The 132,399-nt window shown below is 40.3% G+C and overlaps 3 protein-coding genes across 3 annotated transcripts; 1 reads left to right on the forward strand and 2 right to left on the reverse strand.

Annotated features, from left to right (window-relative positions):
- Positions 1 to 7,376: 7,376 nt before the first annotated feature.
- Positions 7,377 to 29,371, forward strand: gca (grancalcin). The gene is made up of 8 exons (XM_062996822.1): positions 7,377 to 7,479; positions 15,030 to 15,173; positions 16,355 to 16,424; positions 18,923 to 18,966; positions 20,731 to 20,878; positions 22,009 to 22,122; positions 27,689 to 27,747; positions 29,040 to 29,371. Exons 1-8 carry the CDS (start codon positions 7,456 to 7,458, stop codon positions 29,064 to 29,066), a joined length of 630 nt encoding a protein of 209 aa, XP_062852892.1. The 5' UTR covers positions 7,377 to 7,455; the 3' UTR covers positions 29,067 to 29,371.
- Positions 29,372 to 37,521: 8,150 nt separating this feature from the next.
- ptprnb (protein tyrosine phosphatase receptor type Nb) lies at positions 37,522 to 95,780 on the reverse strand. The gene is made up of 22 exons (XM_062997669.1): positions 95,570 to 95,780; positions 77,262 to 77,312; positions 70,518 to 70,628; positions 70,126 to 70,231; positions 68,800 to 68,923; positions 67,589 to 67,919; positions 65,217 to 65,354; positions 63,330 to 63,364; positions 62,878 to 63,137; positions 60,472 to 60,551; positions 58,732 to 58,796; positions 49,837 to 50,040; positions 49,464 to 49,715; positions 48,599 to 48,746; positions 48,394 to 48,467; positions 46,209 to 46,286; positions 44,340 to 44,459; positions 43,741 to 43,907; positions 41,397 to 41,450; positions 40,704 to 40,768; positions 40,232 to 40,305; positions 37,522 to 38,248 (listed from the first exon to the last, which is right to left on the reverse strand). Exons 1-22 carry the CDS (start codon positions 95,661 to 95,663, stop codon positions 38,177 to 38,179), a joined length of 2,703 nt encoding a protein of 900 aa, XP_062853739.1. The 5' UTR covers positions 95,664 to 95,780; the 3' UTR covers positions 37,522 to 38,176.
- A 5,471-nt stretch (positions 95,781 to 101,251) lies between these two features.
- Positions 101,252 to 120,289, reverse strand: dnpep (aspartyl aminopeptidase). The gene is made up of 15 exons (XM_062996823.1): positions 120,204 to 120,289; positions 119,937 to 120,027; positions 117,311 to 117,399; positions 117,099 to 117,212; positions 113,900 to 114,025; positions 113,674 to 113,798; positions 113,182 to 113,266; positions 111,504 to 111,611; positions 109,769 to 109,846; positions 108,523 to 108,603; positions 107,965 to 108,125; positions 104,939 to 104,978; positions 104,709 to 104,810; positions 103,585 to 103,752; positions 101,252 to 101,527 (listed from the first exon to the last, which is right to left on the reverse strand). The coding sequence occupies exons 1-15, from the start codon at positions 120,207 to 120,209 to the stop codon at positions 101,477 to 101,479; spliced, it is 1,425 nt and encodes a 474-aa protein (XP_062852893.1). The 5' UTR covers positions 120,210 to 120,289; the 3' UTR covers positions 101,252 to 101,476.
- Between the last annotated feature and the right edge of the window lie 12,110 nt (positions 120,290 to 132,399).

Below are 132,399 nucleotides of genomic sequence, written 5' to 3' on the forward strand. Positions count from 1 at the left end.
TTTATATATATACTGTATATATATATATATATATATATATATATATATATATATATATATATATATATACAGTGTATCACAAAAGTGAGTACACCCCTCACATTTCTGCAGATATTTAAGTATATCTTTTCATGGGACAACACTGACAAAATGACACTTTGACACAATGAAAAGTACTCTGTGTGCAGCTTATATAACAGTGTAAATTTATTCTTCCCTCAAAATAACTCAATATACAGCCATTAATGTCTAAACCACCGGCAACAAAAGTGAGTACACCCCTAAGAGACTACACCCCTAAATGTCCAAATTGAGCACTGCTTGTCATTTTCCCTCCAAAATGTCATGTGACTCGTTAGTGTTACTAGGTCTCAGGTGTGCATAGGGAGCAGGTGTGTTCAATTTAGTAGTACAGCTCTCACACTATCTCATACTGGTCACTGAAAGTTCCAACATGGCACCTCATGGCAAAGAACTCTCTAAGGATCTTAAAAGACGAATTGTTGCGCTACATGAAGATGGCCAAGGCTACAAGAAGATTGCCAACACCCTGAAACTGAGCTGCAGCACAGTGGCCAAGATCATCCAGCATTTTAAAAGAGCAGGGTCCACTCAGAACAGACCTCGCATTGGTCGTCCAAAGAAGCTGAGTGCACGTGCTCAGCGTCACATCCAACTGCTGTCTTTGAAAGATAGGCGCAGGAGTGCTGTCAGCATTGCTGCAGAGATTGAAAAGGTAGGGGGTCAGCCTGTCAGTGCTCAGACCATACGCCGCACACTACATCAAATTGGTCTGCATGGCTGTCACCCCAGAAGGAAGCCTCTTCTGAAGTCTCTACACAAGAAAGCCCGCAAACAGTTTGCTGAAGACATGTCAACAAAGGACATGGATTACTGGAACCATGTCCTATGGTCTGATGAGACCAAGATTAATTTGTTTGGTTCAGATGGTCTCAAGCATGTGTGGCGGCAATCAGGTGAGGAGTACAAAGATAAGTGTGTCATGCCTACAGTCAAGCATGGTGGTGGGAATGCCATGGTCTGGGGCTGCATGAGTGCAGCAGGTGTTGGGGAGTTACATTTCATTGAGGGACACATGAACTCCAATATGCACTGTGAAATACTGAAGCAGAGCATGATCCCCTCCCTCTGGAAACTGGGTCGCAGGGCAGTGTTCCAGCATGATAATGACCCCAAACACACCTCTAACACGACCACTGCTTTATTGAAGAGGCTGAGGGTAAAGGTGATGGACTGGCCAAGCATGTCTCCAGACCTAAACCCAATAGAACATCTTTGGGGCATCCTCAAGCGGAAGGTGGAGGAGCGCAAAGTCTCGAATATCCGCCAGCTCCGTGATGTCGTCATGGAGGAGTGGAAAAGCATTCCAGTGGCAACCTGTGAAGCTCTGGTAAACTCCATGCCCAGGAGAGTTAAGGCAGTTCTGGGAAATAATGGTGGCCACACAAAATATTGACACTTCAGGAACTTTCACTAAGGGGTGTACTCACTTTTGTTGCCGGTGGTTTAGACATTAATGGCTGTATATTGAGTTATTTTGAGGGAAGAATAAATTTACACTGTTATATAAGCTGCACACAGACTATTTTCATTGTGTCAAAGTGTCATTTTGTCAGTGTTGTCCCATGAAAAGATATACTTAAATATCTGCAGAAATGTGAGGGGTGTACTCACTTTTGTGATACACTGTATATATACAGTATATATATACAGTATATATATATACAGTATATATATACTGTATATATATATATATACAGGTATATACAGTGTATATATATATACTGTATATATACTGTGTGTGTGTGTATATATACTGTATATATATATATATATATATACAGTATATATACAGTGTATCACAAAAGTGAGTACACCCCTCACATTTCTGCAAATATTTTATTATATCTTTTCATGGGACAACACTATAGACATGAAACTTGGATATAACTTAGAGTAGTCAGTGTACAACTTGTATAGCAGTGTAGATTTACTGTCTTCTGAAAATAACTCAACACACAGCCATTAATGTCTAAATGGATTGCAACATAAGTGAGTACACCCCACAGTGAACATGTCCAAATTGTGCCCAAAGTGTCAATATTTTGTGTGACCACCATTATTATCCAGCACTGCCTTAACCCTCCTGGGCATGGAATTCACCAGAGCTGCACAGGTTGCTACTGGAATCCTCTTCCACTCCTCCATGATGACATCACGGAGCTGGTGGATGTTAGACACCTTGAACTCCTCCACCTTCCACTTGAGGATGCGCCACAGGTGCTCAATTGGGTTTAGTCCATCACCTTTACCTTCAGCTTCCTCAGCAAGGCAGTTGTCATCTTGGAGGTTGTGTTTGGGGTCGTTATCCTGTTGGAAAACTGCCATGAGGCCCAGTTTTCGAAGGGAGGGGATCATGCTCTGTTTCAGAATGTCACAGTACATGTTGGAATTCATGTTTCCCTCAATGAACTGCAGCTCCCCAGTGCCAGCAACACTCATGCAGCCCAAGACCATGATGCTACCACCACCATGCTTGACTGTAGGCAAGATACAGTTGTCTTGGTACTTCTCACCAGGGCGCCACCACACATGATGGACACCATCTGAGCCAAACAAGTTTATCTTGGTCTCGTCAGACCACAGGGCATTCCAGTAATCCATGTTCTTGGACTGCTTGTCTTCAGCAAACTGTTTGCGGGCTTTCTTATGCGTCAGCTTCCTTCTGGGATGACGACCATGCAGACCGAGTTGATGCAGTGTGCGGCGTATGGTCTGAGCACTGACAGGCTGACCTCCCACGTCTTCAACCTCTGCAGCAATGCTGGCAGCACTCATGTGTCTATTTTTTAAAGCCAACCTCTGGATATGACGCCGAACACGTGGACTCAACTTCTTTGGTCGACCCTGGCGAAGCCTGTTCCGAGTGGAACCTGTCCTGGAAAACCGCTGTATGACCTTGGCCACCATGCTGTAGCTCAGTTTCAGGGTGTTAGCAATCTTCTTATAGCCCAGGCCATCTTTGTGGAGAGCAACAATTCTATTTCTCACATCCTCAGAGAGTTCTTTGCCATGAGGTGCCATGTTGAATATCCAGTGGCCAGTATGAGAGAATTGTACCCAAAACACCAAATTTAACAGCCCTGCTCCCCATTTACACCTGGGACCTTGACACATGACACCAGGGAGGGACAACGACACATTTGGGCACAATTTGGACATGTTCACTGTGGGGTGTACTCACTTATGTTGCCAGTTATTTAGACATTAATGGCTGTGTGTTGAGTTATTTTCAGAAGACAGTAAATCTACACTGCTATACAAGCTGTACACTGACTACTCTAAATTATATCCAAGTTTCATGTCTATAGTGTTGTCCCATGAAAAGATATAATGAAATATTTGCAGAAATGTAAGGGGTGTACTCACTTTTGTGATACACTGTATATATATATATATATATAATGCATTTTCTCCCCTTTTTCTCCCACTTTTTTTGCACGCCCAATAATGCTTCCTCTCCGCCTATGCCGATCCCTGCTCTGATCGAGGAGGTCGACGCTAACCCACGGCCCCTCCGACACGTGGGCAGCAAGCCGTATGCATCTTATCACCCACACATTGTGACAAGTGTTGTGCCACCTAGCATTGTGTTTGGAGAGACACACCCTAAGAGTACTCTTTCCTCATCTCTGTGTAGGCACCTCTAATCAGCCAGCAGAGGTCGTAATTGCACCAGTCTGAAACTGGAGACTCATATCTGGCCTAGTCCCGCCAATCTGAACAACAGGCCAATCGTTGTTCATGTGGCCACTTAGCCTTAGCCGGCAGGGCAGAGCTGAGATTCGATACGATGTATTCGAGATCCCAGCTCTGGATGTAGCGTGTGGTTTTACCGTTGCGCCACCTGAGCGGCGAATTTTTATATTTTTAAATAGACAAACTTTCAAGATATTCTGAGTCAGGTGGGGACCATCCATTGAGTTGAGCAGGAATGAGCTGTTTTTAATAAATAAATATTAAATGAATAAATATTAATTAAAAAGCAATACATCATTAACCAAGTTAACCAAGGTGTTTGCAGCTGCAAATCTTCTGTATACATTTCTACAAGTTTGGACACCTGGATCTGGGCAGTTTATGCTATTGTTCACAGCAGATCCTCTAAGGTTCTATCAGTATGAATGGTATGCATCTGCCATCTTCAGGTCTCACCACAGATGTTCAATGTTCAGTTTCGCTTTGGGTAATTGTTGTATAGAAAAGTGAAATGCTAGTTTTTTGCCAGACTAAGTGCTTGCTGTATTGCCCAAAGAGTTTACCTGTTGTCTTATCACACCAAAGAATCTTTTTCATGTTGCCAGCAAACTCCAAGCAAGCTGTCACATGCCTTATACTCAACAGTGGCTTCAGCCTCACTACTCTGACATAAAGACCTGATTTATAAAGTGCTGCAGAGACTGTCTGTCCAAAAGGTTCTACCATATCTGCACATACATTTTAGAGCCCTTTTAGAGTGACCTGAATCTTTCTAATCTTTCTGACCAAGACCCTTTTGTCCAGATGTACTCTAGGAAGGTTCAGGCAGGTTGTGCCAGGCTTCTTTTATTTCAAAATTATTGATGCCATTGCAGTCCTGGCAACACTCAAAACCTTAGATATTGCCAGAGCTGTAGCCTAGTGGTTAAGGTACTGGACTGGTAATCACAAGGTAGCTGGTTCAAGCCCCACCACTGCCAGGTTGCTGCTGTTGGGCCCTTAAGCAAAGCCCTTAACCCTCAATTGCTCAGACTGTATACTGTAATGTAAGTTGCTTTGGATAAAAGCGTCTGCTAAATGCCGAAAATGTAAATACCCCTGCCCTTATCTACACCCTGTTACAATTTGCTGTTTGTTTATTAGGATTTTAACGTCATGTTTTACACTTTGGTTACATTCATGACAGGAACGGTAGTTACTCATTACACAAGGTTCATCAGTTCACACACAAGGTTATATCAAACACAGTCATGTACAATTTAGTATCTATCCAATTTTCCTCACTTGCATGTCTTTGGACTGTGGGAGGAAAACGGAGCACCCGGAGTAAACCCACTCAGACATGGGGAGAACATGCAAACTCCACACAGAAAGGACCCAGGCTGCGCCACCTGGGGATTGAACCCAGGACCTTCTTGCGCCACAATCTGCAGGAATCCACAAATAGTTCCTTGGACTTTATGGTTGGACTTGACTCTGTAAACTGTAAGCCCTTATAGATTCCGGTATGTGCTTTTCCGAAATACATCCTAACAATTCGAATGGCAACTGGTGGATTCCAGTTGGATTCTACACATCTCAATGATAATTATGCGACCTGCTGGACGAGCCTTTGTCTTGTGGCCCATTGCAGTGCAACTAGAAAACTAGTCAAGCACCAAAAGGGACTTTAATGAATTGCGGGCATAATTGGTATGAGTGTACAGTAGAGCTGGGCAGTATCTGAATCACGAGTCCGATATCTCAATTAACCCGGATCCTATGAGTCCACTGACTGGCTGCTGCTAAGTACACAAGGCGAGTGAGCAGGCTCACTGGAAAAGCCGCGGACTCAGATGATTTGGCTGAACCGGCTTCACTCCAGTCCGTGAATCTAAGTAATAAGTTAAATATTCCAATAAACAAGCAGTTAAACACACTGGTGTTAGTTATGTGGCTGATTTTATGCACATGCTATTATTATTATTATCAGTAATAGTGGTGTAGTATATTTTCTTGTAAGCAAAACAACAACAAAATATAGTTATATTATTATTAAAATGCAAATGCTTACAGGCTACTTTAGGACTGTACCACTTAAGGAGTATCATAGCCCTTCCCAGACATCCCAAGTTGCAAAAACTCATTTCAGGGAGGTACCCCCTGACCCGGACCCCCCCAAGCCCAAAAAAAAAAAAGCTAAAAAACCTCTCGCACACACTAAAGGATATGGGTGATAACAGAACTTTTAGGAGCTGCTTACTGAGCTACTAAGCTAACTGTTCGCGACACAAACACATTAATGTGTACTACATACAGTAGTGCACTAGATTGTATGTTAGAAAAGAATTTATGTTCCTTACTTAGTGCACTAGATAGTGTACTAGATAATAGACTTATGTTTCTTACATAATGCTTTAGGTAGCATATTAGTTAACGGATTTAGGTTCCCTATATAGTGCACTAGATAGTATTTTAGATATGAATTAATGTTTTCGTACGTAGTGCACTAGATAGTGAATTAGACAATTGGTTTATTTTTCCTACACAGTGCACTAGATTGTATATCAGATCACAGATTTATGTTCCCTACATAGTGCACTAGATAGTGTATTAGATAACGCATTCATGTTCTCTACGTAGTGCACTAGACAGTGTATTACATAATTAATTATGTTCCCTACATAGTGCACTAGATTGTATATTCGATCATAGATTTATGTTCCCTACTTAGTGCATTAGACAGTATATTAGACAATTGATTTATGTTTCCTACACAGTGCACTAGATTGTATATCCGATAACGGATTTATGTTCCCTACATAGTGCACTAGATAGTATTTTAGATATGAATTAATGTTTTCGTACGTAGTGCACTAGATAGTGAATTAGACAATTGGTTTATTTTTCCTACACAGTGCACTAGATTGTATATCAGATCACAGATTTATGTTCCCTACATAGTGCACTAGATAGTGTATTAGATAACGCATTCATGTTCTCTACGTAGTGCACTAGACAGTGTATTACATAATTAATTATGTTCCCTACATAGTGCACTAGATTGTATATTCGATCATAGATTTATGTTCCCTACTTAGTGCATTAGACAGTATATTAGACAATTGATTTATGTTTCCTACACAGTGCGCTAGATTGTATATCAGATAACGGATTTAGTACGTGATGGGGAGAAAAAGTATGTGTCGCCTGCATGCGTGTGTGTGCGTGTGCGCGCGTGTGTGGCTGCCTGACTGGGTCAAGTTACCATGGCAATTTGTTGTTGACTATCCCCCTTGAACCCTTGATCCATTAATATACCCATTAGATTGGTAGGTGAGCCCCCCCAATCAAGATGTCAGTACAAGTTACTTAACTGACTCAAGTGAACCGGATCATATTAATGAGTGACTCAGATTAACCCGAGTCCATAAAATGTACCGAATTTACCACCACTAGTGTACAGTAGAGTCAGCTTTCACTTTTACACATCCCTTCCGAGAAGCCTTCTTTTTTCCTACCCGCATTGATATAATCCCGCCTTCTGCTTTCTAATTGGTCGGTGTGTTATACTGATGATCAAATCCGCCAATCATACAGCAACAACAACAACCCCCAAAAAAAACCCTCTTAGGAGGAAGTAGATTTTTTCATGTTCAGACGGTGATTGCAGTTCCTAGCACTGAGATCGGAATCATGGCTTATCCTGGATACGGTGGTGTAAGTTATACTGATTTTTATTTATTATATGTTTATTTATACAACCGATTTGTCATTTGATTCTTTAATTCAATGCTGATCAAGCGAAAACTGTACATTCATTAGGGCTGTGTGGTAATGTGTATGTAAATGACACGCAACTGCTTTATTATAAGAGTACAATAAATTAAATAATGATCTGTTTATACATGTAATGAAAATGTATTTTCTTTTTTACCTTCTTTGTCGCGATCATAACTTTTCTTTTGAAAAACAGAAATCAGGAAATGTAGAGTTGCTGTGGGTGGGTGGGTGCGGGGTCTTATGCAAGATTTGTACTTACTGTACTTAAAATATTAAAATGAAAGTTGCTGACATGTTATATATTATAAGCAGTATAGCTTTAAAATGAGAATTTTTTTTTAAACCATTAGGACAAAAATTCTGCGATCGACAAAATAACGGAAACATTTAAACACCTGTGTCCATAACAGCTTAATCATACTTATAATGCTGTCATAGATAGAGTCCTGATGGGGTTGTGTATGGATGATTGTCCATTTTTTGAGGCATAAAAGTCTTTAAGATCTACCCTGCAGTCTGCACTTCACTAAGTTAGTGTTTTTATTATGTGTGTTATGAGTTGGGTCTACTTTCAGGTGCCCCTGTGTTCTCAGTGACATACACTATATATCCAAAAGTATTTAAATACCTCACTATAAGCTTGTTGGACAAATGGTATTAAAATAGATTGATCACTGTGTGCTCAACTGTGTTGTTATTTCAGCTATAACAACAGCCACTCTTTTGAGAAGGCTTCTCACAAGAATTTAAAGTATGTCTATGGGGATTTGTGCCTATTCAGTCAAAAGAGCATTTGTATGGCTGAGCACCAATCCTCAGTTGATTCTCTGGTTTACATTTACATTTTCGGCATTTAGCAGATGCTCTAATCCAGAGCGACTTACAGTAGTGCTTTTATAGTAGACATTACCTTACTCTAGTTTAAGTAGACAACAGTCCAGGAACACAAATCAGCTGAAACCCTGATAGAACCAAAGGTTTTTTTCACAAATGAATGAGAATAAGAGCATTAGTAAGTAAGTAAGTAAGTACAGGTCAGCTTAAGTGCTTAGTAAAGAGGTGGGTTTTTAGACAGCGAGAGACTCAGATATTCGGACAGACAGAGGAAGCTCGTTCCACTTGGGTGCAAGTACAGTACAGAGAAGAGCCTTGATGCTGGTCTTCCTCGAGTCCTGGGTGGAGGATCAAGTCGGGCGAGGCTAGTGGCTTGGAGGTTGCGTGATACAGAGCGGGGTTTGATTAGACCTCAAGGTAACTTGGGGCTGGACCATTTTTGACTTTGTAGGCGAGCATCAGTGTTTTAAACTGAATGGTTTATTACAAAGCTGTTCAGTGGGACTGAGGTCAGGGCTTTGCACAGGCAATTGGCCATAGGGCAGTCAAACTAGCCTTATTTGTTTGGGCACAGAAAAGTTACAAGCTGTATCAGTCTGTATACATGTATTTTAGGTATATGTATATTTTTAAGCCAGGGGATTACATCACATTTAAAAAAAAAAAAACTACACTAAAGTTACGACGGAACTTAGTTCTTTTAGTCACAGAAGAAAAAAAAAAACAGTTGCAGAAATCATTAAAATATCAATTAAAACACTACTGTGACATACGCATTCCTTACAAGTGTATATAAACTCTTTATCAATTCATAATTAGCTGAAATTTCATAATCGTAAAAGCCATAAAAAAGACATAACCTCAGACCTACATTTTAATACAGCTCTTTTAACGTCAGGCCATGCTGTCACGCCCAATTTGGCCTCTTGACTAGTTATAGTAGATCAGTGACAGAGGTGCATAAAAAAAATGTATCTCTGTATATAATTGTGTGTATTACACTTTAAAATGAATAAATATATAACTAATACAATATATGTATTCGTACATACATTTTGGGGAAAAGTGCACAAAATGTGGGCACATTTTTAATCACAGTAACATTTCTTGCAGGTTTACTACAGTCCAGAGTCCAGAACTCGTGTAATTTTTGATCATATATGCTGATATACCGAAAGAAAGACAATTATTAAAAAATAGACTTGCCATGAATGTCTGAAAGCTTTAAAAAACAACAGTAGTTTTTGAGGAAATAAATTCCTGTGGCACAACTGACAAGAATTTACATACATTTCAATAAGCTGTTATCAAAAGAGTGGGCAGAGGTTTACTTCATTAGCAAGACCCATAGTTACTTTATGCTGCAGTAAAAGGGCCAGCAAGCCATATACACTAATGAAAGCACTAATGAAAACAGACCACACTGACCACAGTCATGAACTCACAGCGAGGGGGAAGTTATAGTAACCACTCTAGCTTGTGCAGGTTTTTGGAGTTGGAAAGAGAAACCATAGAGACATGGCAGGAAAAGGCCAAAGTTCTTGTAGTAGACAGAGACCAAAAGGAAAGCTTGAATCCAGGAAGAAGAAACTGTTCTAATCAACTGTTTTTAGCTGGTTAGGGTAGATGTGGGTCTGATGTCACCTTGAAACACAGGGTACTAATCCAAACCTCGGGGCAATTTAGAGCTAGTCTGATTTGTGAATGTTTTGGAAAATGAGAGTGTTTAAAAAACCCATGCAGACACAGGCAGAACACATCAAACAGGCAGTGATCTGGAGGTCGGGGTTGAACCCAGGGCCTCAAGACCCATGTTGCCAGTGGCACTCACTCTACTGGCCACACTACTGTGTTACCTATTAAGAATGTTGTTGTGGTAGATTAGGTACTCAGTAGGTAGTAAACATGTTTATTTTAGCCTTTATTGGAAAAACAGTAACAAAACAACTTTAACAAATGGTATTTGTAAATTAAGTTCTATATCTGTAAAAATTGATCTTCGTGAGTTTTACTGCTTTTCAGAGGAAAGTACAGTTGTACCTTGCATCTCAACGTCAATTGGTTCTGGGAGTGGCATTGAATTTTAAAGGCTTTAAGTTTTAAGGTATTTTTCCCCATAAGGATGTATGAAAAACCTGTTAATGCGTTCCATGGTCCTGTGGAACTGCATATATTTTAGTTTAAGGTAAAGGTTGAGTTTAAGGGTACAAATTTCATGATGAATGGCGTCGAGTTTCAAAGATTATGAGTTTAGGGGACGTTGAGTTACAAGGCAGCACTGTATTTGTGATTATGACTTACTTACCAGTGGGTTCAGTGAATTTCCAATCAATGGGTTTCTGTTCTGTAAAAAGTCTGTGATAACTGCGTATAACCTACTTTCTATAAGCAGTGGTTAAATAACATTTTAAAGTAAATATAAGTGATAGGGATGCAAATTTTCCTATGTACCTTTAACCAATAATGATTAGTCAAAGAATATCCATTAAACAACAAGCAAACAGCTTAACATTAAAATATAAAACACAGCAGAGTTTAGCATTCGGATGGCACAACTGTAATTATGCTATCCCACTACCTCCAGCTCACTACCGCTAGTCCAAAGACAAAGTATGCTGGCATCATACACCAGCAGAAAACTGGACTGGAACGACCCCGCCATCACAGTTTCAAGACATATGCAGGTTTCCCAACAGAAGAGCTAGCAAATCTGTAAGGACGAAACTATGATAAATAGAAACACTTCCACCAGGAGCGAACTTACGCTCAGCAAGGTGCAGGTGACTGTCAGTTAAGAGAAACTGACACATCAGTCATCTGTGCCTTCTTTCTCCCCTTGCATATACAGTACAGGTGTGCACAGATGAATCCTCATGTTCTCATTGGGGTCCCTAGGACCCCGGAGACTCTTCACGAATACTTTATTATACTGCAAATAAACATTTATATATTGATATTGTGTTCCAAACCCCTCATTTATACACTTCTGTTTGGGTTCTCAGAGACCCCATCTAGAATACAAGATTAAACCCAATAGATTTATATGTTTTTAGTTTCCATCTGGTGTTGAGGGTACAGCTGACACATACACAAACACACAACCCTTTACAACCTTTAACACTTTACCCTCCCACCTCTCTTTCTCTTTTTGATCAATTTGAGTATTTATTTAGGTTAATTCTGAACTCAGTGTAGTTTTAATTTATCAACACTATACTGGGATCTCAGTAACGAACAAGGCTGTAAAGTCAATGTCAACAGACCACAAGGGTTAAAAAACACAGGCATGTAGACTCAACAGGTCTGCACTCGACTCTGCTTGTAAATACATGCTTGTAAAAGGGAAATTCTGGGGAAAATAAGAGTAAAGAGTGAAAAGAGTTACTCTGTGGTTAGCTTTTTCTTTGGAATTGGCGCCAGGCTACTACATATCTGATGTAAGGCGGGATGAAATGCTGGTATTAATAGTAGCAGGGGTAATAATAATTTTGGCTTTCTTTTTAAATTTGTCTTTTTTAATTAAATGTTAGTACACCGATTATGCATAACATTATGACCACCTCCTTGTTTCTACACTCACTGTCCATTTTATCAACTCCACTTACCATATAGAAGCATTTTGTAGTGCTACAATTACTGACTGTAGTCCATCTGTTCTTCAATGGTCAGGACCACTACAGATCAGGTATTATTTAGGTGGTGGATCATTCTCAGCACTGCAGTGACAATGACATGGTGGTGGTGTGTTAGTGTGTGTTATGCTGGTATAAGTGGATAAAACACAGCAGTGCTGATGGAGTTCTTAAACACCTCACTGTCCCTGCTGGACTGAGAATAGTCCACCAACCAAAAATATATCCAGCCAACAGCGCCCCGTCGGCAGCGTCCTGTGACCACTGATGAAGGTCTAGAAGATGACCAACTCAAACAGCAGTCTCTGACTTTACATCTACAAGGTGGACCAACTAGGTAGGAGTGTCTAATAGAGTGGACAGTGAGTGAACACGGTATTTAAAAACTCCAACAGCGCTGCTGTGTCTGATCCACTGTTTCAGCACAACACACACTAACACACCACCACCATGTCAGTGTCACTGCAGTGCTCAGAATGATCCACCACCTAAATAATACCTGCTCTCTAGTGGTCCTGGGAGAGTCCTGACCATTGAAGAACAGCATGAAAGGGGGCTAACAAAGCATGCAGAGAAACAGATGGACTACAGTCAGTAATTGTAAAACTACAAAGTGCTTCTATATGGTAAACAAAGCTGATAAAATGGACAGTGAGTGTAGAAACGGAGGTGGTTTTAATGTTATGGCTGATCAGTGTATCTGTCAGGTTTGTTTACTTTTACACGCATCACTGAGAATTAAGCTTTGCAACTTGATACTCCTGTACTGAAATCCCACTCGTGTCCACCTTTGACAAATATGAGCTAATGTAGTTTACTGTAGTTAATGAACATAGAACACTACAGGTAAACATAAAATGGTTGTTTAATGTTTAAAATCTATTTTAATTATTTTTAATTATGAGAAATTATACTTCTGTACTGGTTTTTAGCCATGGCATACAATCGACAAGTGGGAAGTCAAGTGAGTGGCTTGTTCAAACAGGAAATGCCTTGGCTAATGTGAAAAAACACAATTTGCAGTCTCCTGTTTCCAAACATTGTGAGATGCTGGTAATTCTCTGTTGTTCTGTTTTTATTTACTACATCCTCATTTACAGTATATAAGAACCTGTTTGAATTCTCTGAAATATACTGATGCAATACAATTCCAAGTACAATTAGATAAATATTATAAATACATACATATAAATAAATACAGCGGTAAAAACACACGCTGGAACCAGAGCCGGGATCTCGAATATATTGTATCGAATCTCAGCTCTGCCTGCCGGCTGAGGCTGAGCAGCCACATGAGCAACGATTGGCCTGTTGTTCAGACATGGGTGGGATTAAGCCGGATAGGGTCTCTCTTTCATAACTAATGCAATTACGACCTCTTCTGGCTGATTGATGGCACCTGTACAGAGATGAGAAAAGAGTGCTGTCAGGGTGTCTCTCCGTACACAGTGATAAGATGCATGCGGCATGCTGCCCACATGTCGGAGGGGGCGTGGGTTAGCTTTGTTCTCCTCAATCAGAGCAGGGATCGGCATTGGTGGAGAGGAAGCATGACTCAATCGGGCAATTGGACGCGCTAAAAGGGAGATAAAGGGGAGAAAATGCATTAAAAAAAACATTTTTAATTATGAACAGACTGTCAATAATTAACCATCAAGCATAGTGATCCATATAGCCATGTATAAGTCTTTCTTAACCAACAGCATTGTTCAAACAAGGCTTGTCTGTTATTGGTAAACTGTTGTTATTGGTAAAACACAAGTACACTATTGTCTGTTATTGGTAAATCACAAACTCTTATTTCAATAATAATGGAAAATTTTTTCACCTCTAAGAAGGTGCTAAGAAGCACTATTTGAATGACTGGGATTTATTTATATTTAGGTTTGTATAATTGTTCAGCTTACTGGCTGTGTTCTTACCTTCTTCCACCTTAATTTCAAGAAATAAAAAATTGTCATTGATGGTGGTTAAAGTCAACAGTCCAGATAACTTTGTAGTGGCCTTAATAATATAGACTCTAGATTTGTATTTGGACAGAAAAGTTCCAATCATTCATACACTATATGGCGAAAAGTATGTGGACTTCCCTCTTATTGATCAAGTTAAGGTGTTTCAGCCACACCCACATCCGCATCTGTGGCAGTTTGAGAAAGGTAAACAGCAGTTCATTTTTGCCTGACCTTATAAATGACAGAACAGGCACAGAGTACCACAGATACACTTCCACAATCTTATGGAAAGCCTTCCCAGAACAATGGAGGCTGTTACTGGCATGTCCAACAAGCTCATTGATCGGTGCTCACATACACCGATGAGGCATAACATTATGACCACTGGGAAGACAGCAAGATTGTGGAGGCAGTGTGATGCTTTGGGCAATGTTCTGCTGGGAAATCTTGGGTCCTGCCATCCATGTGGATGTTACTTTGACACGTATCACCTACCTAAGCATTGTTGCAGATCATGTGCACACTTTCATGGAATTGGTATTCCCTGATGGCTGTGGCCTCTTTTAGCAGGATAATGCACCCTGCCACAAAGCAAAACTGGTTCAGGGATGGTTTGGTTTGAGGAGCACAACAACGAGTTTGAGGTGTTGACTTGGCCTCCAAATTACCCAGATCTCAATCCAATCAAGCATCTGTGGGATGTGCTGGACAAACAAGTCTGATCCATGGAGGCCCCACCTCGCAACTTACAGGAGTTAAAGGTTCTGCTGCTAACATCTTGGTGCCAGATACCACAGCACACCTTCAGGGGTCTAGTGGAGTCCATGCCTTGACGGGTCAGGGCTGTTTTGGCAGCAAGGGGGGGCCAAAACAATATGGAAGGTGGTCATACTGTTATGCCTGATCAGTGTATTTTAGGCCATGTGCATGTCTCTTAGATAGATGGGTAGATAGATGGACATATACTTCATTTATTCTGAGGGAAATTATTGGAATTATTATTACAAGTGTATGTAAGCTTTTTGATCTTTAAAAATAAATATTATTTTGTTTTCCTTATATCTCTCAGTATGGTGGACCTATGCCAGGTGGTATGATGGGCGGCCCAGCTCAAGGAGGATTCCCACCACAGTATGGAGGCTACCCTGGCACCTTTGCTCCACCCACTACACAAGACCCTATGTGGGGTTACTTCACTGCCATAGCTGGACAGGTAAGATTAGAATTATTAGTACAGATTCAATGTTTAAATAATAAACATAAAATACATTTACCAATTTGTTCATGAATCAATTTATTAGTAAATTAATTGATTAAATTATAATAAGCTTCAGAATTATTGGCACCCTTGGTGATGGTTAAAGATAGTTATAAAATACATCCTTAAGGTTAATTAGTCTAATCTTACACTTAGAACATAAATTTAGTGATTTCATTCAATTTATTTCAGAAAATATCAAAATATTTATTTCATTTTATAAAAACAAATATTAAAAAACACAAGATTCTTGTCTGACCTCTTTTTGCCAACATAACAGTCTTCTTCTATAGTGCTTAATAAAGTTCAGAAATTGATTTGAATCGCTGATCTGCAGGAAGGTCGATTTTATTTGTATAGCACTTTTTACAATAGACATTGTCTTAAAGCAACTTTACAGTCTCCAGGACCAACAGACCCAAAACCCCTGTTGAGCAAGCCGAGGGTGACAGTGGTAAGGAAAAACTCCCTTAAAAATTCAGGAAGAAACCTTGAGAGCAACCATCCTCCTTGGGTGGCCTGGATCCAACAATGACCCAGTTTTAGCTTCTTAACAAAGGCAACTAAATCGTCTGGTACTTTATGGAGTCCATAGTGCCACTCATCCTAATAAATCTTATCTGTCCTTATAACCTGGTTCCAGTCAAAGGTCGAGTAGCATCTAGCAAACTCTATGTGCTTATGTTTGTGGCAGATACGAAAGAAAGGGCTTTTTTAACAGTGGTCTCTCTAAACATCCTTGGGACAAAACATAACTGTGTTTTCTTCCAAGACACTTAGGTATATTAAGTAAAATGGTAATGGAGAACATGCTTCTGTTTCATTTTTATAAGAATTCCCATAGTTTTTCTTGCTTTTACTCAAAGCGATGTACAATTCTGACCATATACAATCCCAGCACTTGAGGATTAGGGGCCTTGCTCACAGGTCCAACAGTGGCAACCTAGGAAATATTGGGCTTCAGCCAGCGACCCTCAAATTCCTAGTACAGTACCTCAACCAAAGATCTAATACTGTCACAGTCATCTTTACTGAAGGTTGTCATATTTTGGGAGCTAACTCTAATAAAGTTTGTTTACTAATCCCAGATGTCAATAAACAAGAAGCTGAATGGTCATAAGACTGTGTTTTTATAGGATGGTGAGGTGGATGCTGAGGAGCTACAAAGGTGTTTGACCCAGACTGGCATCAGCGGCACCTATGCTCGTAAGTTGTAAAGAATTAAGCAATATATGTCATTCAGTATAGTATATAAATACTTCATTACATAAGGTTCAAATACAGGTGAAGTTTAAAGATTACATACACACAAAGCAGTCCTTTTTTTAATTTTTGTTAAATAAAAAAATGAATGTACTTTTTTTATTTACTAAAGTTTATTGTGGGATTTTAAATTAAAAATGTACATACATAAAGTTATTACATTATTATGTATATATTATCATTTAACTTTCTGCAATGCTAATTTTGTATCAGTGATTGAATACAGCTGGTGGCTTCTCTGTACATACTGTGTATATACAGTGGGGTAAATAAGTATTTGATCCCCTGCTGATTTTGTAAGTTTACCCCCTTACAAAGACTTGAACAGTCTATAATTTTTATGGAAGGTTTATTTTAACAGAGAGAGACAGAATATCAACAAAAAATCCAGAAAAAAAACATTAAATAAAAGTTATAAATTAATTTGTATTTAATTAAGGGAAATAAGTATTTGTATAAGTACCACTGTTGGTGCGATCATTCGAAAATGGAAGAAATACAAGATCACAGTCAATCACCCTCGCTCTGGAGCTCCATGCAAGATCTCACCTGGTGGGGTAAGAATGATTCTGAGAAAGGTGAGGTCAGCCCAGAATTACACGGGAGGAGCTTGTCAATGATCTCAAGGGAGCTGGGAGCACAGTCACCAAGAAAACCATTAGTAACACACTTCGCCGTAATGGATTGAGATCCTGCAGTGCCCGCAAAGTCCCTTTGCTCAAGAAGGCTCATGTACAGGCCTGTCTGAAGTTTGCCAATGAACACCTGAATGATTCAGAGAAAGCTTGGGAGAATGTGATATGGTCAGATGAGACCAAAATTGAGCTCTTTGGCATCAACTCCACTCGCCGTGTTTGGAGGCAAAGAAATGCCCGGTGGGGATGGTGTTCTTGGGGTCATATCCAGCATTTCTCTGCTCTCAGCTCCCTTGAGATCATTGACAAGCTCCTCCCGTGTAATTCTGGGCTGACCTCACCTTTCTCAGAATCATTCTTACCCCACCAGGTGAGATCTTGCATGGAGCTCCAGAGCGAGGGTGATTGACTGTGATCTTTTATTTCTTCCATTTTCGAATTATTGCACCAACAGTGGTCTCTTTCTCACCAAGCTTCTTGCTGATGGTCTTGTAGCCCATTCCAGCCTTGTGCAGGTCTACAATCTTGTCCCTGACGTCCTTTGATAGCTCTTTGGTCTTGCCCATGGTGGTCGAGAGATTTGAACGAAAGAAACTGATTCTGTTACAGGAGTCTTTTATACAGGGACAGGACTAATTTGTGTGCCTCATGGGCACATAACCGGTCTGTGGGGGTCAGAATTCTTGCTGGTTGGTAGGGGATCAAATACTTATTTCCCTTAATTAAATACAAATTAATTTATAACTTTTATTTAATGTTTTTTTTCTGGATTTTTTGTTGATATTCTGTCTCTCTCTGTTAAAATAAACCTTCCATAAAAATTATAGACTGTTCAAGTCTTTGTAAGGGGGTAAACTTACAAAATCAGCAGGGGATCAAATACTTATTTCCCCCACTGTATAGTACATATACACAGTAGATATAGATAGATAGATAGATAGATAGATAGATAGATAGATAGATAGATAGATAGATAGACAATATACAGATCTACAATATACAGATCTACAGATTGATCTAAGATCTACAGATCTTACAGATCCAAAATCAGATCTTTTTTTCTATTGTTTATGGCATTTTTCTTTCTTGTAATCACAACTTCCACAGCATGCATAATAGCCACGCTGGCCATGTATTGCCAAAGGCTGGTACATGTGTCTTCTGACATGGATCTTTTGTTTTTTTATATATTACACAGTGACAGATTCCTACAGGATGCTTTAGTCCCTGTGGATTATGTCTGTAGAGTGGTGTTTTTGGACCTAAGATGTTCAGAAGAACACATTACCCTCCACACTCAGCCAAACTGCGTTATCTGGGCTTAGAAGCTGCTGTACAAGAACGAAGTTTCTGTTCCAGAATTGGTACCCATAAGCTTATTTGAAGTTTGTTGCTGATCACATGGACAAACAAAGCTGATCACAGATAAAAAAAAAAAAAATACCTCTGGGGGAATATTTTGTGGTCAGATGAAACTAAGTTTGGGGTTTTTTGGCCACATTTACCAGAAGTATGTTTGAAGGAGAAATGGTGAGACATTATTATTACCTCAAAGATTACTTCAAAAATTACCCTAAACACTTTTGTCAAAATGGCCTTTGAATGGCTAAATTAGGCTCTTCTGGATTCTGGTTTTAGTTCTACCAACAGTATGTGGACTGTGAACAACACATTTCATTAAACTCTGCCAATTCTGAAAAGTAGATTCAACTAGAGTTGTGCCAAAATTTGTAGACTTCTATACAGGTTATAACGGGCGTCTACAATATTTTGACAATCTAAACCCATTCTGTTTTTGTCTTGCAGCTTTCAGTTTGGAGACGTGTAGGATTATGATTGCCATGTTGGATGTATCCTTTACTGAAATACTGCCTACTTTATAACCAGTTTAACTGTGTTATATCTATAGCCATAGAGCAAAATTAATCATTAACAGTATATAAGGTTCTGGAAAAGTTGGGATATTAAAAGGAAAGTACAAGGAAAAGATGTTCCAATGTTTTCACTGACCACCTTAACAGTATTTTGTAAATAATTAGCAAATTTATAATGTGATGCCTGCAACACACACAATGTTGTGAAAGAGGCATGTTTATTAATGTGTTACATCAACTTTTTCTGTTAATTACGTGTTCATTGTTAACTGAGGACATTAATTGTTGCATTTTGCGAGTGGAATTTTTGCCCATTTTTCTTGATAAAAGACCTCAGCTGCTCAAGAGTCTGTGGTCATTGTGGTCTGATTCTCCTCTTAATGATGCACCATACATTTTTAATAGGAGACAGAGCTGGACTGCAGGCAGGCTAGTCAAACACATGCACTGGGTGCCTCCGAAGTCACGTTGTTGTAGCACATGCAGAATGAAGCCTGGCATTGTCTTAATGAAATAACTGTGACCTTTCCGGGAATGGACATTGTCTTGATGGCATGCATCTCTCTAAAATCCTAATAAATGCCTTCACACATATGCAGGTCACTTATGAGGTTTGAGATGTGCTACGGCCCAAAGGATTTGGTGGCATTTTTGAATGGAATATAATATAATATACACCGATCAGCCATAACATTAAAACCACCTCATTGTTTCTACACTCACTGTCCATTTTATCAGCTCCACTTACCATATAGAAGCACTTTGTAGTTCTACAATTACTGACTGTAGTCCATCTGTTTCTCTGCATGCTTTGTTAGCCTCCTTTCATGCTGTTCTCCAATGGTCAGGACTCTCCCAGGACCGCTACAGAGCAGGTATTATTTGGGTGGTGGATCATTCTCAGCACTGCAGTGACACTGACATGGTGGTGGTGTGTTAGTGTGTTGTGTGCTGGTATGAGTGGATAGCCTGTTGACCCTGTTGGCAGCGTCCTGTGACCACTGATGAAGGTCTAGAAGATGACCAACTCAAACAGCTCGCAATAGATGAGCGATCGTCTCTGACTTTACGTCTACAAGTAGGACCAACTAGGTAGGAGTCTAATAGAGTGGACAGTGATGGTTTCTCATGCAATGCTGTCTGAGGGCTCGAAGGTGATACACATTTAGCATTAATTTTCAGCAGTTGTTACGCTCTGTGTAAGAATAAAATGCAGTTTGGATCGAATAGAGAAAAACACTTAATAACAAAGCCTATGTGAGTAATATTCTGTAGATAACATGTCACTTAAGTGTGAAGTTGTTTTTACTTTGTTTTTAAGGCATTAAAATGAAAACAGTGCATTGAAGCTGTACAGTGTGCTGTAGGCCTAAATAAAGGGTGCAAAAATGCATTGAAACATCGCCAGCAGAACTGTCAAATGGTAAATCTATTTTTGAAACCTGTACTTTTAAGACTTGATTTGTTTATTTGTGTGTTTGTGGGTTAATTTATTTTAATGTAAAAAGTATGGTTGCTTGATTTAAACGCAAAGGCAAATCTTTTAATAACTTAACCCAGGCATCACATCTTGGTAAGAGGAAGGCAGTCAGCATTGTGACTCTAATAGACACATTGTTATACTGCCATGTTTTTTTTGAGCTTGCATTAGGCTGTGTTAAATTTGACTTGGTACTTAGAGTTCCAGATCTTTATCATTTGGTCATTGGCTGGTTGACTTCCTTAACCACACTCCTGTAGAGAGACTACTCAGGTAAAATGGGCTTTAATGAGTTTAAGGAGCTGTTTACTGCACTGAACGGCTGGAAGCAGAACTTCATGATGGTGGACCGAGACAACAGCGGCAGTGTGGAGCCTCATGAGATGTCTCAGAGTATCACTAACATGGGTAGGTTGGGCTACCATCATTTATACCAATCTTTTCTCCCAATCTGATCATTTCCAATTCATGACTGTGAATTCGCTGCCGCTTGCACAACCCTCGATCTGATCAAGGAGAGCCGGATCACCACACGCCCCCTCTGACACGTGTCCAGCCTCCGGCTGCTTCTTATTACCTGCCAGTGTTGGGTTTCTACACAGAGCCGTATTGCGTCCGTAGAGCCAAGCTAAGTTCCATGCGACTCCCCCACCATTTGTTCAGGCGTCCAGACTTGTCCTGGAGATCCAAAATCATGGCAGCAGTGAGAAGAAACCTCGTTCATCCTTTCCTGTCTCAAACACTACCAATTGTGTTTATGTGGACACCCAGCCAGGTTGGCGGCTCTGCTGAGATACAGACTTGCTAGTTTAAATACTGTGCAGTGGTGTGTTAGAGCATTAGACTGCTGCACCACTTGAGCACCGCAATTGTGATTATTTTAAGTGGTTTGGGGTCAAATTACTGCTCACCATGTGAGCATTGGGAGGCATGATGGCCCTTTTTCCGGAGCTGTGCACAGACTCCATTTGGGGTGCCGCCCGTGTGTTGCCCTGGCTTGTTCTGGTTGTCCTTTCTTTATTCTTTTTAGAGAAAAGATGTTGCAGACGATCTGAGCATCTTGCCATATTGTGACAACCAGTTTTCATTTCTACGCTATCCCTGTTCTATTCACTTTCTCTGTTGCAGGTTGTGGATGTTTTTGTGTCTTTCAGTTGTTATTTTGTTTTCATTATTTTGACCACAGTTTTCATTTCCCTCTTATTCTTTTTGTTTGAGGCTTTTTAGCCACAGTATTATTTTACCTTGGTTAAGCATCCTGCAGATTGGGTTCATTTTCAGTTCCTGCAGGTGCAGGATTATAATCAGTAGCGAGGCACGACCCACCCCATTACAGAAAACTAAAATAGTTACATCACTGTACAGAAGTGGAACTTGATTACATTTCCCAGGCCGCCTTTTAGAGATAAATCATGCAAATAAATACAGACACAATGATGACTTTCTTATTAATAATTGTAGGAGGGAAATACAAACATTTCCACTGTTCAATTGTTTAATGAAAGCACTGAGATTGTGTATGTGATGCTTGTTTGCAGGGTACAGGGTGAGTCCTCAGGCTTTGGGGTCCATGATGAAGCGCTTCAGTCGGGGAGGAAAAATCTACTTTGATGACTATGTGGCCTGCTGTGTGAAACTCAGGGCTCTGACAGGTGAGTGAGCCGATGGACTTAAGGAAAAAGTCATCCAGTGCAACTTAAACATCATCAATGCTTTGAATTCATGTGTTTCTGCCACAGCAATTGTTAACAGGTGTAAAAAAATCAGTTATATAAGGAAATTTTATACTCTCAACCTTGCAGCAACAGTTTAGGAAAGGCCCTTACCTGTTCCAGCATGACTGTGCCCCTGTGCACAAGGCAAGATCTATAAGGAAAAGCTTGGTTTATAGAAACTCCAGTAGTCTCGATAGAGCCTGACCTCGGCCCCTGAACAGCTTTGGAATAAAATGGAACATCATTTGAGGTTTTCTTGACCAGCATCAGTTCCCAGACATACAAATACTCTTTTGACTGAATAAGCACACATTCTCACAGACATATTACAAAGTCTTGTGAGAAGCCTTCTCAGAGGAGTGGCTGCTGTTGTAGCTGAAAAGCTGACATGGAGGTCACTCACACAGAAATGGAATGTCCCAACAAGCTCATGGTCAGGGTTTCAAATAATTTTGGCCATATAGTGTACTAGACTATTAATTACCAATTTACCACTACACAGTTTCCCAATGGCCGACAATGCACTTTATCATGAGCTGACATAACTGACGAAATCTAAGGAGACAGCTTAGTGGTAGCTTAGTGGGTAGAGCCTTGAGCTATCGATCAGAAGGTTGTGAGTTTGAATCCCAGCACTTGAGCAAGGCTCTTAACCCTCCTGGCTCAAGGTGTGCCATACAGTGACTGACCCTGCTCCCTGACCCCAGCTTCCAAACAAGCTAGGATATGTGGAATTAGAATTTCATTGTACTGTAATGTATATATGACAAATTTAGCATTCCATCTGCCAAGAATTATCACTGTGGAGTATTTATTGGGTTCTCGAGTTTGACCTGATAGCTGTGCCATCAACCAATTGGCTGTGTCCTTGGAAAGATAGATTGGATGGCATCAGTTTGGGCACCGGCATGATTGATAAGCCTAGGTCATAGAGCACAGCGTGGCTCTTTTGGTCATTATGGCTGTGTGTGGGAACCTATGGTGTGCATGTCATAAGAATTGGCCAGCAACTATGCTTAAGCAAGGGGGCTTTCTTATGGCCTTCAGCTCTCCTTGGACAGAACTGAGGTTTTTATAATCCCATTTTTGATACATGAGAAATGTAAAAATACTGAAAATATAGAGGCTGAATGACAGGGCATGTGCTGATTCTGGTGGCCAATCAAGGAGAAACTCAGGCACTTGAGTGGAGAAATCAGATTGCTGAGCAGTGCACGTTGCGTGCACTACTCGCTGATAAAGGGAAACTAAGACGACAAAAAATCAGGCTAAAAATAGCATGGTATGCACAAGTCGTTGGCAGGGATTCTCATTTGGTGGTTCATGTGCCACTATACCATAGGCTTATTTTAAATGTACAGCCCTAAATATGTGGACACCACTAATGACTGAGTTCTGCAATCCCACCCATTGCTAACAGGTGTCTAAATCCTCCAAAATAAATTATATGCTTCCTAATTTGAAGCAACAATTCAGGATGAATTGAAACATTGATTGCAAGCTAGGTCTTATTGTCCATTAATGCATGACAAACAAATGGATTACTGACTAAGCTTAAAATCTTGTGGGAAGCCTTTCCAGAAGAGTGAAGACTGTTCTAGCTGCAAGGGGAGGAAAGAGTTGGGCACTAACTTTGTATTAATTCAAATTTTTTGGCCATTAAAAACAGCCAAGTGTCTACATTCTTTTGGCCATATAGTGTATATTCATGAATGCAGATGACACAAGATTTGCTTTTGGTTTCTGTCAGAGCCAGATTGATACAGATTAAGAATCCAGTGGTGTAAGTGTTTCCCATTTTTAAGGGATTACAAATTTAAATGGCAACAGTGCCACGGCCATCCATGACCAGTAGTCAAGGAAGTCACAGAGGTTTATGGTGGCATTGATGGCATTTCTGGCAGAGTAAAAAATGCTGGTCGATCATAGATATTAGTGAGTTTGTACATACAATATATGGGTTTGTTTGTTTGTTTATTTGGATTTTAACGTCATGTTTTACACTCTTTGGTTACATTCATGACAGGAACGGTAGTTACTTATTACACAAGGTTCATCAGTTCACAAGGTTACATCAAACACAGTCATGGACAATTTTGTATCTCCAATTCACCTCACTTGCATGTCTTTGGACATGTCTTTGTGGGAGGAAACCCACGCAGACACGGGGAGAACATGCAAACTCCACACAGAAAGGAACCGGACCACCCCACCTGGGGATCGAACCCAGGACCTTCTTGCTGTGAGGCGACAGTTCTACCCACCGAGCCACTGTGCCGCCCAATATAAGGGATGAAAACTCGCTGAACAAGATGATGTAAACTTCAGGAAAGCTCCTAGATTTTAGGCATATTGCTTGCTAGTAGTGAGTCAAAGTGAAAGAATTGGTTACCTTGATTGCTAACTAGCCTTTAAATAAAGAAGGAACTGTGTACTCAAGGAGAGTAGAAAAGAGATCATGTTGCAACAGCTGAAAAACACATGTTGCTTAAAATAGGAATTTCTCATTTTACTTCACTGTACTGCTACTATTTCTTGTTATTATATTTGCAAATTGTGGGCACTCGGATGACGTAGAGATAAATTACGCAAGCCCAATATAGCTGGGAATATAGCTGGGATATAGGGTTTGAATCCTCTCAGATGCTATCGGATGGTTGGCGTTGACACTCTCGGACCCCTTAACCCTTAGTTGCTTGCATTATTTTTTGGCACAAGTCACTTTGGATATCAAAGTGTCCGCTAAACGCCATAAATGTAAATGTTTTACCAGCCTATGATACATTAAATGGTCAAAAGTATGAAAACACCTGACCATGAGCTTGTTGGACACTCCTTTCCAAAACCATCCACAATTATGTAAAGTTGACCCTTTTTCTGAAGCTATGGCAGCCTCCACTCTTCTGGTAAAACCTTCTACAATATCTTGATGGCATTGATGTGGGATTAGAGTGAGCTTGAGGTCAGGGCTCCGTGCAGGCTACTGGAGGTGGTAGTAGTAGCAGAATTAGTAAGATTAATAGTGGTACCAGGGGCGGCACGGAGGCTTGGTGGGTAGCACTGTCACCTCACCGCAAGAAGGTCCCAGGTGGAGCGGTCTGGGTTCTGTCTGTGTGGAGTTTGCATGTTCTCCCCTTATCTGTGTGGGTTTCCTCCGGGGCTCCGGTTTCCTCCCACAGTCCAAAGGCATGCAAGTGAGGTGAATTTGAGATGAATCTTGTGTAACCAGTAACTACTTGTCCTGTCATGAATGTAACACACGGGAATCCTGTCCCGTGTGTAAAACATGATGTTAAAATCCTAAGAAAATAAAATATAAAAAAACAAGTAGTAGTACCTGTAGTGGTTCAGTCAAAAGTGAATGTGTGAGGAAGGGTCACTGATGTTGGACTAGAAGGCCTGGCTCACAGTTAGTGTCCTAATCCTTTCCAAAGGTATTTTAATAGGGTTGAGGTCAAAGTTCTGTGCACACACCTGCTTAACCATGTTTTTATACAACAGTTAGTTCCAACCTTACAATCTGATTGGTTGAGAAGCGTTCTAACTGTGCTGATATTCGTGATAACAGCACGGCCTTTTCACACCACAACTGTATTACTCCGCTGACGCGTTGCCAGTAACGACAAGCTTCATGCACACAAACGCGCACGCAGGCGACACAGACTTTATTCCCGATCACGTTTTAAATCCGTTATCTGATATACAATCTAGCGCACTGTATAGGGAACATAACCAATAGTCTAATTCACTATCTAGTGCACTATGTAGGGAACTTTAATGTGTTTGTAACGCGAACAGTTAGCTTAATAGCCCAGTTAGCAGCTTCTAAAAGTTCTGTTATAATAATAATAATAATAATACATTTTATTTATATAGCGCTTTTCAAGATACTCAAAGACGCTTTACATAAGACAAATAATCAAAACAAATACGTACATACACCATACAAATCATAGTACAAAATCAAAATAGTACATCAACATCAAGAATAATTAAGATAAAAACAAAGAGAGCAGCATAAGACAGTTCATTAAAAATTAGCTAAATTATGAGAGAGAACAACAAATATAGAACAATTTCTTAAAATTAGACAGAAACAGGACAGATTTACATGCAATCAGGAAACTGAAAACTTTACAAGTTTTAGGATCTAGGACTTCACATTTCTGTCGTGATCTAAGTATAAAAACTATTAAAAAGAATAGCAAAAATAAAAGCATTTATTTTGTGTTGTTACAAGTTAAATGCCACTCTGAATAGATGAGTTTTGAGAAGTGACTTGAATTTGGACAGGTCAGGACAATCTCGTAGGTGTTTGGGGAGAGCATTCCATAAAGATGGAGCAGCTATGGAAAAGGCCCTGTCACCCCAGGTCCGGTGCTTGGTCCTAGAGGGTATGGACAGTAGGTTAGCCTCAGAAGAGCGAAGGCTACGGGAGGGAATGTGCTGATGGAGCAGGTCGGTGAGGTAGGATGGGGCCTGATTATGGAGAGCTTTGTGAGTGAATAGAAGAATTTTGAATTGAATGCGTTGAGCAACGGGAAGCCAATGAAGTTTTTGTAGAACAGGTGTAATATGATCACGGGAGCGAGTATGAGTAAGGAGGCGAGCAGCTGAATTCTGGATATACTGAAGTTTTTTTAGGATTTTGTTAGATGTACCATAAAGGATGCTATTGCAATAATCAATTCTGGATGTAATAAAAGCATGAATCAAGGTTTCGGCGGCAGAAAAGGAGAGTGATGGACGTAGACGTGCTATGTTTTTTAGATGAAAGAAAGCAGTTTTGGTGATGTGATTTACATGGCGGTCAAAAGAGAGGTTGCTATCAAAAATTACACCAAGATTTCGGATGTTAGAAGACGGAGACAAAGTGTCATTATCAATGGTAATTTGAAAATTTTTTGTGGTTTTTGCCAGGGTTGTAGGACCTACGATGATCATATCTGATTTTTCACAGTTTAATTTGAGGAAATTAGCTTTCATCCACAATTTCATTTCAGTGATGCAATTTGTCAGAGTGGAGTGAAGTTCAGTATTAATGGATTTGGAGGAGATGTAAAGCTGAATATCATCAGCATAGCAGCATAGTGTTATCACCCACATCCTTTTTTTCCCTTCGGAGGTTCTTGCCTTCTTCTTCTTCTTGTTCTTACCTCCTTGCCTTCGGCTCGTGCCTGCGACCGAATCACAGCCGTGATGTTATTCGCGATAACACACTCCCTCTCGTGTTCTATTGCTTAATTATGCACTTTGCTTTGTGTTCATGGCAACAGTCATGCTATAACAGGATATTTATTGCTATAAAAATTGATCATTTCTTTGATCTACATGATTTTTAAAAAACTGTTAGCGCCCAAACTGGATGATTAGGAAGCTCTTGTGTCCTATAAATGGGTTTTTAATTGTATGTAGAATTGTGAGAAACACACTAGATGAGGCTGAACTCAGCTTAAATGTTCTGTAAGTGGTTTTATTTTACACACTTTGTGTTCTTCTGTAGAGAATTTCAGGAGGAGAGACGTTATGCAGCAAGGAGCTGTGAACTTCCAGTATGATGATGTAAGTAGATGTTACTCATACTGACTGTTTGATTTTTATATTCCAGTACAGCAGTGTTTCTCAAACTGTGGTGCAAGAACCGCTGGTCGTACCTAAAGGTCACTGAGGTGCTACGCCAAATGTCCTTGAATGATGTGTTTCATACATGGAAATAAAATAGAATAATCTTTATACCATTTTTAGATTCAAAAAGCATTTTTAAATTTGATTATAATTTGATTGTATTAAAATTGCTCTGTTTTGAGTTATAAATACTATAGAGGCCTTGCAGGAAGCATTAACGTCACCTACAACAAAAACGCGACCCACATTTGTCAGTTGTAGCCTAGCGGTTAAGGTACTTGACTAGTAATCGAAATGTCGCTGGTTCAAGCCCCACCACTGCCAGGTTGCTGCTGTTGGGCCTTTGAGCAAGGCCCTTAACCCTCAATTGCTTAGACAGTATACTGTCACAGTACTGTAAATTGCTTTGGATAAAAGCTTCAGCTAAAATACTGAAAATGTAAATGTTCACCATGATTTTTACCACTACCCAAGCATCACAAACAATGCATTAAAACAAACCACAAAAAGAAATATATTTAAATAATAATGGTGATGGTCCCACTGTGGTTTACAGGATATAATGTAAAGCCTCCACAAGGGGTGCTCGTTCTTTTGTGTTTATGTGCCTGTTAAAATTCGTTTATTTAATTATTATTATTTTTCTCTGTGACCCATTTTATTTGGCTCGTGACCCACTCGAGGGTAGAAAACCCTGACCTACTCTACAACCCTTCATTACTGTAACAGGGCTGGTCATGCCCTGCATCTGCAAGAATTGGAAATGGACTTTATATACAGGATGTTTAACCAAAATAGAACAATACGGTGACTTAAAAGCCACAAACCAAAATAGTAATAATTAATATATGTTGCCAAAATAATAAAAACAAAGAAAATAACAAATGAAAGACTTAAAAACTGCAGACCTCAACGGAGAAAGTAGATAGAAATGGGATAGAGCAGAAATGAAAGCTGGTTGTCACAATATGGCAAGCTGCTCAGAAAACCTGCTTATATAAACAGTTTATCTCATTGTGGCACTTTGGAAAGGTCAGCAGCAAACGGGATTGAATATGAGCCCAGCAACAAGCCGTAAATTTGCTACTCAGAGTAGTGGCAGGATATGCGGGACCACCTCACAGTATAGGAAACAATGGCACAGACAGCTGCGCAGCTAGTGAATACAGATTGCCTGTATGCTGGCTGCCTGTATGTGATTATTGACACATCTTTATTTTCTCTTGCAGTTCATCTTGTGCACCATGTCTATCTGAAGACTTTGGACAGACTTCCTGAGCTTTTGTAGAGAAAGATGACTGTAATGTAAAAGTACTGCAACGCTATATGTTGTACACATGCTTATTAATTATGATTTGCTCTTTGAACAGTATAGGAATCATTCTCTGATAGGATTTTGCTAACAAAAAGCCAAAGGGACAGACCACAGAAAACCATTTTTTATTTAGTGCCTATATTTTATTTTCATTTTTTAGTCATAACTTTGTAATAATTTTAGCCAGTTTTGACATACTCATCACTCCATATGTACATTTTGTTAATAAATCACCTAAATGTTAAACTGGTGTTCTGTTTTTAATTGATGTTGCTGTTGACTTAAAGTTCAAGTCAAAAGTTTGCACACACACTATGTGGCCAGAAATAGTTGGACACATGATCATGAGCTTGTTGGACATCCAATTCCAAGTCCCTGGGCATAAATATGGATTTGGTTCCACGTTGAGCCTCAACTTTTAGTTAAAGTTTCATTTTACTTTCATTTTCATCAGCTGCTTTATCCTGGTCGGAGTTAGGTATGTCTGTAGGGCAGGAATACCCTTGGCAGGGCTTTGATTCAGACCGCAATCTCAGCAGTGGTGAGCTAGTGTAACAGTAATGTCTGAGCGCTCTTTTTTTGAGTGTGTGTGTGTGTGTAAAAGTTTGTGGCCATTCAATTAAAAGAGTATTTTAGAGATACAGCGTTGATAATATTGGATGAGACGGCCTGTCTTGTAATTTGTATTACAATCCATCACAAAGGTGTTCACAGGGATTGAGATTTCCAGACAGATCTGGACTGCAGACTGGCCTGTCAAACACACACACTCCTTTTTTACAAACACACTGTTGAAGCACATGCAGATTGAAGCCTGGCATTGTCTTGCTGAAATAACCATGGATGGATCCTTTCTGTGATTAGTACGGAGACTCTACAGCACTACAGCACACGTTTCCACTGTCTTTCAGTCCATCTGAAATGAGCTTGGGCCCAGAGAACTCTGTTACACAAATAGAAAGCCATCCATCAATTCTATTCAGACATGATGCAGAGTTTTAAGATAAGATAATCCTTTATTAGTCCCACAGTGGGGAAATTCACATCGTTGCAGCAGCGAAGGGATAGTACAGCACTCAGTATAAAAAGATAGACAATAAGAAGAACAATGTATAATAATAATAAGTCAGGAAAAATATTTACAAATAATTGCACATGGTAATAATGCAGCGGTAGATCGTGTTAATCGACAGTGGTTTTCCGAAGTACTCCTGAGCCGTTGTAGCTATATTTATCACAGTGGCATGATGGTTTCTCATGCAGTGCTGTCTAAAAACTCGAAGTTCAGACACATTTAACAGTGGTCTGGCCTTGCCCTACATGGACTGAGATTTCTCCAGATTACATGAATCTTTTCACAATATTATGTACGGCAGATGGTGAAACCCCTGAATGTTGCATTGCAAGGCGCAAACCACTGCTGAAAATAAACACAAAGGCTGCGTCCGAAATCACATACTTACAGAGTACGTACTAGGTTCGAGGAAGTACGCACCGCTCTGGCGGTAAAGAAGTACGCGCTTTCAGTACAGAAGTGTGCAGTATGCACGCAACACCCCTACGTACTATGTCCGCCATCTTACCAATGTTAAGTGATGACGTGAGGACGTGATGACGTAATATCACCATAGTTACAGACCGCGTGCTCATTACAAGCCCCACTCACTAACATTTTGGATATTTATCGCTAATCATAACATTATTTAGGGTTGTACGCAATGATAACTAATCATTTTTATTTTGTTTATCTTACTTACACTTGTAAACATAGGACTCTCCGTTTTCCGCCATCTTTCTTGTTTCTTCTTCCGCTTTGAATGCCTACGCAGCAGTTGAATTATGGGATACATTAGCGGACCGAAAGTGTGCATCTTTGCATACATAAGCATGGCTGCCCAAGAAGTAGGTCATCCGGGTACTTCTCGTGTACCTTTTTATATGTATACTATGTATTCGGACAAACTAACCGCTCTTGTGTACTGCTTTCGCGTACTATTGAGTATGGAAGTATGTGATTTCGGATGCAGCTAAAGGCTTGTCTCTCATTTGCCAAAGACATCTAGATGACCCCCAAGATGTTCTCAATATTCTGTGGACTAAGTCAAAGGTGGAACATTTTGGAATAGATGGGTCCCGTTACATTTGGCGTAGATTCACATTCACAATCACATTCTACTATGAGAACATAAAACCAACAGTCTGGTGAGGATCTGTTTTGCTTCAACAGGACCTGGGCGACTTGTCAGAATTGGTTGAACCATGAATCTGCTGTTCATCAGAAAATCCTGAAGGAGAATGTCCTCTTGTCAGTTTGTGATCTAAAGATCAAGTGCAGCTAGTTAATGATGCAGAGACACAAGTCTCCCTCAGAATAAACTAAATGAAGGTTTTGGATTGGCTGAGTCAAAGTCCTGACATGTTTGTCCAGCTGACCGGTAGCAGAGCTGAGATTCGAATCGAGGTGTTCCGTATATCGGCGCTGGTGTGCTAGCAGATTATCCCGCTGGGCTACCTGGATATAGGTTGTGTATCATGTTATCTTTTCCTAAAAATTAGTTAGAAGACCTGAAACATTGAATTATGATATATTATAAAGAAATAGAACTCATCTGCCGCAGCGGTAAAAACACACACTGGAACCAGAGCTGGGATCTCAAATACATCGTATCAAATCTGAGCTCTGCCTGCCGGCTAGGCTGAGAGACCACGTGAACAACGATTGGCCTGTTGTTCAGATATGGGCGGGACTAAGCTGGATGGGGTCTCTATCTCATGACTGGTGCAATTACGACCTCTGCTGGCTGATTAATGGCGCCTGCACAGTGATGAGAAAAGAGTGCTCTCAGGGTGTGTCCCTCCGTACACAACGCTGAGCTGCACTGCACTCGTCAAAGTGTAGGTGATAAGATTCATACGGCATGCTGCCCACGTGTCAGAGGGGCGTGGGTTAGCTTCGTTCTCCTCAATCAGAGCAAAGATCGGCATTGGTGGAGAGAAAGCATGATGCAATCGAGCAATTGGACGTGCTAAAAAAGGGAGAAAATGGGGAGAAAATGCATAAACAAAATATTAAAAGAAAGAAAGAAAGAAATAGAACTCATCTGGGGGTGGCAACACAGCCTAGCCACTGAGAGGTGCACTTGTCTGACAGCATTATTAACACTGGTCCCAAGCCTGGATATAATAAGGAGGGTTGCATCAGTAAGGGCAAAACTCATATGAGAGGTGAATACTTTTCGCAGTTAAATTACTTGTTTACTAAGCTAAAATCCAGGTGGCTTTAGCTCTCGCATAATCAACCATAATCTGATAGTGGGTGGATTTTTAAAGCACCAGAATATGCACCACATGACCAGTTTTATTATATATACAGTGTATCACAAAAGTGAGTACACCCCTCACATTTCTGCAAATATTTCATTATATCTTTTCATGGGACAACACTATAGAAATAAAACTTGGATATAACTTAGAGTAGTCAGTGTACAACTTGTATAGCAGTGTAGATTTACTGTCTTCTGAAAATAACTCAACACACAGCCATTAATGTCTAAATAGCTGGCAACATAAGTGAGTACACCCCACAGTGAACATGTCCAAATTGTGCCCAAAGTGTCAATATTTTGTGTGACCACCATTATTATCCAGCACTGCCTTAACCCTCCTGGGCATGGAATTCACCAGAGCTGCACAGGTTGCTACTGGAATCCTCTTCCACTCCTCCATGATGACATCACGGAGCTGGTGGATGTTAGACACCTTGAACTTCTCCACCTTCCACTTGAGGATGCGCCACAGGTGCTCAATTGGGTTTAGTCCATCACCTTTACCTTCAGCTTCCTCAGCAAGGCAGTTGTCATCTTGGAGGTTGTGTTTGGGGTCGTTATCCTGTTGGAAAACTGCCATGAGGCCCAGTTTTCGAAGGGAGGGGATCATGCTCTGTTTCAGAATGTCACAGTACATGTTGGAATTCATGTTTCCCTCAATGAACTGCAGCTCCCCAGTGCCAGCAACACTCATGCAGCCCAAGACCATGATGCTACCACCACCATGCTTGACTGTAGGCAAGATACAGTTGTCTTGGTACTTCTCACCAGGGCGCCGCCACACATGATGGACACCATCTGAGCCAAACAAGTTTATCTTGGTCTCGTCAGACCACAGGGCATTCCAGTAATCCATGTTCTTGGACTGCTTGTCTTCAGCAAACTGTTTGCGGGCTTTCTTGTGCGTCAGCTTCCTTCTGGGATGACGACCATGCAGACCGAGTTGATGCAGTGTGCGGCGTATGGTCTGAGCACTGACAGGCTGACCTCCCACGTCTTCAACCTCTGCAGCAATGCTGGCAGCACTCATGTGTTTATTTTTTAAAGCCAACCTCTGGATATGACGCCGAACACGTGGACTCAACTTCTTTGGTCGACCCTGGCGAAGCCTGTTCCGAGTGGAACCTGTCCTGGAAAACCGCTGTATGACCTTGGCCACCATGCTGTAGCTCAGTTTCAGGGTGTTAGCAATCTTCTTATAGCCCAGGCCATCTTTGTGGAGAGCAACAATTCTATTTCTCACATCCTCAGAGAGTTCTTTGCCATGAGGTGCCATGTTGAATATCCAGTGGCCAGTATGAGAGAATTGTACCCAAAACACCAAATTTAACAGCCCTGCTCCCCATTTACACCTGGGACCTTGACACATGACACCAGGGAGGGACAACGACACATTTGGGCACAATTTGGACATGTTCACTGTGGGGTGTACTCACTTATGTTGCCAGCTATTTAGACATTAATGGCTGTGTGTTGAGTTATTTTCAGAAGACAGTAAATCTACACTGCTATACAAGCTGTACACTGACTACTCTAAGTTATATCCAAGTTTTATTTCTATAGTGTTGTCCCATGAAAAGATATAATGAAATATTTGCAGAAATGTGAGGGGTGTACTCACTTTTGTGATACACTGTATATATATACAGTGTATCACAAAAGTGAGTACACCCCTCACATTTCTGCAGATATTTAAGTATATCTTTTCATGGGACAACACTGACAAAATGACACTTTGACACAATGAAAAGTAGTCTGTGTGCAGCTTATATAACAGTGTAAATTTATTCTTCCCTCAAAATAACTCAATATACAGCCATTAATGTCTAAACCACCGGCAACAAAAGTGAGTACACCCCTAAGAGACTACACCCCTAAATGTCCAAATTGAGCACTGCTTGTCATTTTCCCTCCAAAATGTCATGTGATTTGTTAGTGTTACTAGGTCTCAGGTGTGCATAGGGAGCAGGTGTGTTCAGTTTAGTAGTACAGCTCTCACACTCTCTCATACTGGTCACTGAAAGTTCCAACATGGCATCTCATGGCAAAGAACTCTCTGAGGATCTTAAAAGACGAATTGTTGCGCTACATGAAGATGGCCAAGGCTACATGAAGATTGCCAACACCCTGAAACTGAGCTGCAGCACAGTGGCCAAGATCATTCAGCGTTTTAAAAGAGCAGGGTCCACTCAGAACAGACCTCGCGTTGGTCGTCCAAAGAAGCTGAGTGCACATGCTCAGCGTCACAACCAACTGCTGTCTTTGAAAGATAGGCGCAGGAGTGCTGTCAGCATTGCTGCAGAGATTGAAAAGGTGGGGGGTCAGCCTGTCAGTGCTCAGACCATACGCCGCACACTACATCAAATTGGTCTGCATGGCTGTCACCCCAGAAGGAAGCCTCTTCTGAAGTCTCTACACAAGAAAGCCCGCAAACAGTTTGCTGAAGACATGTCAACAAAGGACATGGATTACTGGAACCATGTCCTATGGTCTGATGAGACCAAGATTAATTTGTTTGGTTCAGATGGTCTCAAGCATGTGTGGCGGCAATCAGGTGAGGAGTACAAAGATAAGTGTGTCATGCCTACAGTCAAGCATGGTGGTGGGAATGCCATGGTCTGGGGCTGCATGAGTGCAGCAGGTGTTGGGGAGTTACATTTCATTGAGGGACACATGAACTCCAATATGTACTGTGAAATACTGAAGCAGAGCATGATCCCCTCCCTCCGGAAACTGGGTTGCAGGGCAGTGTTTCAGCATGATAATGACCCCAAACACACCTCTAAGACGACCACTGCTTTATTGAAGAGGCTGAGGGTAAAGGTGATGGACTGGCCAAGCATGTCTCCAGACCTAAACCCAATAGAACATCTTTGGGGCATCCTCAAGCGGAAGGTGGAGGTGTATATATATATACAGTGTATCACAAAAGTGAGTACACCCCTCACATTTCTGCAGATATTTAAGTAGATCTTTTCATGGGACAACACTGACAAAATGACACTTTCACACAATGAAAAGTAGTCTGTGTGCAGCTTATATAACAGTGTAAATTTATTCTTCCCTCAAAATAACTCAATATACAGCCATTAATGTCTAAACCACCGGCAACAAAAGTGAGTACACCCCTTAGTGAAAGTTCCTGAAGTGTCAATATTTTGTGTGGCCACCATTATTTTCCAGAACTGCCTTAACTCTCCTGGGCATGGAGTTTACCAGAGCTTCACAGGTTGCCACTGGAATGCTTTTCCACTCCTCCATGACGACATCACGGAGCTGGCGGATATTCGAGACTTTGCGCTCCTCCACCTTCCGCTTGAGGATGCCCCAAAGATGTTCTATTGGGTTTAGGTCTGGAGACATGCTTGGCCAGTCCATCACCTTTACCCTCAGCCTCTTCAATAAAGCAGTGGTCGTCTTAGAGGTGTGTTTGGGGTCATTATCATGCTGGAACACTGCCCTGCGACCCAGTTTCCGGAGGGAGGGGATCATGCTCTGCTTCAGTATTTCACAGTACATATTGGAGTTCATGTGTCCCTCAATGAAATGTAACTCCCCAACACCTGCTGCACTCATGCAGCCCCAGACCATGGCATTCCCACCACCATGCTTGACTGTAGGCATGACACACTTTTCTTTGTACTCCTCACCTGATTGCCGCCACACATGCTTGAGACCATCTGAACCAAACAAATTAATCTTGGTCTCATCAGACCATAGGACATGGTTCCGGTAATCCATGTCCTTTGTTGACATGTCTTCAGCAAACTGTTTGCGGGCTTTCTTGTGTAGACACTTCAGAAAAGGCTTCCTTCTGGGGTGACAGCCATGCAGACCAATTTGATGTAGTGTGCGGCGTATGGTCTGAGCACTGACAGGCTGACCCCCCACCTTTTCAATCTCTGCAGCAATGCTGACCGCACTCCTGCGCCTATCTTTCAAAGACAGCAGTTGGATGTGACGCTGAGCACGTGCACTCAGCTTCTTTGGACGACCAACGCGAGGTCTGTTCTGAGTGGACCCTGCTCTTTTAAAACGCTGGATGATCTTGGCCACTGTGCTGCAGCTCAGTTTCAGGGTGTTGGCAATCTTCTTGTAGCCTTGGCCATCTTCATGTAGCGCAACAATTCGTCTTTTAAGATCCTCAGAGTTCTTTGCCATGAGGTGCCATGTTGGAACTTTCAGTGACCAGTATGAGAGAGTGTGAGAGCTGTACTACTAAATTGAACACACCTGCTCCCTATGCACACCTGAGACCTAGTAACACTAACAAATCACATGACATTTTGGAGGGAAAATGACAAGCAGTGCTCAATTTGGACATTTAGGGGTGTAGTCTCTTAGGGGTGTACTCACTTTTGTTGCCGGTGGTTTAGACATTAATGGCTGTATATTGAGTTATTTTGAGGGAAGAATAAATTTACACTGTTATATAAGCTGCACACAGACTACTTTTCATTGTGTGAAAGTGTCATTTTGTCAGTGTTGTCCCATGAAAAGATATACTTAAATATCTGCAGAAATGTGAGGGGTGTACTCACTTTTGTGATACACTGTATATATATATATATATTTATTTATTATAATTTTTTGTTTGTTTATGCATTTTCTCCCCTTTTTAGTGCGTCCAATTGCCCGGTTGCGTCACGCTTCCTCTCCACCAATGCCGATCCCTGCTCTGATTGAGGAGAACGAAGCCCCCTCAGACACATGGGCAGCATGCCAAATGCATTTTATCACCTGCACTTTGACAAGTGCAGCTCAGCGTTGTGTACAGAGAGACACACCCTGAGAGCACTCTTTTCTCATCTCTGTGCAGGTGCCATCAATCAGCCAACGGAGGTCGTAATTGGAGAGAGACCCCATCCGGTTTAGTTCCGCCCAAATCTGAACAACAGGCCAATCGTTGTTCATGTGGCCGCTCAGCCTGAGAGCTGAGATTAGATACGATGTATTTGAGATCCCAGCTATGGTTCCAGTGTGTATTTTTTTTACCGCTGTGCCACCTGAGCGGCCTCACATGACCAGTTTTTCATGCGGAATAAAAAAAAAAAAACAGTACATGTCATGCTGATGCATCACTTCACTTTTATTTATCACAAGATACAAAATAAATATACTGTAGATTTTTACTCTAATACATATAGATTTTTTTTTATATTTTTTGCAGGTATGCAGGTGAAAAAACAAACAATACATTTACTTCAAGAGAAGACGCAACAAGAAATTGAAAAGAGCTTTCAGTGTAGAAACCAATCTTCCAAAACCAGATTTACCAAACCATCAAGCAGAGAATGGTCAGATTTCATCTTTTCTTGCCTGAGTTCTCTAAACCACTTATCCACTAAAGTCCCCGGAGACAGGAGAAAAAACACTCAGAGCACTGCTTAGATGGAATAGAGACAAAGCCATCACCATGGTTATGATAGAAGAATCAGGGGACTAAGCCAATCGACAGAGCAAATACAAGGAGCAGAGGATTACACTCCAGCTCATTCCACTTTAATGCAGACAGAAAGGGTCAACAGGTCTGGTATGGGTGTTCTGTTAAGACGTGTGAGTGTGTATTAAAATACATATGCAAGTTGACACAGTTTTAGAAACAATGACCAGGTAGTTCTTGCACCATGCATAAATGTATTCTGTATCGATTGTGTGTGAGTGTGTTTGCGACAGAGAGAGACAGAGAGACAAGGACGTAGTTCAGACGTATCGGTGGCTGGTTTCACTGGGGTAGAGCTTTGAGAATTGCATTGACCTCTTCAGCTACAGCAGTCAGAGCAAACTCAAACTGATCCTGGGGAGAGAAGTGAGCACTGTTCAGGGCATGTAGGAAAGTAGGGATAAACATCCTGAAAATCCTATATATGTGATTTTCTATATTCTAGGTCAGGTTTTTTTTGTTGTTGCTATTTTGTTTATGCATTTTTCCCCTTTTCTCCCAATTTTGCGTAATCAATTCGTCTTCCGCTACTGGAGACTCCGATCGTGTCCGAGGAGGGTATTTTCATCTGCCTCACGCTCCCTCCGACGTGTGCGCAGTCCACAGAGGCCTTCTTATTCACCCACACATTCGGTGAATTAGTGCATGAGGCCAGTATTCACGCGTGGAGAACAACACACTGATCTCTGTGCTCCTCCACTTCCTGTACAGGCGTCTCGGGCTACTAACCAAGGTCCTTACCCACATTAGTCTGGTCTTTTATCCACCTGGCAGACTTTATATGGCCAATTACGTCTGCTGCAGGCACTGCCAATTATGCCCGCTAGAGGGTGCCCAGTTAAACGGTAGCAGAGCTGAGGTTCAAACATGGGAGTTCAGAATCTCAGCGCTGGTGTGCTAGCGGATTATCCCTCTGCTCCGACAAACTTTTTATTTGAGCAACCCAGATGTTCATGATTTTTATCGCAACCCAGGCAACATAAACAATGCATCAAAATGAAACACAAAACATATATGTTTTACTTAATTAATAAAAATGGTGGCAATCTGGTCCTACTGTGGTTTACAAGATGTAACATAAAGCCTCCACAAGGGGTGTTTGTGTACAAGTTCATTTTGTGTTTATGTGCCTGTTAAAATGTGTTTATTTACTTATTATTTTTCTCTGCAACCCATTTTTTGGCTTTAAAAAAACCTTTTCTAGATGATAAGATAAGCGAGTGTTCATATGTGTGTGCATGCGTTTTCTTCCTCTCCTTTCCCTTTGAATCCCTACACAGATTGGCTGCTCTGACGTGCCTGTGGCTCATGTAAGATCTAAATGTCTGACCGCCTTTATTTAATTATTTTGCATTGCACTTCTTGTTAAAAATAAAATAAAGCCTAATAATTGCTGCGTCTTAGCATCTGCTTTTCATTCTGTGACGTGGTCAATGCTTGAGGAAGGTTAGCCATGACGGTATGCTGCCAGATCACTGGGTTGGGTAAGGGAGGATCGTGAGACTTGACCAGTTTAAAAACCTCTGTGCTACATTTGCTGGATTTAACATTTTGTAATTTAATAAAGTATTACATGTGGCATGTGCAAAAGTTACATCAAATTTCAACATGTTGGTGCCCAGGTGGCGCAGCGGGATATTCCGCTAGCACACCAGCACCAAGTTTCTGAACTCCTTGGTTCGAAACTTGGTGTTGCCACCGGTCGGCTGGGCGCCATCTAGTGGACATAATTGGCAGTGCCTGCAGCAGATACTAATGTCTATGTGTGGGTGGGTGGTTCTTCATACGCTGTGTAAGGACCCTGATTGGCGGATTAGACGCCTGTGCAGAATGCATGGGCGAGAAGAGGAGGGCTGTGCACGTGTCGGAAGAGGCGTGTACAGCGACGTGCTCTCCTCGGATGCAATCTGGTATCTCTCAGCAGCGGAAGACAAAATGTGTGCTAAATTGGGAGGAAAATGGGGAAAAAATGCTTAAAAAAAATGTTAAATTCAACAAGTAAAAAATTTTGCACTGAAATGACCCTGTTTGGGTTTAAATCTCAGTGGTGCTGTTGGCTGGCTTGGCGTCTACACAGACATGGTTAGCTATGTCTTGGGGTGGATGGCCAAAGCCTTTGGATGAAATGATAACAGTGTCCAGTGGCTAGGCTCCTGCCCTGCACCCAGTGTTTCCCAGGGAGGACCCTACCCACCGCATCCCTGAGCAAAAAAGCAAAAAAATAAATGATTGTCCAGAACTTAATGTCTGCCCCTAAACAAACAGTTTTACTGTTGTGATGCTTTATGTTTGCAGAATTTACACATTGTGAAATACACTGCGGTGTGTTTCTGTTACCTTTGTGCGCACCATTCCTGGTCTCTGGTCACGGATGTGCTCCAGGGTTGCAGCAATATCAATCTCCTTTACCCCTACAGCACAAACACAGATAGAAATGTTAATGATGAATTGACTGTCAAGTGTGTAAATTGTGCCTAAATTTAGACAATGAAATATTTCATTTTCATCAACTGCTTTATCTTGGTCAAGTTTGCAGCGGGACCCGTTCTACTGGGAAACACTGGGCACAAGGCAAGCAGACCCTGAACAGAACAAAAAAAGTTCTGTTTGTTCTATTTTAAATTATTAGATTCTACTGTAATGTTTTAGGGTGCTCAGGTGGCGCAGTGGTCTATTACGCTAGTCCACCACTATCAGCCAGCCAGGGAAGGGGCTAGCAGAAGCCCTGTGATTGACTGCCTTGCACCCAGTGTTGCCCAGTGGAACCAGAACCAGACCCTGACCTGGATAAAGGGATTTTAGGATGCACCTTTAGCCATGCGGTTTAACACCATGTCGATCAAGATGTAGGTTCCAGTCCGTCCTGTGCCATCACTACAGAAAAGAGAGGAGCAAAATAACAATCAAAACCTGGAGCAAACTCATCTAAATAATAGCCAAAATATAGCCGAACAAAAATGTTTGCAAATCCCCAATAGCATAGGTTAGAGTGGCAGACTGCAGAGTATGGCTACTGAAGTGGGCCAGCAGTGTGTCACTTAATTCTAACACCCTTGGCTGAATCCCAGCCCCAAACAGCAACTGTTTAATGCCACTAATGCAACTTCTGTTACCTGTCTGCCAGTGTATTAGAATAGCCAGTGATATTTGCCTTGATTAAAACCGAATAAAAATGAAAGTTGTACTTCTTAACAGAAAATAAAGGTAATAGGATTTGAAAGTCTTGCATTATTTTTTCCAGCAACAAAGCGTCACATTTTCATTATTTAAAATAAGAAAAAGCTTTTACCCACAGTGTCTTCCAATTCTAAACAAGGTCATTGCAAGCCTTACTTAGGGGGCCCAAAAGGGGCAGCTTGGCAATGTTGGGGCTAGAACCACCAACCGTCTGATACCTAGTCTGGTGCCTTAACCACTAAGCTAGCACTGCCCAATAATTCTGATGTTGCTATGTACTTTGATAAAAGCTCTGTATGCAAGCATTTGCTTGGTGAGAGTGTACCTGCAGTGGACAATGATGGGGCAGGACCGTCCGCGGTAGCATTTATTCACTTTTCTGTGGGGAAAAGCAGGGAAGAACATGAGACAGATAATCAAGAGGTCAACAGAAGAGAAATACTCACGCTTTAAGAAGATTATGCAATCTTTATAATCATCTTACTGGCAATTTGTATTATTACATAAGGTCAATCAAGTATCACAAGGTGGGCTATAGCAATAATCAGACATTGAGGATATTGTACACACACACACACAATCATAAGAAAATTTTTCAGACCAATATAACCCTTGAAGCCCTTTGAAACAGGTCCAGCTGGGCCCAGTTGCTTAATCTTGCTTCATATACCATGCCAGTTATGGCTAGCAGATAGGGCAAAGAGGCACAGGTGAACGACGAGTTTCTCTTAACCTACATCTTGCTGAGCATTAATTTACTCCATGTGGAAGTGTTTATATGTATCAAGGTTTATCCCTCACAGACTTGCTAGCTCCTCTGTTGACAAACCTGCTTTTCTCTGGAGATGTGACGCCGGGCTCGGTCCAGTTTTTTGCCCACATGCCTTTATCTTTTCAGTGGAACCTAGGCAAGGTTGCGGCACTCTTGGGCTTCTTGATTGAACTGCCCTAGGAGAGTGAATTGCCTCAGAGGTGGCATGATGTTCCTTTTTCCAGAGTGAACCCACCTTTAAATCCTGCGGAATGTGCAGGCTGGTGGGGTTTGGGTGCCGCTAATGCATTGTCGCATTGCTGGTCCTGAGGTTCCCCATCTTTCCTCTTTTTCTGAGAACTGAGTTGTTTGCTGATGGCCAGAGAAGCCTATATTCATATATTGTGACAACCAGTTTTTTTCTGCGCTATCCCTGTTTTATCCACTTTCTCTGTTGTGGGCTGTTAATGTTTTTGTGTCTTTCAATTGTTACTTTGTTTTTTTATTATTTTGGCCACCTTATATATTTGCATGTATTTCCTTTTTCTTAGTGGCATTTAGCCACAGTATAGTTCTTTCTAGGTTAAGAACCTTGCACTTGAGTTTGTTTTTAATTCGGGCAGATGCAGGGCTTCACCTCACACTTCACTAGTGAAGTGCCAACCTCCCTCTTACACACTTGCCTAATACAAAGTGTATTTTTTACATCCTTACAAATGATTACTTGAACATTATTAGCAATTGACAGATAAAAAAAAGTTCAAAAGTGAATGTACATTTGTCTCAGCATTTAATTTACTGTAGCTGTATTGTAGGGTTGTCACACATGGAAATGCATGCCTCTCCGCACGTGATACTGCGCTCTGTGAGACCCCGTCCCAGACAGGTAAAAGGACAGCCTCCGCCCGATCAGAGGTGGGGAGTTAAGAAAGAGATAGGTTCTAATTGGCCACGACAGGATTGGGTGAAAAAAGGGGAAAAAACTAAACTAAGAATTGATAAAGACAGTGATTCAAAAACTCTAATGGTTACTAGAAATGTTTTTTGATAGCCAGTAAACCATTCTTAATAGTCTGTGTGCAGAGTCCATATGACTGTACTTCAGCTTATTAACCAATCATGAATTTTCAAGGGTTGTAAATGTAAAGCTCCTGATCTTTCAACTACTGTATGTAACTGTTAAAGCTACAACCTGCATTCTTAACATCTTTTTACAAACCTCAGCATACACAATTTTTTTCAGATTCTGTTCATTAGATTCCACCTATGCAGTTATTTTTTGTCTGTAGTTTGAGTAAAATCGGATACCAAAACCTGACAAAAAAGAAAAACTTGTCCTCCTGCATTGCCCTTTATGGCCGGCAGAGGAAGCATGGAGGCACAGATTTTAAGAAATTGAATCTAAATGTAATTGTTTGGCCTCCAAGGGTTAACATAAATAAATATATACATATGCATGCATAAGTCTAAAGATGAAAAGTAAAAAAAATTAAAAGACAAATAGATGTGGTAGAGTATGAGGCCTTGAGGCGATGGAGCGTTGCTCTTGCTGCAGTCACACCTGTCCGTGCTCATTTTTGTGACTATGCAACTGGAGTTAGATTACTAGCTGCAAACCACAAAAATGACACAGACAGCTGTGCAATACCACGGGCCCCGCTGCGCTCCATCGCACACGCAGAGAAAAAGAGACAAAGCAAGCAGAAGGAAGAGGCAGAAAGCCAAAATATGCCAGAGAAGCAAGAACACAGAGACATATGGTGAAAAAAAAGCAAACAAAGAAAATACTTGGACAAAAAAAACTCAAATGCGAAGATAACAGGAGGAAGTTGCTATGAGGCCCAGCAGCAGTGGAAACGAGAAACAGCATGAGGTGCAATATCGTAGGTGAGAGAAATGAACTGTTTGCATGCAGTACCTGCGGAAGTCCAGCAGAGGGCGAGTTGAGGTCGGTATACCTTGTGCAGGCCAGCTCAGGAAGTGAAACTGAGTGAGAGTGCGTGTCTCCTGCGTCTGCACGTTCTTCAGGTAGAAGCTCCGCACCAGAAAGTCATTGCACCAGATGTGTTCTGACACAAGGTTCACCTGTGTATCATGTGACATTTGACAAATCAAAAATGTTCCCAGATACAACTGCCCAACAAGTAATGTAGATAACTAAGACCCTACCTAATTCACGGCCGTGAAAATCGTGTCTTTTCTCATGAAATATGCAAGGTTTGTGTTTAGCAATGTAACACTTTTTCATTTGTGTAGAATATGAAATATGATGCACAATATGCAACATGAGGCGGTCCTAGCAATCATACGGCAATTAAGTTAGTGTAACAGACTTTTCTGTGCTGTAGTGTGCTGACAATGTTTGATGTATGTGTTTATGTGCATTTTGTCCCTTTGGGGATTCCGTAATCAATGGAAAAGTGTGCTTCTCTACACACGTGATCATCTCTCTGTAGTCTGTGCTGCGTCTCAAAAAAACAAGCCAGTAAAGTCCCTATGTATACCGAATACACAGACCTCATAGATGTGGTAAAGTGAAGATCCCTCATCAGGCCAGTAACGATCACATTGCTTCTCCCCATCCTCGACAAGTGCAGTCATCATCACAATTACAGTGCATCCGTTCTCCCAGACCATCTATGTAACACAAACACACTTTAGACTTTCTGCTATACTGAACACGTATCAGTTAGGGATGTCCCGATCACGTTTTTTTGTTCCCGATCCCGATCTTTAATTTTGATCCCGATCCGATACTGAGTCTCAAATCGATACTTGTATTTTCTAGATATTGTCTAGATAAGAACTAGATAATACTGTTCACACAGTGCACACTTCAAGTACATTGCAGTTATTCAAATTAATCCAATGTATATGTTTAACAACTGAATAGCTCTGCAGTGCTGTAGGCAAAAAATTGCCTGCATCCAAGCTATTGCTTAATGTTCTTTTACAAAATAAAAGTAAACAAACTTAGTGCAGCATTGTAGTAGTAAAACTAGAACACTCAAAACAAAGTGAAGGATCTTTTTGAGGAAAATCAGCATCTCTGCCGTGTTAGCAGACAGCCGGTTCCTCTTCTCATCATATAATAGTAAACTTATAATAATAAACTGTATTCGGCTGAGTGTTTATTTTTTAGCTGCCGTATCAAATTGGTAGATCGTTTGGTTAAATGATATCTGGTTTGTTTATGAGCCACCGTACTTGTAGGCATGTTGTAACTAAGCCAATCAGAGTGCTTGATACTGAGATGTTGTTCAGTCTTGTAACATGGTAACGCTGTATGTTATGGTCCCTGAAGTTTTCATACTCGGATTAAAAGTTATTGTTTTGTAAACCAGAGTGATCCTTGACTCACACACCATATAAACAGTAAAATTCTACAGTAATGAACGCAGCTCTGCTCCTACCGCCTCGTGAAACGCTCGCATTGCAGACATTACACTTCGCTGTTGGACTCTCCATTTACGACACCTGCTTGACCGCTGAAATAAAATGAAGGATCAGGCTTAGTAAAGCCGATACTAATCAGTTAAAAAATGCCTTGATCGGGCCCGATTCCGATCTTTGAGATCGGATTGGGACATCCCTAGTATCAGTACAGCCTTTCTATCTGAGCATCTTCAGCTGAGGCACCTACGGAAATGAACAGTGGACACAGAATATGTCCTGGCTGACAAGAGTCATTTGTTGATAAAGATTTTGCCCTCTTTGCTATGCCTGCCACACTTTGGCAGAGGAGGGCTGAAGGCAAGCACACTTCTATACAGTAGCCAGCAGCACATACAAAGAAAGAGTTCTAGTATGTATGAAGGACCACACTGCTTCCTTTATATTTTTCTGTCATTTGTGTCAGAGCCTTGACCAGACAGTAGTGCTGTTGCAATATCAAGGACGTGAGATCCTTAGACGTGACTGATCGTGTATGTTGAGTGCCACCAAATGTTGAACTCACTACCTACAGTAAGTGTGAGTCATCCTCAGTAACTTGCTTAGGCTTTTTTCTTCCGGCATCTGGGAGTTGGCACAGCTGTCTGTTCTGGTCTGCATACCTGATTTGGCACAGTATTAATGCTGGATACCCTACTTGTTTTATTCAGAACTTGGGACTGGCACTAAGAGCACACTGACAAGTGTACCTCCCAATGACTAGGCTGTTCGGACTCCCCCAGTGACAGTCAATTATGTGTAGACGCCCAGCTGATAACACCACTGAGATTTGAACCCCGGATCTCAGTGGTAGTGGGCAAGCATATTTTACTGCTGTGCCATCTGAGCGCCCACTGACAATTGTGTTAAACTGATTTATCACTATAAAATGAAACAGAACAGACTGATTATCTATGCATAAACACACATATATACGCACACACACATACTAACCTGCCAAAAGTCAGAAATGGTATGTGAAAGTGGTCCTTGGGTAGCAATGTATGCAGGCATTCTGGGGTCGTGCTCAATCTGAAAAGTCAAAAAGAGACACAAAAAATCAGGGGTCAGCGCTTGACCCTAGATCGGACATATCACCACAGCGACTGGCCATTCATGTGGTCAGTCACGGCACAGGAAGGCTTAACAGATAACCCGTTCTCAATAAAACAAAACAGCGGGGATTCCACACAAACTTCGCCTGGAGATGCTTCAATACACAGTAGCCATGGCAACAACAGGATGGGGATTCCGGAACCTGAGACGACATGCCAGAAAATCAAAGGATTTTGTCAGCTGGCAAGCGAATTAAAAGTGTGTGTGTGTGTGTGTGTGTGGAGAGGGGGGTGGTTGGGGGGAGGGTTTTTTTGATCTAGGAGAGCGGAGAAAGAGCAAGATGCACTGACGGACAAAATGAGAAGGATGAAAGTCTCTCATCCTCAGTGTACCTCAGTGCTTCATACCGATCAGGATGTTCTTTCTCACCGGCAATCGACAAATGACACAGGTGAACAAAGTTACTCAGGGGCTGTGACAAATCAATTTTGAAACATTTTGTCAAGGTTGACATCTTTAAATGGTTTCAAACTAATTAGCTTTCATATTTATTTTTATTATTATCCACAACAATCCGGTAAATACTGAGTAGGATGCTGTAAAGTCAATTTCATAGTACACAATATGGCCAACGGTATGTGGACACTATATTGCCTATGAGCCTGTTTGCCAACCCATGCTAAAAAATCATGAGCCTCTACTTTCATTGCATTCTGCTGCATTTTGAAATGTATCTGTGAGAATTTGTGCCTGTTCGGTTAGTTGGGTTAAGGTCCGGGCATTTTTGTATTTTTCAGGCCTTTTTGTATTTTTCCCCCTTTTCTGCCCATCTAGTCATTTCCAAATCCTGATTTTAACTCTGCTGCTACCATCACATGCACCCTCCGACAAATGGCCAGTCATCAGCCGCTTCTTATCACCCGCCAGTGTTGTCCCACACAAAGCTGCCCCCCCTTCTAACGCAGGTGCTCGGACCAGTCCCGAAGATCACATATATAGAGGTGGAAAGTAACGATGTACATTTATTTGCGTTACTGTAATTGAGTAGTTTTTTTGTGTACTTGTACTTTTTAAAGTAGGTTTTACAACCAGTAATTTTACTTTTACTTAAGTATGTTTTGTATTAAGAATTGTAATTCACTACATTTTAAATAACATCCGTTACTGAGTAAAATAAACGCTAAAAAAAAAATCGCGTCTGGGAAACTGCTGCAGTAAATTCTGCGATGGGGAGTCGGATTTTTTGGCTCGGTTCCTTTTATATATATGTATAAAGACTCCCAAAGGCACGACTCGGTTCCTTTCGTTCATTTTAAAGAGCCGTTCAATAGAATCGGATCGTTCACGAACGACCCATCACTAGTCGTTATAAAGTTTGAAAAAGTGTTATGGAATGGTCTGTACTAAAATGACACATTACACATCCCTAAATGTTTTAAATGTTGTATCAACATGTTTTTTCTATTAGATTTTAATAAAAAACAACTATTGTGAGATTTATATCCACTTGTCACCCTCTCCTGTTAAAAAAAAGTAACTAAGTAACGTTTACTCCGAGTACATTTTAAATGAGTTACTTTTTACTTGAGTAGATTTTTAGACTAGTAACTTTACTCGTACTGAAGTAAAAATTCATTGAAGTAATAGTACTTTTACTTGAGTACAATATTTTAGTACTCTTTCCACCTCTGCACATATAGCAGCAGCCATGTGAAGTGACCCTGTCTGACCTTCCCTTCTTCAAAGATGAACAATTGTGTTTGTGTGGACACCCGGCTAGATTTTTTGACTTCGCTGATATCCAAACTCACAAAATCAAACACAGTGTTTCAGGCCTTCTAAGCATTTTAATGCCACTTCTTGTTTCTTTAGTTGTTTGTTGTGCTTTTCCTTCCATTTGTCAAAATTATAGAGATTTATACCAGTGGTGCTACAGAAAATCTGACCACAAAAAAAACATGCATCAAAAGTGTGATCACATAATTGATATTATTGTGATATTTATTAAATAAATAAATACACATCAAATTAAAAAGTAATATATTAACAAATCACTAACACAAGCAGAATTGCTTAGACCTACTATAGTGCTGGCGTTGATGTAGTCAGCTCTTGAGGGATTAACCTCAGCCTTTAGTTTAACCCTGGAGTGATCGTCTGTTCACAGAATAACACACAATTAACACCTCTCAATAAGCAAAGTGAAGGCCATTTTATTCACAAACAATTAGTAATGAAAAGCAGGTGAGAATTTCTACAAAGACTAAATAATGGTTGAAACGGCTCACATGGCACAGCGTCAGGGCAGCGGTTCTTCTTTATGTTGCTTTCACTCTGAGCCACGGACACGGTGCTGGGTTCTGCCTGGTAGGAGCACAATGCCTCCCACTCCTTCAGCAAGCGGTCCCTATTCTTCACATGGTCCTCCATGTATGCCTATAGAGAGTACATTCACAGCAGACAAAATGAGACAAGGGAATAAAGGTTAACAGATGTTAACAGATGCCGAAAACTCATTTATATAAATCTGACCCTTTTCAAAAACTCTCTACCGTATTTACCCATCAAGGTAACAAAAGAATGGCATAAATATGGATGGATTGTATATAGTGGCTAGTTTATGAATACATCTACTTCCAGTAATTACTTTATTCTGGTCGGGGTTCGGAGCCTGCTGAAGGGGGTGGGGGTGGCAGTCTATTGCAAGGCATCTTACTCACACACACACACTAATTTATATACATCTAGGTAAATTAAGGCCTTTATTTGTCATTTATACATATACAGATGTACAGTACAATGAAACTCTTTCTTCGCATATCCTAGCTTGTTTAGAAGCTGGGGTCAGAGTGCAGGGTTAGCCATTGTACGGCGCCTCTGGAGCAGAGAGGGTTAAGGGCCTTGCTCAAGGGTCCGACAGTGGCTGCATGGCAGAGCTGTGATTCGACCTCAACCTTTCAAATGATAGCCCAAAGCTCTACCCACTAGGCTACCACTGTCCAATATATATAATATGGTATAACATAGAGTGGCCAGTCAACCTTCCAGCGTGTTTTTATGTAGAAAATGGTGCTGCCCATCATTCTTATGCCTCATTAAATAATCTCTTACAGATTAATTAATATATTCAAATACGTTTCAAAATGTGTGTACCAGTATCATATGGCCAGTGGAAATGTCCATGTTGGACTGTGCAGGTTCCTCGCACCAGGAGGGCGTGCTGCTGTGAGAACTGGGGCTGGCCTGAGGGGCGTCGCTAAACTGAGATGATACGCTGCTGACCCGCGACGTTTCCGCTCCGGCAACTCCCACCGCACCTCCTCCGGCTCCCCCTGCTCCAGTTGCCACCCCTGCCTCTTGCCTTGCTGAGGATGACTTAGCAGCCATGTGCTGCCTACACAGATCCTTTGGATGGATGATGGAAAAAAGTGTCAATAGACTGCATTTCTAAACACTGTTTTGTTTTAAACATTAAATAGTTTGTCTGTGAGGAAATTGGTTTACTAAAAAATACTTTTTTTTTTACCTGGTATGCATATTGCGTGCCACTTCCCGCCTCCGGTCCCAATCCCAGCTTCCTGGAGGCAACCTGGCGAGCATGGCTACGTAAACAGGCGACAGTCAACGAGCCGACTAAAAGCCCGCCCACACACAGCACGCCCACAAATGTAAGCAAAACCCAGCGGCTGCTTTTCTGCACTCGTGTTGCCACTGGCAGCCCGTCATTTTTCTGAACAAACAAAAAAAAAAAAAAAACAGGACAACTTGCTTATTATTTTAATTCTTCATTTAATATATTCACAAAAAGTTTCCTGTATTAAAAGGAAAAACCTCAATATAGAAAGAATAAGGCCTGTGTGTCACCTCATATTTATACCCTAATAAGAGAGAAATTCAGGGATCATCCTTTAAGTGTTTCTAATCAAGAACTGAATCCTCTTCTTCACAAGGTATTCAGATGCTTTATTCAGTGCTTTGAAGCATATACAGCGCCAATTTGCTATAAGCAGTTCGCCCAATTTTTCATAGCAGATCATCTCAAGCTCCATTAGAGTGCATGGTGAGCATCTATGAACAATTTTAAGGTCCCTACACATAAGTGGGTTTTGGCAGGGCCACGTAAGGACATTCAGAGATTTTTCAAAGACTGTTAAAAGGTTTTATTCTTTGTGTTTCCATGCAAACTGGTGGAGGTTTTCTTCAAGGATGTTCCTGTACTTGGCCTTCAATTCTTATCAGGCCAGGCCTCATTTTATATGTGCTACAACAGCAAGGCTCGACTCGTGACTCGCAAAAAATGACTTGTATACAACAAGAGTCAGCATGAGCTAACATTAGTTACGTGTGACAATTACATATATATATGATACGACATCATTCTAATCGTGTCATTTTCTGCTCTCGAATAACGCTTCAGCCGTTTTAACCCGCAACGCATGTAATGGGTAAATGTTCCAGCCAGTTTCCAGCATAGTGATGAAGCGTCGCTCCCTACTCCCTCCTTTGGATTGGAATCTCACTTAAAATGGTGGAATACCCTATGTAGTGCACTTCACTGGAACAGCTGGTGTGAATGAAACGCTCCTACAGAATTGGTGCTAATGGTTGGAAGTAGGGCTGCAACTATCGATTAATTTTGTAATCGAGTATTCTATCGATTATTCCAGCGATTAATCAAGTAATCGGATAAGAAATACTTTTGCTTTAATAAAGAACAAAATAAATACGTATAAGATTAAATAAGACGTGTCTCTTAAAACAAACTGTACATTTTTATTCCTTGCATACAGGACAGTTTAAAGAGAACATTTTTGAAATGCAAAAACAAATACATCAAAAAGAAATCAAATTACTTTTAAAATGTATACAGGCAACCTAAAACTAAGGCATAAATAATAATAAACAATAATACATAAACATTGCCACTAATTTGTGCAAATTTCAGAACTAAAAGTTTCAGCTACAGCTCACACAGAACATAAAGCTTTAATATTTTGTTGGGAGGTTTTGTGGTGTTTGTAGGAGGCAAAAAAAATTCTGTCAGGATTGTATCTGTCAGATGAGGTAGATTTGACGTTTGTGTGTGTACATGTGTTTGCCTAAGCCTTCAAAAAAGCCTGTGGTGGTTACAATGAAGAAAAAATTAGCGTATCAACAAGACTCTGATGGTGCGGATGCTGTTCTGAGTTTTCGTTTTTTCCAGCTTAAAATGATCTAAAACTTTCTGTGGTTTTCTCTGTCCGGTTCTCTGTTCGATGCGAAAAATTTGAATCAATGATTTTTAGTAATCGAATTACTTGAGTTTCTCGAGGAATCGTTTCAGCCCTAGTTGGAAGAACCTCTTTCTGAACCAGTCAGACCTTCTGATTTAAATTTTTAGTGAGAAATGCTGTTATTTGTATTTATTTTGGCCGCTGTGCCTGATTTATTGCGCGCTTTTGTTTTGCAATGAAAACAAAATGTATCAGTTTAAGCTTTTAACTGGTACCTAGGAAAGTAAAGGCACTAAATAAAATACAATAAAATACAGTTACTAATCTGTTGTTTTTTTTATCTGAACTTACATGTTATTTGTTTATTTCAATGCTACATTTTAAATATATGTTTTGTGTAGATTATATTGACTCATGACTTGACTCGGACTCTAGTCTAAAGACTTGTGACTTGACTCTGACTCTAGCCTAAAGACTCGTGACTTGACCTGGACTCAAGCCTAAAGACTCGTGACTTGACCTGGACTCAAGCCTAAAGACTCGTGACTTGACTTGGACTCGTATTTTGTGACTTGTGAACATCTCTGGTTTGACTGGCCTGCCTGCAGTCCATATCGGTCTCCTGTTAGAAATGCATCATGAAGTGGAGAATCAGACACTGTGACCATAGACTATTAAGCAGCTGAAGTCACATATCAAGCAAGACTGGACAAAAATTCCACTTAGTGTCCTTAGTTCCCAAACCATTAAACGTCTTAATAATAGTAAAGTGCTAAACATGCCTCTATAGAAATTTTCTTTTTACTTTTGTCAGTTAAACAAAGATTCAAGAAAATTCAAGCTGTCTCAAGTTCTCTGTGCTCGGAAACATCTGGGATGAACCATTACACAGTGGAAGAGTGTATTTTGTTCAGATGAATCACTATTGCAGATTTTTTTGGAAGAAATAGATGCTGTGTGCGCCAGATCAAAAATAAGAAGTCCAAAATTGATATAAACACACATTTTAGTCATGACTTACATATAATTTAATATTACAACTGCCCCAAAATGCAGAAATAGAACTTATTTAGAGTAAAGCCTAACGCTAAAATCTTAGCTGCAGTAACAGACAAATCCCAGGGCCTCTTTTCAGTGGTGGAGTGAGTTAAACAATTTCTCTTCAAAGAGACCACCCAGGCCAGTCTATTCTGCTAAAGCTTCTTGAAATGAAATGGAATAAGAGGAGAGGGAGAGCAGGATCAGGAGGTGTGGTGTTGCACACACATAGGACAGAATGAGCATCTCAAAAGAAGGTTGCACCTCCCACCCTGTTGTCTGGGTTACCATGCATCTCAGTGGGGGCAGCAGTTGCCATGGTTACATCAGAATGCCTGATGTAAGCCCATCGACCATCAAAAGTGACAAATAAAAGTGACAAAATGAAAAGAGGAGATGGAGAGAGAACGGGTGACGTATTCTGTAGTTCACCTACTTCTACAGTTTTACACATGGCAGTTCAGCCAATCTTTTACATCTGAAATGCTATTGAATCTTTCGCTCTATACATGCTACTGTTCATTTTATTCCTTCCTACACTGGAATTAGGTAGACCACACAGGAGAGGGGCATTATGACTGTGATTGTGCCAACCTCGCTGACCTTGTCGCCACAGCAACCGCCTCACCTGACATCACTGTCTGTAAAGACACTGGAGTGAGGTGAGCTGAGAGCAGGGTTTCCTTCTTTTCCTTTTTTCACCCAATTTCAGGATTTATTTTATGCATTACACATATTCATTAATGATATTCATTAATTAATATTCACATATTTGGTATTTTTATAATTAAAACAAAAGAACCACTTTAGACAAAAATAACTAATAATCCTCTCAAATGCTGCATGTTATATTTAAAATACAATTAAAATACATATAAAATACAATTGTAGTTATATGATCTTAAACTAAGTAGAACTCAATGAAGTCTAAATGAAGACTATATATATATATATACAGTATATGCAATAAAAGAATTGAAATAAATGTAATAAATTGTAATAAATTATTATTTAAAAATATTTTAATTTGAATTCACATAAATTTAAAAAAAAACTTACAATAATAGATAATTTGCATGTATTTAGCAGAAAATAAATAAATAAAAATAAAAGTCAGGAGCATTCCTGATAAGGACTGGACAAAAGAAAAATTTAAAGCTGCCAATATTCCTACTGTCATGTTTGGCAGGAATCCAGTATACCAAAAGGAATTCCTTGTGCTCATGGGGAGAACGTGCAAAATTCACGTTAGCAACAGTGTGACACCCTGAATGATAATTTAAATAAATACAGGTATAATTTGTATTAATGCAATATGTTAAGTATATTAATTATTACTGTTACATTACATATACATAATATTATGGTAACGTTTACAGTAAATGAAGTTTACAATTGTAAATTAAAGATACATATATTTGTTGTTCTAATTTGCATTAACAATATTCTGTACATGTGTTAATTTACATATTATTGTTATATTTTTATAATTTAGATGTTAATTTTTATAATATCAATTTATAGCATTATTTTTTATTTATACACTAATTATCTAATTATGTATGGATAGTTAAAATATGAAATAATAATATTAAAATGTAAATAATATCAAATTATTGACATTATTTACATATATTAAGTAAACATGGATGATAATTAAATGTCTAAATACCAGAACTTACTCTAGTGTTCTGCTAAGAAAATCGTAGTCATTGTAAAAAAAATAAAATACAAATACAAACGTTTATAAATGCAGTGTATTATGTACAAGTTAATGAAAAGAGAAAAGTAAAACAACAAAATGTGGTATATATATATATATATATATATATACATAAATATAGAAAAATATCCATGGCATTTGGAAATTATATCTATTTCAGGCTTTTTTTCTTTTCTTTTCTTTTTTAAATACAGAAACATAGAAACATATGCAATTATATGCAAATTACGCAGGGAAACATCTGGATCAGTCAAAGGGATTTATTTTAAAAGGGGAACATTTTTAATACATTTGGTACGAATTTAATGAATAACTGATAACTGTGAGTGATAACAGCGTATTATTAAGTAACGACTTATTTTAATAGCATTACAATATTTTGTAACCAGACTTCGATAGTCAGACATAGCTGGAGTCTATCAATATAAACATGTTAATTTTAGTCACTATTTACGATAAATAGGTGTATAAAATATTAAGCATTTTAACTCACCTCAGAAACAAACCGCTAACAGAGCGCGCGAGCCTCAAGCTAACGCTCCAGTCAGGGAAAAACTGAACAGAGGACCGGGATGCTCTCGAGGAATCTTTACCTTTATTCACATATTCTCTAAGTTTCTACCCGCTAAGTTTTAACCGAGCTGAAAAAATAACTTTACACTAATAACAAAAGTTAGAAAGCTCCGTAATATCTGTGCGAACCAGAACATAAAGGAGCTTATAGCGAGATGAGAGGAGCTCCGGGACTGTTTCAGCTCGGCCGCGCGCCAACGAAATCCCGCGCACGCCTGTCAGTTTGTCACTTATGAAGTAGTCGCCATGGCAACAGAGCGGACGGTGACGAAGCGGGAAAATGGAGACGGGGAGTATAATGGATCCTGAGAGAACTGTCAGGCTCTAAACAACACCGACTGAGACAGAAAATAACCCAGTATAACCTCAACTTTTTAGCAATACCAGCAAATAAACAAGAATTAGGAATAAAAAAAGGATTTGGGATTTGTTAAATTCGCTTTCTGCCAATAACACTCATTCATTCATTCAGCTAACATGCAAACCTTTTACAATGTATAAAACCTATTTCCAAAAAAGTTTGGATATTTTGTAAAAATGCAATAAAAGAACAATATGTGATTTGGTTATTATCATAAATCTTTATTTAACTGACAAAAGTAGAAAGAAAATACACTGATCAGCCATAACATTAAAACCACTTCCTTGTTTCTACACTCACTGTCCATTTTATCAGCTCCACTTACCATATAGAAGCATTTTGTAATTCTACAATTACTGACTGTAGTCCGTCTGTTTCTCTGTATACTTTTTTACCCCCACAGGACCACCACAGAGCAGGTATTATTTAGGTGGTGGAACATTCTCAGCACTGCAGTGACAATGACATGGTGGTGGTGTGTTAGTCTGTGTTGTGCTGGTATGAGTGGATCAGACACAGCAATGCTGCTGGAGTTTTTAAATACTGTGTCCACTCACTGTCCACTCTATTAGACACTTCTACCTAGTTAGTTCACCTTGTAGATGTAAAGTCGGAGATGATCGCTCATCTATTGCTGCTGTTTGAGTTGGTCATCTTCTAGACCTTCATCAAGGGTCACAGAACGCTGCCCACGGGACGCTGTTGGCTGGATATTTTGGTTGGTGGACTATTCTCAGTCCAGCAGTGACAGTGAGGTGTTTAAAAACTCCAGCAGCGCTGCTGTGTCTGATCCATTCATACCAGCACAACACACACTAACACACCACCACCATGTCAGTGTCACTGCAGTGCTGAGAATGACCCACCACCCAAATAATACTTACTCTGTAGTGGTCCTGACCATTGAAGAACAGCATGAAAGGGGGCTAACAAAGCATGCAAAGAAACAGAAGGACTACAGTCAGTAATTGTAGAACTACAAAGTGCTTCTATATGGCAAGTGGAGCTGATAAAATGGACAGTGAGTGTAGAAACAAGGAGGTGTAATTTAATGTTATGGCTGATCGGTGTAATTCCAATAAATACATTTAGAATTTGGTGCATGCAGCACACTCAAAAAAGTTGGGACAGAGGCACTGTGTTCCATCAGCTTTTCTATTAATGAGACTTTATAATGTTTTGGGTCCTAAGGACACCAATCAATGCAGTTTTGCAAGTGGAATCTTATCAATTCTTGCTTGATAAGACCATACATCTTCAATAGTAGACAGATCTGGACTGCAGGCAGGCCACTCAGGTACTCACACTGTGTCCATAAAGCTATGCTGTTGTAGCGCATACAGAATGAGGTCTGGCCCTGTCTTGGTGTAATAACCTCAGACTTCTTGGGAAAAGACATCACTTTGATATTAACATGTCTCTCTAAAATTAAAATATACACTTTTGCACATATGGTATCTTTACACATGTGCAAGTCGCCATGAAGTGGGCACTGGTGCACCCCCATAGCCTAACTCAATGTCCTTTTTTCCCAGAAAACAAGATAAAACATGGACTTATCTGAACACAGAACACGTCTCCACTTCTTTTAGTCCATCTGATATGAGCTTGGAGGACTCAGTGGTGTTTCTGCATAAAATTGATGTCTGGCTTTCAGTCTGAGTTTTAGGTTGCATATCTTGATGCAGTGGCGGACTGTACTCACAAGCTAACATGGCTATATTTATCACAGTATCATGACGGTTTCTCATATGTTTTTTTGTCTGAGGGCTTGATGGCCACACACATTCAGGAGTGATATGCTCTTGCCCTTCATGAACTGAGATTTCTCCAGATTCCCTGAATTGAATTTGCTTGTACAGACTAAGCCTTTTGTGGATTACCTCACTTGTTTTATGCTTACCAATTCACCTGCTTATTGTGCAATGTTTCAAAACACTGTACCTTCAATATGCTATCAGACTTTTATACTTACTTTGTCCTATCCTGACTTTTTTAGAGTGTATTGGAAGCATCAAATTCTAAATGTTTTTATGTTAACAAACTACAATGAAGTTAATCAGTGAAAACTTTGGAAATCTTTTTTGTATGTATCTTATTTATGCATTTTCTCCCCCGTTTTCTCCCCTTTTAGCGCGTCCAATTGCCCGATTGTGTCATGCTTCCTCTCCACCAATGCCCATCCCTGCTCTGATTGAGGAGAACAAAGTAACCCATGCCCCCTCCAACATGTGGGCAGCATGCCGTATGCATCTTATCACCTACACATTGACAAGTGCAGTGCAGCTCAGCACTGTGTACGGAGAAACACACCCTGAGAGCACTCTCTCATCTCTGTGCAGGCACCATTAATCAGCCATTAATAAATTACATGTCATGAGTGAGAGACCCCATCCGGCTTAGTCACACCCATATCTGAACAATAGGCTAACTGTTGTTCACGTGGCCGCTCAGCTAGCCGGCATTCAGAGCTGAGATTCGATACGATGTATTCGAGATCCCAGCTCTGGCTCCAGCGTGTTTTTACAGAAATCCTTTGTTCTTAACTGACAAACTGATCTGTTTGTCAGTTAAGATTCAAGAGAATGAATAAATCACAGATTCTTCTTTTAATTGCAGTTTACAAAACGTCCCAATTTATTTGGAAGGGGGGTTTGCCAATGCCAGTAAATTGTCTATATGTAAATATTTTGAAAGAGAATAATATTTAAAATGTAGGTCTATTCTTTCACGTTGACTGTGGGTCAGTGCTGACATATTAATATAAGTAAATATAATAATAATAACAATTATTGTTATTATTATTATTTATAGCTGAATAGTAGCTATTTAGAAATGTGTAGTAACACTTTGTTTATGCTGTTATTATTATTATTTTTTTTTTTTTGTAATTTTCTATTTTTCCCACTTTTCCCCCAATTTTCTCCCCTAATCTAGTCGTGTCCAATTACCCAGATTGCGTCCTCTATACTGATTCGACCCTTCACCACTGACTGAGGACGCCTCTCAACTGACATATGCCCCCTCCTGCATTTTTCACCTGCACGAGTCGAATTCATACACCAATGGGCACAGTGTATGGAGAGTCACACTCCCATCAGCATTATTCCTCAGCCCTGTGCAGGCGCCATCAGTCAGCCAGCAGGGGCCGCAGTTGCACCAGTTATGAGGACCTACGATCCGACTTTTTTACCCTCTAACCCTGAACAACAGCCAAGCGTTGTTCATACAGCCGCCCAGCCCAGTCGGAAGGCAGAGCTGAGATTCGATACAATGTATTCGAAACCCCAACTCTGGTGTGCTAGCGTACTTTGTACCGCTGCGCCACCTGAGCTTTTTTTTTTTTTTTTTAACTGTGTGAGCCAGTAGTCCAACAGTTTAAAAACAACAGACTAACTTACTTACTTACTAAAAGATTCAGAGAAATCTCTAGGCAAAAACTAAAGCTACAGTCATAATTGATACCTGCATTAGCATTTAAAGCTAGACCTTGAGTAAAGTTTAAAAACGTACCTCTCCAACACTTGCCTGAAGTACATTCAGTCCTGTTTCAGATGCTAGAATATTCTTCTCAGCCACTGCTCAAAAAACACAGAGGCATTAGAAGATATAACTATGTAACCATAGCTAGACTATATAAGACAACCACAGTGAATAAACATTAAAAAACACACACACACAGGACTAAATTTACTAATGTGTTTTTACGCTACCACTATCAAAGCTCCTGTTGAGTCTGAAATTAACATTTACATTTTAGCTGTAGCTCATTACACAAATTGTGCCTTATACCGCCTGCCAATTGCAATCTGCTTAACCCACAGAGTTGTTGATGAGAAAGGAAATGATGAGAGAGGGAATGAAAAAGTACAAAAAAGAGATAAATCTTATAACAGTTGTCGTCAGTGGTAAGTTACAGTGTTAGTAGGCAATAAACAGTCATAAGCTATCTGATACAAAGTAAACGCTTTTGTCCTAATGACTTACAGTCATAACAAGTATTAAATTCACTTTCATATGTCTGTATATATACTGTATATATATATACACAGTATATAAACTCACACTGATCAGCCATAACATTAAAACCACCTCCTGGTTTCTACACTTACCGTCCATTTTATCAGCTCCACTTACCATATAGAAGCACTTTGTAGTTCTACAATTACTGACTGTAGTCCATCTGTTTCTCTTCAATGGTCAGGACTCTCACAGGACCACTACAGAGTAGATATTATTTGGGTAGTGGGTCATTCTCAGCACTGCAGTGACACTGACATGGTGGTGGTGTGTTAGTGTGTGCTGTGCTGGTATGAGTGAATAAGACACAGCAGCGCTGATGGGGTTTTTAAACACCTCACTGTCACTGCTGGACTGAGAATAGTCCACCAACCAAAAATATCCAGCCAACAGCGCTCCGTGGGCAGCGTCCTGTGACCACGGATGAAGGTCTAGAAGATGACCAACTCAAAAAGCAGCAATAGATGAGTGATCGTCTCGGACTTTACATCTACAAGGTGAACCAAATCGGTAGGAGTGTCTAATAGAGTGGACAGTGAGTGGACACTGTGTATGATCCACTCATACTAGCAAAACACACACGAACACACCACCACCATGTCAGTCACTGCAGTGCTGAGAATGATCCACCACCCAAATTATACCTGCTCTGTGGGGGTCCTGACCATTGAAGAACAGGGTGAAAGCAGGTTAAAAACGTATGTAGAGAAACAGACGGACTACAGTCAGTAATTGTACAGTAGAACTACAAAGTGCTTCTATATGGTAAGTAGAGCCGATAAAATGGACAATGAGTTTAGAAACAAGGAGGTGGTTTTAATGTTGTGGCTGATAAACAAAGCAGCCAAAAGAATGTGGACACCTGGCCATAATATTGTTGGACATCTTTTAAAAAACCATAGGCATTACCATAAAGTTGACGCCCCAAGGTTTGCAGTTAACATTACAATCCATTCAAACATCTTTAATAGGGTTGAGGTCAGGGCTCAGTGCCCACCACTGGAGTTCCTCTACATAAAACCTGTCACATAATTCCGTTGCCACAATGTTAAAAGCATGTAATTTATCATCTATAATTTATTTTAAACACTTTAACTAACAGGGCTAACAGGTCTGAACTCAATAATTAGGAGTGGAGTCTTCATACTTTTGGCCATACAAGTTTTGTAAGGGCTTTACAGACTGACACAGAGCTTCCACAATAGGTACAAGGTCCCCTCCTCCAACACTCACCAGCCTTATTCGCCACTTCCCCAGCTGTCAGATTCTGGCTGCTTGGGCGCACTTGGAATGTGAGAGCTGGACCTACCATGCTGAGAAAAGAGGTTAATGGTCACAAACCAAAACAAGCACAGGCTATTGAAATAGCTATTGAAACAAAAGAGACTTGAGGGAAAAGGTAAGTGTTAGTGTGGAAGATCAGGGGGTCAGGACAACTCGGGAGATAGAGTCATGCTATTCAATTCTCCCCCATATGATTCTCCACCATGCTGGGGACCCTGGATTAGGCCTCCACCTCACCACAGCTTGAGATCGAGGCGCAAGGGGTTCCAAGTGTCATCATTAAGCAGATTGTGCTGAATCATGCACAAATTAGTCTAAAGGGGGGTGGGGGACATTTAGCAGAAGTTTTTATCAAGCAACTGATCCCCACAATCGTGTATCAAGGGTTCCTTAGGGGCCCACATTTGTGGTGATGGGTCTTGAACCAGCAACCCTCTGATTATTAATCCAGTGAGCCACCACTGCAGAGGAATAGGTTAACATGAGAATCTCAGATGTCACACTTAATTTTTTTTTTTAAATGCATTTTCTCCCCTTTTTCTCCCTTTTAGCGCATCCAATTTCCCCAATTGCATCATGCTTCCTCTCCGACTATGCCGATCCCTGCTCTGACCGAGGAGATTGAAGCTAATGAGATTGAAGCCATGCCCCCTCCGACACGTGGGCAGCAAGTCGTATGCATCTTATCACCCACACATTGACGAGTGTTGTGCCACCTAGCGTTGTGTACGGAGAGACACACCTTGAGAGCACTCTTTCCTCATCTCTGTGTAGGCGCCTCTAATCAGCCAGCAGAGGTCGTAATTGCACCAGTCTGACAGAGAGAGACCCATATCCGGCTTAGTCCCACCCATCTGAACAACAGGCCAATCGTTGTTCATGTGACCACTCAGACTCAGCCGGCAAGGCAGAGCTGAGATTCGATACGATGTATTCGAGATCCCAGCTCTGGTTGCAGCGTGTGTTTTTACCGCTGCGCCACCTGAGCGGCATCACACTTAATTCTAATGTGACAACATTCTGATGTGAAATTTTGGAATTACACTAGTTAATGATCTAAGATTGGGTAATAAACATTGAAATGCAAATGAGAAAAAAAAAGCTTCTTATTATGGGTACGGTGGCAAGGTTATTATTTGGGTGGTCAACAACAAAAATGTTGCCTTTTCTAAATAGGGTAAGTAAACAAGGATGAAGTTTAATTTTTAAAAGAAGGCAAAGGGAATACAGCATCCAGTTTTTTTAGGAGGGTCCAGGCCCCTTACCCTATGAAATAGAACAAAATAATTAAACTTCAGATCAAATCAAACTAGATTTTGATTTAATTTCAGGAGCAATTAAATGAAAAAAGAGTGTCACTGATGTCATCTAATTGGGTCCAAATGTTTAGTGCTCAATGATATAAACAAAAATCAAGAGCTACATCACATGACCTATAGACTTCTATTAACACAAGTATTGCTTTAATGGGAGAGTGGCTAGAAAAATCCCCTTCTTGCATCCGAAAAAAACACAATTGTCAGGGACAATAACTTTTGGACTGATGGTCCAAGGTGTAGATTGGTTTGATGATCATGCACAGCAGCAGTTTGTCAAATGTCAAGCACAGTGGATAACTGATGATTTGGGCTTGTCCACTTTATATTTGACCAGAATCTCTCTGAAACAATTGAGCGGCTATCTGTCCAGCAAGTTAAGCTTGGCCAAAATGGGTCAGGCAACTGGACAATGATCCAAAGCACATCAGCAAATCAAAATCTGAATGATGAAAACAGGGAACAATGTGTCCAAATCAGGTGTTGGATTGACAAAGATCAGACCTAATTTCCATTGAGTTGCTGTAAGTTGCAAATCTTAAAAAAGCTGTGCATAAATATGCTCCCCAACATCAATGAACTGAAACAATATGAGCGAACCATAGATTTTCCACATTTTTGTCGAAGACCTACAGAGAACCATTAATTTAAAATATTTTTCTTTTTTTTTATCCAGGCTAAAAATATTGGGGCATAAATATCCAGGCTATTTTGGGGCATAAAACATTTTACTATAATAATAATAATAATCATCATAATAATAATCATCATAATAATAATCATAATAATAATAATAATTATTATTATTATTATTGCACTATACTTGTAAAAAGTAACAAAAAAGTGAAAAAAAAAAATCCTCAAATGAACAGGTGGCGATGGTTATTATTTTTATCCAGGCTAAAATATTTTCAGGTTATTTTGTGGCATAAAATATTTAACTATTATTATTATTACTATTATTAATATTATTATCATTATTGCACTATACTTATGAAAAGGTGACGTAAAAGTGACAAAAAATAAACAGTAATAGTACCTCTTGTTTGTTACGATATATCCATAGTCTTCTTTGTATTTGGTTTGATTCTTTACTTGTGCAGCACTGGGAACTTCTTTCCACCCTTTATCCTGTTTTATTAAGGCAGGAGGAAGAACTGCATTGTATCCATCTTTAATATCATTGATCTGTAATGACCCAACCGTCTTGTGGCCATCTTGAGCAGAAGAGGAAGAGGAGATGACCTGACCTGGACCCTTTTGCATCGTGTGTTTCATCTCCCCCTCAGTAAACTTAATCTATAAAACAATGAAATGCTAATTAGTCATCAAGTTGTTAATTTTCTAAATAAAACAGTAATGCTTTGCCATGTCCTGCAGTAAGTGCATGCACTGCCTTCCGCTGGTCATGTCATGCAATAGCAAAAATATCTGAAACAGTAATGAACAAATGCAAACACACATCACAATTTCCTGGATTAATGAACTTACCAGTTTCTGTGGGCCAGATGAATCTACATTATGGTCTGTGTATAAGAAGAGAACAGACTGTTACTATAGTGAGCTTTTTACCGTTTGAAACTTGTCTCCCTAAATGAAGCCTATACTGCATGAATCATGAGTTATGCAGTATATGCTTTATTATTAGGAACAATAAATCATTGTCTGTGATGCAATCCTTTGCAATGCAAAACTGTGTGGATCATTGTCATGATGCAAATCTGATTTATTCCTAATTCTGTTAAAATAATGTAAGAAATACGCCATCGTCATCATTATCTTTATGTTTTACCACCTCTTTTACTTGTTTAGAGTTGCTGGGTGGGCGGCACGGTGGCTCGGTGTGTAGCACTGTCACCTCACAGCAAGAAGGTCCTTTCTGTGTGGAGTTTGCATGTTCTCGCCGTGTCTGCGTGGGTTTCCTCCGGGAGCTCCGTTTTCCTCCCACAGTCCAAAAACATGCAGTCAGGTAATTTGGAGACACTGAATTGCCCTATAGGTGAATGGGAAACACTGGAGACACTGAATTGCCCTAAAGTGAATGTGTGTGTGTGTGTGTGTGTGTGTGTTTATGTGTGTCTGCCCTGAAATGGACTGGCGCCCCGTCCAGGGTGTAACTGTGTGCCTTCCCCCAGTTTTCTTCACTAATGTAGTCGTAACCAATTACCATGACTGCTTCACCTCTACCGATACTACCCTCCACTGCTGACTAAGGAGCTTCGCAACTGACACGCCCCTTCCAACATGTGTGCAGTACTGATTGCATCTTTTCACCTGCATGAGGCGAGTTCATATGTGGATCAGCCTTGTGCATGGAGAACCACACCCTGATTAGCATTATTTCCCAACCTTGCACAGGCACCATCAATCGGTCAGCAGAGGTCGTAATTGCACCAGTTATGAGGAACCATGGCCCGGCTTGTCCCACCCTGTGAACAACAGCCAATCATTGTTCATGTATTATTTTAACAGAATTAGAAATAAATCAGATTTGCATCATGACAATGATCCACAAAGTATTGCATTGCAAAGGATTGCATTGTTCATGTAGATGCTCTTTTTAACCCTTTGATGCACAACCTGGGTCAAAAGTGACCCAACTGAGTTTTTATTTTCTATATCTTTGCAATAAATTAAGTTCGTCATTCAAGCTTCCATGAATTTTTCAATTAACGTGTTTTTGATCATCACAAATCCTTATTTCAGTTTTATATTTTTTACTACCCTTCTAATGCACAATATGGGTCAAAAATGACCCTTATGTATTTACTATGGAATTTGACAGAAACTACTGACATTTGTAAGTGTTTGTAGTCAAAAACATATTTACTGATCTTTTGAAAGATAACCAAAGATTAGGCTCTTGAATCTTGAATATGTCCAATACTATTTGCTTGCTAGCTGTTTACATATTCTAGTATAGATAGCTTTTATTAGCTAAGACAGCAAATACATGAATAACTGACAAATGTGCATATGAAAATATTCTTGAATGGATGAATATGGGTCATTTTTGACCCATGTTGTGCATTAGAAGGGGTTTGCTTAGCTTGTGCATCAAAGGGTTAACGCAACCCTGTTTATTCTATCCAGGCTTGGGTCTGGCACTGAGAGCACAATAATGCATGCACCTCCCAACAGCTATGCTGTTTGGCCATCCTCACCCCTCTAACATAGCCAATTATGTCTGTGTAGATGCCGGACCAGCCAATAGCACTGCTGTGATTTGAACTCGGGATCTCAGCGGTAGTAAGCTAGTGTATTTTACCACTGCACCACCCAAGTCATCAGGAACCCATCAGTAAACTTGAAAAACCTTTTTTTATTAAGTCATAGAAAAAGCCAAGACTTTCACGCCCTAAGTAATAATAGTCTTACCCTGATCGTGTGTAACTGTGGGTTCATTCTGCAGGAGATCCAAGACAGTGAAAAGACGCCCCATGTCGCCGGGGTTCAGATGATTCAGATCAAAGCCATGCTGCAGTAGCAGCTCATGCAGATTCTGCTGAGTGGGGTCTGCATACAAAAGTCATAAACTCAAGGAATTTACAGACCTGACCTGGCTTGTGTTAGCAGTTCAAGCTGCAGTTGATGGTATTACTAGGCAGTTTGTACAAGCCCAAATCAGAAAAAGTTGGGACAGTATGGAAAATGCAAATAAAATAAAAATGCAGTGTTCCTTACATTTACTTTGACAGGGGGAATTTCAGTGCGGAAAGGCCAATGGTGCAAGCTTATGCTGAACGCCCATGATCTTCGACCCCTCAGACGGCACTGCATCAAGAACCGCCACTCAACAATAGCTGATATAACCACATGGGTGAGGGATTACTTTGGCAAACCTTTGTCAAGCACTACAATACGGAGTTACATGCACAAATGCCACTTAAAACTTTACTGTGCAAAAAAAGAAGCCTTATGTTAACCATGTTCAGAAGCGGTGTCGACTTCTCTGGGCTCGGAGGCATCTAGGATGGACCATCACACAATGGAAACATGTATTGTGGTCTTATTTGAAAAAAAAAAATGGACGCAGTGTGCTCCGGACCAAAGACGAAAAGGACCATCCAGACTGTTATCAGCAAGTCCAAAAGCCAGAGTCTGTCATGGTGTGGGGCTGTGTCAGTGCCCTTGGCAAAGGTCATTTACACTTCTGTGATGGCAGCATTAATGCAGAAAAGTACACTGAGATCCTAGAGCAACATGTGCTGCCTTCAAAACCTCATCTTTTCCAGGGACGTTCATGCATTTTTCAACAAGACAATGCAAAACCACATGCTGCACACCTTACAAAGGCATGTCTGCGGAAGAAGAGGGTACGAATACTGGACTGGCCTGCCTGCAGTCCTGACCTGTCCCCAATAGAGAATGTGTGGAGAATTTTGAAAGGAAAAATGTGACAACGACAACCCCGTACTGTTGTACATCTTAAGACGTGTTTGCAGGAAGAATGAGAAAAAATAAAAGCTGAAACACTAAATCACTTGGTATCCTCGGTGCCAAAATGTCTTTTAAGTGTGGTGAAAAGGAACAGCAACATTACAAAGTGGTAAATGCTTTACTGTCCCAACTTTTTTTGGAATGTGTTGCAGGCCTGAAATGCAGGAATGGATGTTTATTAATAAATGAAATAAAGTTGACCAGAGAAAACATGAAATATCTCAGGTTCATCCTGTCTGCAATCAAATAAAAGTAAATGTAAGAAAATCTGTGTTTTTTTTATTATTTGCATTATCCATGCTGTCCCAACTTTTTCTGATTTGGGGTTGTATTATTATTTATTATTATGGCCAGTTTCTGTCCTTACGACACTGTTGGTCAGATATTTGGATGCCTGACTAAGCACTGAGTATTAAGAAGTTTAAAAACCCAGCTATGCTGTTGTACCTGACAGACAGGAATGCCAGTGCCAATGCCATATACTGTACATACCCATGTCTACTCTTTGCCTGTCACTGATATATTAAGAATGGTCTCCACCATCCAAATAATATCTGGTCTTGTTAGGGAATGAGGGGTTGGCAAATTGTGCAATGTATATGATGGGCAACAGTTTGCACCTAAACCATATAGCCAAAATTATGTGGACACCCATTCTAACTATTAAATTTAGTGAATTTAGGTTACATATGTAGCCTAGTAGTTAAAATACTGGGCTAGTAATAAGAAGGTTGCTGATTTAAGCCCAACCACTGCCAGGTTGCTGCCGTTGGGCCCTTGAGCAAGGCCCTTAACCCTCAATTGCTCAGACTGTATACTATAATTGTAATGTAAGTCACTTTGGATAAAGGCGTCTGCTAAATGCCAAAAATGTAAGTTGAATTTATGTGTTTCAGCTACTCAAAGTGAGATGAGTTTTATATGAAGAAACTCTAGTGGCCTGCACAGAGCCCTGACTTCAATACAGATATTTGGGATGGATTAGAATGTCAATTACAAGCCTGGCCTTCAGTGCAGTTTTGAATAGACATAAATTCCCACATACAAACTTTAAAAATGTTTTAAAACATTATCAGAAGGCTGTTATAGCTGCAAAGTAGGTGAAGACATCCTAATATTAATGTTTATGGGTTTGAGATGTAATGTTTAACAAGCTCATCAGATGTCCACATAGTTTTGACCATATAGTAAATTAAAGGTGTAGCTAATACAAGATTAGTGTAGCTACAAGATAGGTGTAGCTATAAACTGCTAACTCGGGTTTAGTCTAGTTTTAATCCTCTGCAAACTCCTTGACTTCCAAGACTTACCCTCATCATGCTTAGACTGCTTCTGGGATTTCTTTTTCTGCTCCTGGTTGCTGGCACCCAGGCCTTCGGACACATAGTCCTTCCTGTAATCCACTGGGAAGTCCAGATCCTGAAAGAAAGGAGAGCTGGAGAGGGGTGTCGCCACCTGGTGGCGTGAGGTGGGCTGTTCTGAAGAAGTCAAGAGCAGAGCCATCAGATCCTGAAGTAGCTGCGTGTCCTTATCCAAAGGTTGAGGCCGATGTTTGGATACCCTGGATTGAGAGGAGGATGAGGGGTACATGTTTCCTTCCACCAGGTTTAAAGAACGTTCCTCTTCATCCTGGTAACCGTACTGAAAGGTGGAAGAACAGGAGCAGCCAGGGTTAATAAAAAGCTAACAGAATGCATTAAATGCATTTAAGAACAAACAATAGGAAAAGACACTATGTAGCTACAAGTATCTAAACACCCCTTCTAAGGGAGTTTAAGTGCTTTAGACACACATTGCTCACAGCAGGTGTACAAAATTAATTTGTGCTCCCGGAACTCAGGTGGCGCAGCGGTTAATTACGCTAGTCCATTACAGCTGGGTTCTAGGGGTTGAATCCCCAGCAGTGCTATCAGCCAGTATGTCCTATCTAAGAGGGGGAAGGCCGAGGCCCTGCAATTGATTGACAAAACTGGACCCAGTGCAACCCTGATCAAGTTAAAGAATTGGAAAAACACTCACTCACTCACTCCTACTCACTGTCTTAACCGCTTATCCAATTAGGGTTAAGATTTTAACATTTCTATTTTTTGTATAATATATATTTTTGTTTACTTTGTTTACTTTTGTAATTACTGTGGCTGAGCAGTCACAAAAGCATTTTACTGCCAGTTGTACTGTGTATGACTACGTATGTGACAAATAAACCTTGATTTGATTTGATTTGAATAGAGGCGCTTGTGCAGAAGCAAGGGGGCAAAGAAGGGGTTGCATGCGTCGGAGGGCACGTGAGTAGCAATATACCCTCCTTGAACGCAATCAGGGAACCACAGCAGCGGAAGACAAATTGACAACGCTAAATCAGGAGAAAATGGGAGAAAATGCACAAATAAATAACCTCTACCAAAATAGAGTTGATTTTAATACCAATGCCCATGGTTTTGGGAAACTAATCATTTAATAATCAGGTGTCCAAATATTTGTGGTCGTAGTATATTGTATATCTACAAATGTGAGTTCTCACCTTTGGGTAAGTATAAGGTTCCATGCTTTGCATGTGCAGGGAGGACTGGGGAGGATCGACGATCATGTAGTCCATGTAGTGCTGCAGTTTGGGGTTTAACTGGTCTGACTGACCTCCATTAGATCTGCAGCAGATTAATAGAGAATAGAAAAAAGAAAAAGACGGAGAGGAAAGAAATGAGAAGCAAAAGGTCATTAAGAGTGAAATGAATGCATTTGATTCTGAATAATCCTATTGTATGTATGCAAATCAGATGAGCATAATATTAGAGTGAGCAGAGACTGAAGAAAGAGTACCTAAAGGTTCTTGGGTCACTTTCAATAGTGTTTATCATGGATGAACTAGCGTGAGACTACTGTAGGCAATTTAGTGCAACTTTAATACTGATACCAGTACTGTAATGATACTAAGGTAGGAAAAACACTGTATGATTACACAGATCAGGCATAACATTAAAACCACCTCCTTGTTTCTACACTCACTGTCCATTTTATCAGCTCCACTTACCATGTAGAAGCACTTTGTAGTTCTACAATTACTGACTGTAGTCCATCTGTTTCTCTAGATACTTTTTTTAGCCTGATTTCACCCTGTTCTTCAATGGTCAGGACCCCCACAGGACCACTACAGAGTAGGTATTATTTGGGTGGTGGATCATTCTCAGCACTGCAGTGACACTGACATGCTGGTGGTGTGTTAGTGTGTGTTGTGCTGGTATGAGTGGATCAGACACAGCAGTGCTGCTGGAGTTTTTAAATACCATGTCCACTCACTGTCCACTCTATTAGACACTCCTACCTAGTTGGTCCACCTTGTAGATGTAAAGTCAGAGACGATCGCTCATCTGTTGCTGCTGTTTGAGTTGGTCATCTTCTAGACCTTCATCAGTGGTCACAGGACGCTGCCTACGGGGCGCTGTTGGCCGGGTATTTTTGGTTGGTGGACTATACTCAGTCCAGCATTGACAGTAAGGTGTTTAAAAACTCAGTGAGTGTAGAAACAAGGAGGTGGTTTTAATGTTATGGCTGATCGGTGTATATGTTGGCTTTTGCACCTTTCCCTAATAATAGTCTTGATGGTTCTTTTTCTCTTTGTGACAGAGAATTCAACATTTTGGCCACACCAATTGGTTGTGTGTAATTAGCTTAAACAGAAAATGTCTATTATTGGATAACCTGAATAAAGAGCAGATCACATTATATGAGGAATTAATGCAGCAATCCAGGCAATTAAAAAAAGTTACATTTTTTCCTGCAACTGTCAAAATAAAGTCAAAGTCAAAAAAGATTTAGTCAAATAAATCTTTTTTAAATTTTGTAGTCTTACTCAGGCGTGGGTTTGTTCTTCGGTCCAGATGGCAGTGGGATCTTGGCAACCATGCGAAGTTCCTTGTCAATTATTGACTGGGTAAGTTCATCCTGCCATGTCAGTCCTGCAAAAACCATTGCACAAAACAAGTGTCAGTCAATTCAGGATATACCTTCTGTATTAGTAAAAATTAGGTTCTAATAAATATCAAAAGATTTTTAAATGACCTTGGTTACTGTAGCAACACATGGATCAGATTGCGTCAGATTGTATTGTGGTGTTTACACTGTGCTGTTACTATGGTACTGAATACGTTTCTGAGTTCAGCTGAGCATCTGTGCTTAGTCAGTACTGAAAAAGCTATTACGTTAGACGGGAGTAAATAATAATTTAAAAAAATGGTGCCAGACCTTTTTTCATGAGAACTTGTAAAACAGATTGTAATCTGTCCAGCAAGTCTGCAGTCACCCTGTAGCGAAATCTCTCCTGCTGCTGGGTCAGGCACTGACCAAACAATTCATCTGAAACAGACATCACACATACTGTAAGTATACACTTATTTACAAGGAAAGAATTAAATAAAGCTATAAATTCTGTGTGGTCAGCTATTTAAAGCACCCTATTACTAACAGATTTACAACATCAGGAATGTGTTCATAGACAAACGCTGGCAGTAGAAAAAATATACAAATCATTTGAGCAACATACAGCATTGTCAAAGGATGCCACTTTTCAATTAGTCAGTTTTTCCACGTTCCTGTCCAGCTGAAAATTCCCTGTTAACTGTGTGTTGTCACTGGGAAGTTAAAAGTCAAGGAGCAACAACTGCTCAACCACTGCTAAGTAAAGCCCTACCAGTGAAAATTGCAGCCAAACCTGAAATTAGCCTTTTCCCGTGTAATATTGGGAATGGGAGCAATGGGAGTGGTCCTAGCAATCATACAGCAATTAAGTTAGTGTAACAGACTTTTCTGTGGTGTAGTGTGCTGTGCTGACAATGTTTGATGTATGTGCATTTTGTCCCTTTGGGGATTCCATAATCAATGGAAAAGTGTGCTTCTCTACACATGTGATCATCTCTGTGCTGCACTTCAAAAGAACAAGCAATTAAAGTATTATGCTCTCGAGAGTTTGTCTATGTACAGTTTATTTCTTACTTTATAAACTCAGCAAACTCTTAAGATGCTTGGTTGCACTAGCAATCAGTTAGACAAAATGCCCAAGATGGTAAAGTCTAAAGCAGCTAAAAACACTACTTAAGTAAATGAGTTTGGAAAACTTCCAACCGATTCTGTGAACACAGAGGGAGGTGTACTGTGTATTGTAGCTTCCATTTATTCTATCATTCAATTTATGAGTGTTACTTAATGACTGCCATGAAATGTGGCACTTTTGTTTAAAAATCCAACAAGGTTTGTGACATTAAGCACTTTTTCCTGTGAATTTAGTGGAGCCCTACTGATAAGACAAAACAAAAGGACCAACCCCCAAAAATGTACATGACAAGGTCTATCTTATAACAGTTGTGCATGTCACAGTCATGTCTAGAATAAATGTTTGGCTGATTGTAGTTACTCATACAAACACCCTTTTTGGAAAATTGGGACATTTTGTAAAATTCTGTAAAACAAAAATCTGTGATTTGGTAATTCTCTTAAACCTTAATTTAACTACAAATAGACAAATACGAGGAATCTTCAAAAGGTTTCTGCACTTTTATATTTTCATTGGCAATGGTGAGGGCGGGATCAGTAATTGGTCGTGTCTGAGAGACTGAGAGAGAGCTTATAGTCCTGATTTAGCTCCATCTGATTTTTAAAAAAAGAAGCTTTAAGGGGAAGAAGATTTTCATGTGATGATGATGTGAAAGCAGCGGTGCATCAGTGGCTACACGCTCAACCAAAAACATTTTTGCTGATGGCATTAAAAGTTGGTATCATAAATGCATCAGAAGGTGACTATGTAGAAAAGTGATGTAACTTGTTTTTAAAATTCTTAATAAACAGAGTTTTTAAAAGTGCAGAAACTTTTGAAGAACCCTCGTATTTTCAATGTTTTCACTTACCAACTTCATTGTATTTTATAAAACTAAACACATTTAGAATTTGATGCCTGCAACATACTCAAAATTTGGGACAGATATGTTTATGACTGATTACATCACCTTGTAATGCATTTAACAAAAAAGTTGACCTGTCAACATAACAGTATTGTCTCTTTAAAATTCCAATGACTCCACTTCAGTGGTACCTTCACGGATGTCCCAACTGTTCCAGAAATGGGGCTTGTAGTTATGAAACCATAATGGAGCTTATCTTCATAAAGTGATTTTTCTTGCTGTCGTGTTGTCAAATGAAATGTGTACTGATTTCTGAAAAGCCTAAAAGTGGTGTTAGAATATGGACAGCTAGGGTCACACCAGCTTTAATGTGAGTAAATTTTTTCCTCCTCAAAACTGAGTGATTGTGTACCTCTATTTTCCCTGTGCACTCTGCTGACCTCTGCCAGTTTTGTGACACCCACATTGGATAAGGAGGCTTGCACGTTAGCACGTGCCTTCTTAGGCATGCAGGAAGCCACCTGAACTAGACAAAAGGAGTTGTGGTTATACAGAAAAGAGGTGATTTCCTGTCTGGCCCTCCCTCATTCAGACACAGCCAGTTGTGCTTGGTGAGTGCTCAGAAATATCAGCACCTCTGATACTCAAGACTTGGGTCTCGAGGTTGGTGGGCTAGAGTATTAGACTGCTGTGCCACCTAAGTACCAACCTCTATTTTATATCATTTTTAAAATCAGAAGCGTGGGATGCTTAGACTGATGCAATGCATTAAACTGCAAAGGCCTAGCTGGTCATTAGATTTAAATGGTGGTCCGATAGCACAGAGAGGAATACAACTGGTTAAGAATATAAACAGCATTTTCTTCTCAGCTAAGCTTTCCTCGTGTGTCTACAATAATTAAAGCTATAAATAAATTTAGTTATTTACTGACACTCATGTTTACCGTTATCTACATTATGTGCATAGCTTTTTAAGCATTAAAACTCTCGACAATCAGTTAAAGGGGTGTTTTTATAGTAAATCGAACAGGCTAAGACATAGAAGCTTACAAAACAAGACAGCTAAGTGCTGTTTTAAGCATGTTAAATGTCTGTCCCTAATTATTACTCTCACTGTTGAGTTTGAATGCCATTCTGGAGGCACCGTCAGCAAAATAATTATTTGACAGTAACTATAGATTGGGTTTCAATTAGCCTAAAGCCACAGACGTATAAGATTGCCACTGCTTTAGTCCAGTGGTCCAACAGCGCTTCACAGCTGACAACTGAAACTGCACCTTCACATTGCAAGACTAAGATCACTGACATCGATGATCTTAGACTTGCAATGTGAAGGTGCAGTTTCAGTTGTCAGCTGTGAAGTGCTGTTGGACCACTGGGCTGAAAGAGTGGCAATCCTATATGGGTATATAACACTTGCCAGTTAAATACTACCTATATGAAAACAAATAAAAGTTTGATGGGTTCAGGTACTTTAATTCCTTGGAAAAAAGGACTGTCATTGCTAATTCCTTAGCAAACAGTGCCCTTTCAGTCTCTCAGGTGGCGCAGCGGTAAAATACGCTAGCACACCAGAGCTGGAATTTCGAATACATCACATCGAATCTCAGCTCTGCCATCTGGCTGGGCGGCTATATGAACAACATTTGGCTGTTGTTCATCCAGGTAGGGAGCCGGATAGGGACTCCTCATAACTGATGCAATTACGACCTCTGCTGGCTGATTGATGGCGTCTGCACAGATTAGAGGAATAATGCTGATCAGGGTGTGGCTCTCCGTGCACAAGGCTGATTGGCATGAGAACTCGCCTCGTGCAGGTGAAAAGGTGCAGTCGGCTACTGCTCACGTGTCGGAGGGGGCGTGTGTCAGTTCGCTCTCCTCAATAATGGGCGGGTTTCGGTCAGCACCAGTAGAGAGGAAGCATAACGCAATTGAGTAAAAATTGGACGCACTAAAAAAATGGGAGAAAAAGAGAGAAAATGCATTTAAAAAAACAGTGCCCTTTCAAAATTCTGCACTTTGAGAAATGTTCTTTTCTGCTTCATCATGGTTTGCCATGTTTGGGTTGTAAAGTCTTGACTGGCCTGCACAGACCTGAACCCCAAATCCTTTTCTGTTCTATTTTATGGCCCAAAAAAAAGCAAATTCTTTGTATTCATGCTCCTAAATCTAGTGAAAACTCCTTGTCAGAAGAGTGAATGCTATATTAAACAGAACGGTTTAACCAACTCTTGATTAATTCTTGGGTGTCCACATACTTTAGGGCATGTAGTGTAAGTAAGTTTATAATTGCCTTCATGACTCATTCTCACAGCCCATCTTCCTCTCTCTACCTCACATTGATTTACCAAAGCAAAATGTACTGTTATGTTTGCTGAATGATGTCAATACTGCTATGGAAACAGATAAAGCTTCTTGTCATTGGATAAGACCAGGTAATTATAAAGGACAGTTTGCACCCAGGTCACACAAATCGGTTGCATTCATTAGTAGGGGGTAATACAGATTTTACAAAATTTTACAGGATTTACAAAATATATCCACTTCATTACATTCATATACAGTATGCTTGTTGAATATTTCATTTTAAAGGCATGGCCATGATTATGTTGTTGTTTTTGCTGCTACACATACCATATTACTGATACATCGATTTTTAGAAAGGACAATGGGAGCTCAGTGGTTAAGTTACTGGACTAGTAATCAGAAGTTTGCTGGCCCCTAACCCTCAATTGCTCAAATTGTACAGTAGTTAATCATAAATGTAAGTTGCTTTGAATAAACAGCATTTGCCACAAATGTAAATATATTTAGGCACACTTGAATGGGTGTTGCACAGGGATGCTATCAAAGCAGCACTGAAATGAAGTCATAAATAAAGGAGGCCAAGGAGTCACTACTAACACAATACAGCTTGTGCAGACCGTGACATATGAGCGAATCCTAATCGTTGGCTTAGAGTGGAACTTGCATTTCCAAAAACTTTAACTGCTATCAAAACTAAGGCACAGGCTGGCCAGAATCACTAAGAATGTTAACTTCTGTTTCTGAGCATTAGAGCTGGAAGTGTGATTCATCGCATTTCTGCTGGTCCAGAGTCTAAGTTGATGTGCCTTACACCACTTCAGCTGATGGTTGGAATTTCACAGTGTATTGTTTGGCTGGTGTGCAGCTGCTCAGCCATGGAAACCACATTTATGCATAGCTATTTAAATAAGGACGATCCAGCTCCAGCAGCTGCTTGAAAAGGTGGCGTACTGTGACAGTGCTACTCTTGATTATGACTCATTCTACTGCCAGTGTTAGGGCGCATTCACTAAGAAACAGCAAAACCGCTTTGCGCCGCCTGTGCCATTGTTCCCCATGGAGTGTTGCGGTGCTAGGGTTGCCAACTTTCAGAACGAGAAATAAGGAACACCCTGGGCTGGCAGGTTGGCAGAAGGCATAGGGAGGGGGTTGCTTTGGCGGGTGTTTACACCTATAAAAAATATTACAGGTCTTACACCATCATAGGAACATTATCAAAATGTTTAATATAGGCTGTTTAACATATATTATTTTCGCTCTTTATAATAATAAATCAGAACCATATTTTAGGCAAAACAACAGGCATGAAGAACATCATGTAACATTTTTTCTCAATAGTGCAAACTATTGCAAATTTCACTTAAAAAAAAATAGACCTGGTATTATTAAAAATGCTGAACATTTAACACTTTTTCATAAATACTTGGTTTTATGTTGTTGTCTTGTTTAATTCATGTATTACAATGGGCACTGTTATATATAATAAACTCAACTGTGTGGCATCTTTTGCTGGCATGTTACTTTTTTGTATTATATTTTGTTAAAATTTCATATCACATGTACACTGTCAATTTGATATTTTCTTCCACAAAGTAATTTTAGTTAACCAAACTAGATTTCTTCTTAGAGTAATTTTGCTGTAGTTCAGCTTCTTCCAGTGTGGAAGTCTCAGTCTAATCTGCAGCATTTCTCTCCAATTGATAAAAATACGGAATAAAGCGCGTCCAGTTTCGGATAAATACGGAACACCACGTTTAGTTTCCAAATAAGGAACGATTCCGTATTTTACGGGACGGTTGGCAACCCTATGCGGTGCTGCTCAGCTTGCAACTGTGCTTCCCTGAGGGGCGGGCACCGACCGCTCAAAGTTCATCTGATTGAACTTTGACCCAGTTTGCTGCTGACCTTTTCAAAGCACCTCCAATGAGATGAACTGTTTGATATAATATGACGCCGTAAAAGCAATTCAGGCAGTGTGAACAATGCTTAACATGAACATGAAGTTTTATGTGACTTATTGCACTAAAACGACCAAGACCAAGAAATTTCATTCATAGAGAGACCTTATGACCAGTAATAACTGAAAGAAGTTTAGTGTTTACTAAATATTCCACAGTCAACTGTCAGTGGTATTTTAACAAAGTGGAAGCGATTGGGAACGACAGCAACTCAGCCACGAAGTGGTAGGCCACGTTAAATGTCAAGCCTTGCATCACCAAGCCCAATGCAAAGCGTCGGATGCAGTGGTGTACCAAGAGATTTTGGACAATTTTATGCTCCCAACTTTGTGGGAACAGTTTGGGGATGGCCCCTTCCTGTTCCAACATGACTGTGCACCAGTGCACAAAGCAAGGTCCATAAAGACATGGATGAGCGAGTTTGGTGTGGAAGAACTTGACTGGCCTGCACAGTCCTGACCGCTTTCCTTGTGGAAAGCCTTCCCAGAAGAGTTGAAGCTGTTATAGCTGCAAAGGGTGGGCTGACATCATATTAGGAATGGGACGTCACTCAATTTCATATGCGTGTGAAGGCAGACAAGCGAATACTTTTGGCAATATAGTGTATGAGCAAAGTGATGATTTGCGCCAAGGGTCACGGTGCGCATGTGAATGTGCCCTTAGTCTATGTGATTGCATGGCTGTGGATACAAATGTATGCACCTCTTTTAGAAAAAGGATACGTAAGGTGACCAATTACTTTTGGCCATACCGTTTAGGTATTCAAAATAAGGAAATAAAACATTTTCTCAGAGCCAAAATTCAAAGAAATGTCCTGCTTGCTTACTCACCATCCCAGCAGATCTGTCCAGTTGAGCAAAGACCAACATCAAACAAACAGCCTGAAAAACAAACAAAAAAAATAGAGTGAGTGAGTGAGTAAAAAAAAACAGTGCGACACAGCAAATAGAACGCAACAGATAGCAGATAAGTGTCTCAGTAACCGATAGTGAGGAGGCAGACTACAGGTAATTGGTTTTGTGGTAGAGACAAACCACTGCCATTTCAAAAGTGTGTGTGTCTGTGTGTGTGTGTGATAAGCAATAATGACCTTTAAGCTTTTCTGCTACCAGCCATTACAGTGAGAGTCTCAATGTCCATGAGTGTATTGGTCACATGTAACTGACTACCTGTTTTGATTCACATAAAAATCAAACCTTTCCACTCACTAACTCACCAGTATACACCGATCAGCCATAACATTAAAACCACTCATTGTCCATTTTATCAGCTCCACTTACCATATGGAAGCACTTTGTAGTTCTACAATTACTGACCACAGTCCATCTGTTTCTCTACATACCTTTTTAACCTGTTTTCACTCTGTCCTTCAATGGTCAGGAACACCACCACTACAGAGTAGGTATTATTTGGGTGGTGGATCATTCTCAGCACTGCAGTGACACTGACATGGTGGTGGTGTGTTAGTGTGTGTTGTGCTGGTATGAGTGGATAAGACACAGCAGTGCTGATGGAGTTTTTAAACACCTCACTGTCTCTGCTAGACTGAGAATAGTCCACCAACCAAAAATATATCCAGCCAACAGCGCCCTGTGGGCAGCGTCCTGTGACCACTGATGAAGGTCTCAAACAGCAGCAACAGGGTGATCAACTCTGACTTTACATCTTCAAGGTGGACCAGCTAGGTAGGAGTGTCTAATAGAGTGGACAGTGAGTGGACACGGCATTTTAAAACTCCAGCAGCACTGCTGTGTCTAATCCACTCATACAAGCACAACACACACTGACACACCACCACCATGTCATTGTCACTGCAGTGCTGAGAATCATCCACCACCTAAATAATACCTGCTCTGTGGTGGTCCTGATCATTGAAGAACAGGGTGAAAGCAGGCCAAAAAGGTATGTAGAGAAACAGATGGACTACAGTCAGTAATTGTAGAACTACAAAGTGCTTCTATATGGTAAGTGGAGCTGATAAAATGGACAGTGAGTGTAGAAACAAGGAGGTGGTTTTAATGTTGGCTGATCAGTGTATTTTTACTATTATTTTTGCACAGGTAGCTAACAGGCTTATCAGACAATATTGATTATCTGGTACCATTGCAAAAAAGCAACAAATGGTCACACGGTCACATCCTGTCAAGAATCCATAAGTGTTTTTTTATTTTTTTTAATTAATTTATTAATTTGTAACTGGTGGGGTGTGGTTTGAGCATGAGCTGTAGTGGAGAAGGGAGTTTAGGAGAGCTTTAAGACGTGAGTCTTATTATTTAAGTGATTTAGTGAGTGGGTACACATGGTTCTATTTACTACCCTATAATAATCCCTGTGTTTCTCCTCTTTGTCTCTTTCTCTGTATTCATGTGGAGTGTGTGTGACAGGAGCCATGAATGTCTTCAAAAGCTAAAAAAACAGTATTTCTGATGGCTGTTTTTTCCTTATCATTCATTCCTAAGATTGTAGCCACCAGGAACTAAATTGTTTGGTAAATAAGTGGCTAGATGGAAGACCATCTATCCACTGAGTTTTCAGAGTTCTCATTGCTTCTCAACACATACATTTACCAGCCACTTCTTTTAACTTGTCAGCAGCAAAGTCTCACAAAGAGTGATGGATTTGTCTGAAAATCTAGTGAGCTATCTGCACAGACAGCATTTTACGTCATCCTATGCACGCTCCAGAGAATAAGGCTAAATTCTTAGATGCCTTAAAATGCTGCCTGAGGTGCCTTATTTTGAAGCTATAAACTGACTGAATGACAAGGGAGCATCCAATGCTTCCTTAGCAGTGAAGGCAATCCCAGAATTTAGTGCGGCACAACTTTTCTCACAAAAAATTACAAATATGGCAGACGAATGTGGAGCAACGTTCTTTTTTAATGTCAATAAATTCTCATGGATTTTTAATTGATATAAAGGTATACAAGTATAATTTATTTGCTAATTCGGGCTTGTCAGTGACAATTTAACCATTTTTGGTACATGAAGGAAGCTGGCATGCTAGCAGGTTGTGCCACCTCAGCCGAATAGCCTGAGGCTAACTGTGTTAGCAAAAACTGTGGTTGCATAATCCCCAAAATCACTGCAGGTCCCTCAACAACACAGCAGAGGTTAAATATCTGCAGCAGCGAAGAATCCCTGTTGACCTTCCTTCCCTTTCTTAACCCTAAACCTAAGCTCTTCGCAGAGTGTTAAACCACTGAGTCAACGAAGTGTTATTGCTAGGGATGTAACGATACACTCTACCCATGATGTGATGCGATTCACGATACTGGGTGAACAAATCCAAAGAAATGAATAATACAAATAAAGAAAGTATGCTCACATAAATACATTTGGCTGGAAAATTCCGAACCTGGCAACCCTGTAGTGACGTCAACAAGGTGAGGTGAATAGCGCCAGTGCTCTCTGCTGTTTAAAATGAATATCGATTCATTATTCAAAGAAAGAATCCTCACAAATAAATTTGGCTGGAAAATTCCGAACTTGGCAACCCTGTAGTGACGTCAACAAGGTGAGGGGAATAGCGCCAGTGCTCTCTGCTGTTTAAAATGAATATCGATTCATTAATCAAAGAAAGTATCCTCACAAATAAATTTGGTTGGAAAATTTCAAACCTGGCAATCCTGCAGTGACGTCAACCAGGTAAGGTGAATAGCACCAGTGCCCTCTGCTGTTAAAAATGAATATCGATTCATTATTCAAAGAAAGCATCCTCACAAATAAATTTGGCTGGAAAATTCTAAACCAGTCAACCCTGTAGTGACGTCAACCAGGTAAGGTAAATAGCACCAGTGCCCTCTGCTGTTTAAAATGAATATCGATTCATTATTCAAAGAAAGCATCCTCACAAATAAATTTGACTGGAAAATTCTAAACCAGTCAACCCTGTAGTGACGTCAACCAGGTAAGGTAAATAGCACCAGTGCCCTCTGCTGTTTAAAATGAATATCGATTCATTATTCAAAGAAAGTATCCTCACAAATAAATTTGACTGGAAAATTCTAAACCAGGCAACCCTGTAATGACGTCAACCAGGTAAGGTGAATAGCGCCAGTGCCCTCTGCTGTTTAAAATAAATATCGATTCATTATTCAAAGGAAGTATCCTCACAAATAAATTTGGTTGGAAAATTTCAAACCTGGCAATCCTGTAGTGACGTCAACCAGGTAAGGTGAATAGCACCAGTGCCCTCTGCTATTTAAAATGAATATTGATTCATTATTTAAAGAAAGTATGCTCACATGAATAAATTTGGCTGGAAAATTCTGAACTTGATAACCCTGTAGTGACGTCAACCAGGTAAGGTGAATAGCACCAGTGCCCTCTGCTGTTTAAAATGAATATCGATTCATTATTCAAAGAAAGTATCCTCACATAAATAAATTTGGCTGGAAAATTCTGAACCAGGCAACCCTGTAGTGATGTCAACCAGGTGAGGTAAATAGCACCAGTGCCCTCTGCTGTTTAAAATGAATATCGATTCATTATTTAAAGAAAATATTAAAAATTAAATTTGGCTGGAAAAGTCCAAACCTCATTATACATTGTAAAACAATTTGAATCGTTACACATGTGAATCGATTTTTAACTGTCTTGTGGTGCATTGTTATATTCCTATTTATTGCAATTGTTTTTTTTCCCTGTATTATTGGTATGATAATAGCATTGTGTTGGTGACAGCTAACAGAATAAGCAGCTATACGAATAAAAAGAATTCATTAAGTATTAGTTTATTTATTATTTATTGTTTTGAATCTACATTTGATCACAGCATTATACTGGTACAAAACTCATAGATAAAAAAAAATGCAGAAATGGTTTTACTGGGTGCTCAGGTGGCGCAGCGGTAAAAAAGGCTAGCGCACCAGAGTTGGGGTTTCGAATACATCGCATCGAATCTCAGCTCTGCCTTCCGACTGGGCGGGGCGGCTGCATGAACAACTATTGGCTGTTGTTCTGTGTTAGGGGTAAGAAAGTCGGATCATAGGTCCTCATAACTGGCGCAACTGCAGCCCCTGCTGGCTGACTGATGGCGCCTGCACAGGGCTGAGGAATAATGCTGATGGGGGTGTGGCCCTCCATACATAATGCTCGTCAAGTGTATGAACTCGACTCGTGCAGGTGAAAAATGCAGTCTGTACTGACTGTACGTGCCGGAGGGGGCGTATGTCAGTTGAGAGGCGTCTTCAGTCAGCGGTGAAGGGTCGAATCAGTATAGAGGACGCATTCAGAGTAACTGGACACGAGTAGATTAGGGGAGAAAAATTGGGGGGGAAAAAAGTGGGAAAAATAGAAAATTAAAAAAAAAATTTAGAAATGGTTATATTATAACACTATGCTAACATTTCTGGAATTTATCCAAAGTTGTTCTCACATGATAGGATACTAATAAGCAATATATATGAAATAAATAATTGCCCTTTTTTCATTCCATCTGTTATTTTCTATTTGTCATACAAAGTAATTTCAGGTCAGTAGGAAAAACATATTACATAAGATATTGCATTCTCAGTGCTGTGTAGATTTTTATAGCCACTGTAGTGTATCTAAAAATATAACCATATTATATAAACTTTCATCTGTGAGCCAGGAGCTCTGAAATGTTTAATTCCATTATTTTATTTTATTTATATTACAATTTAAAACATACCCCATAATTATGTATTTTATATATATTTTTTTATTTCATACAACTGTTATCTATGGCTTTGAATAAAGCACTTGAACCTAACAATTAGAAAGACTGTCCACATAATTTTGGGCATACTAAAATGTACTAAGCACGCATGTAAACAAGGCACAATCATATTCAAAAATCACTAGACGTCAGAATGAGAAGATGAGAGAAGAGGACACACACTGAGTGAAGAGGTTTAAGTTGCAATGACTCATAGTAAATATCTCTTGCAGAGAATGGAAATAAAATAATGAGGAACCACTTGGGAGGCAGTCAGATGCTCAGAACTCACTAAGTGCCCCCACACACCATTATTCATCCAGCTATTTAAATGTGGATCCTAAAGCTTCTCATGATCATTTTCAACACAAGATTTATTTTATCAATACACAGCTACAGACTGTTTTATTAGGTGAGTCATTTTATAAGGATATATACAGTCATGTGAAAAGGTTAGAACACCCCATGAGAGCCTTTGTCTTTTTGAACATATTTAAACAAATGAACATTTGAGCTTCATTTGAACAGTACTGAGAGATGGAGCTTATATAACTAAACAAATACAACTGAAAAAATTACTTTTAAACACAAGTTGTAAAATGCAATGGACAAAAATGGAAATTTACTGTGAGGAAAAGGTTAGGACACCATGTGCCCTAATAGCTGGTATATCCCCCTTTGGCTCAAATAACCTCAATTAGACATTTCCTATAACCATTTACCAGTCTCTGACATCGACTTGGAGAACGTTTTTTCCCACTCCTCCATGCAGAATTTCTTCAGCTGTGTGAGGTTTGAGGGGTTTCTTGCATGCACAGCCCGTTTCAAATCACCCCACAGCATCTCAATAGGATTAAGATCCGGGCTTTGACTTGGTCATTCCAGAACTCGCAATTTCTTTCCCAGACTAATATGCATCTACAACCTTCTTTCTGAAGGCCTCAGAGAGCTCTTTAGATCTCACCATGGTGATAACACTCACTTCAGCAATCAAGAGCAAACCAAACTAATGTCTGAGGTTTAAATAAAACTCCAATGTTCTCTAACGATGGTCTAATCATTGCAGCTGATGTGGTGCACCAGATTCTAATTTTAGACAATTTAAGTAGTAATAAATGTGTGTGTGTGTGGGAAGGGGGGGGGGGGGGGGGGGTGTTTTGGGGTGTCCAAACTTTTTACTCACAATAAATTTACATTTTTGTTCATTACATTTTACAACTTATGTTTAAAAGCCATTTTTAACATTTTATTTGTTTAGTTATATAAGCTCCATCTCTAAATACTGTTCAAATGAAGCTTAAATGTCCACGTGAAAATATGTTAAAATATGAGGTGTCCTAACTTTTCCACATGACTGTATATATAATCAGATAATATCCAGAGCAACCACCGTGTGTAGCATGGACAGCAGCTAGACAGGCTGAGAGTGACTCAATAAGGTCCTGGTAGGTTGTCACAGGTATCTAAAGCCATGCTGACTGGCAGGGAGATCCTGATTTGACCCTCCCTCCCTTGGTCACAGTCAATTATGTCTGTTGGATTCCAGGTCAGAAGCACTGCTGAGATTGGAACTCACTATGCAGTGAAGTGCTAGTGTGTTAGACCACTGTGACACTCCAAAAAAGTTGGGAGACACTCCAAAAAAGCTATTTCCCTCACTTCCCACTTGCTTCTGCATTACACAAACCATTTCTAAGAAGACAGATTCTTTTCTCCTAGTTGATCCCCTGAACTGACTCCTTTTTACTCTACACTGACTCTCTTCCCTTACATTCTCTCTCACCTTTTTGCCTTAGCATTGGGAGAGAAACATTAGGACTTTGGCTGCGTATAAGATCACTGATGGATCGAGTAGCTGTTTGGTTGACTGTGGTTGTGGTTCAACTTAGCGCTCTATTGCTTTTAGCTTTAGTCAGTGGTCAGGAGTATTATTGAGTACCCTCTCCCCTTTGTTCATTTAACAGTGGACTAGGCTACTGTATCACTCAGATTAAGATATCCTTTATTTGTCATATATACATATACAGATGTACAGTACAATGAAATTCTTTCTTCGCATATCCTAGCTTGTTTGGAAGCTGGGGTCAGAGCGTAGGGTCAGCCATCATACGGCGCTCCTGGAGCAGACAGGGTTAAGGGTCTTGATCAAGGACCCAACAGTGGCTGCATAGCAGAGCCTGGATTTGAACTGCCAATCTTCCGGTTGATAGCCCAAAAGCTCTACCCACTAGGCTACCACTGTCCCCTCCTTTGTAGGATTGTAGGAAACCTAATTGTCATGCCATACAGTGATGTCCTCTTTCTATTTTAAACCCCTTGTCACAAATATTCACTCACACTCTCTCCAGTCCTGATATTGGGTCCCTATCCCTTGCTGGTGAGTCTGAGTTACACATAATCCCCAAAGTTTGATCAAAGGAAACATTAGAAGTATTTCTCCTACTTTTGTTAGGTTAATAAAATGCATTTTACAAAATGTCCCAACTTTTTCGGAAATGGTGTAGAACTGTTGAGCCCTTGAGCACCTGTCTGAATCATATTTGATCCAAATTCTAAGTTAATTTGGATAAAAGCAGCTGTTTAATGCTGGAAATGTGAATCGAAACAGAATGTGTGCACAAGGGAATGCAGGTGTCATGTTTGTATACAAGAAGAAGCACTTAGCAAATGGACAAACCCTAAATGTAATTAACTGCAGCTCTAAATGTTCTGTACTCTCTCAGATAAGCCCATCTCTTACAGACTTATCTCTTAAGCTTAATGAATAATCAGGGTTTACACAGAGTCTACAAATTATACTAAAATCTTCTACAGCACCTGGACCCATGTATAAACAACTGTACACAACGACAGTTAATCTCTCATGCTTATCTGTACACTCACACAAACAATAACTGGTAGCAGAGCAAGCAAGTCAGATGTCTTAGTCACAGGGTCATCTAGGTTTTATTAGCATGGGTAATCATGTTTAAATACAGTATACATTAAAACCCACCCATGGCCATATAAGGATATCCTAACTAGGGATAGTGGTAACCTAGTGGGTAGAGCTCTGGGTTGTCAATTGGAAATTTGTGGGTTTGAATCTGTGGGAAAAAAATCAATTACCATTTAAAATGTGTAGATACACTGATACCAGACATAACATTAAAACCACCTCCTTGTTTCTACACTCACTGTCCATTTTATCAGCTTCACTTACCATATAGAACCACTTTCTATTTCTACAATTACTGACTGTAGCCCATCTGTTTCTCTACATACTTTTTTTAGCCTGATTTCACCCTGTTCTTCAATGGTCAGGACCACCACAGAGCAGGTATTATTGAGGTGGTGGTGTGTACTGTGTTGAGGTGTGTGTTGTGCTGGTATGAGTAGATCAGACACAGCAGCGCTGCTGGAGTTTTTAAATACCGTGTCCTCTCACTGTCCACTCTATCAGACACTCCTACCTAGTTGGTCCACCTTGTAGATGTAGAGACGATCACTTATCTATTGCTGCTGTTTGAGTTCACCCGTGGTTACAGGACACTGCCCACTGGACTCTGTTGGCTGGATAATTTTGGTTGGTGGACTATTCTCAGTCCAGAAGTGACAGTGAGGTGTTTAAAAACTCCAGCAGCACTGCTGTGTCTGATCCACTAATAATCCGCCAAATAATACCTGCTCTGTAGTGGTCCTGGGAGAGTCCTGACCATTAAAGAACAGCATGAAAGGGGGCTAACAAAGCATGCAGAGAAACAGATGGACTACAGTCAGTAATTGTAGAACTACAAAATGCTTTTATATGGTAAGTGGAGCTGATAAAACGGACTGAGTGTAGAAACAAGGAGGTGGTTTTAATGTTATGGCTGATGACTGGTGTATGTTCAAGACATTATTGCCAGTAGTCATATTCCAGTATTGCAAGAATACTGCTACAATGGAATGTTACTGGAAAGTTTTATAACGTCCAAAACCCAGTTCTAGCTGGTTAGACCAGTTCCTAAATTCTAGCTAAGAAATCTCTGTTAACAGAGGAATTTTCCACTGTCCTACAATGACAAAGTTGAGAGTATATAAGAGTGATTATTTTCTTCCCTTCTTATTGCTCTCTCTGAGTTTCCATGTGAGACTTTGCCAGTGCAATCCTTCTCTGCAGACAAGAACAAAACTCTTTTCTACGTATAATCCAGTTATTTCATTAAGAGTTTTTCCCCAGGTGGTCCACACCAGCGCCAAGATTCTCGATTCTCGTTGCCACTGGTAGGCTGGGTTCCATCTAGCGGGCATAGTTGGCAGTGCCTTCAGCAGACACATTTCTGCTAGGGTGGGATGACCGGACTATGTGGGTGGGGTCTTCAAATGCTGTGTAAGGACCCTGATTAGCAGATAGAGAGGCGCCTATGCAGAACGAATGGGTGAAAAAGGGTTCTGCTAAGGGCTGCACGTGGGTCAGAGGAGGCGTGAGAAGCAATATACCCACCTCGACTGCAATTAGGGATCCCTCAGCAGGGGAAGACAAATTGACTGCACTAAATTGGGAGAAAATGGGAGAAAATAAATAAATAAAATAGAACAAAAATAAAAAAGAGTTTTTCCACCACAGAATCCTAGTTTTGCCATACAGCCACTGCTGACGCCCAGGGTGTCGTACTTTGTCTGACCCTGCATTTTTCCAAACAAGCTGGGATTACATCTGACTGTCCAGACGTATTTCCTCTCAGCGTAAAGGTATGTTGGTATAGCGAAGTAACCAGCAATAGTTATCATAATCACTAAGAAGAAATCAGAAAGCTGTGCTAGAGTGTTATTTGACTTGTTTGTATATTTCTAAGCCAACAGTTGGTGCCATTTCAGCCAGTTCATGTCACTTTGATATAGGGCCACTCTTTAGAAATGCCCATGGCTTTGAAATGGGATGTCCAATAAGCTTATGGTCAGGTGTCCACATACAATTGGCCATACAGTATTTGTACACTTTTAATTTCACCTGTGTCATAGTGTTTTTGACAATTCATTTGTTTAATTTGTCAGAACTTTAGGCCCTAATGACAACAACTGTTATTTAATTTGATTTAGAGAACAGCTGTATTCAAGTGCTTTAATCGTGCCAACTCAATAAAGATGCAGAGATAATCAAATTTGTTTAAAGAGATAGAAGTTTATTAGGATGAATTAGTTACCAGAAAGAGAAATGTTTTGAATAACAAACTATATTATACAGTACTTCTGTATAAATCATAATCATGTTGATTTTTACATGTAAAAGTAAAGCTAAAAGGCATGAAGAAAGTAAAATATTTTGAAGGGCAGTTGTAGCTTTGTGATTAGGGTACTACACTAGTAATCAAAAGGTCACTGATTCAAGCCCCACTGCCAGGTTGCCACTGTTGAGCCCTTAAGCAAGGCCCTTAACCCTCAATTGCTTAGATAATTGAGTACTGTATTCAACAAATGTAAGAAAAAAATCGCAGATTACGTTTATGCTACTGCAAATATTGGACAATGTTTTGTACATTTGCATACACAAATTCCTGAATTGTAGTTGTTTTGTATGTAAAATAAAATAAGTGGGTTGCCTCACAGCAAGAGAACCCTGGGTTTGATTTCCTTATTGGGCAGCAAGGGTCCATTCTGTGTGGAGTTTGCATGTTTTCCCTGTGTCTGAGTGGGTTTCCTCCAGGCGCTCCAGTTTCCTCCCACGAGTCCAAAGACATGCAGTTACATTAATTGGAGTTATTAAATATTGCTCTAGGTCAGAGTGTTTGTAATTGTGTGTGTGTCTGCACTGAGTTGGACTGGCGACCTGTCTGGGGTGTTTACTGCCTTTTTTATTAGGAATCGGACCCACCATGACTCTGATAAAGCAGTGGTAAAAGAGACAATTAATTAATTAATAAAATAAAGACAAAAGGGAGGCAGCGCAGGTGGCGCAGCGGTAAAAACACACGCTGAACACCAGAGCTGGGTTCTCGAACACATTGTATCGAGTTTCAGCTCTGCCTGCCGGCTGGGCTGAGCAGCCACATGAACAACGATTGGCCTGTTGTTCAGATAGGGGTGGGATATTAAAAGCCGGATAGTGACTCTCTCATAACTAATGCAATTACGACCTCTGCTGGCTGATTAATGGCGCCTGCACAGAGACAGGAAAAGAGCACTGTCAGGGTGTAGCCCTCCGTACACAGTGCTGATCTGCATTGCAATTGTCAAAGTGTAGGGTTAGCTTCGTTCTCCTCAATCGGAGCAGGGATTGGAATTGGTGGAGAGGAAGCATTACGCAATCTGGCAGTTGGACGCGCTAAAAAGGGAGAAAATGCATAAACAAAATATTTAAAAAAATAAATAAATAAAGACAAAAGTACAGATCTTATGCTCTTAACTTCATTTTTTGTATTTTTTATTTACTTGGCTTTAAAATTATAATTATAAAGAAATACTTTGTAACAAACTCTAGTTGGTTGGTTTGATTAATTACTTTGAACAATGTATTCAATGTATTCAGATTTTCTGAAATGCTTTCGAAATCGTAGCCACTAGAAATTGGGTGGTCACTCTATATATGAGATAGCAAAAAGCTTATAAAAGCATTTCTAATTTGTAATTTGCATCAAATCATGAATATAAATTCTGGTATTTAAAATAAAGGTTACATTTTGGAAGTTAGACTGTTTTTAGATTGATAGATGTGAATTGTAGTTGTTTTGTATGTTAAATAAAATAATAGGGTGGCCTCACAGGGTTTGATTTCCTTATTGGGCAGGGTCCATTCTGTGTGCAGTTTGCATGTTCTCCCTGTGTGAGTGGGTTTCCTCCAGGCGCTCCAGTTTCCTTCCACAAGTCCAAAGACATGCAGTCACATTAATTGGAGTTATTAAATATTGCTCTAGGTCTGAGTGTTGTTTCTGCCCTGAGATGGGCTGGCGACCTGTCCGAGGTGTTTTCCCTATGAATCAGACCCACCGTGACCCTGACTAGAATAAAGTGGTGGTAAAACAGACAATTAATTAACAAATAAAATAAAGAAAAAAGTACAAATCTTGTGCTCTTAATTTCAGTGTTTTTCAGTATTTTCTTGGCTTTAAAATTATAAAACAATGGTTTGTAACAAACTGTAGCTTGTTGGTTTTATTAATTACTTTGAACAATATATTCAAAGATTTTCTGAAGGAGGTGGGTGGTCACTCTTAATATGAGATAGCAAAAGCTAATAAAAGCATTTCTAATTTGTAATTTGCATCAAATCATAAACGTAAATTTTGGTATTTTAAATAAAGGTTCAATTTTGGGAGACTGATACTTCTAGACTGATAGATGTTGTGATTTAAGGCAACTCATCAGATCAGTCAGTCAGCAAAAGAGCCAGGATTGAAGATCACCCGTTCATCTATAAATACACACAAAAAACTAAGAAATAGCCTCTCTGACTTAACAGTGAATCATGTCTGATTTAACTGAGAAAAATAAGACTGGGAAAACATATGCGCTGGGAATAAGTGTATTTCACAAGAGATTTAAACAACCCACACACACATACACACACTTCGATGTATCAGGCCAGGCCTGTGTGTGTAGAACCAATAAGACTGCAGTCACTATCCATGGTGCTGAATATAAATCTGCACAGGTCCACATCCACATGCCTTCAGGAGGTGTGCTGAGTTAAAGCAAATTGTTATTAACAGCCCGGCCAGTGGCAAACAGCCTGAACTAATAAATTACACCAAACTCGACTTGACATTGCTGTAACCATGCTTAGCTTTGCAGAAAAAAGTGAATTCACAATTTCCTGTATTCTGAATAAGTTGGGACACTTTTTAAAACACAATAAAAACAAAAATCTGTGATTTGTTAATTATTTTGAACCTTCATTTAACTGACACATACAAAGAAATGACTTTTAGTGTTTTAAATGAACAGCTTAATTTAAATTTATTCTGTAAACATAAATCTTGAATACAAAAAGAATATACACAGTCAAGTCACATTATTACGATCACTTCCTACTTTCGTTGGCGTCAGTACGTAGCTCATGAATGGAGTCACATTTCGTGAGCTGGCTTGGTCGGTATATAAGTGTGTGATAGGCTGTCTGCACATTTATCCCTTGTTGCTGTCATGGTTAAAAGTACCATGGGTGCCGCTCAAGTGGCCACATGAACAACGATTAGCCTGTTAGATTAGCGGGAAAAGAGTGCGGATCAGGGTGTGTCTCTCCGTACGCAAGGCTGATTTGCATATATGCACTCGCCTAGTGTGGGTGACAAAATGCATACTGCCCATGCGTCAGAGGGGGCGTGGATTAGTTTCATTCTCCTCAAATCAGAGCGGGGGTCAGCACTAGTGGAGAGGAAGCATGACACAAGCGGGCAATTGGACGCGCTAAAAAAAGGGAGAAATAGAGGAGAAAATCATAAAGAAATTTTTTTTTTTTTTAAAGTACCATGGGTAAAATTGTTTTCCTTGGAGCAGATGGGATCTTCCAGCTAGACAATGAGACATGTCACACGACTAGAAATGTCCAACATTGGTTGGAAGGGCATGACCAAGTCTTCTAAGTACTACAATGGCCCCCTAATACCCCAGACTTGAACTCAATTGAGCATCTGTGGTACCAACTTGATTGTCATGTTCGCTCTGTGGATCCTCGCCCACACACCCTCCAGGAGCTGTGGGATGCACTGCAGTCAGCATGGCTCCAGATACCTGTGACAACCTACCAGGATTTTATTAAGTCACTTTCAGCCCGTCCAGCTGCTGTCCGTGCTGCACACGGCGGTTCCTCTGGATATTAGCTGGTGGTCTTAATAATGTGACTCGACTGTGTAATTATATACATTATACACAAGCAAAATAACAGTAAAATGTTGTGAATTCTAAACAGATTTAAAACATTCCACAATTCCACATTCCACAGTAAGCTGGCAAACTGGTAACAGATGAGGGACTCATGATCCACCAAAAATAAACATGGGTCGTAAATTACCAGTTTGTGCCAAACTTAGTGAGAGAAGTAAGTTCAAAAAGAATATTTCTTGAAGCAAGATTGCAAATAATTAAGGTATTTTACCATCTACCATACATAACATTTTAAAATAATTTAGGAAATCTGATTAAATCTCTGTCCATGTGGGGCAAGGCAGGGAACCACACATGAATGGGAAAACCGTTGTCAAGTTCTCTGTGACGAAAATGAAAAGGACTATCCAGACAGCAAAAAGTTTAAAAGCCAACCTTTGTCAAGGCATGTGGGTGTATCAACGCTCACAGCATGAGTGACTTGAATATGTGTAAAGGTGCCATTGACATGGAGGCGTATATTGAGCTTTCAGAGAGACACAAGCTGCCGTTATTTTAAGCAAGACAAAGCTCAGTATATTCTACTGGATTGATAGAAAGCTCAGTATATTGTACTAGAAAGATGGAAAGCTCGATACATTGTACTGGATTGATAGAAAGCTCAGGAGTGAAAAAAACTGTTGCTTTTACTGGTCTGATGAATCTCAATTTGTGCTGAGACATGCAGATTGTACAAGGAGAATTTGGCATACAAAATTGAGTCTAGGGCCGTTTTATCGCTGGTGATGTAATTGCATGGAAAATGATTCCCTGGCACACACTGAGCCCATTAGTACCAATTATGTATCAGGTAAATGTCACAGCTTATCTGGGTATAGTTGCCACATGCATCCCTTTTACCGTAATATAATGACATCTAACATCTAACATAAAAATCACAGTGTCACAAAGCACATCAAGTCATCTCAAACTGATTCCATGAACATGACAATGAGTATACTTTTATTTAACAGCCTTCCAGTCACCAGATCAGAATCCTAAAGCACATCCTTGGAAAGAGAAGCAATGGGAGATTTACTGCATAGCTGTGCAGCTGTTACATAATGCATTCATAACAAGAACCAAAATTTTAAAGGAATGTTTTAACGTACCACTGCTTTGAGCGCAGGTTGGAGTCATACCCAGTAATATTATAGTGTTCCTAATATTTAGGACTGTATGACAGCATTTCAGGAACAATTAAGTATTTCTGTAGGCAAAGGGTGAACCTACTCCTTAAAGCTAGTTTATAGGAGTTTATAGCAATTATAAGGTTGGGCTAGTGCTGGATTGGACTGTATGATGGTACATTCGATATACCGTCTTTGATTCCTCATACCGTATGGATTTTTCAAATACCGCCATACAGTAGCATAGTTAATACAACAGCTGTATGCTTCAGTAGGCAGCAAATCATATAATATTGTTCGCCGCTAAAAGCACTTCTGAGCGCTGTGCAGATTAGATACAGCTCACTAGTTAGCCAGGTACCGTTAGCATGACAGTGGTAACAGATGAGAGAGGATTCCTCAATAAGGGCAAAAAAATTTACAAAAACAGATGGAGGATGAAGAGAGGAAGACCAAAGATGCACCGGAAGAACCTGCCAGTTCAAAACAGACTAAAACACTATATACTTTGCAATTTGTCAAGCCACGGCTGTTGCAAACAATGACATTATGAAGGCAGTAGAGAAAGAAGCTTTCAGAGCAAGAATTAAAACACTGGATTCCAGGTATGTCTTACGGGGCGAAAATACATCAGGTCAGTTGCAAAACCAACATTATAAGCAAACTGGAAGTGGAGATTATAAAGCCAGTGGTCAAGTTGTACAGTGGAGTTTGCAAACATTGTTTTATTTGTTAAAGGGAGAGCTAAGGGTAATTGTACAATACTTAAATATTAAATAAACAATATTTTTTATTGCACCTGCTTCACGCGTGAGTCCATCATCTATTGTGTCATGTTGTGGGGCCAAGCAAAGCTTACAGTACTCAAAACCTTCATTATATACATGGTGAAATTAAAGTTTAGTATTCTATGTACTCATGACAGTGGAATAAACCACAGTCATATAAAAAGTCCCAGTCATACAAAAAATATATACTGTATATACCGTGATATACAGTGATACCGCCAAGCCCTAGGTTGAGCCCTGATGTTGGATGAGAATGTTTGGCTTATGATCAGTGTCCCAATTCATTCCAAAGGTGTTCAAGTGAGGATGAAGTTTCTCCACAACAGACTTGTCAAATCACACAAAACACACTTGGGGAAAACTGTTGTCACAATGTTAAAAAAAATTTTTTTTATATATACATCTGAATTTGAGTGGCATGGTGGCTCAGTGAGTAGCACTGTCGCCTCACAGCAAGAAGGTTTGATCCCCAGGTAAAGCGGTCTGGGTCCCTTCTGTGGGGAGTTTCCTCCGGGAGTTCCGGTTTCCTCCCACAGTCCAAAAACATGCAAGTGAGGTGAATAGGAAATACTAAATTGTCCATGACTGTGTTTGACATTAAAACTTGTGAAGTGATGAATCTTGTGTAATAAGTAACTACTGTTTCTGTCATGAATGTTACCAAAGTGTGTGAAAGATGACGTTAAAATCCTAATAAATAAATAAATACACAAATATTTAATAATAAGAAGGCGTGTCCACATATATTTTGCCATATATTGTAAATTAATAAATAAATGAATGAATGTGGTTGTCATGTATATTCTGAAATGCACTGTAGATCAGAGTGTGGAACAGTGCTTTTGTCATGTGTCATATATTATATGGTCCCTTATTATTGAGTTTAGGTGTTTCAGCAACACATACTGTATTGCTAACAGTTAATGTTTCCAACTTGTAGCAACAGTTTGGGGAAGGCCTTCCTCTTCCAATAATGAATTCATTCATTTGTTGTCTATCACTGCTTTATCCTATTCAGGGTCATGGTGGGTACAGGTCACCAGATGAAAGGTAGGCACAGGTCGCCAGTCCATCACAGGGCAAACACATACACGGACAAAGCTAGGGCAATTTAGTATCTCTTGGTGAGAGGAAACCCACACAGAAGGGGGCAAACTGTTGCCACAATGTTAAAAGAACTGATTTTGTTTTAAATAACGTATTTTTATACACCTGAGATTAATTTAATGTGTCCACATATACACCGATCAGCCATAACATTAAAACCACTTCCTTGTTTCTACACACATTGTCCATTTTATCGCTTCACTTACCATATAGAAGCACTTTATAGTTCTACAATTACTGACTGTAGTCCATTTGTTTCTCTACATATTTTGTTAGCCCCCTTTCATGCTGTTCTTCAATGGTCAGAACCACCACAGGACCAGTACAAAGTAAATATCGTTTGGGTGGTGGGTCATTCTCAGCACTGCAGTGACACTGACATGGTGGTGGTGTGTTAGTGTGTGTTGTGCTGGTAAGAGTGGATCAGACACAGCAGCGCTGATGGAGTTTTTAAACCTCACTGTCACTGCTGGACTGAGAATAGTCCACCAACCAAAAATATCCAGCCAACAGCGCCCTGTGGGCAGCGTCCTGTGACCACTGATGAAGGTCTAGAAGATGACCAACTCAAACAGCAGCAATAGATGAGCGATCGTCTCTGAGTTTACATCTACAAGGTGGACCAACTAGGTAGGAGCGTCTAAGAGAGTGTATAGTGAGTGGACACGGTATTTAAAAACTCCAGCAGCACTGCTGTGTCTGCTGAGAATGATCCACCACCTAAATAATACCTGCTCTGTGGTGGTCGTGTGTGGGTCCTGACCACTGAAGTATGTAGACAAACAGATAAGTAATGGTAGAACTACAAATACAAAGTGCTTCTATATGGTAAGTGGAGCTGATAAAATGGACAGTGAGTGTAGAAACAAGGAGGTGGTCATAATATTATAAAACAGTACATTTGCCATATATTGTAAATGAATGAATGTGGTTGTCATGTATATTCTGAAACGCACTGTAGATCAGAGAGTGTGGAACAGTGCTGAATGCTGGACTTGCTTTGCTTCATGGATGAGTCATGCTTAGAGCTGTGTGGGGGGAGGAAGGATGCCATGTTTCCTCAAACTGGTCTTGTTTTTTTCTTCATGTGGCCACTGTGAACTGTCAAAATAGCTTATCATGCAACAGTTGTTTACAGAAAGAAGTATACGCCAAGTCTTGGAATGGGTTTTAAAGCAAAGTGGTGTCATTCATTTACCATGATGCCTGTGTAAAATTAGATTTGATTCTTAGTAACCTATAGTTTCATGAATAGAGACTTTAAAATAAAATAAAAAATAAAAAATCATAGTTTATATTCTGGTCTTACAGTGGAGTGGATGGGTATTATGATTGTACGGGCATTTATTGCAAATGTAATATGCATTTTTAATAAGTCAACTGACAAAATAATACAGTCACGACATGTTAATGTATAGATCAGAATAAGCAAGCTGTAAATAATGTAAAATAACATAATTAATAAGCAACAGTATTGATTCAGTTCAATTCAATTCAGTGGAAAGTGATCCGCCAGTCTGGATGCACTTAATATAAACCTGCATATGAATCACTAAAGCTGAAGTGTGTGTGCGCGTGTGTGTGTGTGTGCGCGCGCGCTGCATGACGTACCGTATGTGGCACAAGTGCCAAGCTGGTACCATGCGGTCAGTACAGCCATTAGGATCCACAGGCGCTCCGACTTCATCTTCATCCTCATGTTCATCTTCACGTTTACGTCCGTGTGTCACTGCGGGTCCAGCAGAACCGCTAACCTGCCCTTCCCTTCTCTCTCACGATCACACCGACACCGACATACTGAACCGCACTGACCAAACGACTCCCGAGTCCCGCCGCCGTGTACTGAGTGAACAGAACACTGGGTTTCTGGGAAAGTGCGCTCAGACCGAGCGTTGGTGAAAACAGCAGTGTGGCGCGAAAAAACACACGAGGGAGGGAGTGGGAGCCTGAGCCAGCCTGAAAAGTGCTCTCAGGCAGGGGTTCTCTAGCCCTGCCTTAGATACACTGATCAGCCATAACATTAATACCACCTCCTTGTTTCTACACACACTGTCTGTAGTCCATCTGTTTCTCTACATACTTTGTAGCCCCCTTTCATGCTGTTCTTCAATGGTCAGGACTCTCCCAGGACCACTACAGAGTAGGTATCATTAGGGTGGTGGATCATTCTCAGCACTGCACTGACACTGACATGGTGGTGGTGTGTTAGTGTGTGTTGTGCTGGTATGAGTGGATCAGACACACCAATGCTGATGGACTTTTTAAACACCTCACTGTCACTGCTGGACTGAGAATAGTCCGCCAACCAAAAATATCCAGCCAACCAGGGGCGGCTTGTTCCTTAGGGCGATCGGGCGACGCACCACCAAAGGGCGAAAGAGAAAAAAATGTTCTATCACAGCTGTGACTGTTCTGGAGTCTGTCTTGCCTCGGAATATCGTAGTCCAATCAGCTTCGAGTTGTGTTCCGTACAGTACCGCCCCTTTTGGGGTGACTTCACTCTAACTGAAAATCGCCCCAGATTGCTCTCATATACTCTCATGTTAAGGCTCTTTTTTCGAACTGCAGGCGTTGCAATGCAATCTGAATGGGTTCCGGGAGGGCTCGCACTTACGTGCTTGCGTCACACGTAACCTGGTTTCGCGATCTCGTCACCATGACTACCATTATTTCAGTTCGGAGCAACTCCATCGTGTAATCAGGATAAATTAGCACCTTAAAAATTAGGGCCACCCAGACCAAATTCAAACATCAAGTATCTACAAAGGGGGGGAAATCATATAAGTTACAAGTAAATTACAAGTAAGTAATGTCATTTTTAAATTGTGATTGCACTTATCTCCATAATTGTTTAATTTGTACTTCTTTATTCATTGCACATCAGCCCCGATGCCAATCTTTATTCTGGATCTGCTGCACCTAAAATAAAATGCTATCTGATGAAGACTGAATTGAATTGTTAGTGTGAAGGCTTTACTTAATTTTATGATTAATGGTAAAGCTGGTCTCTCTCCATGTTCAAAGTTATTTGCGAGGGCAAACTGACAGATGACTTAAGATGTTAATTATTTAAGCTTTAATTTACCCATTATATGGGTCACCTTGGCCATCATCGCAACAATTGGAGCTGATAAAATGGACAGTGAGGTGGTTGATCGGTGTATTCATTGGTGGACATTCCGTTCCAAAGCCGCTTCTTCCAAAACCATGGGCATTACCATAGAGTTGATTGGAAGAGGGGGTGGCACAGTGGCTCAGTGAGTAGTACTGTTGCCTCACAGCAAGAAGGTCCTGGGTTTGATTCCTAGATGGAGCTGTCTGGGTCATTTCTGTGTGGAGTTTTCATGTTATCCCTGTGTCTGTGTGGGTTTCCTCCGGGAGCTCCGGTTTCCTTCAACAGTCCAAAGACATGCAGGCAGGCCAACTGGAGATACTAAATTGCTCTAAGTTTGTGTGTGTGTGTGCGTGTGTGTGTATGTTTGCCCTGTGATGGACTGGCGACCTGTCCAGGGTGATTCCTACCTTTCGTCTGGTGAATTGTAATCACCTCAACCCTGAACAGGACAAAGCAGTGATAGACAATGAATGAATTGAAGCCTTCATTGAAGCTTTTTAGATATATTAATGGTTGGACATACCACTCCAAAACCACTTCAAAATCACAAGTTGGTTCTTCAAAAACCATGGGCATTAATATAGAGTTATTGGAGGGGGCAGCACGGTGACTTTGGTGGATAGCACTGTCACCTCACAGCAAGAAGGTCCTGGGTTTGATTCCTAGATAGAGAGGTCCGGGTCCTTTGTATGGTTCTTTGTGTGGAGTTTGTATGTTCTTGCCTTATCTGTGTGGGTTTCCTCCAGTAGCTACAATTTTCTCCCACGGTCCAATAGATACTAAATTGCCCTAGGTGTGTGTGTGTGTGCTTGCCCTGTGATGGACTGGCGACCTGTCCAGGGTGTGAATAGGATAACCCTGAATAGGATAAAGTAGTGATAGACAATGAGATAATTAATAAAGTAATGACTGGAAGAGGAAGGCCTTCCCCAAACTGTTGCTACAAGTTGGAAACATCAACTGTTAGCAATAGGTATGGCTGAAACACCTAAAGGGGCCATAATACATGACACATGACAAAATATACTGTCTGATAATAGTTTATAATACTGACAAGCCAAAACATTAAGACCACTCTTTAAAGATGTGCTTTTAAAATGCTTATTTTGTAACTAATGTGCATGTTAGTGAGGGTTCGATTACATGTTGGACTGATGCTAAGTACTCCTAGAACACATATTGAATGCAGCAGATGTGTTAGCATACAGATAAGACTTTAATAAAGAACAAATCCAGAAAACGACTTGGTTTATTTATTTATTTATTAGGATTTTAACGTCATGTTTTACACTCTTTGGTTGCATTCACCTCACTTGTACATCTTTGGACTGTGGGAGGAAACTGGAGCATCCGGAGGAAACCTACGCAGACATGGGGAGAACATACAAACTCCACACAGAAAGGACAACTTGGTTCAAGTTTCTCTGGAACAGCAAGTGGTGCTCACAGACAGCAGTGTTCAGTATCCACCAACAGTGGTCTGAGGAGGGACAGGCCACAAACTGCCCGCAAGTTTTAGGCTGGCCTCATTGATGCCAGGAAAGATGAAGGCTCTTGGATCTGGTCAATAGAAAATTGAAGTGGATCAAACTGCAGATCATTTTAATACTGTTCATGAGGTTGATGTGTCAGCACAGTGCATTGATCCCTTCTGTGTATGAGCAAGACTGAGCAAGCAGACAATGCAACTAAACACTGGCGCGATAGAAGGTCAACTGGTCTGAGGATTCCCATTTTATGGGATTCAACATATCATTTACCTGCTGAAAAGTTGGCAACAGGATGCTCTGTAGGAAAAACCACCTTACAATGTCCAGAAGATGAAGGACCTGCTGGTAAACTCCCTAAACCACAGCTATTATTTATGCATTTTCTCCCCAATTTAGTGTAGTCAATTTGTCTTCCACTGCTGGGGGATCCCTGGCGGTCGAGGTGGGCGTATTGCTGCTCACACCGCCCTTAGCGGAACCCTTTTTTACCTATGCATTCTGCACAGGCGCCTCTCTATCTGCCAATCAGGGTCCTTACACAGCGTTCGAAGACCCCACCCACATATTCCAGTCATACTGCCCTAGCAGAGACGTGTCTGCTGCAGGCACTGCCAATTATGCTTGCTAGATGGCGCCCAGCCGACCGGTGGCAACGCCGAGTTTCGAACCGAGGAGTTCAGAATCTCAGCCCTGGTGTGCTAGTGGAATATCCAGCTGCGCCACCTGGGCGCCAGGACTCTTTTTTTTTTTTTTATATTTACGCATTTTACCTTTTTTCTCCAATACAGTCATATCCAATTACCCAGTTGTATCTTTCCTCTACTGCTGCAGACCCCTAACCCAACCAGTTTAGTGTTACACAGTCAGATGCTGCCAACAGTCTAGATTTAGCTTGTTATGAAGCACTAGGTGTGCTAGGAGTAGGATTAACTGGAAACTTAGCAAGGTAGTAAACAGTGATAGGAAATCTCAAGTACTTCGGCCAGTTTTGATCTTCTTTCTTAAATATAGAAACAGTGATGATGTAGTTTTTGAACTACTAGCTTACAGAGCAGTAGATTGAGAGTTCAAGACCCACTATTGGCAAGCTGCCATTGTTGGGCCATTAAGCAAGGCCGTTAACCTTTAACCGCTTGTTCTGTGCTGAATGAAAAACTGTAACATTATGAATAATATAAAAGAAGCATGAATCATTCATTTCAGTTTTTCTACCATGGATAAGTAAATATGACATGCAGACATCAATTGACCATTGTGTAAATACAACCCCAAATCAGGAAAAGTTGGGACAGTATGGAAAATGCAAATAAAATAAAAATGCAGTGTTCCTTACATTTACTTTGACTTTTATTTGATTGCAGACAGTTTGAACCCAAGATATTTCATGTTTTGTCTGCTCAACATCATTTCATTTGTTAATAAACCTCCATTCCTGCATTTCAGGCCTGCAACACATTCCAAAAAAAGCTGGGACAGGAGCAATTTAGGGCTAGCAATGAGGTGAAAAAAAATGATGCGATTCCAAGCAAGTGATGTCAACAGGTGCAATGCAAAACCACATGCTGCACACATCACCAGTGGCATAACTAGGAGCTCACGGGCCCCAGTGCTAAAAATCTTTTGGGCCCCCTCAACAAATTTCACCTTCCCCTCAGTAGTTACGCCCCTGCACATTACAAAGGCATGGCTGCAGAAGAAGAGGGTACGGGTGCTGGACCGGCCTGCCTGCAGTCCTGACCTGTCCCCAATACAGAATGTGTGGAGAATTTTGAAATGAAAAATGCGACAATGACGACCCCGTACTGTTGTACATCTTAAGACGTGTTTGCAGGAAGAATGAGACAAAATAAAAGCTGAAACACTAAATCACTTGGTATCCTCGGTGCCAAAATGTCTTTTAAGTGTGGTGAAAAGGAATAGCAACATTACAAAGTGGTAAATGCTTTACTGTTCCAACTTTTTTTGGAATGTGTTGAGCAGACAAAACATTAAATATCTCAGGTTCATCCTGTCTGCAATTAAATAAAAGTCAAAGTAAATGTTTTTTTTTTTTTTGCATTTTGCAGTTTTCTGTCTTAACATTTTCTGATTTGGGGTTGTACATAAAACACTTGTTTACAATTACTAAATGTAGAAAAAAAAATTGTTAAATGTGCCTAGTGTGCATGTGGCAGAGGTGGCTTCGTCAGATCTAATATTTGTATTTTTTTTAATTACTGGAAAGTGTGTGTGTGTGTGTGTGTGTGTGTTATTTCTGCTGACAAATCAAGCATCTGTTTCACTCTTCAATCTGAGCCAATGTTATTCCTATACTAGAGATAACCACAGATGATAATCATTCTGGTCTAGATACAAAATTTGATGATTTTTAATGATGGATGCCACTTCTAAAGCAACCCTCTTTATTTTACTAGGGCTTGGGACTGGCACTGAGAGCGCGCCGTCAAGTCCACCTAGGCTGTTTGGGCACCCTCCCCACCAATAGACATAGACAATAGTGTTTGTGTAGACGCCCACCCGACTGATAGATCCACAGATCTCAGCAGTAGAGGGCTACTGTATTTGACAGCTGTGCCACCTTTAATAAGATGTACACACATTATTAAATCCATTTGTATATACAAGCATCCATGAGTGCAGTTTTAGACACATGGGTGTAACAGAAAAATAGAGAATGTGAAACACAACTATCAAGCATATTTTTTAATTTTTAACAGTGATACTCTGATTAAGAAGAAACATAAAAGCACATGGCTTAGCAACCACACTGTCATAGACTGATGCAACGCACCCTCTGTTTCACAAAGGAGGGTTGTTGTAAGACAAGCCAAAGGAGTTGAGGAGATTCTGATTTCCCTGATGGTTCGCACATCTGGCCAGCTGTCTGACTACACTGCTTCCCAGCAGCACAGCCTAGTCAACCACAACCGTCTTTCTCACAGAGGGAAAGTGCTCAAAGAAGCCCTGCAGACAGACACAAATAAAATACACCATGAATATGTACTGAATTAAAAAATTTTATATACACATGTAAGTGACATGTAGACTTTATTGGCAAAATGCATGGCAACGGTTTGAGGAAGGCCACAAAGACATGGTTTAAAGCTTCGACATCCCCAGTGACCACCTTTGAGATAAACTGACACATCAGTTGTAAGTCAGACCTTCTATTCCAACATCAGTGTCTGACCTTATCTCTACTCTTTAGACTGAAATGGCACCAACTGTCCTAGACACCTGGAAATATGAGACCAAATAACACATGGAGGTGGTTGCTTTCATTGTGCTGTAAACCGATGTCAAATTCAGCACCGAATCAATCAATAAAAACTGCAGTGTTTCTTACACTCACTTTGACTTTTATTTTAATGCAGACAGTATTAATCCAATATATTGGTTAATTTCATTAGTTTTTATACACCCATTCAAGCCTTTCAGGCCTGCTACACATTCCCAAAAAATGTTGGGACAGGGGAAATTTAAGGCTTTCAAAATGTAGGGAATTCAAAAGATGATGTCAACAGGTGATTGTAATCATGATTTTGTATTTTAGGATTCAGTGGAGCAAAGATAGGCAGAGGATCTCCAGTTTGTCATTAACTGTGTGAGAAAATTATTGAAATGTTTACAATGTTCATGAAAAAAAGATTGGAATGGATTTGCATATTTCTCCACCTACTGTGCATAATATCATTAAACATTTCAAGCAATCCGGAGGAATTTCAGTATGTAATGGACAAGGGTGCAAGCCTAAAAGTGAAAAAAGCAGCCTTATTTTAACCATGTCCAGAAGCAGTGTCAAGTTCTCTGGGCTGAGAGGCATCTGGAATGGACCATCAGACCGCGAATACGTGTATTGTGGTCAGACAAATCTATATTCCAGATCTTTAAAAAAAAAAAAAAAAAACTAATGCTGTGTGTGCTCTTGACCACAGACCATTCAGACTGTTATCAGCAACAGATCCCAAAGCCAGGGTCTGTCATGTATGGGGTTGTCTCAATGCCCTTGCAAAGGTAATTTACACTTCTGTGATGGCAGCATTAATGCATAAAAATACATAAAAATTTCAGAGCAACATATGCTGCCTTTAGGACGTCCATGCATTTTTCAACAAGACCACATGCTGCACACATTACAAAGGCATGGCTGCGGAAGAAGAGGGTACGGGTACTGGACTGGCCTGCCTGCAGTCCTGAGCTGTCCCCAATAGAGAATGTGTGAAGAATGTCTCAACAAAATAATGCAACAATGACGACCCCGTACTGTTACACATCTTAAGACGTGTTTGCAGGAAGAACGGGACAAAATAAAAGCTGAAACACTAAATCACTTGGTCTCCTCGGTGCCAAAACGTCTTTTAAGTGTGGTGAGAGGGAATGTCAACATTACAAAGTGGTAAATGCTTTACTGTCCCAACTTTTTTTGGAATGTGTTGCAGGCCTGAAATGCAGGAATGGATGTTTATTAATAACTGAAATGAAGTTGAGCTACAAAACATGAAATATCTCAGGTTCATTCTGTCTGCAATCAAATAAAAGTCAAAGTAAATGTAAGAAACTCTGTGTTTTTTAAAACTGCATTTTCCATACTGTCCCAACTTTTTTCTGATCTGGGATTGAAGAACACCATGTACCTTGATGCCAGTACTTATTCATTTATTCACTCACCTAGGCACAATTTAATGTAGTCAGTGATAAGGTCTGGTTATTTTCTAAAAATCTTTTGGTAGTTGTGAGGAAACTACAACCCATGTGCAGACAGAGGAAACATGCAAAACTCATCTGCACCCACAGTTTCCCATATGACAAATGTATACAATAAATGTAAACAGCTGTCACAAATATCAGTTTGAAATCCAGAATTAACCAATTATTATAAACTAGAAATGTATCTATTTGAATAAAAATGCATAAAATTATTCAAATTATTTAACTGGCTGAAGTTTGCTGTAGTTTGCTGTAGTTTGAGAAGTCACATTAACTAAAGCTATAAGAGATTCAAATAAGACAAGGATAAAGACCTTGAAGAGATTGGTGGACTGGAGGACCCCAGAGGTGCAGCACATCTCTCTGATGGAGTGCATGGCCAGCTGTGGAGCACCCAGGTCCAGCACCGGAATTCCTAGACGAGCCGCCAGGATGGGCCCAATGGTTGTTCCACATGGGCTGTCATTCCGCACCATCACGTCCTGAACGTACAACACAGGCATAAACCAATTACAAAAGCATTTGGTGGAGTTTCCAAATCTAAAACGTATTAAGTTAGTTAGTGTTTAGCTTTTAACGCCATGTCTGCCCTTTGGGCCATGTTCATGGCAGAAAAGGTTATGATCTGTCTTATTTACTTATTTCATTTGACTTAGAGAAGTTGTCTGTTGTCTATGTATGTTCATTTATATGTGTTGCTTCAGTTTTGTTAATGACAGGAATTTTAGGAGTGTTGTTGCTTTTGTCTTGGTAAAGAGTTCTTTTATGGTTTTTGCTGATAAGATCTGTTGTCTTTCATGGTTATAGAGGACACATTCCAGCATTAAATGTTTTATTGTAATCTGTGTTTGGCATGTTGCACAATATGGGACAGTTTCGCCTTTTATCAGGTACATGTGTGTTAATCTTGTGTCCAATACGGCATCTTGTGTACACTGTCTGATCCCAACGGTTTTCGAGGTAGGTCTTAATTTTTTCCCCAACAGTGGGATTAATTTCATATAATTTATTATTCTGGTGTGTGTTCCAGTTGTTTTGCCATTTGTTCTTGATATATGAGTTTATTGTAGGTTTGATGTCCATTGGTGGGATTTGGTACATTGGATCCGGTATGGATGTGGCCTTTTTTCAAAACGTTTTAAGAGATGGGAAGAAAATGAAGCATTGGTTCAAACACCTGTACTAACTGGAGTACTGAGGATTTTATGACCGGTCTTTTTTAGCACTTCTTCCAATCTCTTGTTTGTAAGTTTTTCTATTCCACCTTATATTTGAGCCTGACAACATCCGTTATTTGGACAGAGGATCACTTCTTTACAAAACTGTTCAAAGTCAAAAAATCATTTACTGTAGCATAATCTCAAAAACCAAGCTCGAAAGAACTGAACAGTGGCAGTGACAGATGTACAGTACTGAAAGAGAAACAGAACAGAGCTACCTGAATAGGCACATCCACCTTCGAGGCAATCTCACGGATGATAGAGGCAGTTACAGCAGTGGTGGCGTAGCGTTGATTACTGTTAAACTTTATGACCGGACCCTGAAGTGAAACACAAAAACAATTAGCCAACAGCCAGGGAATTAAGTGTAAATGTGAATATGAGCATGACTGCTTTTGTGTTTGTGTGTGTGTGTGTGTGTGTGTGTGGTGTGGTGTGGTTACAACACCTTATGAAAAGCAGGTCTGTGATTTTCCTCATGTTTCTCTCTGAGGTAACAAACATCAGGAAAACATTAGAAACCAACACCTTTAATTACCATTAAGCAAAGAACAGTAAGCCAGAAGTTTTAATTAAATTTTCTAGCAGTATGAATAAATTTCTACTATGAATACATTTTCAATTACTGACTGTAGCCTATCACAACCCTGTACTTCACTGATAAATCGAGAAGCACACCTGTGTGCACACAATGTGTGTTAATCATTAATCATGTGATTTATGATGATCAGGGATAATAAGTTGCTGTCGTTCTGTCCATCACATGTGATCACTCAGGTTTTTTGGTGGTGAGGAAAGTTGGCGCTGATGTCCCATTAGAGCCATCAAAGCATGTAGTACCTCCTAGTTCTCTATTTTAGTAATGTTGTACTGCTTAGAGATGCCGGAATCTTATACTCATGCACATTTAACATCTTATTGTTTATTTATTAGTATTTTAATGTCATGTTTTACACACTTTTGGTTACATTCATGACAGTACAGGTAGTTACTCATTACATAAGTTCACAAGTTTTCATGTTTAACACAGTCACAGACAATTTTGTATCTTCAATTCACCTCACTTGCATGTCTTTGGACTCTGGGAGAAAACCGGAGCTCCCAAAGGAAACCCATGCAGACACGGGGGACATCTTATTAATTATAATTTTGTTCATATATTTTAATCACATCTTCATCATATAATTTGTTACCTCAAGGTTGTTTTGAGGTGTACCTTTTCACCCACTTGAGGTTAAAGCTCTGAGACTTTTAGCCTGTAGGTTTGAGGCTGTTAAACGGAAATGATGGATGTGATGGAAATCTGAAGTGACTGCACTCACAACGTCCAGAAACTCACTATCAGACTCTATTCCACCACAAACTGAAGGATGATGAGCACAACTTACTTTCTTCATGCTTTGTATTTGTTATAACTTAAGTTATATTTAATTTCATTTTACTTATCTAGTATCTTTGTTTGTTGAATAGAATGTTAATTTATCCAAATGATTCTCTAGGTCCCCCAAGAAGGATGGGTCCCCATTAAATCTGGTTAGGGACAATATATTAACATAAAAATATAATAGTTCTTGCTGCTGTTGCCCTCGGCTTGCTCATTAGGGGTTTTTGCTCCACAGTAAAAAGTACTGTCTTGAATTTCAATCTTCCAATTGTATATATAATCTTTGGACATTTTTTAATCGTAGGATGTTTTATATTCGTGGCTGGAGCACTATTCTCCTCCCAACATTGACATTAAGGTGTAAAAATCCCAACACTGCTGCACCTGATACACTCATACCTGTTAGTGTCATTGCAGTGCTGGTAACTGTCCAGCACCCAAACATCATCTGGTCTCTACAGGATCTTTTTAGATACATGGGGTAGAGGGAGTTCACAAAATGTACAGAGCAACAGAAGGGCTCCTGTCAGTAATAGTATATCCACAACATCTGTATGGTAGATGAAGCTTATAAAACAATCATTAGGTTACACACCAAAAAAAAAATGCTCAGTGAATGTATAATTACAAACATCTATGCAATTTGGAAACAAGCTCATATTAACCTGTCATTTTTTAAAATCCGGCCAGGTAAATAACTGCTACTAAACAAGGTAAAATCAGATTTTAGTGTCAGGCACATCACCTCTTAGGTAAGTGTGCTGCAATAGTGATTACACACATATATTTAAAACATGGTTTGCAACACAGGACTCTGATTAATTGCCTGATGCCCCATAAAGAAAAAGTAGGACGCTGATGACTTGTTACAATATGTTAACTACTATTGTTGAGATCAGCTTTGAGACACTAGTTGCATTTTGATTAGCACGTCAAGCTGTAAATAATTATTCTGCAATGCTGAACTAGCTCTGGTCTTTATTTTTCTGTTTGTTACCCTTCTATATCACTGCTAAATTAACCTGGCTTCTATTTAATAATGCCTAAGCCTGCATTCACTTGATCCACAGCAAGAACGCTTTTTGCGCTGACTGTATTATTGTTTCCTTGAAGTGAGGTGGTGTAACTTACCCTGCTGCTGACTTGTGCACATTTACCAATGTTGCTGTGCTCATAATTCAATCCTGTTTGCCCCTGACCTTTTAAAATCGTCTCCAAAAAGACAAATTGCTTATATGACGTAGACAGAAGTAAACTGTGAACCGTTCAGAAACATACTCCATGGCAACTAGTGAACCGTGAAATGCTGAGACCGGGTTAGCTGGATCTCTACTCATGTAGCTAACATGACTAGACTGTGCTGGTTCCTCCTTTACAATTTCAAGAAGATTCAACCACTTCTCTCTATGGAAGCTACTCAGATTCTTATGCAGTCACTTGTAATCTCTTAGCTAGACTACTGCAACTCCCTTCTGGCAGGTGCTGCCATGCACACTATTAAACCCTTGCAACTCACTCAAAATGCAGCTGCTGCCTGGTTTCTAACCAACCCAAACACTGCCACATCACTGCTGCATTTTCTTTATTGGCTTCCTGTAGCTACCCAAGCTACCTTAGAGAACTTAACCTTCAAGCCACTAGTGCTACACCCAGAACTCAAGGAAGACACACATCAAGGCTCTTTTCTGTACTAGCACCCAAGTGGTGGAATGAACTTCCCGTCTTTAAAAGACGATTGAAAAACCCACCTCTTTGATGGCCGCTGCAGAGCGTTCTTGTATAAACTAAAATACATTTCATATAAAACTGCATGTGAATAAACTGCCAATTGTTTTTAACCTTGCCACTTATTGGCACAGCAAACAGAAAATGGTTTTGCCGTGTATCATTTAAAGGGATAAACGCTGTTGTAAGCAGAAACATGTGCCCAGCCTCATGGTGAAATGCATATCACGAAAAACCGCTTACATAAAACTCAGTACCTCGTTTAATGTTTTATTAAGCAGCAGACAGGGAGTAATAAAGACAGCTAGATCTCCTCTCTACACTACCACTTTGTTCCAGACTTGTAGTGATTGACAGGTACTCACTGATAGTTGGGGTGCAGAGCATGAGCCATGTCAGCACTAATCATGAAAGAGATGGGCATGGCTTCCTGGTAGGCAGTCAAGTTTTCACTGCTGGATGCCAGGCGGCGCAGAATGAGCTCCGTCAGGTTAGACTGAGCACCCTGAGCACTCTCCGAGCCCACCTGCAAGTCAAGGATCCAACAGAGGAAAGCTTGAGAAAAACTCAGAACTACTGAATTACCAAAATATGAAGCATCGCTTTTTTAATGGTTATGATTGAAGGACAGACAAACATAGGCTACAATGTGGACTGTACATTCCACATTAAATAACTCCTTTTTACTCTAGAATAGAACCAAAGAGTTATAATTTAGTATTAGTATTAGTATTTTGTCTAAATCTAAGGTTTTCAACTTGCAGCTCTATACATCTTAAGGCCACCATCATTAGATCACCACTGGTCTACACAATACGTTTGAACTCTAACCTATACTATAACCTTTGAAAAATAGATTGCTTAATCAAACATACTTAAAAAAAAAGTGGTCTGTTTGTAGACTACACATAAAAATGTCTCACCTCTTCATTGTCATAGAGAGTAATCACACGAATGTTTGGGTCAGCAGAGAGAGAATCAGGGATACTGGAATCTATCAGAGCCTGAGAGAGATTAGAACGTCATGAAAGAGTACAGCATTTTTATGAATTACGAATGTCTGTCAATAAATCAAAATGTATCAATTATTTTGCATGCTTTAATGAATTCAAATGCTCACCAAGAAAATAATGTTTAAAAATGTGTTTCTTTGCATTTCTTATTTTCTTGGAACTATACCAACAACAACCAACTATTTTTTTTTTACTGGTGCCAACAGTATTTTTTAATTAGCCTCGACCAAACAGAAATAATCATGGATGATTTTTTAGTTAAACCAGGAAAAACTGGGCACAAGGCATGACTAACCTGGACAGTGTGCCAATACATTGCAGGGTTTCAACTAACCCCTTCCTCAGAAACAGTCAGTTATGCCTGTGTAGATGCCTGGCTGACCAATAATGCCAATAGTTGCCTTTCTTTATTTATTTTTCTTTCTGACTATATTTGTATGGGATGGATTTTTAATAATTTCTTTACTTATTAAATATAAAGACAGTGGTAGCTTAGTGGGTAAAGCTCCGAGTTATCAATCGTAAGACTGTGGGTTTAAATCCTAGCTCTGCCAGGAGCAAGGCTTTTAACCCTGTCTGCTCCAGAGGTGCCACACAATAGCTCACCATGTGCTTTGACCCCAGCTTTCAAACAATCTTGGGTATGTAAAAAAGCATTTGATTGTTCTATACATGTATATATCCATACATGCAAAATTTATTGTTTACTATTATTTATTAGGATTTTAACATCATGTTTTACACACTTTGGTTGCATTCATGACAGGACAGGTAATTACTCGTTACACAAGATTCATCAGTTCAAGTTTAATGTCAAACACAGTCAAGGACATTTTTTTTAATGCATTTTCTCCCAATTTAGTGTAGTCAAGTTGTCTTTGACCCGAAGCAGCCCTTAGCGGAACCCCTTTTCCACCCATGCATTCTGCACATGCGCCTCTCTATCTGCTAATCAGGGTCCCTACACAGCGTTTGAAGACCCCACCCACATTGTCTGGTCATCCCGCCATAGCAAAGACGTGTCTGCTGCAGGCACTGCCAATTATGCCTGCTAGATGGCGCCCAGTCGACCGATGGCAACGGCCCATATATGCAAAAAAAAAAAAAAAAAAAGGCATTCAATATTATTCTAGAAAGTGTTTTAAAGTGCACTTACTGTTAAAGCACAGTAGCAACTGTGGAGGTTGTCCAGACGAGGAGAGAAGATGAACTCCTCATACACACCTCCAATTGTCTGTAAAGTTCAACACACACATATTAACTCTTAGAACTACAGCATATTTGAAGACTGTCTATTGTAAACAATACTGGTGGGGTCCATTATTTTTCTTTAAATGACTGATTTCTATATATCCGTAAGCAATGTTTGATCAAATTTTCTAAATACAAAATAAATGAGCTCATTCCCAATAGGGAAAAAACTGAACAATATGATACTTATATTATATAACGCTTTGGGAAACTATATTTTAGGTAAGTTTTTGACTACTTCTATAAAAAAACCACAAATAAGTGATTTAACAGGCCACAACTTTCATGGAAAGTAGTGATTTGACTAACATGCAAAAAGACCAACCCCAAACCACTGATTTTGTGTGTCATTTTGCACATGCAGACATAAGAGCATCCCTTGATTTTTTGGAGATATTTCAATCCAGTCATCTGACTATAACAAATTGACCCTGATTGCTCAGGTCTGTGAGCAAGAATGCATAATACAATATAGGCAATGCACATTTTTGGAAGTGGTCTGACCAGTTTGGCTGATCGGTGTATTGTAGTCAGTTTAAGAGGAGCAGCAAACTTAACAACAAGCCTAAGCTTAAAAACTGAAATAAAAATTAATATGTATACAAATGTATGTGCTTAAAACCACCACCTGCAACTCAGACAATCCCATGTGGTGTCACAACCCCAAGGCTAAGAGTTGCCGTCCTAAAAAATAATCTATTTTATCTTATCCCAGCAGGACAGACACTCAGATTTATATTGAAAACTTCAAAGTAATTACAGCACCAAATATTTTGCCCTTGGTATCAGAGTGCAACATGAATCGATTACTCAGATTTATAAACAGAGCACTGGATGGAATCCTGAGAATGAATGCTTTTCTGCACTCCAGTTTATCTTCCCTAGACCAGGGGTTTTCAACCTTTTTGGACATGTGCCCCCCTTCGTGTGCCAACCGCAAACTTGCCGCCCACCCCCGTGGGTAAAAAATGAATTGCTTTAGTTTTAGAAGTAAAAAAAATCTCGTAATGCCACGCCCCCCGGTCAGTCACTCGCGCCCCCCCCAGACAAGTACTTGCCCCACAGGTTGAAAACCCCTGCCCTAGATAGTACTAACACGCATTTAGCTGTTGATGTGGGCTTAAATATGGCATCTATGCCCTTTAAGTCTTAGTAGTTACAGTATAGTAACAGTAAATGTCTTTGATTCTCCGTGTAAAACAAAACACAATTTTTTGTCTCAGAAGTGACTATGAGGACTCATTCCAAGCTGTGTATCCACCAAACACAGATCAAAAGCCAACAGGGCAATGCCCAGTTTATGCCAAGCTGAGTGTTGTATTTTTGGAGTTCAAAAAGGATAACTGATCTTGCACTCAGGATGGAAAGGACGGCATTCCAATAACAATCAACATTATTGGTTAGATCAACATGTTTGGAAAAGAGCACCGTTGGACATGAGCTCACACAGGTTTAAGATCGACTTGACAATTAGGAACAATCGACTGTTTGAAACTTCAAATTTGTACTTTCATTATGCAGACCTAGGTCAACCTGGCTAATGTTGTGTTTTTAAAAATGTGTGTATTTTTATATTTTTATTTGAGAACAGGTTATATCACATATTGACTGAAAAAAAAAAAATATCCGAGGCGACTCACTCCAGGCTGGGTGTCCACCAAACACAGCTCAAAATCCAACAGGGTTTCGGGTTCGACCCCCAGCTCACAACAAACAAGCCGGGTCAGAGCAGGCTGGTGCTTCTCCGCCTGGGGTACACATGCAGACACACATATTATGCACAAAAACACAAGCCCACAACAGGACATTTCATTTTAAAACATTTAACACGGTCACTCACTGATTTCTGCATTTACACTACCAAAAGATTTAGACACATAACTATGGTGAAATGAATTGTATCCATATATGGCATTTAGCAGATGCTTTTATCCAATTTTGACTGAATACAATTTGAGCAATTGAGGGTTAATGCCATTGCTCAGGAGCCCAACAATGGCAGCTAAGCAGCGATGGGGCTTAAACTGGCAATTATTAATCCAGTACCTTAACCCCTGAGATACCCCTGCACCTAATTAATTAAAAGGCAAGAGGTGTGGCAGCCAGTGGAACAAAAAAACCCTCAATTTCAGGATTAGTAAGTGCAAGATCTAAAATGCAAAAATGGTCCCTGTTTCAGAGTTCACAGTGCTGTATTTTTCTGTTTTGTTTTGTGAAAGTGAGAGAATCAATTTCTCTCTGCCATGTCTGTGCTTCACTTCAGAGTACAAGATGTAAACATTTTATCTCATTGGAGGCACTGGGGAATCAGACTGAACTTTTGGTGCAGTGGCAAGTGGTAAAAACCATGTGGCAGCACAGCAAATTGGTCCAGTGCTCAAGATAGCAGTGGGCAAGGTAAGTGGCGCTGTCTCACTCACAGGGAATAATGGCATAGTGCAATGGCGGTTTTGCCACGGATCATGTGAATGCAGCCTTAGGACTAGAAGAATTTTGCAGGGTAGAGTGGGAGAGAGGCTCCAAAAAGCATTTGCAAACTGTGATAGCTGCCAAAGACTTAGATGGGTGTTAGAATCTGCCCAATTCATGTCACGGACCGTGAAATGAGCCTATTCCCGTGTAATATGCAATTTACATTTACATTTTCAGCATTTAGCAGACGCTTTTATCCAAAGCGACTTACACAATGAGCTGAACATGATGAGCAATTGAGGGTTAAGGGATTTGCTCAGGGACCCAACAGTGGCAACTTGGTGGTGGCGGGGCTTGAACCGGCAACCTTCTGTTTACTAGTCCAGTACCTTCACCACTGAGCTATCACTGGTTTAAGGTTTGTGTTTGGAGATTTAACATTTTTCATTCATTAGCGTTCAAGTGCCTCACGTTTACTGGTTAATTTGCACTGTGAGGCTGTCCTAGGGTTGTGACCGTTGAGTATTAAGGTAGGCTGTGCTGTGTATCGTAGCTTCCATTTATTATATCAGTTAATTTAAGAGTGTTATTTAAAAAAGTTATTAAAAAAAAAAAAAATCTGTGGAATTAAGCACATTTTCCCTTAAATTTAGTAGGGCCCTACCTATAACATGCCACAATGAATTTTCCTGTTTTTTTTTAACACTTATAAAGTGTGTATGTGTAAATTCATGCAATTCATAGCTATTTAAAGCAAATGATAAAATAGGTACAGCTGCACAACTAGCTTCCAGGTCAGAATCATCCCACCTCATTCATTATTTGCTGCATTTATTTATTTTAAAGGAACAAGGTGTCTGTGGTGACATCACAAGACCAGAGTGTGATTATGGAAGATGGTCTTACTGTACATGCTGCATCACAGGCACCACTAGAAGCAGGAACACCTGTCTCTAGCTCATCCTGAACTGCACTAGCCAGTAAAGGTACTCTGAAAGAACAAAAAAAATAAAATAAAATTAAAATCAGTACAAAGCCTCAAGTTTTTCATTCATTATCCTGTTCAAAGTTGTGACAGGTCCGGTTTCACCGGAAAACACTGGACACCAAGCAGAAATACCCTAGACAGGGTGGCAATCTTTTGCAATGCTTCAGCCACACCGCTCTTTAGACATGGCCACTCAAGGTTGTCAGCAACGGTGGGCTAGCGGAATAGACTGCTGCACCAGAAATTTGGGTTCTGAAGTAAGTTTATTAAATTTTTTCAAAGTCAATATTGATGTTTTTTTATTTGTAGCCATAAGGGCTATTTTCAATTTAATACTTCGTAATTGTTTAAAAACGTTGTCGCCTCACTATCAGTCAACCCTCCTACCCGTGCCCCGTTCTGAAACTCACAGGTGGTTCTCTTTGTTGGGTCCAAATGAGTCGTTGATATCCCTCTGCAGATGGATGGCCAGGTGAGGGATCCTCAAGATGGGCCGCTGGATGTGCACCAGACGCTGCAGAAGCTTACCATCCTTCTAAACACGCGATGACACAAACGACAGGTACTTTTAATTAGGTGTACTTATTAACTAGGCAGTCTGAGATGTAAAAGTGTTAATCTAATCAGATGCTGTACCTTGACCATGACCCGACCTGCAACAGTCAGATCTCTGTCGAACCAGGTGTTCCAGATTCCTCCACCATAGCATTCTACACCAACCTGCAAGCAGCCTACTTTTGTCTTCTTGGAGCGGGGCTTCACCTAAACGCATGTATGCAATCAATTACCATCTACAGGGGTTGGACAATGAAACTGAAACACCTGGTTTTAGACCACAATAATTTATTAGTATGGTGTAGGGCCTCCTTTTGCGGCCAATACAGCGTCAATTCGTCTTGGAAATGACATATACAAGTCCTGCACAGTGGTCAGAGGGATTTTAAGCCATTCTTCTTGCAGGATAGTGGCCAGGTCACTACGTGATGCTGGTGGAGGAAAACGTTTCCTGACTCGCTTCTCCAAAACACCCCAAAGTGGCTCAATAATATTTAGATCTGGTGACTGTGCAGGCCATGGGAGATGTTCAACTTCACTTTCATGTTCATCAAACCAATCTTTCACCAGTCTTGCTGTGTGTATTGGTGCATTGTCATCCTGATACACGGCACCGCCTTCAGGATACAATGTTTGAACCATTGGATGCACATGGTCCTCCAGAATGGTTCGGTAGTCCTTGGCAGTGACGCGCCCATCTAGCACAAGTATTGGGCCAAGGAAATGCCATGATATGGCAGCCCAAACCATCACTGATCCACCCCCATGCTTCACTCTGGGCATGCAACAGTCTGGGTGGTACGCTTCTTTGGGGCTTCTCCACACCGTAACTCTCCCGGATGTGGGGAAAACAGTAAAGGTGGACTCATCAGAGAACAATACATGTTTCACATTGTCCACAGCCCAAGATTTGCGCTCCTTGCACCATTGAAACCGACGTTTGGCATTGGCACGAGTGACCAAAGGTTTGGCTACAGCAGCCCGGCCATGTATATTGACCCTGTGGAGCTCCCGACGGACAGTTCTGGTGGAAACAGGAGAGTTGAGGTGCACATTTAATTCTGCCGTGATTTGGGCAGCCGTGGTTTTATGTTTTTTGGATACAATCCGGGTTAGCACCCGAACATCCCTTTCAGACAGCTTCCTCTTGCGTCCACAGTTAATCCTGTTGGATGTGGTTTGTCCTTCTTGGTGGTATTCTGACATTACCCTGGATACCGTGGCTCTTGATACATCACAAAGACTTGCTGTCTTGGTCACAGATGCGCCAGCAAGACGTGCACCAACAATTTGTCCTCTTTTGAACTCTGGTATGTCACCAATAATGTTGTGTGCATTGCAATATTTTGAGCAAAACTGTTCTCTTACCCTGCTAATTGAACCTTCACACTCTGCTCTTACTGGTGCAATGTGCAATTAATGAAGATTGGCCACCAGACTGGTCCAATTTAGCCATGAAACCTCCCACACTAAAATGACAGGTGTTTCAGTTTCATTGTCCAACCCCTGTACATACAATAAGTAATATGTGCAAAACATGTGCAAAACATATGGTGTAGCTAGGGCTAGGCGATTTTGCAAAAAAAAAAAATCTCGATTATTTTAATATTATTACCGATTGTCGATTACGATTTCGATTTTTTTTGTTCTTGTAAAATGCAATTGAAAAAAGACTCAAATTTCTTTATTTTTTTTTTTTTGCATTTTTATTTAAAAGACTGCAGAAGTGAAAAATAGTAACAGCAACACCTATAATTATCATTTCAAGAGACTCAAACTTTAGGAAAAGTGCAAAACTACAAAAAGTTCTTTACAGGTTTCTTAAAAGGAACACGAGCCTGTAAAGTGAAGTGAGTCTGTATCAGTATCTACACTGGGGGGGGCATCAAGTAATCACTCTGCTCAGCTTTGATTTTGTCCTCTTGTGACTGGGGGGTGGATGGAGGGGGCAAGTTCTGCTTCTAACAATATAGACTACAATTCCCATGCTCCCACGGACTGTCACGTGACTAGCACATGTACCCAGTCAGCCAATCCTGATCGCGCTCATCGGCTCCGGAGTTGTGATTCAGTTCGGCTGTGTTTGATTCAGTGAATCTTATTTGAACTGTTTGTGTGTCTCGTTTTGCTGATCTAGTTTGCGCTCCTTATTACTGAATCTAACCATTAGCGTGTATAATCCATGTTGTCTTCCGTTTACTGTTTTAGTTTATCCGCTGGTTTTGTACACTGTTTTTGCCCTTTTGATATTAAACTTTCCCTGATTTATATTCCGCGAGCGTCTGGTCAGTTTCTGCCTCGTGACATGTTAGTATTTTAATTAAAATATAAAGTATGTAAACAATCGCGATTGTCACATTTCTAACATCGGGTGAAAACGTTCCTGCGAATTAACCGAATTAATCGTGAAAATCGCCCAGCACTAGGTGTAGCAGTAATATATATTCTTCTACATATCCACACAACAAGTTAAAATTGCAGATTCATAGTGAACGATTCTACACTGACTATAGCTGAGAAAAAAACCCAGTGCTATTTTACATTAAACCTGAAAAGTCTAGACCGGGGTCTATTATTCACCTGGCCACAGACTACAAGTGGACCATAAAGCACTTTTAATGGTTCTCAGGCCAGTGACCATACGTGTGTGGGTGTCACTAGACTTTCAACTTCTCAACAGAGCCACCAATCTAGCCAGGAGTTCAACAGACATTTGCGGTATTTGGCGGATGCTTTTATCCAAAGCGGCTTACACTACTGTGACGTATATAATGAGTGTTAAGGGTCTTGCTTAACAGTTGCAATCTGGCAGTGGTGGGGCTTGAACCAGCAACCTTCTGATTACTAGTCCAGTACCCTAACCACTAGGCTACAACTGCCTTACAATAGTTTACTTTCATTTGCTGCATTTATCCAAAGCGACTTACAATTGTGACAGAATACAACACAAGAAATTGAGGGTTAGGGGCCTTGCTCAGGGGCCTAACAGATGGGAAATCACCTCCTTGTGGCTGCAACAGCAACTCATATCGTCTGGTCCTGGTGTCAGTACGAGCGGCAGATGTATATAGAGTGAGAAGTGTGGTACTCTGTATGTGCTGAGACTTTCGGTATGAATCAGTTGGCGTGCTAGAAGATGCCAGACTGTATAAGGAACTTGAAAATAGGCAAATTGAGTGCAAAAAGGGGAAATCTACCTAAAAAGCTTCAAACTCATGTTGCAAAATCCTAACAAGGCACCAAAATTTTAAAGACAAACAGAACAGCGGTGCATTCTTACCCTCAGACAAGGACTGTCTGTATGAGCTCCGATTATGGAGAAACCATTGCCAGGTTTGTACAAGCCACCCACTGCAAAGGCGATGATGGTGGAGTAGTTTCGGGTCACAAAGTACTAAGTCAAGAGGAGAAAAGCGTTTATAACAGGTGTTAGGATAACGAGGCGACATTCAGATCTTATTATCTCTTAGATTATTAGGTTCAGATACACACCTTGTTCGCTGGTTTGATGTCCCAGTGTTCAGACTCTTTCAACTCTGTAAAGCCAGCTTTCAAAAGACGTGTCTTACATTCCTCCACCACTGTAGGGCAAACAGAAGATGAAAAGAGAAAAATCAGTTATATTATGCATTAAATATTGTATTTTTAACAATACCCTCTAAAGTCAATTAGGTTGTTAAAACAGGTAAACTCCAACGATTGCAACCCAACCATTCTCTGCAGCTATGAGACAAAATGAAAGTTAAATAGTCTCTCTCACACACAAATTATTTTTCTGTGACTTTCACACACCCTGAGACACTTATTTTTACGTTATTTTTGTTGAGTCAGAGTCAAGTTGGGAGTCATTAGGGACAAGTTCCAAGTCAAGTCTGAAGTCTATTTGTATGCAACTTAAGTGCTGTTTGAACTCAAATCGCTATCTTGTGTGCCCATCTCTCCAATTAATTATACACAGAATATTTTTTTAACCATTGTTAAACTTAACCACATCGGGCGGCACGGTGGCTAAGTGGGTTGCACTGTCGCCTCACAGCAAGAAGGTCCTGGGTTCGATTCCCGGGTGGGGCGGTCCGGGTTCTTTCTGTGCGGAGTTTGCATGTTCTCCCCGTGTCCACGTGGGTTTCCTCCGGGTGCTCCGGTTTCCTCCCACAGTCCAAAAAACATGCCACCAGGCTAATTGGAAACACTGAATTGTCCTATAGATACCTAGCCGCTAGATGCACAAACCAGTGCATCGTAGTGCCGGTCCCAAGCCCGGATAACATAGGGAGGGTTGTGTCAGGAAGGGCATCCGGCGTAAAAATGGTGCCAAATCGGTGCGGATCGTGATTCGCAGAGAGCTGACCCCGCAACCGAACGGGACAAAGGCCGAGGAAAAGAAGAAGAAGAGTTAAACTTAACCACATCATAATGCAACCTTCGGTTCTAAGTTATGAAAAAGGCCATTTTTAATACCTTTGTGGAATGTTGCAGTCAACATGATTTAAAATTGCACAGGGTCAAAATTTCCTAGAAGTTACTGAGCTTTTTTAACATCACCTAATCACAGTAAGCCTAGGTCTCTCACATCAGAAAACTCCTTGATTCAACATCATCCTATTTAATTTGGCATGACTTCACTTGATGTGAGATGATGCCCACTGCAACAAATGTACATAGTAATCCTTGCCATTTACAAAAATGTCCATGGTTGTGAGCAGTAAGAATGATGGTGAACATTTAGCTATAAAGTGGCTGGCAGAAGAGATGTAAACAAGCCAATCCATATGTGCCCTTTTCTTAAACATGTCAAACACTTGTTTTGTGTTTGAAGTCACCAGCTGTACCATTGTACCATTATTGACATTACAGAATTTTCTACACTTTTCTACACTACATTTATTGTGTACTAATGACCCAGCAAAGCACACAAAAATTATGCTACAACTTTTATTTGCAAAGATTTTTTTTGGAATTTGAATATATTAATATTTTCACATATTTATACACAGACAAAGTACATTTGAAAAGTGAACGACACTACTAGATCATCAATATAAACTAGTGTCACTGCCAAGTGTATCCAAGGTTCCAATTTTAACTGTACACAAACGTAAAATCGACTAATAGGGAAACCAACAAACTAGATAGAAAAAAATCCCCAATTTAAATGCTTAAAAGATTATAATGTTATAACATTTGTTACTACACCAATACATATAAAGATCTCTATTTTAACATAACAAGGTTTGTGATTTTAAGGTAAATCCAGTGCACAGTCAGAGGTTTGTTTGTTTATTTGCATTTTAACATCATGTTTTACACTCTTCAGTTACATTCATGAGTCATGACAGACACTCGTTACACAAGATTCATCAATTCACAAGGTTATATCGATCACAGTCATGGGCAGTTTTGTATCTCCAATTCACCTCACGTGCATGTCTTTGTACTGTGGGAGGAAACCGGAGCACCCAGGGGAAACCCACGCAGACACAGGGAGAACATGCAAACTCCACACAGAAAGGACCCGGACCGCCCCACCTGGGGATCGAACCCAGGACCTTCTTGCACAGACTGAGGTAAATGTTTGGTCACGCCAATCAAATTCTATGTATTGTTAATTTTGTAACTAAATGTCTAAACTAAATTTTGTAACTAAGTTAACACATCTTTTTTTTCTGCACATGTTAATAAATAAATATTTATTGTATTGATTTAAAATTTTCAGGGAGAATAAAACAAAATACAACAGGTTAAAAAGTTGTAATGGCAGATGTAATATTTCAACAAAATGAGAAAAAAGAGACTGCACTACAAAAAATAGTTTGTTTATTGTAAAATATGTGTTGACATTTTACTTAGAAAGTTAATAAACTTGGAATTCTACCAGTGAGTCCAAACAAATAATAATAATCACGACAGAACAGCTCAAAACAAATGCAAATTATAAAAAAAGAATAAAATAAAAGTTATGTTTTAAGTACAAATAATAAAATAAGCGTTGCTTCTAGTTTGCATTGGTATTTACTTTATTGACTTGCCAATATTTAATGTAATATTAAGAGAGTATAAAGAGTTGAATGTATTTTAATAGCTGTGCGGAACACAGTGACATTAACAACAGCTCTCTTACCATGATAAGGCGAAACTCCACGATTAACAAAATGAAGAAATTCCTTGGCGGCGGTCTGCACTGCTTCCTTCGAGCTTTTCATGATAAAAGACTGAGTTAAAGACAGAAAAGATGTTATAAGCTGGTGTATTTTTAAAACTGCACTAACAAGTGATGGTAAAAGCAACTTTTGAAGCAAGGTTTAGCTTCTGGCTAACTAAGTTAAAGTGGAGTGGAGGCGCTAATAACTTGACTAATAAGCATGACTTTGCACTGATCTTTACTCACCTGCATAAATATTTAACCCAGATTAATCCAACCTGATAACAACAGCAATAAATAATAAAATCTCTTCTCTGAGCTGTACTGTAATAACTGACTACAACAAAGCTAAGCGTTTTACTTCCCTTTTGACACATTACCGCCATCTGCTGTTAGGAGGTATAACCAACCATTAGCCAGGAGTCGCCATGAACATGACATTGTGATTAGTTGTGAGTGAAGGTAACAGGTCCCCTTGGATAGAAGGGGAATAAAAGTTAGCAGGAGTAATAAGAGTACATTTATGTTTAGTGACTTACAACTGCTTCCACAGTTCCACACATTTCCCTCTGTCGCCTCACAGCAAGAAGAAGGTCCTGGGTTCGATCCCCAGGTGGGACGGTCCGGGTCCTTTCTGTGTGGAGTTTGCATGTTCTCCCCGTGTCTGCGTGGGTTTACTCTGGGTGCTCCGGTTTCCTCCCACAGTCCAAAGACATGCAAGTGAGGTGAATTGGAGATACAAAATTGGTCCTAAAATTCTTATTTTTATTCTAAACTTTTATTTTAGAATATCCCGCTGCGCCACCTGGGCGCCACATGTTGCAAAGTTAGTGAAGCGGGAAGGGACATTTTGAGCGTATCTTAATATTGTGGGGGGACATGTCTGGATTACGACCTTGGACAAAATTACAGAAGATTAAGCTTGGGGTGGCAGAGATGAAGATGCTACGATACTGGATGGAAGAGATGAGGATGGACAATATTAGAAACCAGTTTATTAGAGGAGCCGAAGAGGTATAATGTTTTGGAGACAAAGTAAGGGAGGAGAGTTCTATCGAGAGAAGGGTGCAGGAGGAGAAGATGAAGGTCAAAGAGGAGGTTTAAGGATGTGATGAATGAAGACATGTAGATGGTTAGTGTGACAGTAGAGGATGTTTAGGACAGGGCAAAACGGAGACATGATTCAATGTGGCGACCCCTATTGAAAGCCAAATGAAGAAGCGGATACCCAAAAAAAGCTATTAACAGACATTAAGATATCAGGTGCAGATGGACAGATTTGGACTTCACAAGTACACAATTTAGGTGCATAAAATTTAAAGAAGTAAGTGGGATATGGCATTTAAAAATTTTTTTTTCCAGTTGTTACATACACTCACACAATGCCAAAACACCTACCTACTATGCTGAAAAAACAGCTCCCACACACCAAGGCATCGACTCCACAAGATATATAAAGTATTTCTGGAGAATTTGGCACCAGGTTATTACCAGCAATTTCTTTATGATGCTAGGTGGATTGTCATGAATTTCATAATGTTCCCATCTCTTCCACATGATCTTGGAGAAAATGTGATTCACTAAACCAGTAAGCTTTTTTCATTGCTACAGTTTCCCTTTCTGATACCTGCATGCCCTGTGTAGATGCTTTTGATGGTAAACAAAAGTGAGCCTGGGCACTTTGTCTTGCCTGCGGCTACGCAGCTTTACACACAGAAGCTGTCATGCAGTGCACGTTGTGACACGTTCACCTCATCACCTGTATTAAAATGATCTGCATTTTGAGCTACAGTAGCTTTTTTGTTTGTCCATACCAGTTGCCATAGCCTTAATGTCCTCTGTCATCAAGGAGTTTTGGCCGCCCATCAACCTATCCCTACTCAAACCACTGTTAGTGGGTACTTGTCTGTACAGCCCTTGCTGTTTCAGTAAAGTAAAAAATTTAAGATTTGGCCTTTATTAAAGTCAATCAGATACTCGTGACTCGCATAAAATGACTTGTGGACAACAAAAGTCAGTATATATATATATATATGATCCGACATCATTCTGATCGTGTCATTTTCTGCTCTCTAATAATGTTCCGGCTGTTTTAAACCACAACGCAGGCAATGGGTAAATGTTCCAGCCAGCTTCCGGCGTAGTGATGAAGTGTCGCTCCCTACTTAAAATAGTGGAATACCCTACGTAGTGCACTTCACAGTAACAGATAATGTGAATGAAACGCTCCTACAGAATTGGCGCTAATCATTGTAAGAACCGCTTTCTGAACCAATCAGACCTTCTGATTGTAATTTTTAGTAAGAAATGCTGTAATTTGCATGTATTTAGTTTGCAGCGTCACACAGATGATTGTCAATGAAACGCTTGATTGCCTTTCTAACGAGTTCGTGTTTTACTTCACAACCGGGAAAAGTTTAGAGGTTTTTAATTATAAGCACATTTACAAAATAACGGATTATATTCCTAATGGGACACACGGTTATAAATTTAATAGCATCTGGAACAAGGTAAGGTAAGCAGTATTATGGATTTTTTGCTGTGTTTGGGATTTTGGCCGCTGTGCCGTAATTTGCAATGAAAACAAAACGTCAGTTTAAGCTTTTAACTGGTACCTAGAAAAGTAAAGGCACGAAGTAAAATGGCAAAATACAGTCGCTAATCTGTTGTTGTTTTTTATCTGAACGTACATATTATTTGTTTATTTCTGCGCTACATTTCCAATATATTATTTGTGTATATTATATTGACTCGTGACTTGACTCGGACTCTAGCCTAAAGACTCATGATCGACTCGGACTCGTATTTTGTGACTTGTGAACATCTATGCTTTATATTGCCCAAATCTGCTGCATTCAACAAGTGCACTTCCATCAGCCCAACATTTAACAGATCCCTGACAGTTACATGAACAGATTTGTGTGTACCGGTGTAATTGCTTTTTGTGGGTTTAGTTGGTTTGATATATCCATCCACACTGAAAAATATCCATACTAATATTATTTTTATTCATAATTTTTTACATATTTATACATGTGTTCGAAAGTATGTGGACACCTGACCATGAGCTTGATGAACATCCTATTCCAAAAGCATTAATACTGAGTTCAAGTATGCAATAATAAAAGCAGTCAAAAGGGGGGTAGATACATTTTTACACCACTGTATGTCAGTGTTTGCCTAATTAACTGTTAACTACTTTGTTAATCAGCTTTGGTGGAGGACAGATTTTAATTTTTTACCTAATGCAAGGATAAGTATTTACATCTGTCCGGGTCCTTTCTGTGTGGAGTTTGCATGTTCTCCCCGTGTCTGCGTGGGTCTCCTCCGGGTGCTCGGTTTCCTCCCACAGTCCGAAGACATGCAAGTGAGGAGAATTGGAGATACTAAATTGTCCATGACTGTGTTCGATATAACCTTGTGAACTGATGAACCTTGTGTAATGAGTAACTACCATTTCTGTCATGAATGTAACCAAAAGTGTAAAAACATGATGTTAAAACCCTAATAAAACAAACAAACAAACTATATAAGGCTTTCCCGTTATTAAGGTAATTATCTTGTACAACTTTATCTGAGTACTTTTAAATCAAAATCTGCTCTTGTACATTCAACTTGTTATACAAATTTTGTACTTGTATTGTCAATGTGAGCCCTTGTAAAACTGTTTAAACATGACATTATAAGTTCAAATCTGCCTGCCACAACTTTTGCAACACTTCTCATCACATACTAGCACCTATAACCACTTCACTGAGGGTTCAGAACTGAAGTAGGGTCAAAGGCAAAGAGATGTAGTTTGTGAGCAATCAAAAGAGCTTAATTTAGGGCATGAGAACCCTGGATGTCAGAAAAAACAAGCAACTCAACTCCCTAAAACTGCATTTAGTTTAAATAAGCAATGTCATAGACAAAAAAAATGGTCAACACACTACAATTACAGTTTTATGATTTACATCAAGATTAGATTTATTTGATTATTTGAAGAAAAACACAACAAACTGGCTCTTCAAACTCTACTGCCACTAACAAGTTTGGGATCGTTGTGTTACTAAAAAACACAATTTTTCTCCCCTAATCTAGTCGTGTCCAATTACCCTGATTGAATCCTCTATACTGATTCGACCCTTCACCGCTGACTGAGGACGCCTCTCAACTGACATACGCCCCCTCCGGCACGTACAGTCAGTACAGACAACTACAGTGCTTTATACAGATAAATAAATTTAATAAAAACTCTATTAAATGTTTTTTTTGACAAACCAATGTTTGAATTTGGAATTAATTGTTATTATTATTATTATTTTATTATATTTTATGCGTTTTTCTCCCATTTTCTCCCAATTTAGTGTAGTCAATTCGTCTTTAGCTACTGGGGATCCTCAATTTTCAGATTTTATTTTGAGGTGGGTATATTGCTGCTCACGCCTCCTCCAACCCATGTGTAGCCCTTAACGAAATCTTTTTCCATCCATGCACTCTGCACAGGCGCCTCTATCCGCCAGTCAGGGTCTTTATATAGCGTTTGAAGCGTCCACATAGTCCAGACATCCCTCCCTAGAGGCGTTGCCAATTATGCCCGCTAGATGGTGGGCATAATGATATGCTAGTGGAATATCCTGTTGCGCCACCTGGGTGCCAGGATTAATTATTTTATTTATTTGATTTTATCACACAGATAATGTGTTAGACTTCCACCTCTGAGATCTCAAACTCGAGTTCAAATCTCAGCTGTTACATCAATCGGCTGGATGGCCACACAGACACGACTGGCTGTGTCTGAGGGTACATGGCTGAGCGAGACTCCTCATTGCTACTGCAGTTGCGGTCTCCACTGGCTGGTCGAGGTGTCTGCACAAGGGATGGTTTATTTACAGATGGTAGTGCATGACTCTCCATATGCAGTACTGCTTTTTCTGAGGCTTCATGTATGACAGGTTAAGAAATGCAGGTCCCATGATAGTCTGTGACACTCTTCGGTCAAGGTGGGGGTCTGCAGCGGTGCAGTTGGTTGTAATTAGGGAATTTAATATGACTAGATCTGGAAAAAAACTTCTTCTTCTTCTTCTTGTTCCTCAGCCTTTGTCCCGTTTCTCGGTTACGGGGTCGGCATTTCCGGCTTCTTCCCGTTAGGGTTCGCCGGCGGGATTTGGCACAGTTTTTACGCCGGATGCCTAGATCTGGAAAAAAACAAAAATAAAAAATAAATAAACAGCCTTTAAGGGACCTATAGAGTTTAGCATGTTTTCTACATATCTGTGTGACTTTTATCTGGTCACTCTGGTTTTCTTACAGCTTCTAAAACACTGTCGTAGGCGGATAGCAAACTTCAAATTGAGTGTGAGTTAAACAAGCACACTCTGGTGTAATAGGATGTAAGTGTCTGTGTTTGTGTGCTGTTGCTTGGCTTCAGTAGAATATTTAGAAACATGAGCTGTACACAATGAACCCCCTGCACACACACACACACACACACAGTACTCACCACAGATGCAGAGTCACGTAGACCATCAGAAACCTCAATTATTGCTTCTTAATTGGCTGTGCCGCCAAAGTGTGCCACATTTAGTATGCATGTCAGTCATAGGACTAACGTATTGTAATAATAGCCCTACAGTAAATACAGAGTAAATTGAAAAAGTATTTAGAGCCCTTGACTTTTGCACACATTATGTTGTGTTGACTTATTTAATGCTGGTTCTTGGATTACAGCTGACCATTAGGACACATTTCCAAATGTACAAACTGCTTGACAATTTGATTTATTATCTCAATTCAGGAAAATAAACCACTGTTTATAAACCAAGTGAACCAATATCTGCAAGATACACTGATCAACCATAACATTAAAACCACCACCTTGTTTCTACACTCATTGTCCATGTTATCAGCTCCACTTACCATACAGAAGCACTTTAAAGTTCTACAATTACTGACTGTAGTCCATCTGTTTCTCTACATACCTTTTTAGCCTGCTTTCACCCTGTTCTTCAATTGTCAGGACCCCCACAGGACCACTACAGAGCAGGTATTATTTGGGTGGTGGATCATTCTCAGCACGGCATTGACACTGACATGGTGGTGGTGTGTTAGTGTGTGTTGTGCTGGTATGAGTGGATCAGACACAGCAGCGCTGATGGAGTTTTTAAATACCATGTCCACTCACTGTCCACTCTATTAGACACTCCTACCTAGTTGGTCCATCTTGTAGATGTAAAGTCAGAGACAATCACTCATTTATTGCTTCTGTTTGAGTTGGTCATCTTCTAGATCTTCATCAGTGGTCACAGGATGCTGCCTACGGGGCGCTGTTGGCTGGATATTTTTGGTTGGTGGACTATTCTCAGTCCAGCAGTGACAGTGAGCGCTGCTGTGTCTGATCCACTCATACCAGCACAACACACACTAACACACCACCACAATGTCAGTGTCACTGCTTAGCTTGGACTGATCCACCGTCCAAATAATACCTGCTCTGTAGTGATCCTGGGAGAGTCCTGGCTATTGAAGAACAGCATGAAAGAGGGCTAACAAAGCATGCAGAGAAACAGATGGACTACAGTCAGTAACTGTAGAACTACAAAGTTCTTCTATATGGTAAGTGGAGCTGATAAAATAGTAAGTGTAGAAACAAGGAGGTGGTTTTAATGTTATGGCTGATTGGTGTATATATACACTACATCAAATTGGTCTGCATGGCTGTCACCCCAGAAGGAAGCCTCTTCTGAAGTCTCTACACAAGAAAGCCCGCAAACAGTTTGCTGAAGACATGTCAACAAAGGACATGGATTACTGGAACCATGTCCTATGGTCTGATGAGACCAAGATTAATTTGTTTGGTTCAGATGGTCTCAAGCATGTGTGGCGGCAATCAGGTGAGGAGTACAAAGATAAGTGTGTCATGCCTACAGTCAAGCATGGTGGTGGGAATGCCATGGTCTGGGGCTGCATGAGTGCAGCAGGTGTTGGGGAGTTACATTTCATTGAGGGACACATGAACTCCAATATGTACTGTGAAATACTGAAGCAGAGCATGATCCCCTCCCTCCGGAAACTGGGTCGCAGGGCAGTGTTCCAGCATGATAATGACCCCAAACACACCTCTAAGACGACCACTGCTTTATTGAAGAGGCTGAGGGTAAAGGTGATGGACTGGCCAAGCATGTCTCCAGACCTAAACCCAATAGAACATCTTTGGGGCATCCTCAAGCGGAAGGTGGAGGAGCGCGAAGTCTCGAATATCCGCCAGCTCCGTGATGTCGTCATGGAGGAGTGGAAAAGCATTCCAGTGGCAACCTGTGAAGCTCTGGTAAACTCCATGCCCAGGAGAGTTAAGGCAGTTCTGGAAAATAATGGTGGCCACACAAAATGTTGACCCTTCAGGAACTTTCACTAATGGGTGTACTCACTTTTGTTGCCGGTGGTTTAGACATTAATGGCTGTATATTGAGTTATTTTGAGGGAAGAATAAATTTACACTGTTATATAAGCTGCACACAGACTACTTTTCATTGTGTCAAAGTGTCATTTTGTCAGTGTTGTCCCATGAAAAGATATACTTAAATATCTGCAGAAATGTGAGGGGTGTACTCACTTTTGTGATACACTGTATATGACAGTGATTGAATGGAGATGGGAAAGTGTGTATGACGTAAGGGTTGAGTGGATCATGTGAAGTGGCGTCCTTATGTTGGGTGTATAAACTAAGAGGCGTAACAAAGAATTACTGGTTCTGTCCTGCCACTGTTGCCACTGTTTAACCCTTAAGAAAGACTTGTAATAAAAATGCTTTATTTCCACCTTCTGTGCTTTTATTTTTTATTTTTCATAGCACTAATCAAGATAAAATGGTTCTTGAAAATGAATAGGTGTAAAAAGGTAATTTATATTTATAGTTTGTCACCCTAAATGACCTTGGTGTTTAAAAATATTTGGGATCTTAAATGGAAATGGCAACACTTGACTAATAAAGACAAGGATCTTCTCTGTCTGTAGAAGTTAAACAGAGATTTGCTCTACCTTATATAGAGGTAGAAAAAGAGGAAAGAGATGGAAACGATGGGGGGGAGGTAAAGATGAGACATTCAGTTTAGATCCTCTGTCACCTCTGAACCTCTGTTCCTGTTTGAATACTTCCAGACAAGCCTTTAAAGCTGGAGTTCCAAAGTATTACGCCTGTAAGACTATAAATAGACTATTGCTTATTGTAATCCATTCCTACTTGTAGATTTAACCATATTTGACTATGGAATTAAATTCTAATTAAACACATGCTGATGACGGCTTCACGCTTGTTCGGCAGGTTAGTTCATGCTTTGAATCCCCAACACATCCTGCTGGCATCAGACTTGACCTTCGAGTCCATAACGTTGCACATCCATACTCCTTCTTAACGTATCTCACTATCCATAGAAGCATCAATGATGAATGACATCATTAGTGTGGCTTTTTGTTTACGTAAGCCAAGGCTGAGAATCGGTGGGTGCTGCTCTTCTAGGAAACACATCATGCTGCTCTGTTCGGGCTCATGCCTTTCCTTTTTAAGGCAGGTCGGCAAGACCTCAACATCAGCCTTGAGTGCTCTTCCTAGCAATGCTCAGAGGAGACATTGCAATCTAACACGCAGTCGGTGCAGCCGCATGCTGTGATGTCAGAGCTGTTCTCTATCTATCTATCTATCTATCTATCTATCTATCTATCTATCTATCTATCTATCTATCTATCTATCTATCTATCTATCTATCTATCTATCTATCTCTCTCTCTCTCTCTCTCTCTCTCTCTCTCTCTCTCTCTCTCTCTCTCTCTCTCTCTCTCTCTCTCTCTCTCTCTCAAGATTCAAGATTCAAAGATTCAAAGTAGCTTTATTGGCATGAATGTAAAAAAAAAATACAATATTGCCAAAGCATTACAACGATAATAACAGAATTACAAAAGAAGCAATATATGACAATAAAACAATAAATAATAAAAGTGAGTACAGATAAAATAAAAATAAACAATAAAAGTATTTTAGCAAATTTACAGGAAGATATACAGACAGTATATACAGTGTATCACAAAAGTGAGTACACCCCTCACATTTCTGCAAATATTTTATTATATCTTTTCATGGGACAACACTATAGAAATAAAACTTGGATATAACTTAGAGAAGTCAGTGTACAACTTGTATAGCAGTGTAGATTTACTGTCTTCTGAAAATAACTCAACACACAGCCATTAATGTCTAAATGGCTGGCAACATAAGTGAGTACACCCCACAGTGAACATGTCCAAATTGTGCCCAAAGTGTCAATATTTTGTGTGACCACCATTATTATCCAGTACTGCCTTAACCCTCCTGGGCATGGAATTCACCAGAGCTGCACAGGTTGCTACTGGAATCCTCTTCCACTCCTCCATGATAACATCACGGAGCTGGTGGATGTTAGACACCTTGAACTCCTCCACCTTCCACTTGAGGATGCGCCACAGGTGCTCAATTGGGTTTAGTCCATCACCTTTACCTTCAGCTTCCTCAGCAAGGCAGTTGTCATCTTGGAGGTTGTGTTTGGGGTCGTTATCCTGTTGGAAAACTGCCATGAGGCCCAGTTTTCGAAGGGAGGGGATCATGCTCTGTTTCAGAATGTCACAGTACATGTTGGAATTCATGTTTCCCTCAATGAACTGCAGCTCCCCAGTGCCAGCAACACTCATGCAGCCCAAGACCATGATGCTACCACCACCATGCTTGACTGTAGGCAAGATACAGTTGTCTTGGTACTTCTCACCAGGGCGCCGCCACACATGCTGGACACCATCTGAGCCAAACAAGTTTATCTTGGTCTCGTCAGACCACAGGGCATTCCAGTAATCCATGTTCTTGGACTGCTTGTCTTCAGCAAACTGTTTGCGGGCTTTCTTGTGCGTCAGCTTCCTTCTGGGATGACGACCATGCAGACCGAGTTGATGCAGTGTGCGGTGTATGGTCTGAGCACTGACAGGCTGACCTCCCACGTCTTCAACCTCTGCAGCAATGCTGGCAGCACTCATGTGTCTATTTTTTAAAGCCAACCTCTGGATATGACGCCGAACACGTGGACTCAACTTCTTTGGTCGACCCTGGCGAAGCCTGTTCCGAGTGGAACCTGTCCTGGAAAACCGCTGTATGACCTTGGCCACCATGCTGTAGCTCAGTTTCAGGGTGTTAGCAATCTTCTTATAGCCCAGGCCATCTTTGTGGAGAGCAACAATTCTATTTCTCACATCCTCAGAGAGTTCTTTGCCATGAGGTGCCATGTTGAATATCCAGTGGCCAGTATGAGAGAATTGTACCCAAAACACCAAATTTAACAGCCTTGCTCCCCATTTACACCTGGGACCTTGACACATGACACCAGGGAGGGACAACGACACATTTGGGCACAATTTGGACATGTTCACTGTGGGGTGTACTCACTTATGTTGCCAGCTATTTAGACATTAATGGCTGTGTGTTGAGTTATTTTCAGAAGACAGTAAATCTACACTGCTATACAAGCTGTACACTGACTACTCTAAGTTATATCCAAGTTTCATGTCTATAGTGTTGTCCCATGAAAAGATATAATGAAATATTTGCAGAAATGTGAGGGGTGTACTCACTTTTGTGATACACTGTACCTGTACTTTACACAAATGTATATATACACACAGAACTGTTACCCACTGTCTCTCAGGCGGTGTAGCGCTGACACATACTGTGCGGCGAGGGGGGCAGTGTCTCTCTCTCTCTCTCTCTCTCTCTCTCTATCTCTCTATCTATCTATCTATCTATCTATCTATCTATCTATCTATCTATCTATCTATCTATCTATCTATCTATCTATCTATCTATCTATCTATCTATCTATCTATCTATCTAATCACATCCCATCCCATCCCATCCCAACACTATTGAGAGTTTGACCCCTTGCGTTTGAGACTCAGTTGTGCTTCTGGCCTGGCTGGGTGTTTTTAAATGTGTGCCGTCCAACTAGTCTTAAATCAAAAAAATCACCAGCTGTAGCAATGACAACCACTTACAAGATATTTGTAGGCCATGTCATAAAGTTAGTTTGTTTTGTTTGTTTATTAGGATTATAACGTCATGTTTTACACTTTGGTTACGTTCATGACAGGAACGGTAGTCACTCATTACACAAAGTTCATCACTTTACAAAGTTATATCGAGTCATGGACAATTTAGTTTCTCCAATTCACATCACTTGCATGTCTTTGGACTGTGGAAGGAAACTGGAGCACCCAGAGGAAACCCACATGGACATGGGGAGAACATGCAAACTCCACACAGAAAGGACCTGGATCGGCCCACCTGGGGATCAAACCCAGGACCTTCTTGCTGTGAGGCAACAGTGCTACCCACTTAGCCACTGTCCCGCCCTAAAACATTGTAGACTTACAAAAGTTAAATCAGAGAATCAGAATAAATCCTATCAAAATAGTTGTTGAACTACACAGACATATACAGTATGTTATAGCAATACTATACTATAGAACTATTATTAAATCCCCAGCCTCAGAACTTGGTTTAACATCCTTTTGTCTTTGTCACCTCCAATAAGTGATTTTGCTAAGTGCTAACAAGCTTCTGACACCTCTCTTGTGGAATCTTGACTGACTGTTCTCATGCAAAAGCTTCTAGCTCATCGAAGTTTAGTGGCTTTCATGCTGCAAATGCTTTCTTTAAATCCCACCAAAGATTTTCTATGAGATTTAAATCTGGAGACGTAAAAGGTCATGCCGGGATATTGCAGGACCGATTCCTTAACCAAGCCTTGGTTAACTTGGAAGTGCTTGGGATCATTTTCTTGATGGAAAGTCTAATTATCACAATTATCATCCCATTATCAAGTTTAAGAAGGCATAACATCCACACAGCATGCCTTACTCATCCTTATGTTTGACAAAGAGATATAGTATTATTTTGGTCATAAGCATCACTTTTCTTGCACTACACAAAACACTAATCCATATGGCCAAACAATTTCAGTTTTAATTTGTCCCTCTATAGAACTGTGTCCCAGAACACTACAGGTCTATCCAAATTCCTTCCAGTGTATTCAAGTTTACCTTTCCTATGCTTCTTGATCTAGTTTGGTATGCATTGTGGAGTCCCACCATGAAGTCCTTGTTTGTTAAGTGATCTTCTTATGGTTGCCACTGACATTTGTCCCAGCCTTCATCTGGTCATCCTGTAAGCCTTTTGCATTAAAACAGGGTTTCTTTCCTGATAAGATTGCTAAGGCCTCTTTGGGTTTTTTTTTCCATGGCCAGACAGGTCCGCTTATGTGCTATAAGCTGGAACTTTTAAACAATAATTCTAGGAATGTTCAAGGTCTTGGACATTTTACCCATTGCTGTGACAACTCCTTACTTTTTACTATGGTTGCAACCAGCCCCGGTTCTGGACCGCTTTGCTT

This window comes from Trichomycterus rosablanca, chromosome 6 (assembly GCF_030014385.1).
Source record: "Trichomycterus rosablanca isolate fTriRos1 chromosome 6, fTriRos1.hap1, whole genome shotgun sequence".
NCBI lineage: Eukaryota > Metazoa > Chordata > Actinopteri > Siluriformes > Trichomycteridae > Trichomycterus > Trichomycterus rosablanca.

Excerpts from the sequence above, each read along its gene's own strand:
- dnpep (XM_062996823.1), bottom strand. Across the intron at positions 117,400-119,936 it reads TGGAGTTTCGCCTTATCATG|TGGTGGAGGAATGTAAGACA; the intron begins GTAAGAGAGCTG and ends TTTGCCCTACAG. Across the intron at positions 117,213-117,310 it reads ACATCAAACCAGCGAACAAG|TACTTTGTGACCCGAAACTA; the intron begins GTGTGTATCTGA and ends CTCTTGACTTAG.
- ptprnb (XM_062997669.1), bottom strand. The coding sequence starts at position 95,663 with ATGAACATGAGGATGAAGATGAAGTCGGAGCGCCTGTGGATCCTAATG. Across the intron at positions 68,924-70,125 it reads AAGAACAAACCCACGCCTGA|ATCTAATGGAGGTCAGTCAG; the intron begins GTAAGACTACAA and ends AATCTGCTGCAG. Across the intron at positions 67,920-68,799 it reads AACCTTATACTTACCCAAAG|TACGGTTACCAGGATGAAGA; the intron begins GTGAGAACTCAC and ends TCCACCTTTCAG.
- gca (XM_062996822.1), top strand. The coding sequence starts at position 7,456 with ATGGCTTATCCTGGATACGGTGGT. Across the intron at positions 15,174-16,354 it reads TCACTGCCATAGCTGGACAG|GATGGTGAGGTGGATGCTGA; the intron begins GTAAGATTAGAA and ends GTGTTTTTATAG. Across the intron at positions 18,967-20,730 it reads TTATGATTGCCATGTTGGAT|AGAGACTACTCAGGTAAAAT; the intron begins GTATCCTTTACT and ends ACACTCCTGTAG.